The sequence below is a fragment of the Arvicanthis niloticus genome, chromosome 17 (assembly GCF_011762505.2).
Source record: "Arvicanthis niloticus isolate mArvNil1 chromosome 17, mArvNil1.pat.X, whole genome shotgun sequence".
In the NCBI taxonomy this organism is placed as follows: domain Eukaryota; kingdom Metazoa; phylum Chordata; class Mammalia; order Rodentia; family Muridae; genus Arvicanthis; species Arvicanthis niloticus.
In genome coordinates, this window is record NC_047674.1 from 56,475,045 (window position 1) to 56,612,568 (window position 137,524).

Genomic DNA, 137,524 nt, shown 5'->3' on the forward strand with positions numbered 1-137,524 from the left:
GTGTGAGATTAAAGGTGTGTGAGATTAAAGGTGTGTGAGATTAAAGGTGTGTGAGATTAAAGGTGTGTGACTTAAGAGTGACCTAGAGATCAGATTTAGAGACAAGACCTAAGGGCATGATTAAAGGTGTAACCAAAAGGCATGGTTTAGAAGTGAGACATATAAAAGGCAGGGGCAGACAGAAGAGAATAGAGAGAATCAGACACTTCAGAGAGTACAACTTGGAGTAGGAATTAGGCATTAGGTAGCAGGCACTTGAAAGAGAACTTGGAAGAAGTAACTTGGAACTTGGAGGCACTAGGGACTAGGAACTAGGAACTAGGGACTAGAAATTTAGGACTTGGGACTTGGAGAGAATGAGACACTTAGAGGAAGAGAGACTGAAGAATAAACGGGATTGAAACACACTCTGTCTGGTTTCCATTCCTCACAACCGCCCTCACTCTCTCTCTTGCTGAACCTGGACCCTCAGACTGGAGCGGCAGCTTGGGCCGGGATACAGTGGCCGCCAAACTCGGGGCAGCCTGGGCCTCAACATTTTGCGACACTCTCTGCAAGTTCTCGTGGGTACTTTGGTCACAGCAATGGGAAAGCTAACTGAAAATGCTTTCTGTCAGTTGTAACACAGTGGCAGAGAAGGCAGAGACAGACTGAGAAGGGCCCCAACTATACATCATACAGTTTTCATTTTGTATATTCTTAAAGATTTTTATATGTATGTCTGATTGTAAATATGTATGCATGTATGTGAGTATGTATGTGAGTATGTATGCGTGCATGTATGTATGTATGTGTATATGAGGTGTGTGTATATGTGAGTGTGTATGGATGTATATATGTATGTGTGTATGGATGTATATATGTATGCATGTATGTATGTATGTATGTATGTATGTATATGGGTATGTGCACCTCATGCATGTAGGAGTCAGAAGAGGACATCAGATAGCCTGGAGTTACAGGTGGTTGTGAGCCACCCCACATGGGTGCTAGGAACTGAACTACAGTCCTCTGCAAGAGCAGCACGTGCTCTTAGCTGCTGAGCCGTCTCTCTAGGCCTGTTTTGTATAGTTTCTGTTGTTTTTCTGTAAATTAGAAAAGGCATCAGGACCCAGAGCTAGGGTAGTTTAGTTTGTTTGTTTGTTTTGTAGAAACTCTAGTAACAGAGTCCTCAAAAGGTAGTAAGCCCAGAATGAGCTTGCATAGTGGGCTGGGTGTCTGAAACTAAAGGCATCTATTAGGTAGAAACTTAAGGGTTCTTTGGAAAGTCAGCTGGATGGTGTTTTGCTGGGGCAAACATGTGAAGGAGTGTCTCCCTGACGCAGACACGGGACAGAGGATGTTCTACTAAAGCAAGCATGTGAAAAGACATGGGTTGAAGGATTCTTTGCTAACAACACTCATGTGTTGGTCTCGTGTTACATTTTGTAGTTGAGCTGCATCTGTTGGGACTCCAAAGAGAGAAACACATCAAACAAACAAACAAACAAACAAACAAAAAACAAAAACAAAACCAACCTTCTGATGGTGTTCTGCAGTTTGTTGCTGCTTCCAAGTACTCGGCTGATTGGATGCATGTGGGTCCCAGTTCCGGAGGGTATTGCACGAGGATCTCTGGCCCGGCTGGGGACAGTATGGGAGCAGGGATAGTCCACTACTGTTGCTGCCCGTGTCTCCGATGTCCATTGGTCTCCGGCCTGACCTGGTACAGGAGGTCTGGCCCAAAGAGGAAAGTGAGTGCTGCCTCTGCTGCTGCCTCCGACAGCGTCTCTGATGCATCTTCTCAGAAGGTCAGCTTAATATCTATATTAGCAAATATTGTAATGTCTGTGATGATGATGATGATAAAATGATCCTGATGAAGGTAATGATGATGACAATGGTAAGTACTTCCCAGGTATTGACTGGTCCAAGGTCACGCTATGAGAATGGAGCTGGGATAAGAGCCACTGTTTTAGTCTGGTCAGATGACTCAGTGGACAAAGTTGCTTACCATCAAATCTAATGACCTGGGTTGTATCCAAACCCCACATGGTGAAAGGAGAGAAGCCACTCCCATAGGCATCTCATATACATAAAAAACATGTAACAAGAATATTTTTTAAAAAATGAACCAATGGAGTGCATCCTGGGTTGGCAAAAAAAAAAAAAAAAAAAAAAAAAAAAAAAAGAACCAATGAGCTGGGCAGTGGCAGTGCAAGCCTTTAACCCGAGCTCTCAGGAGGTAGAGGCAGATGGATCTCTGAGCTCGAGGTCAGCCTGATCTACGGAGCCAGTTCCAGGACAAGGGCTACACAGAAAAATCCTGTCTCAAAAAAACCATAAAACAAACAAACAAACGATGTATTGTTTTTCTCAGGCATAGCTAAAATTTATAAAATTTATAATTTATAAAATTTATAAAACTTTTTTTTTTTTACATTTTTATTACATTTATTTGTGGGGGGGAGGGGCATGGTGTCACAGTGCATATGGAGAACAACTTCTGGGAGTCAGTTCTCTTCTACTGTGTGGGCCTTGGGATCAAACTCAGGTCATTAAGATTGGCAGCAACTCTCTTTACTTGAGCCATTTCACTGGCCCAATTTAAAACTGCTTTTAAAAGTTATGGGCCTGGAGTGATGGCTCAGTGGCTAAGAGCACTGGCTGTTTTTTCAGAGAACCTGGGTTCAATCCTAGTACCTACGTGGCATCTCACAACTGTCTGTAACTCTGGTTCGAGAGGATCTGACACCCACCACACCTATGCATGTAAAATAAAATTAAATCTTTTTTTTTTTTTTTTAAGTTAGCCGTGGGGCTGGACAGATGGCTCAGGTTATTAAGAGTGCATACTGCTGTGGCAGAGGACTCAAGTTCAGTTCCCAGCACCAACACCAGATGGCTCACAACTGCTTGTGACTCTAGTTCCAGGGGATCCAGTGCTCTTTGGCTTCCCTGGACGCCTGCATCCAAGTGGTACACATGAACCCACATAGGCGTGCGTGCGCGCGCGCACACACACACATACACACACACACACACACACACACACACACACACACACACACACATTCAGACAAATAAATCTTTAATAAGTTACATGTGAAAATATAGTGATAAGCAAAGTGAACTTGTGAGATTTTCTTGCCCCCATTAATTTTAAGCAAATCCTCACTACTGAGATTGCCCTAGCCCAGGTTTTAATAGTTTCATTGATATAACAGACAAATCCACAGAAAGGTACAAGGTCGACAGCTTGTCATGTTGGCCCTGTGGCCACAGCTGGGCTACCTCACTGATCTGAGGAAGTGATTCCTGGCTGTTTGGAGGGTTGGGGTGTACTACCTGCAACTTGCAGCAGCCTGGCTCTCTCTTAAGACTGGCTACTTATTAAATGGTGGCTTCCTGAGCTCCGTGCTAGAGTGGCCAACATCGGCTGAGCCTTTTCTCTGTGCCAGACACCCTTTCTCCCATCATTCCATCTGCTCTCCACAGAGCTGCTCGTCCCCGTTTTACACATGAGAACTCTGAAGCCGAGCTGCTGAGAAGTCGGCTTGCTGGCCAAGTTAATGAGTGACAGGGTTGGATTCTGTGTATTCCAACTGAAAGGACAACACAGATCCCTGTTTGTCTCCATTTAAGGACCAGGCCTGATTTAGAAAATGGAGCCAGCCAGCTCCACACTGAAGCCTGTGAACCCGAGAGCCGAAACAAGCCGCCTCACCTTAGCTGTTTTCACAGGTTATAGAGGCCTATGGATATGCACTATGGGCCCCTGGTGGGGCAGGAGAGCACCTCATAACAGAAAGGAATGAGGGGAAGGGGGAGAAAAGACGAGTCAATGACCAACTCCTTCCAACTAGTTGTTCCCCTCCCACTCGTGGTCTGCACAGGTGTGATGCTATTATTAATAGATTAATCCATTGATGAGGTTGAAGTCTTCTGTAAGCACCTCTGACCTCTGACCTCTGACCTTCCCTGGAACAAAGCCCACCTGTGCTGAAGACTCAGAATGATTACAACTGAAAGGACAACAGAAACCCCATTTGTCTTCATTTAAGAACCAGGCCTGATTTTTTTTTTTTTTTTTTTTTTTTTAAAAAGGCCATAAGGCACCAGCTCCAGGAACAGACCCTAAGTCTCAGAATGGGTCATCTGTGCTGGGCAGTCCCCTATTTCATCATATGGTTAAACGTTCATGACATAGGAATAAAGACCACCGACCCCCTGTGAATCCCTAATATGCACCAATGAGATTTTAGATTATCCAATCCTTCTAGAGAGTTCCCTGGATTCCCCAGAAGAAGGCCTGTGTGCCTTTGTCTGGGGCTGCCATTTTGTAGAATGGTTGACCCCACATGCTGGATGTTTCTGCAGAATAAACGCTCCTTGTTTTGCATGCTATCTTGAGTCCGGGGTCTTCCTTCAGTGATTTACCAACCCTTACACAACTTCTTGCTGGTGGAAGGTTGGAATGGTGCAGAAACAGAGTCAACTTATTTTGAGCTATCCTTAGCTACTTTAATAGCCCTTCACGCACCTCTGTATCTGACTGCACGTGCTTGTGGTTTACAGGTAAATCCTTTGGGAATGTGTCAATGGCTTCCACCACATCCAGAGTTGAGAGTGTCATCAGAACGTCTGAGACCTACAACAGAGATTGGCATGCTCTGACCCACAGGCCAGCTGGACTCACCAGGGTACTTGCAAATGACCAGTTTGTGACTTTCTTTGTTCTGTTACTGTAAAAACCTCACAAAACTGTTATAAAGTTGGAACATGGAATTTGGGGAAACTGAGTCTGTGTTCTTGGGACATGCTTGCTCATATTTGATTACAGGGTAAACTCTTAATCCCATTGAGGTGTGGGTTTTTTTTTTTGTTTTTTTTTTTTTTTTTGGTGTGTGTGTGTGCTGGGGGGCTATGTGTTCATATGTGAATGGAGGCAAGAAGGTTATGTTTGCATATTCCTCAGCCACTCTCCAATCTTACTTAATTTTTAAAAAGATTTCTTTTATTTTATCATTTTATCTTATGTGTGTTTTGCCTGCCATGTATGTGTGTGTGTGTGCAATGCTTTTGTGCCTGCTTTCAGTGGAGGCCAGAAGAGGGCATAAGATTTCTTGGAATTGCAGTTACAGATGGTTGTGAGGTGCCATGTAGGTGCTAGGAACTGAATCTATGCCCTCTGCAAAAGTAATAAACACTTTTAACTGCTGAGCCAATTTTTTAGTCCACCACCACCACCACTACCACCACCACCACCATCATCATTTTTTTGGACACAGGGTCTCTCTATGCAGCTCTGGTTGTCCTAGAATTCACTACGTAGATCAGGCTGGCCTTGAACTCACAGAGATCCACCTACCTCTGCCTCCTGAATGCTGGGATGTATTCAGAGTTCTGGAACCAGAGGCATGAGTCACCATACCTAGCTTCTACATTGTTGTTGTTATTATTAATAATTTATTTTAGCTTGGGGCTTTCACTGAATCTTCTGCTAGGGTGGGTGACTAGCAAGACTCAGCCATGCCCCTGTCTCTGCATCCTAGCACTGGGGTTACAGAGTGCTGCTGCCTTGCATGGCTTTTCTGTGGATGCCTGTGGTCTGGGCTCAGCTCCCCATGCTTCCACAGCAGACAGTTTATCCAGTGAGCCATCTCCTCAGCCCCAAGAGCTGTTTGTTTGTTTGTTTTATCAGCACCTGAGATGTATCTGTCTGGGGTACTTTTCACAGGTAAACCATGACAGTCTGCTCCAGGGCTAGACCACCAGCCTCTGCAGTCAACTGCCCTCAGCCTCCAGGGTGATCTGACTCTCAGGTGCCAGGTCACTGGCTGCACTGTGCGGAGTAAGGCTCTACACAGAACAGTGGCTCACCATCTGGTTGCAGAATCAGAAGTTTCTAGAACTATGTAGTCCCTTTTCCATTCCATCTAAAAGCAAGGGTGGGGTTGAGGGGCAATGGCATTTTGATTTTCCTTTCTCGAACTGTGACAATGTGTTCATCACTTACTGGTTCATTCAATCCATCAAAGGTATTTGAGTAACTTCACTGCTCCCTGTGGCTCCCTGTGCTGCAGAGACAAAGGCAGGTGGACCGCATGCTTGCTCTGCTGGGGCACAGGTGACCTGCCTTGCTGGGCTAAGCTTCCCTTCATGGAGGAAAAGAGACCACAGTTCTGGTGGGTAAGCTCTGGAAAGGGCCAGCATGTTCCTATCTCAGATACTGCTGCTACATGGGGCCTCTTCCTTGGCAGACCTTTGCTTCTTTCCTGACAGCCTCACTTTGCTTCAGATTCCAAATTGAGTTCACAGAACCGCTGACTGCAGGAGTTCGGCTCTGAGAAGTGACCCAAGCCCAGGGCCCTTGAATTTCAATGGGAGGAAACAGTGAAGAGTCCAGTCAACATGAGGATGTCAGGAGCCCACTCCCAAAGTTACAAAGCCAGGCTTGTCATTGGGGATCCAGCAGGGGCATGCATTGTCTAAGTTCTCTGAAGTGTCCTGGCCATCATACACCGGTGGTGTTCAGTCCTGGCCATACCCAGGGAGGTTTTGAGTGGGTATCCCACAAGCATTGATGCCCAGGCCTCCTCTCTGGAGTGTCTGGTTAGTGTTAGATGCTGGATGTGGCAGGTTGATCATGTAATCCTAGCATTCCAGAGGTGAAAGCATCAGGTACGTGAGTTCTAGGCTAGCCAAGGTTAAACAGTAATACATTATTTCAGAACACCACAAACAGGGTTTAGGAAGATAGCTCAGGGGTTAAAGTGCTTTCTGCAGGACTGTGAGGACTTCCAGAGCCATACGAATACCATGTAGGCCAAGGAGCCCACCTGCAACTCTAGCCTTAGAAGGCAGAGACGGGTCCTCAGGGCAAGTTGGGTTTGAGTGAGAGTCACTGCTTCAATGAAAAAGGTGGATAAGTGATTGAGGGCACATCTACTCAGGCCTCCAAGAGGCATGAAAACATGGGTACATGATGTACACAAACACGCACACACGCGCGCACACACGGGGCTGTAAGATCATGGACTTCTTTTCTTCTTTGGGGCCCCGCTGTGGGGGACCATGGAGAAGGTCTTCAACTACCGAGTGACCACCTAATCTTCTGCAGAGGACCTCTCTACGTTCCAGCCACGGAGGCCGGCCAACTCAAGCAAGCTAGCCGAGCCAGTCGTGATCCAGCCAAGCGAGTAGCCATGACCGAGAGTCTCATTTTCCCGCAGGATGCCGCCAGAGCTTCTCCCCCTCGCCCCCTTTGGCTGCAGGTCGGTCCAGCACATACAACCCCCCCTCCCCCCCCCCAGTCCTTCTGCAGCTTCCCAGCGGTGCCTGGGAGCCCTAGGGCTTGAGACCAGTTGGTTCTGGCCAGCCACCTCGGCCCGGGGACCCCCAACCCAAGAGCGCCGCCCCTGCGGGACCTCAGACTGAGATCTGTGTCTTCCATAGCCCTACATCTGCCAGACTCCGTGTGGAGTGAAGTAAAATTCCCGGGCTTCTGTTCCCTGAGCCGTGGCCCTAGCTGCCTGAGGGGGCAGACATGCGGGATCTACAACTCAGTCCAAGAGGAACACTCACCCCGCCTCTGTCCCCACACACGCAAAAAACATACATGTACACCCCCCCCCACACACACACACAATGAGGGTCAGGGTGCCATAAACAACTCCCTTATGATCCACACCACTTCCCATCATGCCTCACTCAGGTGGAGACCCCTTGTTGCAAGACGTACAAGCCCTTTAGCTTGCCACATACAGGGGTCCAGGACACAGCCCCACCTACTGCCTCCTGCCTCAAGGGCTTTGAAATGGAGGCAGAAAAAACTAAGAGGAGGGAGGAGACAAAATGCAAGCGCCACTGAGGCAATCTGGAAAGGAAGAAGCAAGAGCAAAGGCTGAGCAAGAAGCTCCCTCCGCCTGGTTTCTCCTCCCAACACCCCGAGCTCACCTCCTTCTTTCAGATCTTTCCTCATAATGATGATGCACAGATATAAATAATTGATGAAAGTCTAATGAAAATAATAAGCCAGCTGATAGCTTATCAGAGCTCATCTCATAGGACTTAGCATGACACATGTAATGGGTGGCAGAGGTACATTACATTTTGTGTGAACGTGTACTATGTGATGTTAAGTTTCAAACCCAGGACAAGCAGCTCAGGTGTCTATTTAGCATATCAAAGCAGACCAGGCCGCCAGGTTCTCCAGGCAGTTCCTGTTAACAGTTACCTTGTTACAGGGTATGCCTGTCAGACCCTGCCCCCAACCCTGAACTTCCCAGCTCAGGGGCCGGGCTGCCTTTTCTTCCCTATCAGAGGACAACCTGTGACAGTTGGCTCTCTCCTACCACGTGGGGCTTGGGATCATCTCCGTTGTCAGTTGTCACAGGGACATTATCCGCGGAGTCATCATGCTGCCCCTTAGCCCTGTTTACTTGGTTTTTTGTTTTGCTTTTATGGCGCTACTTCAAGATTTTTTCTTTTAACACGCAGTGTAGTCAAGGATGGCCTTGAACTCCTGATCCTCCTGCTTTCATTTCCTGAATGCTGCTGGTTACAGGAGCGCACCAACACGCATGCACGCCTGCACACGTATTGTGTGCACACGTGTGCATGTACTGTATTGTGTGTATCTGTGTGTGCCACAGTGCTCACGTGGAGGTCCGAAGACGACTACTTTTGGAAGTCATTTTTTCCCCCTCCTTTAACCGTGTGGATCCCAGCGCTAGAAATCGGGTTTCCATCTGTTTTGGTGGCAAGTGCTTTACTGGCTGAGCCACTGGCCCAGTTCTGTTTCTGAGGGAAGTGCTAAGTGCTAAGCCCTATACCGGACTTGGGGAAGCCTGTGAGAGGAGAGATGGTGCTTACTCTCCCCAGCATGTTTCCACATCCGCTCATCAGCCCTACAGGAGAAGCTTCCACGCTGCGGCCCCGCATGCCACGCACCCAGATCCAGCTTACATCAGTCCCTCAAGGGCAACAACAGGATTTTATTGCGTGTCAGAAAGCACTCCTTCTTTTCTATCTCTGAAGTCTAAGGAGAAAGGGTGACAGGAAGATCCAGGAGAGCGGCCACATCAGCTCCACAGCTACTCCAGATTCTTGCCGTCCTCCCTCCATTCTGCATCCTGGTGCCTCAGTTGCTCTCCTCAGAGGGCTAAGGCTGGTACGCTGGACACAAGCTGTCCCTCCATAGGCGGTAGGTGATGGCTGTGGTCACAGTGAGCCAGGCCAGGTAGGGCAGTAGGAGCAGAGCAGCCAGCTTGTTGATTGGCTGCCAGATAAACACCATGCTTGCCACCAGTCCGTAGAGCAGTAAGAGGTCCAGGAGGGCCTGGGCAGAAGTGTTGGGAGGATGTAGCCATAGCTTTCTCGAGTCAGGACCCTCTGCCATTCTACATTTCCCTGAGCCAAGAAAACCCATCCCTGGGGCACTCTGCACATGTAGGAATTTTGAATGTGTCACCTGATGGTTCCTGATATCAACTTTCTGAGGAGGGGCCCTATGGTTTCACGTTCTCCTCCCAGCATGGAGCACCATGTACCTTACCAGCCCAGGGCTGTCGGCTGCCAAGAAGAGCATCAAGAAGGTCCAGCTGAGGGCCAGCTGGAAAGAGTAGAGGCCAAGGGGCAGTGCTAGGGGCCACCGGAAGCCTCCTCCAAGGTCCTTCCATACCAGGTAGGAGGCATAGCTGTAGAGAGAGCGTGTTCTGTAGAATCAAGGCCCTCTGGCATGACGCCATTTGGCTGTCAAGGGAATACCCTGCCTCTGCCATGTGGGCAAGTAGGTGTGAGCATCAGTTGAGGGTCAAAGGATCAGCCAGAGAGTTGGTCCAGCAGTAAAAAACACTTCCTGCTGGGACCGGAGAGACAGCTCTATGGTTAAGAGCACTAGCTGCTCTTCCAGAGGTCCTGAGTTCAATTCTCAGCAACTACTTGGTGGCTCACAACCATCTGTATAATGGGATCTGATGTCCTCTTCTGGTGTGTCTAAAGACAGCGACACTGTACTCATATACATAAAATAAGTAAATAAACCTTAAAAAAAAAAAAAAAAAGAGTACCCTGCTCTTCTACAGGACATAAGTTTGGTTCCCAGCACTCTCTGTCAGGTGGTTTATAAGCCTCTGTATCTCCAGCTCGAGGAGATCCAATGCCTCTTTCTGACCTTTGTAGGCACTCACATACAGCATATACTCACACAGACACATGGACACAGACACACTTGCACACATAAAGTAAAATAAATTGGGAGAGCTTGTGGGTGGCAGGAGTTGGGTGTCCCGGAGAGAAGGCAGGAAGGGGGAGGCTTGGAGAGGGGTTGTTGAAATCTTAGGTATACAGGACATTTTTGCTTGTGGGGACTTCTACTTGAAGAGAAACAATGAGGTATCATCCATTGGGAGGCCAGAATACAGCACAAGCCTACACATAGGGGGATTGGCTCCCACCCCTGCGAGGCTCCACACTCACCCCATGACAGAGTAGATGGTCGCCCACACAAGCAATATGACCTTGCGGGGTGGGCACCAAGGTAACTTCCTCTCATCCTCACACCGACTGGATAGCTGGTGAGTGAACATCCAAATCAGAATGGGCCCGAGGAGGGGCCCACCTACAAAGACAGGTCCTTGAAGCTGCATTCTCCACAGAGAGGCAAGATCTGGGGAGGCAGAGAGCATGCTGGGATAAGCCTTCCTCTGTCCTCTTTGACCTCCAAACTTCATAATTACCTAGCCAGAGTTCCTCATTGGAGGTCTAGTCATGGAGATCCTCCTGCCTCGAGCCCAGTTCTAGTCCTGACCCCTGAATCATCTCTAGTAACCACTACCCTGCCTCTTTTCTGGGCCTTATGTTTCCCTCCTACACCACTCAGCAGCCACTGGGGAGCACTGCAGTGTGGCTAATTGCTTCTGAGTCAAAGGCTTCCCTCTCTTAGGAGGCCATCTGACTCCTGGAAGTCAGGAGTCTTGATCTTTATCTCCCTCCAAAGGCATCACCCGGCCACCAGGCGAATAACAAACCTTTGGTGTCTCAAGGATTGGGCCTCACTGAAGCTGACAGTACCCGTCTTGGAAGTACCACTGTTGTGTAGAGATTTCCTCTGAACTGAAACATTCTTTTCTTGGAAGAAGAGAGGAGGGAGGAAGGAGGGAGGAAGAGGAAGGATATGAGGCTACTTGTTGGTTCACTAGGCTGGACTTAGCTGGGATCATTTCTTTAGTTTTTCATCAGTGCCCTTTCTGGAGTGAAGAGACATTTGTCCGCATCTCCCCAGGAAGTCACACGGCAACCATGTTCTGAGCGTGGGAGCCAGGGATGGCTGAGCCAGTTATAGTCCCCATGGCCCTGTTCATCAGCCTCAATCTTATCTCTTTAGACCAGGCTGGCACACTCAAGAGGCCCACCAGAGTTGGTTTGCCCAATTCAGGCGTGGCCAACGGATGCTGTGGGTCCCTTTCTCTGTCTGAAGCCTTCTCAACTGCTCCTGGTGCCTCAGAGATGTGCTCCTCATCCCACATCCCACAGGTCTGGTCTGTAAACACAGGTGTCCAGATTTCTAGCGGTCTGACTCTCAAGGTCACAACAGCCTGGTCTTTGATTAAAAAAAAAACTAATTTGCATGTCATTTACATGTGGCTTTCTTTGTGTGCCAATTGCACGTAGGCTACTGTTGAGACTCTCCTCCAGCTAAGGGCGCAGCCGTATCGATCTTCTCAGTTGCTTACGTTATTTCAGCCTCTGTCTTAAGATCAATGGAACTTGACAGAAATAAAAATTCAATTGTTTTGGTGTTCTAGAGTGACTGACAGCTCATGGGTCAGATCTGCTTCTCACTGTCTACTTACTCAGCTGCCTCCCCATCTTCCCATCTCAGAGTCTTTAATCCAGTGCTAGAGTCTCCCTCACTGACTGTGCCCTCTTTCTTCCTCCTGCTCTCCATCACTCCTCCTGTCCCCAGGCCTCACTTACCTCAGACACACTCCTCCCAGGCCTGATGATATAGGATGTGTCTAAAGCAGAAAATGGCAAGGGACTGGGAAGGGGTGGAGCCAGGCTCCTGGCCGACCTGCCTTTCTCTGATGAAAAGGGAGGTGACATTTGTGGGGGAGTCTCTACTGCTGTTGCACGGGAGCTCCTGTCCACAAGCTCCTCCCTGGTCTGTTAGAACGTACGTGCGTGCGTGTGTGTGTGTGTGTGTGTGTGTGTGTGTGTGTGTGTGTGTTTGTGTGTGTGTGATATTAGGAATTAAACAAACCCAGGGTTTATGTCTATTGTCAAGCATTCTACCATGCAATTTCTCTTCTTCCTCTTCCTCTTCCCCCTCACCTCAGCTCCTCCCTGATGTATAGATGTTTGGTGAGAGCCCCCTTGATGGTGAGATCTGGACCTTCTGTAAACAGCCCAGCCTGGAGCTACAATCCAACTGGTACCCGTGCTCTGTGTACCCGTGACCCAGCTCTGTGTCCCTGGGGATGGTAGGGACCCTCAGATTGCCCTAGAGCCTTTCTGGAACCAGATTGTCACCAAGTGAGGCAAGTAGCAGCTTTGGAAATGTGTTCATGATCCATGAACATAGTCCCTGATTACAGCCTCTTGGTTGGCCTGCCTCTGCCTGGCTGGGAACTGGAGGTTGGCAGTGCTTTCCCAGCCCCCAAGCACTTGTGCTTCAGAGATGAAGGCGGCAGGCAGTGGAGGTGGGTAGGGAGTCTGGACAGGAGTGGTCTGGTGCTTCCTGGCAATGTTCTACCTCGAAAGAGGTCAGGGAAGAGTGAACCTGTCTGCTGGCAAAGTCCAGTTTTCTGTGTGACTCAGACAGCTTTGTATAACAAAGACAGACACCTCCCCTATTTGTTCCCTGTCAGAATTCTGGGCACCCTTCCTTGCTTGTCCTTTAGGCTCCAGGTCCCCTTTACCAGGTTGGCTGCTCTCCATAGATTCCTAGCGACATCCAATGAGGCTCTCTGGGGTGTATTTGTCTCGTTCTCCCTCCCATCTATACCCAAGGACACAAGCGGATGAGAAGGGGTTGCAGAGAGGAAGAAGAGGCTAGAGAATAATTAACTAAAGCAGAGAACGCTACTTTTATATTTTCTTGTGTGTGTGCGTGTGTGTGTGCACATGCATGTGCATGTGTGTGCAGGTGCACATGTGTGGATGTAGATGAGGGATATATTATGCACACGTGGAGGCCAGAGGACAACCTTGAGCCTCAGTTCTCTCAGTAGGAGTCTTATTTTATTTTATTTTATTTTGAGGCAGGTTCTTTCTCTGGTCTGGAGCTGACCAAGTCAGCCAGGCTGGCTGGTCAATGTGCCCAGGGTTCTGCCGGTCTCCATCTTCCCGGCTCTAGGATTGCAAAGATATTTTAGGTGGATTCTGGCCACTGAATTCAGGTCCTTGTGCTTATAACACACTTTACTGACCAAGCTATCTTTCCAGCCCAAACTCTCTTTCTTTCCTTTTTCTTCTTTCCTTCCTTCCTTCTCTCCTCTCCCCTTCTTTTAAGTTTTATTTAGAGGTTGAAGAGATGATTCAGTAATTAAGTTGCAGTTAATCACATATGTAGCTCTTACAGGGGATCTGAACTCAGTCTCCACATCAAGTGGCTTACAGCTGCCTGGAGCTCCAGCTCCTGGGGATCTGATGCCCTCTTCTGGTCTCTGAAAGCTCCCATGTACAGATGACATGCACTCACACAGACACATACATAAAAATAAAAAAATATTAAAACTTGCATTTTATTTTTGATCTGCTGAGTAACTACATATCTGTTGGGTATAATGCAAGATGTCTTGATATGTGGGTCCACTTTGTAATGGTCAAATCAATCAGTATATTAATTTCCTCAAACATTATCAACGGGATTGTGATAAACAGTCAAAATCTTGTTTTCTAACTCTTTCAAAATGTAAGGTACCTCATTGTCAATTATAGACACACTGTTGTGTAGCAGTCCTGCAGAGCACCAGGATTTAGTCTTTCCATTAAACGATAATCCATTGATCAGTATCTCCCCACACCTCAGCTCCCCACTCTTCCCAGGATTTTCTTTCTGCATTCCCATGTTTAATGAACTCCTCACAAAAGCCAAGAGCCTGTGGAAAGATGACTGGCCTCTGAAGAGTCAGACAGTACTCAGACAGCAGAAACCAGGTGGGTAACAAGATTACCAGGTGAGTCCTGTGCAGGTCACAGTCTTCTGACAAACTGTGGCAAAGGTTCCGTTCCCTAGCCTTCTGTCATGCTGCCTTTGGTAGGGACAGCCGCTCACCAGCAGAGGGCACTGTGACAAGAGGGTTTCCAGATGCAAGACCTGCACCGAAGCTGCTTTCCTCCTCCCTCCCAGACCTGCCCTGGAAGTGTACTGACTTCTGGCATCCTCTGCTACTCCTGAGCTAGCTTCACCTGGACTTGGCCAATAGACAAAGACACTCTCCGCCTCCCAGCTCCCCCCACCCCCTAGCATGACCAGGAGGCAGGACTTTGTCGGGAAGTGGCAGGCCACACCTACCTGGATTCCCCGCCCACGCCTACTTGTCTGTTGGCCTGGAGACTGGTCTGGCAGACCTCTCTGTTTCTTAGACGGGGAACTATTGCGTCTGGACAGGCCTAGTGGGTAGCAAGTCGACCTTAAGGCAAGTACCATCTGGGGCTGTTGCAAGCGAATGCACATACTATGGGGTTCAGGGAAGAGCCAGGAAAGAGCCAGGGATGAGCCAGGTCTGCCACCTTGTGGGTGGCACAGAGAGAGAAGGAAGGGGGTCTTGAGGAAGGGCCAGTGCTGACTGGTGTCAGGAGCAGGGGGATGATGATACTGTGTTTGGTGAAAATGTATAATGTGCTCATGAATAGTGGTCATGAACTAACTATGTGTGGCTTGGTGTGTGTGTGTGTGTGTGTCTGTGTGTCTGTGTGTGTGTGTCTGTGTTTCTTGGTACGGGGGTTTGAACCTAGAGACTTGGGCATACGAGACAAGTGTTCTACCACTGGGCTACAACCCCAGTCCTCTTTTGACTTTTTGTTTCTGTTTGTTTGTTTGTTTGTTTGTTTGAGACAGGGTCTCACTATGTAGCCCTGGCTGGCCTGGAACTCACTATGTAGACCAGGCTGGCTTCAAACTCATAGAGATCTGCCTGCCTCTGCCTCTCAGGTGCTGAGATTAAAAGTGTGCTCCACCATGCTGGGTCCTTACTTTTTAAGACAGGCTCTTACAACATTGCCCAGGATGGTCTTGAATTCTCTCTGTATGTTCAGGCAAGCTTTGAACTTGTGATCCTCCTCCTTCGGCCTGCCGGGTAGCTGGGATCACTGGCTTGTGCCGCCAGCCTAGGTCAGGCAGATATTTACTACAGCCTTTGAAAAGCACTTGGAAGTCTATCAGGAGGTGTGGTGAGAAACAGGAAGGAAGGGAGGGTTGAGTGTGTGCAAATATAAACAGATCTTTACAGCAGGAATCTGGATCTTTGTTCTGAAGACAGGTAACGACAGAATTCTAACGTCCCCTGTTTAGGGGAAATGCTACCCAAAATGCTCTGGACTCCGGAGACAGATGAGTTGGAAGACTTGTGTTCTGAGGAGTCCTGCAAGGAGTTGGAGAAGCCAGTGAATCTGGAGTGCTATGGACTAGTTCCCTACCTAAACTTTGGCTCTTTCCCTTCTTAGGATCAGAGCGGGGAATGGGGTGAGGGCTAAGACACTCTGGAAGAGTGATCAGTTGAACCCCAGGCTTGAGCTGGGGAAGCGTTAAGCTGCTTCAGGCCAGAGAAATGATCAGGCTCCCTTGAGAGGCTCAGGGAGCTTGGAGCGGTACACACTAACTTTCCAGGTGGGGCAGCTGGGCAAGGGGACATGGCCCAATGGGGTGGAGGGGATTTGGACTCTGGTCTTTAGAGGCCCTGAGAAGGCTGTTGTCATAGTAACAGAGCGGTTCCTCCCATTTCATTCTCTGTATCCACCCCTCCCTGCCACTGAAACCTTAGTGGGCAGGCACGAAATGTCATCACTTGCCATGGGACCCAGAGATGCCTTTATTCCACTAAGTCCCTTCTAGTTCCCCCTCCCTCTCCACCTCTTCTCCCCCTCCCTCTCCACCTCTTCTCCCCCTCCCTCTCCACCTCTTCTCCCCCTCCCTCTCCACCTCTTCTCCCCCTCCCTCTCCCCTCTTCTCCCCCTCCCTCTCCCCCTCTTCTCCCCCTCCCTCTCCACCTCTTCTCCCCCTCCTTCTCCCCCTCCCTCTCCCCTCTTCTCCCCCTCCCTCTCCACCTCTTCTCCCCCTCCCTCTCCACCTCTTCTCTCCCCTCCCTCTCTACCTCTTCTCCCCCTCCCTCTCCACCTCTTCTCCCCCTCCCTCTCCACCTCTTCTCTCCCCTCCCCTCTGTTTTTTTCCTCCTCTTCTTCTTTCTCCTTCTGTCCTCCTCCATGTCTTCCCCTCCTCCTCCTTATATTTCCCACTTTTTTGGTTTTACTTATTTATTTTTTTATGTATGAGTGTTTTGCCTGTGTGTGTGACCATGATTATGTAATGTGCAGAGACCAGAAGAGGTCAGATCATTTGGGACTGGAGTTACGGATGGTCATGGGCCCCCACGTGTGTGCTGGGAGTCAAACTCATGTGCTCTGACCATGGAGCCATCTCTAGCCCCTTTCTCCCTCCCTCCCTCCCTCCCTCCCTCCCTCCCTCCCTCCTTCCTTCCTTCCTTCCTGACTTCCTGACTTCCTGACTTCCTTTGAGACACAGTCTCATTCTATGTCCTCAAACTCTTAATCTTCCCACCTTAGCCTCCCAAGTGCTGGTATCCCAAAGCAGAACTTCCTTCACTTCTTCTCACCCAATACCTATCTCTCTCTCTCTCTCTCTCTCTCTCTCTCTCTCTCTCTCTCTCTCTCTCTCCCTCTCTGTATGGGAACAAAGTGACCTAGGAACTAAGGAGGAGTGGGGTAAGTGAGGGGGGTCTCTAAACTCATTTCTCCTGCACATCCGCAGTTGCTCCTTAACAACCCTCCCTCATCCGTGCAGCAGGCAAAAACAACCCCTCAGCTTCTTCATCTGTGCAACAAAGACACAAATGGCACCAGCTCAGAGGACCCTGTGAGGATGACGTGGGCCTAGCCGTTACTATTACAGTTTTTATAGTTGTAACTATTATCAATAGTGAAAGTGGGGGCAGATTTGAAGACTGAGGGAGAGCTGGCTTCTTTAACTAAGCTGGCCCCAGCTCACTGCTAGCTTGCCTCATTTCCCTGCGTCCTTGCAGATTGCCTGGCTGAGGCTCTGGACTCTAGGTTGTGTTTCAAGGTAAAGTGAGCAAAGTCCCATCTACTGTACACGTCTTCAATAAGGGTGCAGGGGAGACAGGTCCCTTCCGGATCCTCCATGATAATGATGGTACAGTGGGACATCTGCCCATCGGGAAGGCAGGGGAGTGTCTGCCCCTGTTGGGAAGGGACTGGGAAGGGAGAGAAGTCTTTTAGGTCTTCAGGAGAGAATGAAGTGTCTAAGCTTAGCTTCAGGTGACTGACTGGTGGAGAGGAAGTGGGTAGTGGAAGCTTTTCCAGCTAGTGGGCAACCCGATGCGTGACAGAAGCCTCCTATGAAGGAGGACGTCATGTCTCCAGGAACCCAGCTGCCAGATGGAGGAATTGCATTCCTTCAGCAGCTCCTCTGGGACCGAACAAGACACAAGACGTTGCTGGCACTTTTGGAGCCTCCCATGGTGCCTTATCTGCAGCTGGTGATCAGAAAGTGCTCATTTCAGTGAGAAAGCTGGTGTGACAACAGCTTCTCAGACCGATTGACAGCAGAGAGGTTGTAAACCGCTCGAGGGCTGAGGCATCACCGGGGCTGCAAGGAGCCAAAGCCAAGGGCCAGAATGTTCAGGGCATGGAGAGTCCAGTCTCACTAGAGTATGGGGGTGTTAGGAATTAACAGAGTTCAAGGAGGAGATAGAAGGGGTGGAAACAGAAGCAGGGGAGCTGACATGTATGGGGGGGGGGAGGTTACCAGAAAGTCCCAAACTTCCAGTGGCTACCACTGATAGGTTGGGGGGGGGGCGCCTCAGTGAGCATGCGCTTCTGGCTCACCTCAGTTCAGCCTCACTGTAGGCGCCGCCTTTTTCCCTTCTTCCTCTTTTTCTCTTTTTTGCTTCCACTTTTTACTTTTGCTGATCATGCTGTACTGAACGCATGCCTGGGAGCTACCTTCGGACCTTTCCCGCAGAAGGAGGGGCATAATAAACACACATCTGGATAGTGCTTTATCACCTACAGGTGTTTCTCACATGGACCTCACTCCAACCCTATTAATTGCCAGGAAGATTTTTTTTTCCTCCCACCTTCAATAAGTTCGAGGAGGAACCATCAGACTGGACTTAGAACTGAGTATCAGAGAACTTGCCTAGGATGTGCAAAGTCCTGGGACTTCACGTCTCCCTCCCCGCGCGCGCGCGGACTGGGGAGATGGCTCAAGTGGCAGTGTGCTTCCTGTGCAAATATGAGAACTGAGTTGGATCCCTGTTTACCCACAGAACTGGAGATGGGGGGATAAGTGGGTCCCTGGGTGAGCCATCCACCCAAGCCTCCTGGGTGAGCTCCAAGTCCTAGTGAAAGAACCTGTCTCAAAAAAACAAAACAAAACAAAAAAACAAACAAAAAAACCAAAACCAAACCAAACCAAACCAAACCAAACCAAACCAAAACAAGAAGCAAAACAAAGAAGCCCAGCCCAGGGGCTGGAGAGGCAGTGCAGCAGTTATGAGCATTGCCTGAGTCCCGAGTTCAATTCCCAGGACCCAAAAGGTGGCGCCCAACCATGGATAACTGTCTGTACTCCCATGGGACCTTATTCCCTCTTCTGGTGTGCAGACATACATGCAGACAAAACACCCATGTACAGTAAGTAAGTAAGTAAGTAAATAAATAAATAAAAGCCCGAACCAACCAACCAACCAAACAAACAAAAAAGGTGGGGTCTGGAGAGGTGGCATTGTGGTTAAGAGCACTTGCTGCTCTTCCAGAGGACCAGAGTTTGGTTCCCAGCACCCATGTCAGGGAGCTCACAATTGCCTGTAATTCCAGATCTAGGGGAATCTGATGCCTCTGGCCTCTTCTAAGCACTGAACTCATGTGTGCTACATGCACTTGTGAACACACACACACACACACCTATATGTAATTAAAAACGATAAAAATAAATCTTAAAAGGAAAACCTAAGGTAGATGGCCCCTGAAGAATATTTCTAAGACTGACACCTGACTTTCCCAAGCGTGCTCTCCTATATGCACAGACACACGATCATAAGGCTTACACAAAGGACCTGCCTGCGGGGAAAAAAATCCGAGTAATACAGAGGTTGCTAGAACTCATTCCTGTATTCTCCAGTTGTCATGATTTTCAGTGATGATCAATAGAACAGGTCGGGGTTGTATCCATCCAGACTCTCACTAGAACAGGAGTTGCTACAGAACCGAGTGCCCAGACTACGGAGTTCACACCCACAGCCTGATAAGATAACATTTGAATGAAAATGAGTATGTTGGATTAAATACAAATATTATTTCTCTCTCTGTTTCTCCCTCTCTCCCTCCCCCCTTCTCTCTCACACACAGTATACTTTGTACTTTCTTCATGTTACTCAGGCTCAAGCTCTTGTGTATGCAGACCCCTCTGCCCCTACACTATTCCCTCAGCCTATTACATGTATTTTACGTTCACCAGATTGGAGGTTGCTTTTTTTCCCTTACAGATACTTTTTTTTCATGAGTATTCATAGACAAAGATGGGTTTTGTCTTTGAGATGATATGTAGCTCAGGCTGGCCTCCAATTGCTATTGACACAGAAGTAGATACTTGGACGAGTGAAGACACTAGAGTAAACTAAGAGATATGACAAGCATAACAGGTACAGTGACTGACAGGCTTTGAACTCCTGTTTTCTAACTGTGAATACATGTTCTTTATGCCCTAAGATTTACTTTGCTGTAACTAGGTCACGGAGAACTGTGGGAAGCTCTTTATTTATTTATTTATTTATTTTCGAGACAGTGTCTCAGTTTGTAGCCCAGGCTAGCCTTGATATCCAAATCTTCCTGCCTCATAAGAGTTGGAATTAGAGATGTGTACCATCATGCCTAGCTCTGAAAGGTTCTTGTGTGTGTGTGTGTGTGTGTGTGTGTGTCTTGTGTACGAATGGGGGAAGGGGAAAGAAAGGGGAGGAACATTTCTGCAGGTAGTCTAGCCTTGGCCTCCATAAATTAAAAAGAATTAGGCCAGCCCCACTGACTCTAACCACTTTCCCTCCTGGCCCTTGACCTTGGCTGCTGCAGGGGTGCAAGAGAGCCAGCAGCATTGAGTGACCAGGCGGATGAGCCCCCAGGAGAGTTCTGTCCAGCCTTTCCAATTCCTCCTGTTGGTGGGGATTCCTGTGGCCAGTGCTCTCCTTCTACTTCAGTGTCTTCGATGGCACTGTTGTCAGTGGCTGCCAGGGGCCTGCCTGAAGCCGGATGACCCAGAGGAGCCAGTGTCCCCATCCACTCCATTACCAGAATATGAGCTCCCAAGGCAGTGCCCAGCCCCCACACTACCGGAGGTGGCTGCGTTCTACCAGGAACTCCACACGCCTACCCAGGGCCAGACCTTCACTCGCCAGCTGATGCATAAGCTCCTGGTGTTTTCTGCTCGAGAGGTGGATCACCATGGTGGATGTCTGATGCTGCAAGACATGGGCATCTCCCTGCTCATTCCGCCAGGTAACCACTCCCAGCCTCCTTCTGGGCCAGGACTTCTTCAGACAGCAGGTTAGGTACCCACCTGAGCTCCACCCACAGATAACTTTGGAACTTGGAAAACTGTATTTATAGTTTAGCTTTTTTTGATTCCAAAGATGATGCTCCAAAGATGAGTCTCCACACATTTGGGGGGCTAGGGGACAAATACCCAGCAAGTGGCAGTAAAACACTTGGCTTGAAAGACAGCCTGCTGTGAAAATTCTCCAAGCAAAAGATGGAAACCTGTGGTTTGCAGTCACACAAGTCCCCATACAAGTAGCTATGGCCCTGGCAGGAAACAGATAACTGCTTTGGAATTGTTCCCCAAGTTAGCTCATGGTCGACTTCCTCATTCCATACGGACTCTCAGCATTCTGCTGGGCTCTGGGCTCTGATTCTGTACCCGCTATGACTGGCCTCCTTCAAAGGGCAGAACACTTCTACTTGCTAGACTCATCTCTGTCCTTTGTCCCTCCAGGTGCTGTGACTGTGGGTCGCCAGGAGAGGGTGTCCTTGGTTCTGGTGTGGGACCTGACAGATGCCCCATCACTGCCTCACAGACAGGGACTAGTGAGTCCTGTGGTGGCCTGTGGGCCTCATGGGGCCTCTTTCCTGAAGCCTTGCACTCTCACGTTCAAGCACTGCGCCCAGCAGCCCAGTCAAGTCTGTGCCTATAGCAGCAATACCTCCTTGCTGGATGCCAAGGACTGGAAGCCCCTGAGTCGGCCGGGGACTCATATCTCCAGGGATGAGTGTCGTATCCTGCTCTCTCACTTCAGGTGGGCCTCTGTCCCTTGGCCTGTCCTCTTCCTGTGCATCTCTGACTGTCCCCATTGGCTGGTCCTCTTGTTCTATGTCTCTTTCTGACAATGTCTTTTCTCTCTGTCTGCCTCCTTCTTATCTTTGTGTCAGAACTGCCTGCCTCTTCATTTATTTAGGATGCTTTGAGAGGCTTAGGCCTGTGGTGTCCCTCTCCGAGCCCACTGTTCTAATGTTTATAATAGTCCTGTCATCAAAACCCCATCTGAGACTGTGTCCCATTGCTGTCTCAGTGCCTGCATGGAAGCATGTGCTTCAATCCATCCCTCTGTCTAGCAAACATGTCCAACCCACAACCCACAGCCCCAGACAGCCTGGATAGCTACAAACACGACCCAACACAGAACAGTAGACTTGCTTAAAACATTAGGAGATTCCTTTCTTTCTTTCTTTCTTTCTTTCTTTTTCTTTTTCTTTTTCTTTCTTTCTTCTTTTCTTTCTTTCTTTCTTTTTTTTTTTTGGAACTCAATTGCTTGGTTCTTGAGTGTGACTTTGTGGATGACATCAGTGTGCTTCAATGTCAAAAGGTTGGGCACTCCTGTAGTGAATTTGTCCCATCTCCTCATCTGCCTTGGAGCCACCTCTCTTTACCCTGTGTCTCTCTTCAGGACTGTCTCTAAACTCTTAAAGGGTAGCTTGTTCCCATCAGGCTCATGTCGTGTCTGTCTTCCATCTCGTTGGCTCTTAGGTTCCTGCTTCCCAGATTCCTCATCATCCATTGATTAGAGGAGAACCATGTGCACCCCATTCAAATCACGGAGACTTTGTCTCCACAGCCAGATAACGCACATGGGCTCTCCTCTCCAGGAGGTGGCAGTCACTGTATTAGTAATGTTCTTTACTGCCGTGACAATGGACCTGACACAACCAACTTAAGAAAGAAATGGTTAGTCGGGTTCCCACTGCGGCAGGAGTTTGAGGAGTTTGAGGGTCACGTGGCCCCTTCAGTCAAGCACATCCATTTGTTTTTTTCGTTCAGTCCAGGAATCCCATCCTGTACATTGGGGTGGGTCTTCCCACCTCTGTAGCTCAAATGAGAAACTCCCTTACTGATATGCCCAGAGATTTGTCCCCGAGGTGATTCTAGAGCCTATCAAGATGACAGTATGAACGTCACAGTCCTCATGGTCCACTCACTTCTTGACCCTCTAAGCCACTCTGTCTCTCACTTGGTCCTCCCTCTATGCCTGTTTGGAGTAGTCTCCTCACTCACATAGAAATGACAAGGGCCTAGTAGTAAGCACCTTGGGATCTGGGCCCTCCTGGTGCCTATGCCTAGATCTCTGCCACCATCTCCCTCCACAGTCTCTACACCTGTGTTCTGGAGGCACCCCTGGGCCAGACAGCCCGCAAGTGGCTGCAGCTGGCGATGTTCTGCTCCCCACTGGCACCAGGGCAGACACATTTGCAGCTGCGCGTCTACTTCCTGAACAATACCCCCTGCGCCCTGCAGTGGGCCATCACCAATGAACAGCCTCACGGAGGACGCATGCGCGGGCCGTGCCAGCTCTTTGACTTCACCGGGGCCAGAGCAGACCAGTGCCTGAAGCTTAAATACATCTCTGAGGGTGAGGGGAGTGGGCCCCAGGGGGTAAGCTGGATTAGAAGGAGGTTCAGAGACCCCCTCTAGCCCTCCAGGAAATCCGGAAACCCCAAGTTTATTTTCTGGACATGGGTTCCCAGTGGCCTTGTGAGGACCTCCTGACTGTTCACTTTCCTCTATCTTCCCCTCAGCCCTTGCCAGCCAGCCACCCCAGAACAGAGGGACGCTAGGTGGGAGGCTGGAAGTGAGAGGAACCTTGGATTGGGAGCTGTGTTCTGAGTTTGTCTGCCTGCCAGGACTTTTTTTTTCTTAAAGCTCCAACTGCTGGCAGTGTTTCTGGAATGTTCTGTGTGGTTGTGGACAGGCACATTTCTGGGGATATTCTGCTGTTTCAAGAGGTCGGGTAGAGGATGGGAGGTTGAAGGGAGACTGAGGGACTGTGCGCATGCGCACACTTGTGGAGGAGGAGGAGGAGGAGGAGGAGGAGGAGGAGGAGGAGGAGGAGGAGGAGGAGGAGGAGGAGACTACTAGTGTTATATACACTAGTACTAGCAGTATAGAAGCATAGCCAAAGAAACAACCACTTTGAGGTGCACCTCAAGCTCACCGATTTCCATTGGCTTGAGCCATCCTGATGCCTCCCACAACCTCCATTAAAGACTTGTGGAAGGCCTTACCCTCTATGGCCCTCTGCTTTGTCCTCTCCCCAGGCTGGGAGAACGTGGATGACAGCAGTAGCCAGCTGGTCCCGCATCTCCACATCTGGCACGGAAAATGCCCCTTCCGTTCTTTCTGCTTCCGGAGAAAGGCAGGTAGGTCAGGAGCCCTGTTTGGTTCCTGTCCCCCGCCCCCTCCTAGCCACCCTGCTCTGCAGCCCTACCCTGAGTCTTTTTCTTGCTCACCCATCTTGCTTCTCTTTGTAGCCAATGGGAATGAAGCGTGCTCGGCATTAACCAATGAGATCATTGTCACCATGCACACCTTCCAGGATGTGAGTTGTGCAGAGGCATAGAGGAAGGGCAGGGCCTTGGAAGGTCTAGGAAGGGGGATGGGTCCGGTTCACACAGAGTAGGGTCCTAATTAGTCCTAGAAAACAAAGTAGTTAAAAGAGGACATTTGTCTTAGATCTACCAGGCCACATCTTTGAAGGACTTAGACCAGCCGGCGCCCTAGCTACCCTCCATCCCTGAGCCCTTTGTGTGGATGGATAAATGCATCAGAAGGTTAAAACTCAAATCCTACATGAACTCTTTCTTCCAACTTAGAACAGCTAGGGGGCATCTGGAGACGGGGCCTCCTCTAAAGTGACCATCTCCATCTATCCTCAGGGAGTGACTAGGAAGGAAGGCTTGAGCAGGTGGAAGGGGCAGGGGTTAGATATTTCCTTCTCCTTCCTACCCTTCCTGCCTCCCTTCCATAGCCTCAGGGAAGAGATGAACGTGTTGCCTGGTTTGAGAGTATTTGGAAAACCAAAGTATCGTGTTGCAAGATGAGGGCAGGCAGCCGCACATTGTTGTTTCGGGAGGACAGCTGGTGGTCAGGCTGTGTTACTGGGTGGTAGCCTGTGTCCTCTGTATTCTGCCAGCATAAAATGCACCAAGTGTGCTTTTATTGTCCTCAGGGGCAAACCTCAGTCTGACTGTGGGATTCTGGAGTCTGGGAGGCAGAGGGTCCAGGGTGCTGGGTGGAGAGGGGGCTGCATCTTCTGGTGACAGGTTGCAAGAGAGTAATGAGGAATGGAGGGGGGCTGAGAGGAGGAATTTCTCGTGATCCTCTAAGTGTGTTCCCTATCGCTGTTGGTGATTTAGGGCTTGGAAACCAAATACATGGAGATCCTCAGGTTCCAGGCATCAGAGGAGGAGACCTGGGCAGTACCCCCTCCTGTCTCCCAGCCACCCCTGTGCAACAGGTGAGTAAAGGTGGCTTTGGCTGCTGCCTGGGGATGTTTGCCAATTCTGTCTCAGCACCAGTAGGTAGAGAGGATGGGATGGGAGAGTGACTGGATCTCTTTGTGTGTGTGTGTTCTTTTACGTGGGAGCGTGGAGGCACACGGAAGCCAGAGGTGAGTCTTGGATGATGTTGTGGTAAACTCGGGGCTCTAGAGAGCCAGCAAGCCCCAGAAATAAATCTGACGGTCTCCCTCTTCCCCGTGGCTGGGTCACAAGTACACGCTGCCACACTAGACTGTTCATATGGGTGCGGATACGGAATTCAGGACCTCATGACTGTTTGGCAACAGACTGAACTGTCTGTCCAGCCCTTGAGCTTGGAACCTTCCTTCTGTAAACATCCTATTCCCCGCCTCAGGCTGCCCCCAGAGCTCTTTGAGCAGCTGCAGATGTTGTTGGAGCCCAACAGTGTCACTGGGAATGACTGGCGCAGACTGGCCTCCCACCTGGGGCTCTGTGGCATGAAAATCCGGTAAGCAACAATTACATCTGTGGTGGAGTTCAAAGGTAGGCTGGCACGGGGCAACTTCTCAATATCCTGGAAGATGTTGGGAAGAGCTGGACGAGGGACAAGGAGGAGACTTGAAAGTTAGTGAACAGCTACTGAGTCCCTCCAGAGTCCCTTTAGGACAGCTCTTTCTGTCACTTCTACATCTTCAGGGTCCAGAGTGACTGTCACCAAACACACAGGTCTGTATACTGGCCACCTCTTTCCCCTGTATTTTCAAAGAAGTTGAGAAACAGAAATTGTTAGAAAGTTACATCCAGTTTAGGCAAACTGGGGAGAGAAAGACTCTAATTTCTCATCTCACTGTCTTACAATTTAGTCACAGGACAAAGACCAGAAGACAGGTAGACTCTCTCAGGGACTGGGGAAGGTGACTTGGTCCCAGGTCACCCTCAGGGCCTCAGTTCTCTACTCCAGAGACAGTTTTATTTTAGTCATTGTTCAAGTCCAGGACTGATGGAAACTGGCAGAACTAAGACTCCAGGTTTTGTAAGAGTCTCAGGGATTATTGGGGGGCAGTGGTGTAAAAGGCCACCATCTGTATGTCTGAGCTTGACCAAGCTCCTTGTTCCCAGTTCATTCCTTGGACAGGGGTAGAGTGGACACCGTTTGTATGTTGTCTGTGGAAGTCAGTTTCCAGCTCACACACCTCTGGTTCTGCTCTATGAATTTTGAAAGTGAAAGAGAAAAAGTGGTGGCAGCCTCACAGTTGAAGGAGGGCCCTGGGTGCCTCTGCAGAATTTAGAGCACCATGCTATCTCCCCAGGACTCCAAGCCCATTCTTTCAGCATGAGATCAGTTATAGGATGTGTGTCTCATAGTAGGTGTGCAATAAATATTTCACAAGGAACGATACAAGCCACTGGTACTAGCTTGCCACATTGTGGCCCAAGGCACAGGGAAAAAAGATTATAGGATGCCATGTGTGTACAGTGTGTAGCAGGAAGCCTTTCGATTGTTAGCACAGTAGGTGTTAGCAATCACGGAGGCAATGCAGCTGGGGCTCCTGCCAAGGAGCTCACAAAGGAACCCGTAGAAGAACCATTCTGTGCTAGGTCCTAGAGTCCAGGCTGTGAATGCAGTCGTCAAAGATGAGCTAGAGCCAGACCTTGGAAGCAGAAGAGATTTAAACACTTGTCAAGTACCTGTCTATGTGCCTGGATCCAAGAGTGAAATAGGTTTTCACCTCCTAGGAGCACAAATGATCGATATCAAGGGACTCTGAGAACTTGAGAATAACAACAAACATCCCTTGCGTCCCCTGTGTGTGTTCAGCATTGCAGAACACTGAAAAGAGAGACGAAAACAGTTGAAGAAGAAAAAATAACCAGAGGGCTTCAGAATTGGTAGTAAGAAAGGATGTCAGGGAGGAAGCCGTAGAAGACGCTCTAGCTGTGGGGAACAGCTGAGGTGCAGAATGGGGGCCGATGATGCAAACTAGGTTAGAGATGGGCCGGGACAGGAGGGTTAAGATGGGAGGAGGAGAGGGCAGGTCAGAAAGGCAGGGCATCACCGGGTGGTGGATGAAAGAGGAAGTCAGGAGTTGTAGATTGGCTGCTAAGGAAAAGGGCTTCTGAAAGGTTCCTAGACGTTGGAGGGTCGTCATAGAAACTATGAACGTGATCCAGCACAAAATCATAAGCATACTTAAAGCATGAGTTTGTTTGTTTTTTTAATGTTCGTGGTTTTCGAGTGTGAAATTTGTAGCTAACACCTGTCTCAGTTTGCTTTCTATTGCGGTGATAAAGCACCATGACCGAAAACAACTTGGGAAGGAAAGGGTTTATTTGCTTATTGGTGACGATAGTCCATTTTGAAGGGAAATCAGGACAAGAACTCAAGGGAGGAACCGGGCGCTCTCTCCCTCTCCCCTTTCCCTCCCCCTCCTTCCCCCTCCCCCTTCCTCTCCCCTTTCTCTGCGTGCGTGCGTGCGTGCGGGTTTTGCGTGCTGATGCAGAGGGATGCTGCTAACTGCCTTGCTCCCCATGGCTTGCTCAAGCCTGCTTTAGTATTCCACTCAGGCTGGCTTAAGAGGAGCAGAGCGCAGGCTCCTCTCAGCTTGCAAAGTCCCACCCTTCCTGGGAGACAGGCAACGCTAGCAGGAGCAGAGCTCAGGGGTAGGGTGCAGAGGTGCAGAGTAGGTCTCATACTGCTCCTGAGCTCTCTGCTCTCCTCTCACCATGCTACTGTCCCCTGGAGACAGGTTCTTGTCCTGCCAGCGCAGCCCCGCCGCGGCCATTCTGGAATTGTTCGAGGAACAGAATGGCAGCTTGCAGGAGCTGCATTACCTCATGACCTCCATGGAGCGGCTGGACTGCGCCTCTGCCATCCAGAACTACCTGAACCGGACTCCCCTGGGCAGCCCTATCAGGTTGCACGGAGGGACCTGGGAGAACGATGGCCCAGAGCTGGATGAGAAACTCTAAGCAGGCTCCGCGGCCGTGCAAGGTGCTTCAAGAGACCGTGCCACAACATGTCTTTGAGCTCAGGATCAATGCAGCAGACACGGGTGGACCGAGCTGGGACCCCCAACGAGGCCAGACAGCCTTGTTATCTGCCCTGCATCAGGATCCTGCCAGCCAACTTTGTTCTGCGTGCAGGTTCCCTGTTGGTCGGTAGGGGGCGCGGGAGTCTGGGATATGGCCACAGCCAAGCCAGCTTCCGAGATACTATTTAATTTTCTTGTGGACGTCCAGGTGGCCCCGCGGGCATACCTCAGAGACTGCTCAGTCCACAAATATTCATGGAGCACTGAGTCTCAGCACCAAGCTGGGATCCTGAGGAACGTCGGCTTCTTTGAACTTTCCCTGGAGTCTGTTCTGCGCAATGGAGATGCACAACCAGCCAGCTGAGAGCAGGATTCTAGACAGTGTCTCCCTATGGTTAAGGGATGCCGTGGGTGTGTAACTTTGTTGAGAATGGAGGGTGCTGAGGTGGGTTGGAGCAAAGAGAAATCTCTAGAGAGGATCTTGGGGGAGATGTTTGGGGGGCCCTGGGAATAAGGTGGGTGCATAGGAATGCATTAACGAGCTTACCTCGTTGATGTGAGGAATAGGTGGCAGCGGGTTCAAGACTCTGCTCTCTTTGGCCTCCTCTCCCTTCACGTCTTCACATGCAGCTCACACCTTGTCTTCCTTCTCAGCCATTGTTTCTCTCATCACACAGGAAGCTGAGAAGCCTCAGGGTGCACGCCCTCTGCCTCTCCACCTCCAGCTGAGAGTGTTAAGTCTCTAGTTGCCTTTTCCTGCAGTTGCCCGGCTCAGAGTCAGCGAGTCAGCCTTCTTACAGTTGCTCATGTCTTCACATTGCTTCGTCTCTATCTAGTTATGGAATCCCATCTTTGTGTTTCCTTCTCTATTAGGAAAAAAAAAATGCAGTCACTCCCTCAGGCAAGTGTCTGAGCGAATGCTATGCACTTCAAGGCTACTGAAAGAGCTTCGGCTATTCCAGGAGTGACTGAGTAGAGATATTTCCCTCACAGATGAAGATCCTCCCTTAGGGTCAGGATTAAAAACTAGGGGTTAAAGGACCCCCACCCTGCCCTGATCCAGCCAGTAGTTCTGGCTACTAATACTCTTGCTTACCGATAGTTTTGTTCACTTGTCCAAAGGTAGACAATCTCTTTGGAGGTAATAAAAAAATTCACTTCCATATTTAATTAAAATTTTAATACTTCCGAATGGTGAGCAATAGTAATTATTAGATTTGAAAATGCCTTTCTTCATAACTATGTTTTCCTAAGATGGATAAATTTGGACATAGGTCTGAGTTTTTCATTTTCAATTATGTTGTATGTGGATATGTGTATGTGTGAGTGCAGGTGTCGGTGGAGGGCAGAAGCGGCTGTTGGATCCTGGAGATGGAGTGACAGGAGGTTGTGAACCTCCTGACATGGGTGCTGGGAACTGAACTCTGGTCCTCTGTAAGGGAAGCATGGGATTCTAACCACTGAGCAGTCTCTGTAGCCCCCAGTGGCTTTGGGTCATAAAATCATACGAATGAGCATTTTGCAGTTTTCACTTCTGGAGTGAAAACAGGCTGGTCACTCAGGCAGCTTATTCCCCATTCTTGAAGCAAGCCTTCAGATTTGGGGTGTATGTTTCCTTCTTCTTCTGCAAGCCACACTTGTCCCCCATCGGCCCTTATTTGCCCTTACTCTACTGCTGGCCTGTCCAAGTGGGTGGCCTGGCTCAGAATTGGCCACTGAAGGGTATTTCCCTCCCTCCCCCAGCTGTTTTAGCTTCTTCTCTGCCCTGCAGGCCAATCAAAGGCATTGTTGGAGTCCTTTCTGGAACAATCGATTTTATGTTGCACACTGAAGCCACAGGGGTTACAGGAGAAGGGGATTGTGGGAGTCCTGTTATCCATCGCAGGAGAGAGTGCTTTCTGGCTTGTGTTAGGGTTCATTAGAGGAACAGAACTATCAGTTTAACAGAACTAACAGGGATGTATATACTTTAAGAGAGTGTTTCTTGGATTGGCTTACATAATATGATCTGAAAAATTCAACATGGCTGCCCTCTCACCAAAGAGACTTGAGAGCCTGAAAGTTGTTTAATGCCTATGGCTGGACTCCTTAGCAGTCCCAATTTGTGTCAAAGGTTCAGATGATTCCGGGACAGCCACTTCAATCCACATTGGAAGCCTGAATAAGGGCAAGGGGAATTGGGGTTTTGATATCAGTGAAGAGCTGCAGCCACCTCAGCAGCAACAGAGTTGATAAACTTGTCAGCCCAAGTGAAGGCAAGCAGGCAAAAGGCAAAGCCTTTCCTTTTGGTTTTTCTTTTTATTGGAGCTGCCACTGGAAGATGACCCTCACCCCCTGAACATGTAATGGGTCTTTCCCACTTCAAATAAGAAAATCAAAGTCAACCCCTCATAAGTGTGCCCAAAGATTGCCTTGGAGTCGATTCCAGATCCAGTCAACTTGACAACCAAGATTAATCAATCACAGGCTGCCCAGGCCAGTTTCTCAGAATGCATTTCTAGGGATGGAAAATGGCTGCTTGGGCATCCTGGGGCAGGTGCAGGATGACCTGTCGGGAGGACAGGTTCTCACCGGACTAATATATATATTTCTGATCGCTAAAGTCAAGAGAGGGTGTGCCCTAATGGGTATCAGAAGACTTAGTGATCAGTCCTCACTTTGGAGCTGACTTGGGTGGGGCCTTTTCATCCTTGAAACAAAGCAATAATAGAAGAGGTTCACCTAGGACTCAGCTGGTGGAAGGAGAGAACAGAGATTCCTGCAGGTTATCCTCTGACCTTCACACATGTACTGTGGTACAAATGTGACTTCCCACTCCACAAACAAGTGTAATAAAAACTTAATGTAAAAAGAGGTATGGGCCCTCAATTTGGATAATATATTTTGTTAAATTTAATATGTCCAGGATGTTATCATTTCCACAAGCAATCCTTCAAAAATTAGTGGCATATTTAAAAGATTTTAAAGTTTACTATTTTGAATTAATTTGTGTGTATATGTGTGTGTGTGTGTGTGAGAGAGAGAGAGAGAGAGAGAGAGACAGAGAGACAGAGAGACAGAGAGACAGAGACACATAGAGAAGGTGTGTACGGCTTAGAGGATAACTTTTGGGAACCGGTTATCTCCTTCCACTGAAGAAGGTTCTAGGCATTGAATTCAGGCCATCAGCCTTGTGCAGCAAGCAGTTTATTTGCTGAGCTACCTCCAGGTATATTACCATTACTGCTGTGTCGTTGCTGTGTGTGATGGGTGTACACATATATGGAGCCCAGAAGGAACTCTGTGGGGTTGGTTCTCCTCTCCCACTCTTATGTGAGTTCCAGGCACTGCACTGAGGTCTCTGAGCTTTGAGCCAAGAGCCTCTCCTTACTAAGCCTCTCATTGGCCCATTAACACATTTCAAGCTATTCTCTGTATAAAATGCCTGGCATCTGGGATGCATTTTATAGTTATAGCACATCTCTACCTGCATTGCTGCTCTAGTTTCTATCTGAAATGTCTCTGCAGAGCCCATGCTAAGTTTAGGGAGTTAAGTTTTGGGGGAGAATTTATAATATGATTTAGCAGTACCCCAACGTCTTCCTTGCCACTGTCTTTGCTTTCCAGCCACCATGAGGAGTTCTTCTCCATGCTCCCACTATGATCTTCTATGCCACTACTTGGCCAAAGCCACTGGGCTTATTGACCAAGGATGGAAGCTTTGAAACTGTGAGCCCAGACCTGCCTTCCTTTCAAGGTGTTTACCTCAGGTTTTTTTTCACAGGGATAGAAAGCAGTATTTGCTAACTAGTCACTTGAAAGTTTGATATGTATTTATTTAGCTTTCATAAAATTTATAGCTGAAAAAAGGACACTCACATTCCTAAGACAAATAGACTGTAAGTTCTTAATAGAATTAGGAATTTATCTCAGAATCTAAACGTACTGAAAACAAGTTAAAATGAAGACTTAATTCCTGAATTATGCTAGCTGCATCTCAAAGGCTCAGAGGCTATGCAAACTGGATTATGGATCCAGCAGATTAAAACTTTATAGTGTGCTTGAGCAGCCACCCTCTGTCTCCATTTGTCAACCCATTTCAACCATCTGTCATACCCATCCACTCATGTCGCGCCCCACTTGACCAGCAAGGAAGATGCGAACAACCGGATCCTTCTCAACAACCTTTATTGCAGAAGCGCGTCTTCATTCTTGCAGGAGACCCTGAGTGCCCAGGGCGAGCTGCTTATATACCCTCAGCCCTGGGCGGGGGGGGGGGGGGAGCGCATGGAGGTGTGCGATTGGTCAGAATTGCAGTGCCTCATTAGCATACCCTATTAGCATACCCTGCTCGGGAGGGGGTGATTGGTCAGGATTGTAGCGCCTCATTAGCATACCCCCCCCCACTCTGGAGGGGGTGCACTTGTTTACCGATATATTGTACCAGAAGCCAGCGCCATCTTGACCAGCCGAGTCGGGTCGGCAGCCTACACACTCGTCCATATCCACGACTTACCCATCTATTCATCTATCCATCCATTCATCCACACACCCATTCAGTTTCTAAAACATACTAGGAATGATACCATCAGAGAGTGAAGAATAATGTTTGGGAAATGCTGGAGGGAGTGAAGGCAGGATTGTAACAAAGTTCCTTAGTGAAACAGGGTAGAGACGGAATAGACAAAGACCCTCTCAGTACGTGACCCTCTCAGGCTTGGGAATCTTGGGTACACGTAAGCAAACATCTAGGTGTGGTGATGTATCCATTTAATCTTAGCCCTCAGGAGTCAGAGGCAGTCGGACTTTGTGAGTTCTAGGCTAGCCTGGTCTACATGGTGAGACCTGGTCTTAAGAAAATCCAAATGAAAGCATGCAAGAGAAGAGTCATTGGCTGTGTCAGGAATTTGCAGGTGTGCGTCACACCTGTCTCCCTGCTTGCTGTGTTTTGGTTTCCCCAAAGTCAGGCTATGATCATTCTGGCTGAAAAGACCATCTGGTACAGTTTGGATATGAATTGCTCTGCCAAAGGATCCTGTGTGGAAGTATTGCTTCCCTACAGAGCAGCATCCAGAGCTGGGGCTTCTGGGAACTGATTGTATCACAAGGGTACTGAACTCATCAATGGACTGCCCAGATGGGTTTGTAGTTTAATGGCATAATCAGGAAGTGGTCCAAGAATTTGGAAAGTAATCCATTATGAAAACCAAGTTTGGGGCTATTTGGAGGAGTTAGGTCATTGGGACATGCTCTGGAGAAATGTGCCTTGTCCTGGTCCCCTTGTCTGTCTGTCTAGTTTGTCTGTCTGCCTGTCCCCACTCCCTCTGCCTCCTGTCCTTCATGAAATGAGCCACACTGCTCCACTACTTGACCCCTCTGCGACCCCACGCACAAACCCAGAAGAAATGGGCGAAGATCCTCGTGGACCAGGAGTCAAAGTAAAAATCCTGCCTCCCTTGAGCTGCATGATGCTTAATATTGATCGTCAACTTGACAGGGTCCCCAGATTTCTGTGTTTGCTGTCGAAGCTACCTAGCTACCTGGTGACATTATGTTACAGCTGCCTGGAAGGCCTTAGTTGGGCTGATTGGTGACATGGGTGACAGCTCTTAAGAACAATGGAAATGGGGCAGCAGAGATGACTCAGTGGTGATGAGGGCACACTGCTCTTGCAGAGGACCTGAGTTTGGTTCCCAGCATCCACAGTTAGGTGGCTCACCACCAGCTGAAGCTCCAGTCCCAGAGGACTTCAGCTCTCTGCAGACACTGTGCTCACAAGTGCACATGCTCGCTCTCTCTCTCTCTCTCTCTCTCTCTCTCTCTCTCTCTCTCTCTCTCTCACACACACACACACACACACACACACACACCCACACACCCACACTTAGACATAGTTAAAACTAAAAATAGAACTTGGAGGTGTGCTTTCCTGGCTGTCCCAGAGTCTGGGTGGCAGGCAGGTAGGGAGGGGGGCTGTCAGGTTGCTGGGGATCCTAAGCCTGGACTCCATGTGTTTAATGAATCCTGATATACTTCCAGAACATTCCCTCTTTGCTTACACGCTCTAGAATTAGCTTCTCTCAATTGGAACCAAGAATTCTGCATCCATACCTTGTAACTTTACTCATAAGCCACAAAATAGCCTAGGCTCTGCCTCTGCTGTTGTCTTTTCCCGCCACTGTGATAAAGTACTCAACACAAGGCAGAGAGAGTTTATTTTAGCTCACAGTTCAAGGTTTGGGCCACCATGGTGGGGCAGACTCAGCAGCAGGAGCTTGAAGCAGCTGGTCATGGGGCATCCACAACCAGGAAGGAGAGAGAGAGAGAAAAAGAGAGAGAGAGAGAGAGAGAGAGAGAGAGAGAGAGAGAGAAAGAGAGAGAAAGAGAGAGAGATAGAGATACTGCTTGGCTTCTTCTCTCTACCTCTATAGTTTAGAACCTGACATCGTGGGTTCATTTTCTAACTCCCTTAGTTCACTCACCATGGCCAGGGTAACCGGTTACAGGTCTGCCCAGAGGCCCATCTACCTTGGGAGTCTGTGAAATAGATTTTTCACACCAACCATCACATTGTTAGGGTCCAAGAATTTGGAAAGTAATCCACTATGAAAACCAAGTTTGAGTCGGCAAAAATAACTTTATTCAGAAACTAATATATCAGGGACAGGTTTGGGATCCAAACTGTGTTAGTAGGGGGTGGGGGCAGGACAGAGGAATCTTTTAAAGGAAAAACCACAGGTTAGGTGGGATAATTAGATAGGGGCCACCAATCGGGTACAGGCACATGTTGTATATTTCCAGCTGTTTTTCACACCTGGCATCCTAAGTGTGTTGCTACATAGAAAATACCTCAGATGGCTTTCTTGATAACTTGGCCTGGTTCGAGGCCAGCCAATAAGAGCCCCTTTAGCAGCTGCTGGGTTTTAGTCCCGCCTGGGTGCTAACTGTAGAGCATGAGGTGGGATATTGTGGTCTAGGTTCATACGGGACACCTGGGGTCAGAAGCCATTTCTGGGAATTCAGTTGTTTCTTAGAACTTATCCTAGCTCAAAATGGAGACTATGCACAAGGTGGAGTCTCTGAAGCCCAAATGGCCCCCAGTGGGGGGTGTGGAGGTCAACCTTGTGAAGGGAAAAGTGGGATGGAGAGCAAGGCACACAGGCTCCTGCGACTCCCGAAGAGTCCTGGTCTGCCACACACACACACACACACACACACACACACACACACACACACACACACACGGCATTGGATCTAAGATGGCTCCAGGAATGCTGGTGAGACAGCAAAAAGGAGCCGAGCCCAGGACCGTGTCTGCTTCCCCGCCTTCACAGAAGTCCTAACGCATGACCACGCTCCCCTCATTCTCTCTGCATACCTCATCCAGCAGGTCTTTCACTGGGGCAAGGTGACGGTGTGGCGAGATATGATTGGCCGAGGATTTTATTTTATTTAGGGGCTTGGGATTGCTGGAACACGGTATTTAAGCTTATGTACTGCCCAATAAACTCAGGTCTGCATCCTGATGCTGATCTCTGGAGTCTGAGTCCGGGATTCATCATGTGACTCTGTCGCTACTTGCCTCTCCTGCTCCCCCCCACACACCTCCCCCCATCCTCGGTCTTGTTCCCACAGCCCCCACAACACTTATCTATTGTGAACTAGCAAATTGCTCTCCAAGTTGTGACCAACCTTACCATCTCTCACCAACTGTATTAAGGTTAGAATTCCGAGTAATTTTCCCTATGGGCTTTCAGGAGGCTGCTGTTGGCTGAAGGTTTAATGGAGACTAGAGTGTCTATTTCCACACCGACCCTCTCTGTGGTTTGTCTTTTGATACCAGTTGGGGGTCCATCGTCTGCATGTCTCTCCATGGACTTCTTGAGAGTCCTGACAATGTGATAATGACATCACTCATTCCTAGATGTTCTGCTGGGGTGAAAAAAACCTGTGAGCTTGGAACTGCCCTGCAATTCAAGAGCAACTTTTTTTTTTTTCTCGAGTTGTTTGCAAGTGGAGGAGGCTAACTTTATTTGTTTCTTTTTTGAGTCGGTTGTGTTGAGATGTGTATACATTGTAAAGTGTCTAAATAGAGGTAATTAACACAGGCCTTACGTCATGCGCTGGTTTCTTGTGCTGAGAACAGACTCCACTGCCTCCAGAGGTTTGGAAACACTACATGTTGTAGTTAAGTATATTGGGGGAAGGCTTTCTTAATCTTCACCTGGAGGAACGTGGGAACAATGTTACTTAATCATTTTGTAGAAGCTTGAACATGTCAGGGCTAGGGAGATGACTTAGCAGTTGAGAGCATTGACTGCTCTTCCAGAGGGCCCAGGTTCAGTCCCCAGAACCTATATGGTGTCTCACAGTCACCTGTAACTCCAGCTCCAGGTAATCTGATGCTCTTTTCTGACCTCCAGGGGCACCAAGCACACATGTGACACAAAGATGTACATGTAGGAAAAGTACTCATGCACATAGAGTAAAAATAGCGAAAAATAAAAAGTTTGTTGTATTTTATCTGTGTGTAACTGTGTGTCTTTGCACATGCATGGATGTATGGATTTGCACACGTGTGTGGGTTATTCCTCAAGGTGCCTTACATTTTATTTATTAATGAAATACCCTTATATTTTGTCTATCTATCTATCTATCTATCTATCTATCTATCTATCTATCTATCTATCTATTGCTATTAGAGACAGCCTCCCTGGCCTAGAACTTGCCAAGCAGGCTATTCTGGCTGGCAAAAGAGCAGCAGGGATCCACCTATTTCCCCCTCCCCAGGGCTAGTGGTATAATAGGGGATTAGTACCTCACATTTTTTTTAAAGCATGGGTTCTGGGGGTTGAACTTTACTCCTCACACTTTCAAGGCAAGCACCTTACAACCTGACCTATCTCCCCAGCCCCATAGTATATCTTGGCCACCATTTCTCAACAGAGCCCTATAAGGCAACCTGAGCAGGTTGTTATGTCCCCATTTTGTAAACGAGGAGACTTGGGCTTGTGGCAGTAGATGTGGTGGTTGGATGTAGTGTCAGGGATCAGACTGGCTTGGGATTTTATGCTAAAATCTTAGCATAAAATTAGTCTTCTCCTTCCCAACTGTATGGTCTTGGGTGGGTTGCTCAGCCTCCAGATGCCTGTCTTTCCTTCCTTCCTTCCTTCCTTCCTTCCTGCCTGCCTGCCTGCCTGCCTGCCTGCCTCTCCCTCCCTCATCTGTTTGTTTGTTTAGAGACAGGGTTTCTCTGTGTAGTCCCGGCTGTCCTGGTACTCTCTGTAGACCAGACTGACCTAGAACACAGAGTGCGCCTCTGCCTCCCAAGTGCTGAGATTGAAGGCATTGCCACCACACCCTGCCACCTAGCTGCATTTTTGTCTGTAGAATCTGAGTCTGCATTCCTGCCAGCACCATAGCAGTATCATCCCAATTGAGGCAAGAGTTAAACAAGAGTGTGTATGTGACATCCTAAGCGTGGCACCTGGTACTTCATAAGCACTCAGAAGAAAGCAGGCACCTTTGGCTCTGTGGCAAGTGGGCTCCGACTGCAGATTGTATAAGTAATTTGTGCAGTCTGTTGCTTATACTTACCAGTGAACACACTCACTGGGACTTGGAAACCAGAGGGCAACCAGCCCTCCTTCCTCTAACCCACTTCTCCACAGTTCCTTGTGCTCCAGTGCTTGCGGCCCCTCCCCTTATTCCTTAGGTGCTGTGTGCTAGCCAATACCTAGGGAATGAAGACATGCGGCTGTCTTGGGCTTCCCAGTAGCATCTGATTTGCTTTAGCTCACCAGGAAAGCTTTTAGTGCAAACTTGTTAGCTTGACCAGAAATCAATGGGGAATCAATGGCTGGATGTACCATGGGGTACATGCAAACACATAATCTGTGCAAGTTTCTTGCAGCCCACCAGCCCACCTCTAGAAACCTGTTTACCCAAAGCCCAGACCTTCTCAGACAAAAACCAGCCCCTCAGTTTGCCATGCACATCCTCTCTTGAGTCCCTTTCCTTCAGAAAGCTGAAAGCTGAGGGTCAAATGATTTTCGAGCTGGTATGTGGTATATATGTGGTGTGTGTGTGTATGTGGTGGGGGAGAGTGCATGTGCACACATATATGGAGGTCAGACGTCAGTGTTGGATGGTTTCCTCTTTCACTCTCCACCTTAGTTTTTGAGACAGAGTCGCACTGAGAGAGAGGTTCATTGTTCAGGCCAGGCTTGTTCAGGAAGTCCCTGAGATCTACCTGTCTCCAGTTCCCTACCCCTGACCCTGGTGCTGGGATTGTAAGCATACAGCATTGCACCTTGCTTTTACACGGATGCTGGGGGTCCTGACTCAGATCCTCATGCTTGCACCACAAGCATGTCACCTACTGAGCCACCTTTCCAACTCTGAGAGTCAGTGGTCAGTGATTTCCACAAGTGAACATACTGGTTCAAATCCAGTCTTGCCTTTCCTAAAGCATGGGCCAGCATGGCACTAGAACAGTCTGCTTTAGCTCCAACCCTTGCCAGAGTCAAATATCTGTGCTAAATCTTACATCTCCATTAGCTCTCTGCTAAAACACACAGCACTCGTATTTTATCTGAAAGAGGGTTCAGCTCTACTGCCTTGGCGGAAGTTCATTGATCAGATCAGATAGCTATTACCCAGGGCAAGGACTCAGCCATGAAGAGCATTTTAAAGTGTACCTGGAAGGGAGGGTTGTAGAGGGGTAGCTGTGCACCAGGATGCTTCTCTAAGTGTAAAACAAGCACATGAGGCAGGGCAGCCACAATTCAAGCCCAGCAGCAGGATTTGACATTGGAGGGCAGCCTGGACCATGGAAGGAGACCTGTCTCAAGTGAAGAGGCATAGCTAAAGGTATATCTCTGTTGGTAGAATGCTTGACCAACATGTAGGATGTCCTTCATTCTGTCCTCAGTACCACACAAAACAGGAGTGTTGGCATATACCTCTTGTCTTAGGGTTTCCATTGCTATGAAGAGACACCACGACCAAGGCAACTTTTACAAAGGAGAACATTTAATTGGGGCTGGTTTACAGTTTTAGAGGTTTAGTCCATTATCATCATGGCAGGAAGCATGGCAGCATCCAGGCAGATGTGAGGCTGGAGGAGTCTAAAGTTCTGCATCTTGATCCAAAGGCAGCCAAGAGAAGACTGGCATCCTCAGGCAGCTAGAAGGAAGCTCTCTTCCATAATGGGTAGAACCTGAGCATAGGAGGAGACCTCCAAAGCCCGCCCTTAAAGTGACATATTTCCTCCAACAAGGCCACAACTCCTAACAATATTCAAACCACCACACTTGTCATCCCAGCACTTAGGAGGTGGAAGCAGGAGATCTGAAATCCAAAGGTCATCCGAATGTGCGCAGTTTGAGGCCAGCTTGGGCTACATGAGACCCTGTCCAAAAAAAAAAAAAAATGACATTGGTCCACGTTATCCATCTCCCTTGCCTCCATGCAGTTAGGGGAGTGTGAGAGTGAAGGATGGAGGGAGGATGGAGAGAGGACAGATGGAGAATGGAGGAATAGAGGAGTCTTCCATACCCAGTGCTTACAGTGCTTCTGATGGCTCCTCCAGCTGCCTTTCTTCTTCCCACTGGCTGCAGAGAGGTGTGGGGCGTGGCTTAGGGTCACGGTTCCATTATGAAATGTTCACTGTTGAAGACTTGGTCCCCAGTTGGTAGTGCTATTTTCGGAGGTTCTAGAAACTTTGGGGGCGGGGTGGGGTGGGGTGCGATCCACCTGGAGGAAGGGTAAGTTATTAAGTCCTCTTGGGTTGTGACTTGTCCTGGGAACTTGTAATGGTTAAGTGTCAACTTAACAGGATCTTATATCACCTCTGGTCATGTCGATGGAGGTGTTTCTAGATTAGGTTCATTGAGGGGGAAAGATCCACTTTCAGTGTGGGCAGCACCCACAGTCTGTGGGCTGGGGTCCAGATGGAATAAAAAGAAAAGAGGTACCTGAACTTTCTGCTCCCTGACTAGATACAATGTGACCAGCTGCCCCAAGGCTATCCCTGCCACACCTTCCCTGACTGATACAATGTGACCAGCTGCCCCATGGCTATCCCTGCCACACCTTCCCCGTGTGGATGCAGTGTGACTAGCTGCCTGGCACTATCCCAGCCATACCTTCCCTGTGTAGATGCAATGTAACCAGTGCCCCATGCTATCTGCCCCACCTTCCCTCTGTGGATACAGCTGATGAGCTCCCTGCCTGGCACTATCCTGTCCTTCCTTGTGTTGCTTTTGCCAGATATTTTCTCACAGCTACGAGGCAAGCCACAAACAAAAAGCTTTGGTTTGTTTTCTGATGCTGAAAAGCAACTTTGGGGGAAGGAAAGGTTTATTGGGCTTACACTTTAGTTAAGTGTAAGTCAGGGCAGGAACTCAATCAGAAACTGAAGCAAACTGAAGAAACTAAACTAACTGGGCTCCCAGGCTCACCTTCAACATGTACAGCCCAGGCCCACCTTCCCAAAGATGTCTTTTCCACAGTCAGCTGGGCCCTTCCATATGGAGAAACTGCCCCACATACATGCCCACAGGCCGATTTGATGGAGGCAATTCTAGCAAGGGTCCCTTTTCCTAGGTATGTCAAGTTGACAACCAAGATGAGCCATCCCAGTAATGAATACATCCCACCATCAACTCTGGCTCTCTGTTCCTCACCAGACAACTGGCCTCTACTGCAGGGTCCTGCAGGATCCCCCAGGCTCTTACTGCACCATGTTCTGCCTCCCCATAGGGTCACAATCAGCAGAGCCGAGGACTGTAGACTGAAACCATGAGCCAAATAAGTGCTCCTCTTTTAAGTCATCTATGACAGTGTTTCGTCAGAGGCACAAAAAGCAAATACACTTGATTTCTGAGTGCCAAAGACAACCCCATATTAGGGGACAGGAAAAAAGCCACAGGGAGATAACCAGAGTTCCCCACTCCACCTGAGCAGAGCTGCCTGATAACCAAGAGGTCTTCCCCAGAAGCCGCTGGGTTAGCATTGGATGCTGCGGCTGTGGCAGGCTCCCTGTGTATCCAGATTAGACGAGTTTGCTCAGGAGACTGAACATGGGCGGATCGCTCAGCAAATGTCAGTTCCATCAATGACTGTTTGCCTTTCCAAAGCTGGTACTCATCTCTAAGCCTGAAGTGGTGAGTGACATCGGCTCTTCGTACAGCCTTCCTTTGGTGCTCAGGCAGTGAGTTCTGGCCCTAGACTGGGCATTCACCCTTCCACATAGAATTCAAAGTCATCTCAGGTCACAAACTGTCCACAACATCTGGGCCGAGGCTCGCCAATATCAAGAGGTAGTTCTTGGACCCTGAGCAGAGTCAGCTCCATGACTGACTGGGAACGCTTTCAGAGTGCCCAAGGACAGAGGGAACCTGTGGAGTGGTTGGGGTGAGTAATGCTAGTGGCTCCTGAGAGGGACACATCCAGAGACTCCTAGGTGTGACTGGGTGGAATTGACTTGAGGATGGTAGATGAAGTTCTGTAAGAGCAGGTAACTCTGTGACAGGTCAACTGCTGTGACCTGGGTAGTAGTTCTAAGGGTTAGCTTCTGAAGCTGTGAAAGAGACTGCCAAGTCAGGGGCAGCTAGGCATCCTGTGCCTCCTCCACTTGGGGTGGGAGCTACTCCCAAGTCATTGTATTTCTTTCTTTTTCTTTTCTTTCTTTCTTTTTTTGTTTGTTTGTTTGTTTGTTTTTTCGAGACAGGGTTTCTCTGTGTAGTCCTGGATGTCCTGGAACTCACTCTGTAGACCAGGCTGGCCTCGAACTCAGAAATCCACCTGCCTCTGCCTCCCAAGTGCTGGGATTAAAGGCGTGCGCCACCACTGCCTTTCTTTAACAGCAGAGAAAGCCCAAGAATGAGACAATTGCCCAGAGCACGACTGCAGTACTGTTCTGATTTCTTCTCAGGCTGCAACAACCTCCCAGACTGCATTTAGAAGATAAGGACTCGGGCCAGGGATGTCGAGGGTTTAGATAGCACAAAGTCCTGGATTTAATCCCCAGCACCTCCTAACTGGGTGTGGCGGTACATGCCTCTATGCCCTGCCCTTGGGAGGTGGAGGCAGGAGGATCAGAAATTCAAAGCCATCCACGGGGTTTACCTATTTAGCCAGGCTAAGATATTATAGACCCTGAATCAACACCCCCCAAAACCAACCAACCCATCAAACAGCAACAACAGTCAGCTTCTCCCTGAAAAGAGCTGGGTGATGATGTCCACTCCGTAATCCCCGAATTGGAGAGGCCGAGATGAGCAGATCCCTGGATTTCAATGGTCACATGGTGTAGCCAGTTGGTGACCTCTAGGTTCAGTGAGAGACTCTGTCTTAAGAAATAAGAGGGAGAAGTGACTGAAGAGACCCTGATGTCTATAGCTCGGTGAGCCCAAAGGGGCACACATATGCCCGTGAAGTCACACACACTGTGCATACACCACAGGAACATGTATGCGTATACACTACATACACATACATGGAAAAAAAAAAGTCAAGGTCTTTCCAAGGCTATCACATGTCCTTCCTGTCACGCCAGGCAGTGTTCAGGGCATTCTTGAATAGTATGTTGTTTTGTCTAAACTGCTCTATTGCTGGATTAAACGGTTAACAACCAAGTGTTTAAGCAGTTACCAATGTTGTCCAGACTTCCTGGTCTTGGCAAGAACAGCCATGTGCATGTTCACATTCTTGGATGCTCCTGGCAAGAACTATGTTCACACTCCTGGGTGCTCGCAGGGTCTTTGAGTGGTAGCTTAGGAGAAGTTTTGATCTGATCCTTGCACCATCCCCACCCTGGGCAGCATGGTACTGTCCTCGAATGCCTTCCAGCCTGGCTTTGCCATGAACTCCGGATGACTGTATGTATGCCCCGGCAGGTGCCTCCAGAAGAAACTCGTTTCATCAATATTAAATATTTGTTTTAGCAAAAACCTCTCTCACAGTTATCCTAGTCAGCTCTTACTTAAGGCTTCTGTACCTTCAGCCTCTGGGTTCTGAAAATGATGATGACATTGAGACGCAGGAGCCCCTGTGACTCGCTCCAAACATCGGTGCCTGTGTACACAGGAGCGCGCGAATGCTTTTCTAGCACGCGAATGCTAAGTTTTCTTGCCTTAGCCTGGATTGTCAGATATTCCGGAAGTATCTTTTTGTGGTTGCTGTTTTGTTGTTGTTCTTGAGACAGGGTTTCTTTGTAGTCCTGGTTATCCTGAAACTCACTTTGTAGACCAGGCTGGCCTGGAACTCAGATCCTCCTGCCTCTAGCCTCTGCCTTCAGAGAGCTGGGATTAAAGGTGTGCGCCACCACCAGCCTATTGCTTTCTTTTTGTTTAAAACGGTAACATTACTAAGCAAGTGTATGTTCCTTATTAATTTTCCATGAGAAAAATTCACTTGATGATGTAAATATGGCATTTAGAAAGGCGTCTTCACAAGTTGCCTTCTTCTGGTGGTTTTTATTTATTTATTTATTTTTATCAACTAACTTATTTATTCACTTTACATCCCGATCACTGCAGCCCCCTCCTCCCAATGCCCCCTCATACAGCCCCTCTCCTCAGCCCCCCCTTTTCCTCTGAGAAGGGGGAGCCCCCACCACCAACCCACCCTGGCACATCAAGTCACTGCAGGACTAGGCACATCCTCTCCCACTGAGGTCAGACGAGATGGCTCAGTCAGGGGAACAGGATCCACAGGGAGATAACAGGGAAGCCCCCGCTCCAGTTGTTGGGGGACCCACATGAAAACCAAGCTGCACATCTGCTACACATGTTGGGAGGTGTTGGTCCAGCCTACACTTGCTCTTTGGTTGGTGGTTCAGTCTCAGGGAGACCACTCCCCCACCCCAAGAGTTCAGGTTAGTTGACTCTGTTTTCCTGTGGAGTCCCTGTCCTCTTCAGACCCTTCAATTCTTCCCCCCTGCGTTTTTTTTTTTTTCTTTTTCTTGATAGCATCAGTCGGTGTAGTGCTTTTCTTCGTGAAGACAGTAGATTTAACCACACTGATAATTCATCACCAACTCACTTCTTTAAGAGAGTCGAGAGTGCCAACTGTGTAAGTCTTGTCTTTCATGAATGACTATTCCTGGCTCTTTGCTCTGATACTGGACACACACAGGTGTTTTGTAAATGTGGTGAGCTGAGAGAACGCAAACCACAATGTCCCTCAAGTGTGAAAAGTGTTCTCCATATAGATAGTTTTCTCTACAATCACCTAGCTGACCTGAAGCTGCTACTGCCTGGCAAGGAGACAGGGGTGAAATTGCATAGTGCCAGCCTGGGAAAGACCAACATTTGAAACAGGGTTTCTACTCGCAGCTTGCTTTCACACCATTCTGAAGTTTAAAAGCCATAATGGTAACGAATCATTGTGAGCAGGGCCCTCGGCTAATGGCCTCTGTAGATGTAACCACTATTGTATTGCTTCACCAGGAACTACAGGGGGCTTCCACTCACTCTCTCTGGCCCTGTAATTTCAATAGGTTGTTTCTATACACATTGTTTTTTTCCAGCTTCTTATTTTGAAAAAAATTACAGACTTCAAGAAGTTGCCAAAACAGAACAGAGGGCTCCTCTGCACTTGCCATTCACCTCAAGGGTGGCATCTGACTAACTCGTGCATTATCGAAACCATAAAGGGTACATGGGCACAGTACAATTAACAAGACACGTGTCCTCAGATCCCCAGCCTCTCAAGAACAGCCTTTTCTTTGTCTCTCAGGTCTATGTCTGAAGAGACAGACAGCCATGAACGGAAGCTATTGAGGGCTGGGGTGAACGGCTCAACTGATCAGGATCTTGCAGAGGACTTGGGTTCAGTTCCCAGCATCCATATTTGTAAGCTCAAGACTGCCTTGTGACTCTAGCTTAGGGGAGCGGGCCTGCATGGATGCTGCACCGAAACGCACAAATCTACACAAAGACACAGGATTAAAAGTAAAAAGAAAACAAAACAAAAAACCCAAACAAAAGATCTTAAAAGGAAAATATTTGAAAAAAAAAAAAAGATCACAGCTGGGAAAAAAAGATCATGATAAAGCAGAAAACGCAGACATGGAGGAGGAAAGGGGCGGACAGAAATGAAGTGTGTGACCTCACACGTGAACACCTATCACAGCAAAGCTTGGAGTGTGTGACCTCACACGTGAACACCTATCACAGCAAAGCTTGAAGTGTGTGACCTCACACGTGAACACCTATCACAGCAAAGCTTGGAGTGTGTGACCTCACACGTGAACACCTATCACAGCAAAGCTTGGAGTGTGTGACCTCACACGTGAACACCTATCACAGCAAAGCTTGAAGTGTGTGACCTCACACGTGAACACCTATCACAGCAAAGCTTGAAGTGTGTGACCTCACACGTGAACACCTATCACAGCAAAGCTTGAAGTGTGTGACCTCACACGTGAACACCTATCACAGCAAAGCTTGAAGTGTGTGACCTCACACGTGAACACCTATCACAGCAAAGCTTGAAGTGTGTGACCTCACACGTGAACACCTATCACAGCAAAGCTTGAAGTGTGTGACCTCACACGTGAACACCTATCACAGCAAAGCTTGAAGTGTGTGACCTCACACGTGAACACCTATCACAGCAAAGCTTGGAGTGTGTGACCTCACACGTGAACACCTATCACAGCAAAGCTTGGAGTGTGTGACCTCACACGTGAACACCTATCACAGCAAAGCTTGAAGTGTGTGACCTCACACGTGAACACCTATCACAGCAAAGCTTGAAGTGTGTGACCTCACACGTGAACACCTATCACAGCAAAGCTTGAAGTGTGTGACCTCACACGTGAACACCTATCACAGCAAAGCTTGGAGTGTGTGACCTCACACGTGAACACCTATCACAGCAAAGCTTGGAGTGTGTGACCTCACACGTGAACACCTATCACAGCAAAGCTTGAAGTGTGTGACCTCACACGTGAACACCTATCACAGCAAAGCTCGTTGTTTTACTATTATATTTTGTATTATTAGCCCACGCTAGTTCAAAGATTTATGTTATCGTCTTAAAAACTACGTGTATGTATTTGTGTCTGCGTTATGCAGATATCACAGCAGTGTCTGTGGAGCCCAGAAGAGGGCGTCAGATCCCCTGAAGCTGGAGTTGCAGGCAGGTGTGACTACTGACTTGGGCGCTGGGAATCTAACGCTTGTCCTCTGCAGGGGGCAGTATGGGTTCTTAACTGTTCAGCCCTCTCTCTAGACCACCTGCGACAGTTTTAGAAAGGGAGAAAATGATCGCGAAGAAGGTGTTCAAATAATCCACACGGTCACAACCACCCACCCCATAATTATTCCCTAAACAATACATGTAAGAAGTATTTTTATAGCATTTTCACAACACTAGGCATTGTAAGTCATCCAAATATACATGCAAATATGCATGTATGTAACCATCGCATGACTTTACACAGAGGTTGAAAACGTCTGTGACCAGGTCTGCAGGAGTCTGGGAACTAGTTAGCCACAGGCAGAGAGCGAGATGTACACTCATTTTCTTAGTGTGTATCTTTATGTACAATTCTATGATATTTTTTCACATGTATAGATTTGTGTACCACAAAAACTAGTTTGCTTCCTAACAGTAAATAAGGACAGGCCAAATCTATTGTGGACTGGGAAGGCGTATGGCGACCAGGTTGGCTTCTTCACGGGGAGTCATGGACCTGGATGACTTTCTCTTTCTGAGCCTTTCCTGGAAGAAGATTTGGAGAGATGGTTCGGTGGTTAAGAGTGCTTACTGATCTATCGGAGGACCAGAACTTGCTCTGATTTCTGAGTCCACATTAGGTGGCTCATAAACACCTCTAACTCTAGCTCCAAGGAAGGGGTCTGCTGCCTTTTTCTGGCCTCTGTGGGTACCAGCATGTACACGTGCCCTTCCCCCAATACACACACATAAAAAACCATGGAGGCAACCTGGAGCACTCTGTGCTTCCAGGAGGACTGAGGAGACCGTCCTCCACAGGGCAAGTGTACCCACTGTCACCAGACTCCTGGGTCCAGGTCTTTTAACTTTATGATGAAGAGTTGTTGACTCAGTCTTTGAAACAATTAAGGCTCATAAGAAAGAAGGGGGTGGAGGGAGTAACAGAGTGTGTAGATGATGCATGGACCATGCCTGCCGGTTCATTTCCCTCCTCCCTCCCTAAGACATCAGCCTGGCTTACTTCCCAAGTCCCTGCTTCTGGGACACACATCTGTCTCAACCATTCACTCTGGACTGGTGCCTCGTTCTCTCCTCTGTCACTCCAGGGACTTTTGCCAAATCTCTCCTTTGCCCTGCATCCTGCCTTGTATCCTTTCCCCTCTTGGACCCTTACCTCATGATTTTGAAATCACAGCCAGTAAAATTGCCAATGGAAGGAAAGACACTGTGCCTACGATGCGGGCCCAGTGAGCAGAAATACTCTGTGCAAGCCACAATTTTCCTGTGAGGGGAACTTGTAAGTGTGATAATCTTCTTTTTTGGTGATAGGTTATTTCTCCACCTGTGAAACGAGCCAATTCAAGCCAGGTTAGATTATATTAAAAGCAGGTTTGTTGGGAAGCTGCTCTCAGGAGGGCGAGTTTACTGGCCCCAAGGAAGGAGGCCAGGGGAGTCACCATGGGGAGAGAAGAGGGAAGAGGAAGAAGATAGAGAGAAAGGATGCATGCTACAGAAAGAGAAGAGAGAAGCAAGAGGGGGAGGGGGAGGGGGAGGGAAGGGGAAGAGAACAAGCAAAATGTTTGGATTGTATAGGAAGGAGCCTCTGGGGGAAAGACAGCCCAAGTTCAAGGTTGAGGGCAGGGTATGCCAGATAGAAATTGTGGGATCCCGGGAGAACCTGGAGACCAGATCTGCTTTGATGTGTAAAATATGCACCTCAGTCCCTTGTCTGGGGTCCAAAACCAGTCAACTTGACTGTATTTAGAATCAGGATGGAAACAGGCCACTGGGTGTGCCAATTGAGGGTGTTTCCAGAAGGGAAGACCCACTCTGAGGGTGGGACCATTCCATGAACTGGGGTCCCAGACTGAATAAAATGGAGAGAATAAGCCGAGTAGCAGTCTCCACCCCTCTCTGCTTCCTGAGTGTGGGTGCACGGCCCTGTGTTCCTGTGGCTCTGACTTCTGTGGAAGTGCTCCCTCTACATCCCCCTGTGTTCCTGTGGCTCTGACTTCCGTGGAAGTGCTCCCTCTACATCCCGGCTACTGAGCCTGAAGCTCTTGTTCATCTGGCATCCATGAGAGTGGCTCTGCTGATCTCAGGGCCCTGGAAGGTGGGTGCAGCCAATGCGGCGAAGAGACAGGATCCTCAATGTTTTCTTTGCGGACTTGTAGCTTTTCTCTTCTCGGAGACTCACGGTTGGTTGAGTCTGGGATGGTCCCCATATATAAAAGGGCACTGTAAGCCTCTGCCTTGTTCAGGTCACAGAATCCTTACTAAGGATCTCATGTGATGGGGACTTGGACAATGAGTGGGATGGACTCCACAGCATATAAACACTCAGGGGCCACATCATCCATCCATGTAGGACAGTTACTCCACAGGCTTTTGTTGTTGTTGTTTTGTTGTTCTGCCCACTGCCAGACCCCATCCTCACCTCCAGTGATCTAAGTAGAGGAAGAGACAAATTCAGTCTCAGTTTGCATTTGGTGGCTACCTAGCTACATTTGTTTTTTGAATGTCTCAGAGTACTCCCAACCCACCTGCCTATAAGGCTCGATTGTCATTCAGAGGAAGGAGCAGAGACTTAAGGAGATTAAATGGATGGTTGGTAGTGAAGGGGCCTGGCCACTTAGGCTTTGATCCAGCTCTGACTCCAGTGTTAGTGCTCTTAAACTCACATAATTCCCATCGTAAAAGATTTAGGGTGCATAAGAGGAGAGTCAGGGATAATGTTGTCTTTTGACTTGGTCCTCTTCCTAAGAGACACTAGGATTTCTGGAGCTTTCTTTACCCATATTAAAGAGATGCGGGAATGATTCACACCACACTTCCTCAATTTTCCCTTCTGCTTCCTCTGTATACTCCAGGATCTCACTTAGTAATGGAATCGTGTGCTGGTGTATTTATGTCAACTTGACACACCCAGAAAGAGGGAGCCCCAGTTGAAGAATTGGCCTCATCAGATGTCTGATGGAGTCTTCTTGTAAACTGACAAAGGAGGCCCAAGCCCCGGAGTGATAGCATCCTCAGTCAGGTGAGCCTGGGCTTTGTAAGAAAGGTAGGTGAGCAGGCCAGCAAGCCAGCCAACAAACAGTGTTCCTGCATGGCTTCAGCGTCAACTCCTGCTTCCAGGTCTCTGCCGTACCCTTCCCCAACAGTGGACCTCTGAGCCAAATGAGCTCCTTCCTCCTCTGAATTGCTTTGGTCACGGTATTTATCACAGCAATAGAAAACAAACTAGAACTTTCCACAATGCTCGTAGATTTTGTTCAAAAAAAAAAAAAACAAAAAATCATTTATTTTCTGTGTGTCTGTGTGGTAGTGAGCGCTCGGCTCATGTGTCAAAACGCATGTATGGATGCTAGAGAACCATTTGCAGGAGCTGGTCCTATTTTTCTGTTGCATGGGTCCTGGGTGGTCCGAATGAGATTGGTTCCCATTTGAAGACTTAGTCACTAGGAAGTGGCATCATTTGAAGGGATTAGTAAGTGTGGCCTTGTTGGGGTGGGTGTGCCACTGGGGGGGGGGTGGGCTTTGAGCTTGCAGAAGCCCAAGCCAAGCCCAGTGTCTCTCTCTTCCCACCCCAGATGCAGAACTCTCAGCTCTTCTTATCCCTACACTTCACCAGCCTGCCTGCCACCATGCTTCCTGCCATGATGACCATAGACTAAACCTCTGAAACTGTAAGCCAGCCCCAGTTAAATGCTTGCCTTCCTAAGAGGTTCTTTCCTTATCATGATGTCTCTTCACAGCAGTAGAACGTTGACTAAGACAGGTCCTGAGGATCAAACTCAAGTTGTCAGCTTATCAGCAATCACCCGAGCCATTTGCCAGCCCAGCCTAGAATGGCTCAAGCTTTTAGTGCTGTGTAGTATTACACGATAAGACAGACCATCACTTATCGAACAAGCGAGTGGACATTTAGGTTGTGTTCTGCTCTTCACTGTGATGAATAAATTCTGTGGGCATCATTTTGCATGCACGTAAGCAGCGTTGCATGAAAAGCCTAGAAGTCAAGTTCCAGGGAGGTGTAAAGTTTTGAAAGTTACGTGTACTTTGCTGTCTGTGGAGTTTGTGCTAATTTACAGATCTACAAAACAGTTGTAGAGCTGAGAAAGGGTAAGATTTATCCTCGGGACATAGTTCTCGCATCTAGAGGGTTTAGGCTGCCAGGGTTTTATGTTCTCTAGTCTTTTCTCTCTGAGGAAACTCTCCAGATGTTTGTCTAGAAGTAGGGTAGGTGTAGGTGTTTTCTTCAAACAAATGATACGAGTCTGTCTATCTGCCACGACTCACACCCAGAGCATTGATGAACCCCAGGACCCTGGGCAGACTCGGAGACAAGCTGGTGGAGGAGGGAGGCTGCGGGCATCCCTGAAATATTCATGAGGGTATTAAACATTTACGGAGATTTCTCCAGTGCTGGGAATCGGGTTAAGCACTGTGTGAGGATCAGCAGCACCTCATCGAAGCCCGAAGCTAACTCTTGAGACAGCTACCTCACCAACCTCATGGAAATAGGGAGGTTGAGGGGGTTCCCCAAAGCTATAACATTAGCCATGGGCACTGTTGGGGGTCTGAGCCTTGGTGCCTGAGTCCACACTCTCAATCCTGACAACAGAGCACAGTTATAAGAGAGCAGAGAGGGCGCTTCCTGACTCCTTCCTTCTCTATGTTTGACCACTTCCACACAAGAGACTCTTTCAGTTGTGTTTTATAAAAAAAGAAAAGAGGACAGGATATGGATTGATAGAATCTCAGCACAATGAGGTGGGAGGGGCCTCTGTGGCCCCGTGAGGAGTCATCTCTTACCCCTGAGGTACCAGTCATATGACAAGTATAGTATGGAGTAGAGTTTATTTAGACCATGGGAAGGGGAGTTGAGGGGGCAAAGACAGAGAAAAGCAGAGAGAGAAAGAGAGAGAGAGACAGAGAGATAGAGAGAGAGTGAGAGCGAGAGAGAGAGAGAGAGAGCGAAGAGACGACGAAGAAGAAGAAGAAGAAGAAGAATAAGAAGAAGAAGAAGAAGAAGAAGAAGAAGAAGAAGAGAAGAAGAGAAGAGAATAGGAGAGAGAGAGGAGGAGAGATTTTCATGTCTGGGTTGCTGAAGACACAGAAGGGGTTTGTGTCTAAGGGACTGTTCCTACATACAGCTCTCTCTCTCTCTCTCTCTCTCTCTCTCTCTCTCTCTCTCTCTCTCTCTCTCTCTCAGATAGGGTCTCAGGATGTAGCCCTGGTTGGCCTAGTACTTGCTATGTAGACCAGGGTGGCCTTGAGCTCGCAGGCCTGTCTCTGCCTCCTGAGTACTGGGATATTAAAGGTATGTGCTACCATGCTTGATGAAATTAGCTTTTTTTTCTAGCTCAATATGTCCCTACAGCATACATAATCACCTCCATGTTACAGAAAAGGAAACTGAGGCACAGAAGTGTAGGATGTGAGTAGCTACTGATATTTTAGCCTGTTTGTGTCCATCTTGCCTCCATTTCTCTCAGTTTCAGAAAAAAATGAATTCAGGGCTAGCTTGGGCTACCTAGCAAATTCTAGGCCTCCCTGGGGTATAAAGCAGGACTCTGCCTCGGGTGTGGGACGTGGCAGGGGAGTGTGCAAGGAACTTCTGGCTTCTGTCACTTATCTTGGCTGTTTTTCACTTGCTCTCCATTTAAAAATCTGCATTCTGGCTTGGGGTTGTATTTCCTTTGGTAGAGTCCTGTTCAGCATGAAGGAGCTCTGGCTGGGTCTCTAGGACCACAGGAAATAGGCCCAGGAATTGATTGACATCTGTAATTCCTGTACTTGGGAGGTAAATGCAGGGGGCTCAGAAGCTGAAGACCATCCTTGATTACGAAGCAACTTTGAGGCTTAGCTTGGGCTACAAGAAACTGTTTCAAAACACAGAACAAATCTGAATCATTTGCGTGTAACCTGGAGACGAAGCAAAGCTTCCCGTAGAACATGCCCATGTGTGTCTTCTAAACAATTCTCCCATACAATTGTAAGGTTGCTCTTGAGATACACAGGCTTACACCAGTTCACATTCAATCTTATTCTAATTTAAATGTCCCCGTTGTGGCTACTCCCAATCAAGGGTCTTACGTGTCAGTGCCTCTTTCTTAACTTTGAACCTAAAATGATCTGGACTTCGTGGACACTGACATTTCTTTGGGAAGCCCTCTGAGCCGCTGGTCTCCTGCAGGGCATCCCAACCCAGATCGCCACACCCATTTCCTGATAATGGTGGAGATGACCCGCTTTGGTGAGAACATCTCACGGGCGGGCCACACCCTCTCTTTTAGTGCTTGTGCGCTTTATTGTGTCAGGCGATTCTGCTATTAGAGGCGGCGTGAGCATCTGGTTAATTGTGGTCTGCCATAGCTATCCATCAGACGTTTGCCCCTCTCTTGTTAATAAGGAACCTGAGGAGGAGTGGGAACTTTAGACTGGATGAGTGTCTGATCCATCTTGCATCAGGTGGTAACAGATACACTGCTGACCCTCACGGGGAAATGCCTGTGAAAAGCTAATTCAATTCTCTAATTTCTTCTCTTCCCCGACCCCCCAAAGCAGCCCACCTTCTGCATGTCCTCATATGCTCAAGAGGTCTGTGCAATTCAGGGTCTTAGCTTATGGCAAGGATTAGTGCTTACAGTCTGGGACTGGCCTCTCAAGTTGGCCCTTGCCCTGGGCCCCCTGCCAGGTCACCGCTAGTGTTTGAGTACTGTCTGGGTTTTCAGAACAACTTGACGTTCCAGGCTTGTACTTTCTCTGTTCTGTGGATGGATTGATAGGGCACACCTCTGAGGGGCCCTAATTCCTGTCACAGAGAATGATATCTATCTATCTATCTATCTATCTATCTATCTATCTATCTATCTATCTATCTATCGATATAGATCTATATATATATCTCCTGTTGTGCATGTTATTGTGGAGTACTGCTGTTTCCCCATCCCTCTCTCCATCCCTCCCTTCTTCTGTCCCTCCTTCCCTCTTCTTTCTCCTTTTTACTTCTTCCTTCCTTTCCTTCCTCTCTTCTTCCCCTGTCTCTCTTCATCCATCTTTCCTTCCTTCCTTCCATCCCTGTCCTCCTGACTCAGCCTCCTCAGGTCGGGAGGTATAGCATGTGCCACCACATCTAGCTTTGAGGCATTGCTATTTGTTGGTTTTATTAGTGGGTGCTGTTAGTATTCCTTCCGGGCTCCACTCAGCAGTTACCTAGCAACAGCCAGGTATGTCTGGCTTACTTATAAAAGGGGCTGTTTGCCCCCTCCTGGCTCTCTAAGTCTCTTATTCTCTCTGACTCTCTTCTCTCCCTTTCTCCCCATCCCACTTCCCCTCTCTCCATGTGTTCCTGGCCAGCCTCTTCTCTCTCTCTCTCTCTCTCTCTCTCTCTCTCTCTTTCTCTCTCTCTCTCTCTGCCCTTCTCTCTGCCTTTACTCCCTTCTCAACTCACCTTCCCATGCCCCAAATAAACTCTATTCTATACTAAACCTGTCATTGGGTGGTGCCTCAGGGGAAAGGGGTGGCTCAGCATGGGCTTGCAGAGGCACCCCGCCCACCACATCATACCACTCTCTACCAAACATATTTTTGTCTCCTTTTTTATACAACACGACATTGGTGCTGTGAGACTTGCAGTAGAAACTTGCAGGTTCGCATCTCCTGCTGCCACATGCACTTTCCAGACATCAGGTCGCTCGCTAGTCCCATCTATCCAAACATCATTGAATTGGTAAGTTCCTTCCCCCCACTAGTCATTGTAAATGTCCCCTGGTCCCAGGGAGGGCCTTTGAGCTCGCAGCCACCCTAGAATCCTTGAGGACAGAGTCATTCCCAGTCTTTATGACTGGCCTTCCAGCTGACCCTTCATTCTAGGATATTTTCCCTTGGGTGCGAACTTTCCCTCTGAGTTGGTTCCATTTCCTCACTGCTGCAAAACCAAAAACTGGCCCTAGCTGAGCCACATTTTATCACATGATGACGTGATTACCTGGTCCAGCTGCCACTGTTTCTAACTACTGCATTTTTCCTTGGGACACCAGAACAGGCAAATCTCTAGCTTCTACTCTCGCCGAGAAGAAAATGTCTTTACCTCCATGCCTCCAGGTTAAATTTGGCTCCATTATCTACAAACCAATAACTCAAAAAGTCCACTGACTGGCACTTTAAAAGGAACATTTTGCATCTCTCTTGCCAGGCTTTCCCCTCCCCCTCATTCTCTTGCCACTCCTGGTTCCTTGCCCTCTTGATTCTGCTGACACTGCGCACGTTCTGCCACGCCCCTCGTTCTCTTGCTCACTGCCTGGTACTCTGCATAGCCGTTGCCTATGCTTCCAAGCTTCCATGGCCGTTGCCACCGCCACCGCCTGCTGCAACTCACGCTGCACCCCTCACACTGCACGGCTTAGATTCATCTTTGTCTGTCTCTATCATGCTTCTGCCATTCCACTCTAAGATACTTAGCCACTTCTGCCATTCTGTTCTAAGATATAACAAACATACAACTTCCCTCAGGCAGAGCTGCTGCTTCAGCACCATCTTAACTAAGGGCAGGCCCAAGACCATCCGCCATCTTTGTTATCTTCAGTCCTCGCCATGCTGCCTTTAGGAGTACAGCCTGCTTAAGGTCTCCGAGGACACTTTCCAATTAAGATTTGCAACAGTAAAAAGGCTAAAGACCTTAAAGGCCTTAAAGATAGGTTTAGCCTGGTTATTTTTGCTACCGCTATTAAGTTACAATGTGCTCTCTTTATTTGCTAGACACATCCAGAACAAATAATTAAACAGACTTAGGCTAACTCAGATATGCTTAATAGATACCGGCTCTCAATTGTGTCAGAAATCTGCTAAATATAACGTTAAATGTTTAAGCTTATTATGATAGACAGAGACTCCCAAAGCCTAACAGTTTACTCCCCAAGGTCTCTGAGACGATAGGAACACAGCGACAAGATTCTACCTGGATTGTGGCATGATGACCACTGAGAAACGCTGCTCCATTGCCTTGCCTGCTGCCAGGGCTTGGCCTACACTGTGGACATAGGACATCCAGAGAGTTAAGTGTCTCATATTGCCTATGACAAGGTGAGTAATTTCTCCCATGTTACTATTATTCCTCAGATTCTAGGCCTGATAGCCAGAGTGACTGCCCAAGTTAAGATAGAGACCACAGAGACCTGGGAACTGTTTAGGTAGTGGACTCTAGACCGATCTCTGTCATTTTAATCAATATATGACATCTAGATTATAATTTACTCTTCCCAGATTTCTGACTTCATTGACAGCTAAGCCAACTATAGCTTGACAGCTCAGCTAGAAAACAGACCTAGCTCCTTACACTGAGGTAATCCATCGCCTTATTAGCTCATCAGTCAATTTGTTAACTAGTTGAGACTGCCAGATCTGTTATAAAAAGATAGACAGGTTTGCCTTGCTCACGGGTGACATGATAAAGCGTACACATGTTCAGATGTAAGCTTTCACAGATGCAACCTTGTTACTTCCTGTCTCAGCTCAGTTCCCAGTGACTAAATGCTTTATATTTTCCCTGGTTATGCCACTGTCCTAACATTAATCAAATAGAGTTCTTATAAATTCACCTAACCCTAATAAAACATTCCACTATACAGTTCAACTTTTATAATCACAAGTCCACATTTTAAGTTTTCTTTGAGTGTCTTTTAACTATCCACTTAAGGTGCTTCTCATGCTAAATCTGCACTATCAACTACCACAGTTACAAATTTAAGTTTCCTTTGGTTGTTTTTAAACTATAGACTTAAGGCGTTTCTCATGTTAAACTGTATCATCAACTATCATATCCACAGGGTCAAAGTTTTGAGTTTCCTTTAATTATCTTTTAAATGCAAACTTAGAAATATTTCTCATTATGCTCAATTTATATACATTCAGTTTCATAGACAGAAAAAAAAGACGTTCATGCAATAACAAATAACAATAATAACAAATTTATTTCTTTTACAAACTTATGAGCTCCTGGAAACCCACACAGATCTACCTCTCATGGATCAAACAGACTCCATCCAGGTAAGTACACCTGCCAATCAATAGCCTACGTTCCGCTTGCCACCTATTCCAGACAATGGGATTTCTTTCCTGTCCCCTCACCCCAACCACCAATACCTAAGGGTTTCAAATGTACACCTAAGGAAAAAATTTTTTCTCCTAAACATACTTAACCTTATTCTCTACCTCTAATGTGTGTGTGTGTGTGTGTGTGTGTGTGTGTGCGTGTGCGCGTGCGCGCGCGCGCGCGCGTTTCAGCATCTTGTCAAGTCCAGGCATTGATTCAAAATCTACATCCAGGACAAGCTCCAGAGAAGCAACCCACAGATGCTCTAATCTACGCTCACAGACACAGACACTTCTACTGGGCCTACTCCTTCTACCTACAAATAATTCCCAGACCCTGGACAGCAAGGAAACAGCCAACTCTGCCAAGACTAGGCCAGCATCCCCACGCCCATTTCCTTAGGGTTCCCAGAGACATGTTGCCCTAAAGTCAGCAGGAGGTAGCTAAAGGTCATGACGATCCTATTTCTGCTTCACCATCACCTCTTTCTAGTTTTTTCTTTTTAAAGTTAAACCAAAACAGAAGAATGTTATCATTCCTTCTGGGCACCACCCAGCAGTTATTTGGCGATAGCCTGGCTTACTATAAAAGGGGCTGTCTGTCCTCTCCTTGCCCTCTTACTCTCTTAGTCCCTCTGACTCTTCTCTCACCGACCCCTCTCCCCCTCTCTTCACACCTCTTCTCTCTCTCTCTCTCTCTCTCTCTCTCTCTCTCTCTCTCTCTCTCTCTTTGTGTGTGTGTCTTTCTCTGTCTCTACCCCCTTCTTGATTCTTCTCCCCATGTCCCAAATAAACTCTATTCTATATGAAACCTGTTGTATGGCTGGTACCTCAGGGGGAAGGGATGCCTCAGCATGGACCTGCCGAGCCCCCCTCCTACTGCACCATACTGAGCTCTACCAAACATGTCCTTGTCTCCTTTTTTATAAAACACAACAGCTGGAGATAAAACAAAACAAATCAAAACATCTTTTTTTTTTTTTTTTTTAAATCTTGAATTTATGGCTGAAGTGATGGGTCAGTCATTGAAGTACTTGCTGGTAAACAAGAGAACCTGAAATTCAATTCCCAACACTTCTGAAAGAACTCTTGGTTCTGTGGGCTGCACCTATATTGGTGAGGAGAGAGCACAATTTCTGGCCAGCCAGTCTGGGTGAACTGGAGCACTCCAGGTTCAGTGAGATCATCCCATCTTAAAAATACAAGGTGCAGAACAGTAAAGGAAGATGTCTGATGGCAACCTTTGGCTTCCACACACACGTGCACACATATGCATTGCACATAAATGCTCATGGACAACACCACCCTGCATGTGCACATGTCCTCAAACACACAAGTACAAACTTGGAACACTCATTGATGTTCCTGATCAAATCCAGCTCAGAGCATCCTGCCTTCCCTTCTACTCTTCTGGTGCTGCCACTGACATGGCTTCCCCCTTTGTCACTGGGTTGACAGGTTTACTGGCTCTCCGTATCCTGCAGCACACGTGAGTGCTTTCAGACAGCAGACAAGGGCACCCATGTTACAATCACTAAGCCCTCGGAGTCAGGCGAACACATTGTTTCTTTGCTTTTTAAGCTAGAATGTGTCTGCTTATAGGTGGGTGGTTAGAAACTGTCCAGAATTGCTTGAATTTTATGACAGTTTTCTATATAATTCGATTTAGAGTTAGACTTGTTCATGCCTGTTAAAAAGTCAACTTTGGGTTTTCCTTTTTTGAAAACCTTGCCATGAGTATGAAAAAAAAAAAAAAACATTTAAATGCTTGAAAAAGAGTATGTATATGAAAAAGCATGCATAGGGGAATCCCAGTCCTGCTACCAACTCTTCCACTCCACCCCCACCCATGCCCTGCAGGTAACTATTTTCATTAGATTCTCATTTACTTTCTCTGGTATTGTTGCTTTAAAAAAGCACTGAGCCAGTGGAGAGGGAAAGGGGTAATTTAACTGAAGAACTAGGTGAATCTCTCTCATGGCTAGATTAAAAAGGCAAAGCATGAAAATGGAAGGAAAAATAGTGAGAAATGGAGGCAGAATCTGAGCCACATGCCAGGGTACTGGAGGGGCTCCCAGCCTGGAGAGCCTAAAAATTCAGGTGACCCCAGAGCCTCCCCCACAAAGGCTTTCTAGGATGTTTGTGTTTCTGAAGAAGGAACAGTAGGGTCTTCTCAGCAGGGTGGAGAAAAGATTGCATGAGTTCTGCTCTGTTGGTTGGAGTGCTTTAGAGGAATAGAATGGATACACGTTACAAGGGGGATTTGTTAGAATGTTTAAAATGATTTGTTAGATTGTGTTACATGATAGCAGTTGGATAGTCCAACAGTGTCTATCTGCTTGCTGGAGAGTCTGAGAATCTGATAGTTGTTCAGCCCACAAGGCAGGGTGTCTCAGCTGTTCCACTCTGGTGCTGAAGGCTAGAGGACTCCTGGAGAGTTGTTGGTGTCTGGCTCACATTAGAAGCTGCAGCAACAACATTGTAGATGCATTGACTCTCAAGGAGTGAACATAGATAGGCAAAGCTTCGTTGCTTCTCTCTTGGACCTCCTTATATCCAGACTGCCACTGATTAGTTCTGCCCACTCTGGAAGTGTGTCTTCCCCTCTCAGTTTGGTCTCCCTAGAAATGCCTCTCAATTGATTCCAGGTCCCATCAAGTTGGTCACTGAGATTAACCATCATCACACTAGTCCTTAAGGAAAAATAAAAAGCAAAAGTGATTTCTGGTTGTGCTGGTGCATGTCCTTAATCTCAGCACTTGGGAGGCAGAGGAAGGCAGATCTCTGAATTTGAGGGCAGCCTGGCTTCTAGAGCAAGTTCCAGGACAGCCAGGGATACACAGAGAAACCTCAAAACAATACAAAACACAACAAACAAAACAAAAAAGTAGGACAGTGTTCAGGACTCTGTCTTCTTAGGAAGAGGGGAACTGAATATGAGGAGCAATAGCCATCAATAGGAGAGGATACGGACACATCTCAAAACAACTGGTTTATGGTTTGAAGGTATCCATGGACATTAAGATTGGGTAAAAGGTCCTTAGGTCCCCTAAATGATGGGTGAGGGCTAATCCAGCTGTGGACCATGTGTAGGAAGCAAGGTAGGAAGTATTCTACCTCATCTGAGCTAAGGATGATGAGCTCAAGGAGTACTGTTTATCTCTGTTTGGCAAGCAAAGATTAAGTATAGGCAGGGCTGGAGAGGAGGGTCAGCAATTAAGAGTGCTTGTTGCTTTTATAGAGGACCCAAGTTCAGTCCCCAGGACCAATGTGATGGCTCACAACTGCCTGTAACTCTAGTTCTAGGAGATCTGATGCCTCTGCTGGTACTGCATGCATGCAGTACATAGACATACATTCAGCAAACACTCATACACATGAAATAAAAATAAGTAAATCCTAACAAAAATATTAAATAAAGTATTTAGAAAAAGTTATTGAATGTTCACCAAGGACATTGATGGCAGCGAAGCCTAATTATTAGTGTGTCTCTTTCCCCCTCCAGTGAGGAAAGGTTTTCCAATTGGAAAGAAGAGAATAAACATCACTAAGAAGAGAATGAATTAAAGTCAGGGGAGAAGTCTATAAAGCCAGCGGCGGCATGGGGCAATGAGCTTGGGCCTCTGAGCCTGGTGAGTTATGTCTGCAGCCTTGGAGGGACTTGATGTGATTTCAGAGCCACTGTTGTTAGTCTTTGCTGAATTATGGGGGAAGGGGATTCTGCACAAAGATAACAGGTGGGCATATGAACTCTTGACATTCAAGATGCAGAGAGGTGTGAATTCTGGAAGGGACAGAATGCTCAGCCCGGGTATTCCCACTTACAAGGGATATGGAAAAATGTGACATTTTCAGCAAAGTGGATTTGAATCTTGGCTCTGCTCCTGGATGGGTCCGAGGCAAAAAGTTTGGCAGTCAAATCCTCACTTAATAGCCAGGTGGTATCAGAAGGGTCAAACTCAGGGGAGAGATAGACTCTTTGTGAAAGGGGAGGGCTTCTCATTGATCTCTCCACAGTTTATGCTGTGGACCTTTGTGGGGTTGTAGTGTGCATGGGTCCATTGTTGAGTTGAACTGTGAGCCCCGTGTCTGCCCTCTCAAGGGGCTAGGGCCGTGGCTCAGAGAGGCAAAGACTTGGGAATTTGACTGTGCTCATTCCACGCTGGTGCTGGGTGGACGTCGGGCTATGTGAAGCCGCAGGACTCCACTCATGGCGGAAGAACAGTCTGAGGTCCCGAGAGGGCCGGAACTCTTGGGTTGAGGGGTTTGGTTTTCAAGACCTTGGGTGGGGAGGGGGAGAAGCTCTGGCTTGATCCCATGGGGATGAGAGTCTTGGTCACAGCAACTCACTTGGCTGGGTCACAGCTGGCTCGGCTTGCTTGCTTGGGTGGCTGGGCCTCCATGGCTGGGCCTCCATGACTGGAACTAGAGAGGTCATCAGTGGGAGATTAGGCAGTGGCTTGGTAGTTGAAAACCTTCTCCACAGTTCCCCACGGTGAGCCTCATAGAAGAGAAATAGGCTATGGTCTTAAAATATTTATTGTCATGGTGGAAAATGGATGAAAACTCTACCCTGGTATTTTCAAGGCGGGCCTGAGGTTAAATACTTTTTGCAAGGAGGAGGGTCTGGGAAGGAATACTTAATTGGCTACACCCTCTGGCCTTTAGGTATCTCATTAATATGGAGATCTATCTCAAGGCTCTATGGGCTGTAGTCTCACCCTCCACCTGTGGAGGGGCTAGTGGGCATTGTCCTACATGCCTGAAAGTCAAGGATTGATGGAGGTCTTTGGCCTCGTGTCAGGAGCCTAGAGTCTGGGAGCATAGCAAAGTATATGCTGTCCCTTGCAGGGAAACCTATGAGGTCTCCAACCTGCAGGGTCTCCAGCCATCTCTAGCCGGTGCCCAACCAGAAACCAAGCTGTCCTTTCACTGTCTTACAGATCTCCAGCAGCCATGTTTGTCTGTCTTAGGTTGGTTTCCTCAGTAGCAGACCCCAAGGACTTGGGTAAAACTGTGAGGAAGAATTTCCAGGAAATGTTGGCAGAATAAGAAGCAGGTCAGTGAGGGCAGGTATCTTAGTTAGGGTTTTACTATTCTGAACAGACATCATGACCAAGGCAACTCTTATAAAGACAATGTTTAATTGGACCTGGCTTACAGGCTCAAAGGTTCAGTCCATTATTATCCAGGCAAGCATGGTGCAGGAGTTGCTGAGAGTTCTACATCTTGTACCAAAGGTAAACAGGAGAAGACTTACTTCTCAGGCAGCTAGGTCTTAAAGCCCATGCCCACAGTGACATAGCTACTCCAACAAGGCCGCACCTACTCCAACAAGACAACACCTCCAAATAGTGCCACTCCCTAAGCCAACATATTCAAACCACCACAGCTGGGTAGGTTACTTTTTCTTTTGTTCTTGACTTACAAGAACTATTGCTACTCACAGTCGGAAGGTGCAGGGATGTCAGTCCATCACAGTGGAAAATGCATGACATGGCGCAGGACCTTGAAACAGATGGTAACATTACTTCCACAAGGAAGGAGCAGCAGAGAGTGGACAGATAGTGGAGCTGGCCTATAAACCCTCAAGGCCCACCTCCAGTGACTCACTTCCTCCAGTCAGGCTACAACTAAAGGCTCTACAACCTTTAGTAACGTAATTAAATAAAACAGAGCTACGGCTGAGGACCAAGTATATCAGGGCACATGAACCCATGTGGGGACATTTCACATTCAAACTACAATAGGACAAGAGGAAGGACAGGTGACAGTAAGTCTCATGGAAGGTAACTGGTGAGCTATCCAGGGGACAGTGTGGGTCTTTCTTCAGAATTGCCTCTCTCAAGGTACATTACCTACCGCCAGTCACACTGGGTAAGAGATAGCATAGGGGACATGGATCCCCAGAGTAAGGCAGGCTAAGAGTACTCATCTCCTGAGACCACCGCTTAGTCCCACGGGAGGTGTTTATCAGAAAGACAGGCCAGCCTCGCTGATTTAGTATACATGACCTCCGTAGCCCAGCCCACTCCAGATATCTGCCTGACATTAAAACTTTCCTTCTTGCTTAGACAACACATCTCTGGGGACTAGCTGTAGCCAGACAAAGCACTACCTAGGCCATTTCAGTTTCCTGTGATGGCAAGAGAAACCAAAGCTAAAGAGGTGGCTAGGAACTCTTACAGTGTACACTGGAAAGTATGTGTGACTTCTGCTTATATTTACTAGGTCCAAGCAAGGCTCGTGGCTGTGGCTGTGGCTCGTGGCTCATGGCTCGTGGCTCGTGGCTCGTGGCTCGTGGCTCGTGGCTCGTGGCTCGTGGCTCGTGGCTGTGGCTGTGGCTGTGGCTGTTTCTCTAGCAAATATAGAACCTCCGAGTACTGGGGACGACAGCACAGCATTTCTGGAAAGGCTGATCTTTCATTCTGTCTAAAATATAGCCGTTGCATGCTGGTTGACATGCAGTCTGACACACTCCAGATTGTCAGGAGGACCTGAAGGGAGTTGTCGTGTGTGTGTGTGTGTGCACATGCACACGAGCAGAACTGTGCTTTCCCCCCTAAAGATGACTTCATGCTTGTTAGATCCATCATGCTTGGAAACCCTTCTGCTGTCCAGCAAGCACTGCTTAGAGGAAATTCCAGTCACACAGCCGTCAGCCAGATCAGGTCCTAACTACCTGATAAACACCAGCTCCTTTGGCCCATTTTTTTTCCCAAGTTGCCACCTCCTCGTCCCACATCCTCAGCCACCTTTTGGTCTTGATTTCATTTCTTCTCTGGTCCTCAAGACAGTGACTCCCCCGTGGTCACTTAACACTTCTATCTTCTAACCAAACATTCTAGTCCCAGTACTCAGGAGACAGACACAGACAAAGTTCCAGGCCAGCCTGGTTTACAGAAAGTTCCAGGCCAGCCAGGGCTACAGAAAGAAACCCTGTCTCAAAAAACTCAAAACAATAAAACAGAACAGAACAGAACAAAACAACAAAACAAAACACCAGCATACACTCCCAAACCCCCAAACAAAACACCAAAGGAGGACATTGACCACCTGGGGGTAGACAGGTTCTACTGTTTGTGTGTCTGTGACAAAGGGGCCCTGCAGAACTGAAGTCATTTTAAAGAGACACCTGTGCCCTCCAATTTGACTGCCAGACTATTGAAACAATGGGCCCCAAGAAATGGGAATTCCCCAGAAATTTCATGCTTGAAGAAAAGGAAAGAGGTTCACAACTTGTCAGATGCCTGATAGGACACAATTGGAGTCCAGTGTCCTAGTCGGGGTTACCACTGCTGTGATGAACACTATGACCAAATTGAGCTGGGGAGGAAAGGGTTAATTCGGTTTACACTTCCAGATTATAGTCCATCATTGAGGGAAGTCAGGACAGGAACTCAACAGGGCAGGAATCTGGAGGAAGGAGCTGATGCAGAGGCTACGGAAGGGTGCTGCTTACTGGCTTTTCCTCATGGCTTGCTCAGCCTGCTTTCTTATAGAACCCAGGACCACCAGCCCAGGGTTGGCCCCACCAACAATGTGCTGGGCCCTCCCCCATCTGTCATGATTAAATCGTGTCCCACTGGCTTGCCTACAGCCCAGTCTTACAGAGGTGTTTTCTTCACCGAGGCTCCCTCCTCTCCGATGACTCCAGCTTGTGTCAAGTTGACATAAAGCTAGCCAGAACATCCAGATAACAATGGGTCAGTGGTGGGAAGGGTCACAGCTTGACCTGCTCATATGTGCAGATTCCCAGCTCTCTGTTTAAAATGTAATCTCACTGGATGACCCTCAGAATAGACTTGGGGAGTCACTAGATCCCTTGTCTTCTCAATGTGAGCACTTTGAATACATTTCTATGCTCTGCTTTCTTGTCTTATTGAGGACTGGTGGCTGAGATTGACTTCTTGGGGTATAGAGTGTGACCCCAAGTTTGGTAATGTGCCTAAGCAGTGAGCTCTGATGATTACTTTGTCTCTGGAACTGTTTCCATCTGACTTTTCCTCTTCTTCATCTTTCTTCTCTTCTTTGTTGGTGTGTGTCTGTGTGTGTCTCTCTGTGTGTATCTATCTGTCTCTGTGTGTGTGTCTTTCTGTGTATCTGTCAATCTGCATGTGTGTCTGTGTCTTTGTGTATGTGTGTCTCTGTGTGTTTCTCTGTGTGTGTGTCTATCTGTCTTTGCCTCTGTCCCTGCCTCTGTCTCTCTCTCTGTCTCTCTGTCTCTCTCTCTCTCTCTCTCTCTCTCTCTCTCTCTCTCTCTCTCTCTCTCTCTCTCTCTGTGTGTGTATATATATATATCTTTGTGTGTGTGTTGAGGCAGGATCTCATGTCTCCCAGGGTGGCCCTGATCTCTCTGTGTGGTACAGGATAGAAGGATGACCCTGAACTCCTGACTCTCTTCCTCCACCTCCCCAGTGCTGGGTGGCAGCTTGTAGCCCACCAGGCCTAGTTCATGCAGTGCTGGAGATGGAGCCTCAGGCCCCATGCACGTTAGGCAAGCACCCTCCTGGCCAAGCTGCCTCCTAGCCCCTGCCTTCACTATAAAGAGAAGGCTCACACACCTTCCCACTAAGTCATCAGCCAGGAAAGGAACTGCCCCATGCCCTAGTCTTCTCTCTCTAGTCTTCCCTGTCCCTGGTGCTGGTGACTCTCACACCTGATTCACATGCAGAGCTGAGCTCACTGTGTCTGCTGGTGACTTCTGTGGGGTCAGTGCTGTATGTTGTGATTGGGGGGGGGGGCTCAGACCAGCAGTGATCAGACCTTGCCAGAAGGGAGCTTTTGTTTGCAGGCTTTTTCTGGGTCACAGGTACAGGCACCCCATTTCCATTCTGGAATGGAACGCTGAGAGGGAGGCAGTTTATTTCCCTGAATTTTGCCTCCTTATCAACAGGGACAGTTTGTTTTTCTTTCTGATTCTTAGATCCAGAATTTCAGAACTGGAAAAGACTCCCCTGCTGTTTCATTCAAGCAGACAAAAACCTCAGAGCTTAGCTCCCCACAGAGCATCTTGGCGATTCAGCATGAAGAATATTTTTAATTGTCGTTCCCAATTAGACACTATGTACTTTCTAGTGTACCCACCTGACTTTGATGTCTGAACAGACCCATTCTCTACCTGGCTCTGTTTTGTTGTTTTTACTGGCCTTAGCAGGGTCTTTTGTGAGCTGGTAATTTGGTCCCTGGTTTCTTAGCAACCAGGAACTTTTCCAGTTCGCGGCTGAACCAGACCTTGAAGTTGCAAAGTTTAAGTTTATCTGAGAACTTGCTGAAGAACAGAGTCTGTCCCGAAGCCAGTGATTTTAAATGAATATTTGGATAAGAAATTTATCTGGAGCTTCAGGAGAGGAGTACTCACAAAGGCAGCAGGCACAGACTGTATATACGGAGACTGGTATGGTCCAGATTGTCTCCTGTTCCCAGCTGGTCCATTGTTCCCTGACCCAGTAGTGTCAGGCACCTCCTGTCCTCTGAGATGTACCCAATAAGAACTGGTCATGTCTTAGCCTAGGAGAAGTCCCCCGATGTGCTATTTCTCTTCGAGGTCAGCAGCTGGAAACAAAGTTCACATACATTTAGTACCTGCCCACCGTGTGTGAGGTGTTTGCTGAGAGAGATATACAGATCACACCAGAGCCTCAGAGCACTCATAGTTTAGGGGGTGGGAGGAGACAGACAGATAAACACCCTATAGTCCAGGGTATAGACACATTACTTATTTAGCTTTCTCCTCAGTGGAGGATTTGATTCTGATGCAGACTCTTTATTCTTCAGTCTGGCAGTGGGCCAAGCTGGCTCTCAGATGGACTCTATCGGGGCAGTCATCAGTGGTGCCTACATTTGGCTCGCTCAGGGTAGATAGCTCGGGGCCCCTGGATTTCCTCTGTGGAGGCCTGGGTTCTCAGAGCCAGTCAGAATGTGGATACTCGTCTATGGCCTCACCCTGGTGAGTACCCAGCATCACTGCCAAGCATGCTGACAGCTCAGAAGGTAAAGGCACTTCCTGACAAGCCTGGCAGCCTGAGCTCCATCCCTAGAACCACAGGGTGGGAGGAGCTAACATACTCTGGCAAGTTGTCCTTTGGTCTCTGCATACACATTATAGCCTGTGTTAGGTCTCCCTTCGCATAAATAAATGCACATAAATCAAACATTGCTATGTGGGTAGAGGGTATCATGAGCAATGGGGACACAGAACCATGTCTTCACAGAAGGAGAGTGGGAACGTTTATAGTTAGGTTCAAAAGCACCACTCGGAAAGGATATTTTGGGCCAGGAGTTACGGATTTTAGGGGTGGCACTGTTCTGCTCTTCCTCACAATGTGACCTTACGTTAGCTACTTGTCTGCTTGGAACCATAGCTTCTTCCTCTGGGCAGTAAGGGGCTCCCAAGACACCGGAAGTTCCTTCTAATGAGGACGCACAGCAGCGGAGGTGGCTCCCGACCCCTTATTATGTGTGAGTGGAGTGTTTACCATAGGAGCAGCTGACTCAGCTGGACTGCTGGACAGATGCGAGGCTTAGAGCTGTCATGATGAGGCTCAAGGGCTATGGTCTACTTCTGTGGTCTTATAGACAAGAAAATTGAGGCTCGGAAGGGTTAAAGGTCTTAGGCACGGTCCAGGAGTAAATCAGTGATGGCCCGAGACTAGCAGGCTGCAGGCCACCAAACCACAGGCCATAAAACTCACCTATTATACAGTTACACATGGAATGTCACCCAAACATCTGCCATCAGGAGGGCTTTCCTTCCATGGCCTGAAAGAACATCCATAAAAAGCCAGCTGGAAATTTTCCCATCATGGGAGACCTGGAAAATCATCACCTGTGTTTAGACGCTTGGTGGCTAGAGCTGTGCCTGGAGCTGCTTTTCTTGGGTCTTTAGCCCAGGATAGCAACAGAATGAGAATAGACCTGAGGAGCAGGTTGAGGAGAGGTAAGCTTGCTTTCTGGTTTGGGTTCTGATGTATCTCATACCAGCCATATTCAGAAATGGTTCTTGTGCATATATAATAGAGTGATTGAGTTCAATAATAGATGACAAGAGAGGCCACGGGAGGTGGAGGAGCAAAGGAGAGGGAGTCTAATTTCAGATTAAATTGGAAAGGACACCGAGCCCCTGAGAGATGGAGCTGGGAAGGCAGATGAGGCCAGTGGTACCAGGAAGAAAGAGAGTGGGCGAGATGAGTCACTGTGGTTCATTAAGGCCCTAGGAGCAAGGAAAGAGGAGGGGGAGGAGGAAGGAAAAGATGGAGGGGTGGAAGAAGGGGGGACAGAAGGAGAGTTGGACAAAGATGAGGAAAGAGGGGAAAATGACAGGGAGGGGGAGGAAGAGAGAAAGGGGGGGAGGGAAAGATCCAGCCCAGTGTGGTAATAAAAGGTGGGAAAACGCTGTAGTCACTTTTCAAGGAATTGGATTACTGTATTTGAATTTTCAAACACACACACACACACACACACACACACACACACACACACCAAGGGCGTGTTGAGCATATTCCCCAACCCGCAACACACACACACAGAGACAGAGAAAGAGAGATAGGCATACATAAACACACAGAAACACAGTCACACACACAGATACATACAGACACATAGACACAGACAGACAGACACAAAGACAGACAGACAGACACACACACACACACACACCACACAAGGGTGTGTTGAGCATATTCCCCAACCCACTTTCATGTCACATGCACATAGGTGATTTTTACGTCTATGCACAGTCTAGGATCCATGAGTGAGAGACATATAATATCTTTCTGGGACTGGCGAAATTCACTTAGTGTGATGACTTCTGCAGCATGCATTTTCCTCCTAAGGACAGAACTTTGTTTTCCCTTATACTGAAGGAAAACCCATTGCATATATAAACCACAGTTTCTTTGTCTGTTCCTCTGTTGTGGGGTGCCCAGGTTGGTTCCAGAATGTGAGTATTGTGAATAGCTGCTGTCACATTTAGTCTGGAGAATAAAGGGGGTGAGGGGGACAACCCACAAAAGCAGAGAAAGGATGTGAACCTCTGACTCTTCCTGACACATGGGCTTTCCAGAGCTGGGTTAGTCACGATGTGGCCTCATGTAGAGCCACCTGGCTGCTGGTTTGCTCATAAGCTGCTGGGCCAGTTTTGCTATCAGCTCAGATGCTAGGGAGAAACAGTCAAGTTGGAAACATCTGGCCAGCCAGCTGGGGCTCTGTGGAGGAGCTGACTCCCTGATCTGCAGTACCTCCTCATTCTCAACTGACCTGCTCCCTCACCCCAGGTGTCCTCACATTCTCGGCTAACTCACCCCCATGGTTGTGAAGTGGCTGAGAGAAGGGAGATCTGTTAGACTCTGGCTCTGTATGAGGAGACAGCTCACTATGGCAGAGGGGATGTGGAGGCGAGAGCATGAAGCCAGTGGCCACGCCCCACCCGTTGTCAGGAAACACAGGTGAAGACCAGTGCCCAGCTCACTGTCTCCTTTTTATTCACAGGGCCCCAGCCTGTGTCACCTACCGTCAAGGCGTATGTTCCTAGCTCAAGGAACCCAACCTTGAAACTCCCTCACAGACATGGCTGCAGGCTTGTGATTCTATCAGCCGAGGTGACAATTGGTCAACTCAGTCACCCATCAGTTACCCATCAGTCAAACACCACACCATCTACTGGCTCCTAAAGCCACCCCTTCTGGTCTTGCCACAATGTAGACTATACCTGCTCCACTTTTTCTCCTTGCAACCCACTCCTGCCTCTCTTCAGCTTGTCACAGCTGTCCACTTCAGTTTCCAACACACTCATCCTCCTCTCCGATGTTCATCTCTCTTTTCCCGTGTTACGTAGCGATTCTGTTATCTCAGCGCTTCATGGTACAATCCAATCGTATTTACAAGACTAAAACCCTGATAGTGTAAAAATATCCTTTATAAGATTAAACCCTTTGGGTTCCAGCTGGACACCCCCGGAGCATGGATTTCCATCGTTTTCACTCTCCAGAGTACACTAGAAATGATATTTGTACAGCTCATGGCGTCAGCTCATCAGTCAGCGCAGGCTCTACCTGGCCACTCTCTGGCAGAGGTTTCCAGCCATCTGAAGTCCATTCTTAGCCCAGTCATTCAGAGGTCTATGGGATTTAACACACCCCAACTCACAACGGATACTCATTTTAGAGTTGTATGTTGCTTGTTTGGCCTTTGGCTGCCTCCACAAAGGACATCAATCCCAAAGACTTGAAAGGCTGGTCCTCTGCTAGACCAGTGTGGTGGTGCACAGCAGGACAGAGCAACCTGCCTTAGTCAGGAAAGTTCAGCCACATAACACCGGGGGTTGGGGCTTTCAAAACATCACTCTAGTTACCAGTGCCTGGGTCAAAAAGGAGATAGATGACCCTGCAGTCTCCATGTTTGTGAGTTTTCATTTTGTCTAGCAGTAGGGACCTGACAAGCCTGTGGGTTCCAACAGAACTCAGGAAACCTGTGAACCTTAGAGAAGGCTGCACCTTGGGTATTGAATGGAGGTTGAGGGTCGGTCAGGCTGGGAGAATGCTCTGCTGAGAGAAACCAAAGTCATGCCCTTCACCCTTCTGCTTGGGCCCAAGGTGGAGTACAAGTCTCCAGGAGGGCACGTGGGGAAGCACCACTCCAGGTCCAGCCAAGGACAGAGGCAGAGGCATGGCCGTGATGCCGATAAAGCGCCCCCTGTAGGCTGAGGGCCTGTTTTGGTGGAAGACTGTGGGACTTTAGGAGACAGCACTTTGCAGGAGACAGTGGGCACCTGGGGGAGGGCCTTGAGGTTTTACATCTACCTTCACTTCCTGTCTCTTTTCTACTTCCGGAGTGCCGATGTGATGTGACGAACTGGCTCAAGCCACTGGTGCCATGACTTTCTGGCATGTGGTTGAGTGGGGTGGAGGCTGTGGACACGTGATTAATAGAGGGTGGCTGGAAGATGCCAGAATTCTAGCTATTGTCTTTCTGGGTACCTTTACCTGGACCTCACAACTACCTGTTGTGTTCAGTTGTGTACCATTCCTGACCTGGGAGTTTTCATCCTTCTTTCTCTCCCTCTCTCCCTCTCTCCCTTCCCCCTCTCTCTTTCATTCCTTCCTTTCTTCTTTGTTTCTTTCTTTGTTTCTTTTTCCTTTCTTTCTTTCCCTTTCATCTCATGTAGCCCAGGCCAGCCTCATCTTGCTATGTAGCTGAGGATGGCTTTGAACTCCCGATCCTCCTGTCTTTCCTCTCAAGTGCTAGAATTACAACTATGAACCACTACATCTGGTCTCCATTCACTTTCAGCAACACATTTTCTAAGCAACCCTCAGATCATCTTTCTAAGACAAGACCTGGTCTCTTGATTGTGTTTCCTGAATCTTTCTCACAGGCTCCCAGTGCAATGGTGACAATCTTGACCTAACCTCAGATTAGAGTCATTTTCTTGGGAAGGCCATTTCTTCCTGCCTCTCCAGTTTGGGGTTAGAATTTTTGCTCTGGGTTGAGGGGTGGGTATTTATAGAAAGTTCTCTTGGTGAACTGAGAGTGCAGCCAGAGTTGAACCTTCTGTCTTACAAGGTCAAGTGTGAACTTCTGTGTGTCTCTGTCCGTGCAACTTTCTTCCCCACCTCCTGGTCTACTCTTTCCCTACTCCCTCCTTAAAGCTCCAGCCACAGCAAACTTGAGCTGTTCCTGAGTGTCAGGCTCCCGGGCTTCACATCAGACGCTGGCAGCCCTCCTGTGGACTGGCCTCCTGGATGCCTTTATTCTGGGTTCTTCTGATGTAGTATCTCCTCTGCCTGCAGGATGTCCTTGGCCATCACATAGCTTCTCCATGTCTTCTGGATGCCTCACCCGGGCACACTTCTTCATTGCAATGCCCACCACGGAGTCAAACAGATGTGGCTGCTGCTTCCTAGTGACTTTGAAGCCTTGCAGCTTCTCGGCAGCACTCGCACACTTACATGATTCCCCAGGGCTACTCAGCCTCCACTTTATCTGCAAAAGAGGTCAACAATGCTCTTACTTATTTATTTACATTAGTTATGTGTGTATGCGTAAGCAGGTGTCTCACTCAATGTCCTATTGCTTTGAAAAGGCACCATGACCACAGCAATTTTTATAAAGGAAAGCATTTCATTCGGGCTGGCTTACAGTTTCCGAGGTTCAGTCCATTGTCATTGTGGCCGAAAGCTTGGCAGCATGCAGGCAGACACAGTGCTGGAGAGGGAGCTGAGAGTTCTACATGTGGATCCACAAACAGCAGGAAAAGACTTGGGTTTTTGAACTGTTAAAGCCCGCCCCCAGTGACATACTTCCTCAAACAAGGCCACACCTACTCCTACAAGGCCACACCCACTCCTACAAGGCCACACCCACTCCTACAAGGCCACACCCACTCCTACAAGGCCACACCTACTCCTACAAGGCCACACCTCTTAATCCCTCTCAAGTACTGCCATTTCCTGACAACCAAGTATTCAAATAAATGAGCCTGTGGGGACCACTCCTATCCAAACCATCATAGCAGGTATGTGTGAAAGCTACTCCTGGGGGCTGTCCACCTCATTTTTTTTGAGACAAGATCTTTCACTTTGCCTGGAACTCACTGACTCACTGAGTGCTGGGCTGGCAGGACAGTGAGCCTCTTTGATCCTCACCTCCCCAGCGTAGGAATTATAAGCAGTTGTTTTTTTTTTTTTTTTTTTTTTTTTTTAATGAATTCTGGCTGGCACTCAGTTCATGACGATTATGTGGTGAGCACTTTACCAACTCAGTCATTCCCCTAGCCCCTGCATGCATTTCTTATAAAGACTCACGGAAATGACCCAAGTAGAGAACATGTTACAGAGAGATATTACAGTCAGGATCAGGTACTCCCAGGCCTTAAATAAATGGTAGTTTCTGATATTATCTGGACCTCTGCCACTGCACTAGGGCTGTTCAATAGAAATGTTACAAGTGTCACAGATATAAGCTACATACATTATTTAAATGTATTGTTTATTAGTGTGTGCTTGTGTATTTGTGTGTGCATGTGCATGTATGTGTGTGTTCCTGTCTGTGTGTGGGCACGTGCGTGTATGTATGCTTGTGCCTGAGCCTGTGTGTGCATGTGCATGTGCGTGTGCATGTGCACACACATGTGGCAGACCTGGGACAACATTCAGGAGTCAGCTGCCTACTTCCACTGTCGCATCTGGAGACTGACTTCTGGTCACCAGGCTTGGCAGTAAGTGCTTTTACTCGCTGAGCTGTCTTGTCAGTCTCACAGGCATAATCTTAAAAAAAAGCATATAAAACTTAAATAGTGTATCTTACTAAATTCAATTGGTATGCCCCCAAATGTATCCTGTTAGCAGTTAATCTGAATAGTTTTTAACGAGATGCTTTCAGTTTTTAAAACCTCATCTTTGTAATCCTCTGTGATTTTGCAGTGACTGGTTTCCCATCTCGCTTTAGGCTCTTGACTTTTTAAAGCGTTCTGTGGGTGGCCACGACCAGTAGCTACTGTATGGGATGAAGCATTGTTAGGCTCTAGAAGGACTGTGGGTGTCCTGACAACAGGCACCATGTCTGCTGTTCATCTGCTTCCCTCAGAGCACAGCAGTGGAGTAAGGCTTAATAAATATTTATGAGTTGCTTTTGCATTAACTCAGGGTCACAGCATCGCTAAGGCAGGTGCTTTGTATACAGTCACTGGCTATAATAACAGGAAATGGAGACCAGGCAGTGAACTGGACTGCCTTACTCTGTCAGATGGGATGGAATGGGGGAGGAGGGCGCAGGGAACCTCTCCAGCAAAGAGCTGAAAAGTCCCAGTGCCCAGTCTCTGCAGCTGGCTGTCTTCCTGTGATCTCTGTGTAAGTGCTCATGGCCGTGACCAACATTTGTGACAGAGCACAGAGTTCAGAGTTTTATGGGACTCAGTCCATCGTGGTGGGAAGACTGTGGTGGCAAGGGTGTGAGGCAGCTGGGCACAGCGCTTTTGAAGTCAGGAAGTAGAGAGATGCATGGAAGCACACAGCCTGCTCTTCCAGCCTCCAGCCATCCTGGAGGTCAGTCTGCCCACAGTCAGGATGGGTCTTACCTCTTTAAGTTAACCCCTTCTGAAACACCCTCATAGATACTCATGATTCAAAATCCAGTTACTCTGACAATTAGCATTAAACATTATAGCCTGCCTTTGAATGAATCTCATACTAAGTTAGAGGTTGCCCTATCTGACCTACTGACAGGATGCGGGTAACATCTCAGAACTTCTGTGGGAGAAAGTGGACTAGAGGGAGCTTGGGGAGAGGATTACGCTAACAGGTTTGTTAAGTGGCTTCGAGTCAACTAATGAAGATTCCAGGAGCCAAAGTCTGGTCCTTTGGAAACCCCTCAAGTGCTTTCAGCTGCTGAGCCATTTCCAGCCTCCTATCTCTTTGGAGATAGTATCTGTCACTGAATTAGGAGTTTGACCATTCAGTTGGACCACCAGCTAGCCCAGAGGGTGTAAAGATGAAGGACTTCATCTTTCTTTGCTGGGGTGACAACATTCATCACTGTACCTGGCTTTTCTGTGGGTGCCGGGGATCCAAACTCAAGTCTTCAGGTTCTTTTAGTGAGTACTTTTAGCTCCCAAGCCATGTTCCCAGCCCGTAATTTGTTTCAACAGTCTGTCTCATTGCCTCGATGGGAATCAGCATTTGTTCATTCATCGCGGGCCTGGTGTCCTCCCCATCGTACGCGCTGGCTCTTGGGTCTATGAAGAGCCAACTTGAAGTCTCCAAAGAGTGATGGGCCTGAGGATACGTGTAAGGAGGTCCGTGTAAAGTATTTTCTTTCCGGAACGTGGCTCTTCTCAGAGAGAAAAACTGATCCAAAGCCCTCATGCATAATGGAGGTGAGTGTCTGTAATGGTGAGCGCTAATCAATTGTGAAATCCAATCAATGCCGGTGTGCCTCATCTGGGAAACAAATGTATTAACCAGAGGGGGGTGGTCTGGACACCAGCTAGAGAAAAGGGACCCCCAAGGAGTAGCAATTTGTTAGTGTTTTTCCAAGGGAGTCTGTCTGGCTGACAGGAACATCCGCTTAGCCTGACAGGTGGGCCCAGGAGGACAGGAAGTGCTAGGCAGTTGTAGCTTACCGACAGGAAGCATTAAGATCATCCTGCAAGACTCTGGCACCCAGACCAGACAGGCTGTGTGTAAACAACCGTTTTCCCCAGCACTTACCTTGAGTCAGTGGATAAGAGGCTCTGGGTTTTTTTTTTACAAGCTCAGTTGTCTCTGAATTACTGTGCTTTCTGGCTGGTCCATCCATTGCTTGAGAACTTGTGCATGTACACTGAGGACAGCCCCACCTCCCAAGTGCTAGGATTATAGGAGTGTGCTTCTATATCTGGTTTATATAGTACTGGGGATTGCACCCAGGACTTCCTGCAAAGTGGGCAAGTGATATAATGACTGAACCCCACTGTTAGGTTAACAGCATAGCTTTTTGTTTAAACTTGAGGACTCTGTGGCTGCTTGGAGTTTGAGTCTAGGTTCTGTTCCTGAGCAGCTCTGAGATCTTGGACAAGCTTCTTTAAGCTCTCAGTGACTTATTTGTAAAGAGTGACTGTGTAGAGTGAAAAATTATAAAGACCATTTTATAAAATATATACAGGCCTTTTCTTTACCCCTAGACCTGAGCAAAAGAATGCAGGTTCCAGAAAGTGGAACTGGATGTAAGATTTCAGGCCTTCACTGCCCTGGGATACATTCCGGGAAGAGTAACATTCCTCAGGCCTCTGGGAAGAAAACCCGCCTGTGGGTGGGGAAGGCACAAAGCAGGAAGACACATTCCTGACCACAAAGAAAGATTCAAGTCATCTGGGTGGTTCCCAGAACTAGCTAACTTTCCACTGTTCTTGGTTACCCCTCCCCCTCTTGAGGTCTTCCCAGTGTTACAGCCTGCTGATGTTCAAAATTTGTAAAGCAACCAATCATGTGTAACTGCACAAAAATTCCTCCCTTTCCCGACCCTGTGCTATAAAAAGTCCCTCAGCTTGCTGGCCTTTTGTCAAATTCTGTTCCTGCGTGGACGAGCAGTTTGACTGTTGGCTAGCCAACTCTCCCTAATAAACCTCTGCTGATTGCATCCAGGTACAGTGTCTTGTGATTTTTGGGTGGCCGCAATTTCCCGAGACTTGAGTAAGGGTCTCCCGACTTTGGGGCTCTTGATTTGCACTGGTCCTGTAGGCTAATGTCATAATTGAACAGATTGGGCTGTGGGAGCCTTCCTTGTTAGCTAAGCAACCAAGATCCAGTGACCATCCTGGACCAGGTATATACTGGGGTTGGTTATGGATGTGGCAGTGATACAGGTACTTGGCTGGGATGAGAGGGAGGCTGAGACCTGGTTGGCCATCTCAAAGCACACCTAGCAAGTGCTGGCATGCTGCTGGGTCTAGCGTCATTCAGAGACATGGGTCTACTTGTTTTTATTTTTCATTGCCGGGAGGGTCACAGCCGAGTGTAGGGGTCAGAGTGCAAGAGCCAGAAGGTCACAGCTCAGTGCAGGGGTCAAAGTGCAGGAGCCAGAGGAGTACAGCCAAGGGCCCTCAGGTCACAGCAGAGTGCAGGGTCAGAGGAATTCAGCCCCATGCAGGGGCTAGAGGAGTACAGCAGAAGTTCCCGGGGTCTTAAGATGCAGCCCAAGAGAGTGAAACTCAAAAGGAAGAGACGGGCTGGCGTGGGGGGGTCATGGTTGGCTACTCCAGTGTCCATGTCTGCTCTTCCCTAGGCAGTGGAGGAAATCTTTAGTAAGCTCCTGTCTCAAAAAGCCAAACCAAACCCAGCCAGCCATCCAAGCAAGCAAGCAAGCAACCCAACCAACCAACCCAACTAGCCAACCCAACCAGCTAGTCACCCACCCATCCACCCACCCAACCAACCAAAACCAAAACCCAAGGAATTACATGTGTATAAGCTACAGCGTTAGCACCAGAAAAGAAAGTCATGTAGCAAAGAAGTTGGGAAAGGGTCTAAATCTGCTGCTAGACTTTCTCCAGCCACTTGGAGGGAGCCTTATAAAATCCAGGGAGCAGCTGAGTGTAGAGGCAGAGGTGCTTGCCCAGTGTGTACAAGGCTCTGAGTTTGATTCCAGAACCTCCGACTCACATAAACACTACAACACAGTAAAGTAAGCTTTGCCCCTTTCTTTGGTAGATTTAAAAAAAAATAGATTTCTTTATTTATTTTATATATGAGTACACTGTAGCTGTTTTCAGACACACCAGAGGAGGGCATCAGATCCCATTACAGATGGTTGTGAGCCACCAAGTGGTTGCTGGGAATTGAACTCAGGACCTCTGGAAGAGCAGTCAGTGCTCATAACCACTGAGCCATCTCTCCAGCCCCATAGTGGATTGCTTTTTGATTCTGCTTGTGATCTTACAGAACCGAGGTCTGTTTTGGAGAATTTGCCTCTTCCCCACTTTTAACAGACATAATGACAATATTATCAAGTCATCATTTAAAAGCTTACAATTTGGGCTGGGAGATCAGTTGTATAAGTGCTTGCCTTATAAATTCAATGTCTTATGTAACAACCAATCAACCACAACAAAACCCAACAAGTGACCCAATGTGTGATGGCATGCACCTTGAATCCCAAAGCTGGTGGTTGGTGTCTGCAGCTGGCTGATTGGCCATCCACTCTGATTGCTGAGCTCCTGGCAGAAAAAAAAAGGATGAACAGAGCCTAGAGAATGACAGATTTGTTTTCTGACCTCTAAACTCAAGAACACACATATACGGTTATGTACACACACACACACACACACACACACACACACACACACACACGAATATCTAATCTACCATCTTTTAAAATTGTATCTTATTTTTGTTTTGCACATAAGTATCTTTGTCTTCTTATATGTGTACAGGGCCCATGGAAACCAGAAGAGGGCATCAGATCCATTACAACTGGAGTTTTAGGTGGTTGTGAGCCCCTGTGTGTGTTGGGAACTGAACCTGGGTTTTTTGTAAGCAGCAAGTGGCCTTAACCGCTGAGCTGCCCAAGCTCAACATCCCTGCTCCATGACCCACGTTCTATTCCTTAAGTCCCTGGAAAGAGCCGGATGCTATAGCACTCATCTGTGGTCCCAGAACTCCTATGGCTAGAGATAAAAGGCAGAGACAGAATTGTCTAGAAGCTCAAAGACCAGAGGAAAGTACAGAGACAGAGACAAGAGAGACTTGCCTCTGGTGAAAAGGCCCCAAACGTCACCTGAACCTCACATGCACACCATCTCCACCTCTCTTACAAAGCATAAACAGATAAGTAGATCCCCTTTCTCTATTATTGGCTAGTATCTCCCTCTGTTGTCATTGCCACCTCAGTGCCTGCTTGTCCCCATTTCTACTGATGGTGACTTGATTCAGCTTTGTCCGTGACTCAGCCACAAAGGGTGGCCCGTCACACTTGCGTTTCAGAGAAAAGCTTAACAACTTCGAGGTGTAAGTACACACTTGTCAATTTGAAATGAAAGCACAAGCCAATAGTTTTGAAGTCTAAGTATGCCCCAGATGTAAGTGTGCCTAATGACTGGGACTTACATAGGTTTTAAAATGATTTACCGTGAAATTCTGGTGTAGCCAGTGGTCCTGTATTTTATCTAGCAAGCCCCATTCTGAATGTGACCTGGGGTCACATGGAGGTGAAAGGCTGCTGTGCTACCCAGGTGTGTTAGTGTTTTCATGTTGCTATGACAATGTACCAGACAATAGCAACATGACCAACATGAGAAGGAAAGGTTTGGCCTCTGGGGAGCTGGCTCAGTCAATGAAGTGCCTGCCATGTAAGCATGAAGATCTGAGTTTGCCTTTACAGTACCCACATAAAAGGCTGGCCACGAGAGGACTCACAACATAACTGGAGAATTGGGTTCTTTGTCTGTCTGTCTGTCTGTCTGTCTGTCTGTTTGTCTGTGTCTGTCTGTCTACCTATCTATCTGACTTCGTCTCTGTCTGTCTGACTGTCTGTCTGACTTACTGTTTGTCTGATTGTCTGTCTCTGTCTCTCTCTTTCTCTCTGTGTGTGTGTACATGTGGATGTGTGTGCAATAGGATCCTTGGAGCTCATTATCCTGTCAGTCTAGTCAAACTGATGATCTCCTGATTCAGTGAGAGACCTTGTCTCAAAAAACAAAGGTGGAGGGCAATCCAGAAAAGACACCTAACATCAACCTTTGACTTTCACATGCACGCACATACATGCATATGTACACATACCTGTGCATACATGTGCACACTCAAAAAATAGCATGGACATACACTTCATACACACACACCCAAGACATTGGTAAAACAGGAGAAAAAGGTTTATTGTGGCCCACAGTTTGAGGTTATAGTTCATCATGGCAGGAAAGGCATGAGGGCAGGAGCTGGAATTGGCTGCTTATGCCGCATCCCCAATCAGGAAGCAGAGGAAACTGGACGCTGGTGCCCAGCTCACTTTCTCCTTTTTCTTCAGTTCAGGACCCCAGCCCAAGAGACAGTGCTACCAATATTTAGGGTGGATTGCCCTTCATCAGATAAACCTTTCTGAAAAATGCCCTTACTTATCTATAGACAACTCCCAGAGGTGTGTTACCATGGCAACTCTTAATCCAATGAAGTTGGCATGGAAGATAAAGCCTTACACCAGGTTACAGAGCTGCTCACTCATGCAGGCGTCAGTGTGCTGGCTCTGCCAGGCCACTATCAGTGAACTTTGGTAAAGCTTAACGGTACAAGCCTTGGCTCAACCACACCAAAGTCCTGCTCTTAAAACTACATTGTGGTCCTTGAAATTCTCCATATACCTTGGTCTCCTCTTTGTTCCCCCAATCAGACATTTCTGTCTTCTCTCCCTCTCAAAAGCATTTGAACTTGGTTTTGTCTGGGTTTCCTAGAAAGTTCCAGCCAGCTTGTCACCAAGTCCACATTCAAAGCCCTATATGCAAACTCTCTGTCTGTGCTTCATCAGTATGTGTCCCGAGCAGAAGTCAGACTCTGTGCCCTCTGGCTCCCTGTCTTTTTATAAGTGATTTTGTGGCTGGCAAAGATTTTGGTCATTATCCAAGTTCTAGGAGAACCCCTAAAACAATTCATAACAGGTCACAGGTTTTTTTCTTCCATTTCTGCAATTTCACTCTTCAGAGCTCTTTGGTGGGTGCCATCTGGTCAGCGGGTTTGCATCTGAGTTGTCAGTCATGTTTAGAAAACTCTTGCTCATTCATATTTCATCTGATATCCATGTAGTGGCTGCTTCAGTAGATATTTTGAGGGTTTAGGAACACCCCTGTTCCAGCAGTGTCTCTTAGGTTTGGTTACAATCTAGGACTGGCATCAGTTGCTATGATGTAAGCTAAGTTGTAGAAGACATGGTGTCTGATGTCAAAGGTCTCATGGTGTGACAAAGGGAGGTGACTGGGCAAGGGTGCTCTCAGCTTTGAGTAACAAATGCCATCTCAAAGAGGATTAAACAGATAAATCATTTTTTCTGTTATAATTAGTAGTCTGGATGGGTGGATGTTGATATAGCTTCCCAGCCGTGTTCTTTGCATTGTGTCTGAGTTTGATCTCCCAAACTCCACATAAAGGTGGAAGGAGAGAACCAGCCCAACATGTGTGCCATATCATATGCCTCCTCCCATATCATACACACCCAATTATATACACATACACATATATACTTTATACATATACACATACACATATACACTTTATACATATACACATACACATATACACTTTATACATATACACATACACATATACACTTTATACATATACACATACACATATACACTTTATACATATACACATACACATATATACTTTATACATATACACATACACATACACATACACATACACATATACACTTTATACATATACACATACACTTACACATATACACTTTATACATATACATATACACATACACATATACACTTTATACATATACACATACACATATACACTTTATACATATACACATACACATACACATATACACATATACACTTTATACATATACACATACACATACACATATACACTTTATACATATACACATACACATATACACTTTATACATATACACATACACATATACATACACATACACATATACACTTTATACATATACACATACACTTACACATATATACTTTATACATATACATATACATATACACATACACATATACACTTTATACATATACACATACACTTACACATATACACTTTATACATATACACATACACATATATACTTTATACATATACACATACACATATACATACACATATACACTTTATACATATACACATACACTTACACATATACACTTTATACATATACACATACACATATACACATTATACATATACACATACACATATATACTTTATACATATACACATACACTTACACATATACACTTTATACATATACACATACACATATACATACACATATATACTTTATACATATACACATACACATATACACTTTATACATATACACATATACATACACATACACATATACACTTTATACATATACACATACACATATACACTTTATACACATACACTTACATATGTAGAGCAGACCTCAGCAGACTCTGAGTCATCAGGCATCTTGATTTTAGTCCTCCCAGCCTCCTGAACCATGATGCATTTTGGGTATTTAGGAATCACCCAGTCTCAAGTGTTTTATCAGATCCATCTCAATCAGACTAAAGCAGTGTGTCTGAGACGGCAGACTCCCATAGAGGAGAAATGGGCTCAGATCATTACTGTTAGGTGTATCTTTCGGGAGCTGTAGCTTGCCTCACGTGCACAGAGAGTGTGTAGGGGGAAGTGGTTAGGAGACCGGCTTCAGGTGCATCATGTGGGCATCTGCTTCCTAGCCTCTTCTCAGTTTCTCATGCACACTTCTGGGGAGAGCTGCTTGGTCCCCACTGCAGCTTCTCCTCTGTCTGTCTGTCTGTCTGTCTGTCTGTCTGTCTGTCTAGTCTGTCTGTCTGCTGGCCTGCTATCTATCTATCTATCTATCTATCTATCTATCTATCTATCTATCTATCATCTGTCTGTTGGCCTGCTATCTATCTATCTATCTATCTATCTATCTATCTATCTATCATCTGTCTGTTGGCCTGCTATCTATCTATCTATCTATCTATCTATCTATCTATCTATCATCTATTTATCTATCTATCTATTATCTATCTATCTATCTATCTATCTATCATCTGTCTGTCTGTCTGTCTGTCTGTCTGTCTGTCTGTCTGTCTGTCTAATCTTGGCTACCATCTTGATCTTTCCATGCTGTCAATCTTGGCTGAATTAGTCTCATTCATCCAGACTTCAGCTAGAATGTGGAATTAAAATGCCTGCTCATTATTTTCTAGGCACAAGGTAGTCGCTGAAAGTTGTAGTTAGAATCCAAGTGCGAAGTGTCACTTGATAGTGACCTTAGACCATGTGTGTCCTTGTTCTGTATCTGGCTGCTTCTACTCCCCAGTGCTTGCTTTTTGCATGGATTCTGGGGATCTGAACTGAGGGTCTCATGCTTAAACAGCAAGCACTTCACCCACTGAATTCTCTCTCCATCCACCCCCACCATGACTTTATGAGACAAGAGTCTCTTCCTGGCCTTCCTGTTTTTTTATTATTATTATTATTATTATTATTATTATTATTATTATTATTATTATTATTTTTACTTTTACTGAGCTCAACAGCTGACAAGCACCAGGCATCTGTCTGTCTCCACCTCTCCAGCACTGAGGTGAGAAGCAGGCACCACCACACCCATTATTTGTATCTCGGTCCTAGGAATTGAATCCAAGTTCTTATGCTTAGGTCACAAGCACTTTACCCATCTGTGGAGAGCTCTTGGTGCTACTTCTAGGAAATTGGCAAGAATATTTGACATTGGGCTAGGACAAGGAAGTGAGCTCAAGAAAAATACAGCCGAGGAATGTATTCCTCATATCTTTATCATCTTGATAAGTCCCTAGAAACAGTGACCACAGGACCTTTGCTTATGCCTTGTTTGTTCCTTGACTATTTAGTTTATGCCTTAGAACTGACTCTATTCTTTGCATGTACCTAGAATATTATAAAAGCAGACTGGGAAAAATTAAACCTGCTTCAGCACTTGCTGGGGTCATGTTATAGTGTTGTCTAATTTTTTTTTCTTTTTTTTAATCCTCATGCCCTCCCTCAAGACCCTGTTGACTGAGCTGGCTTGGTCACCCACCCTTGAACCAATGATCATCTTGTCTTGGTTTCCCAAGGGCTGGGATTACAGATGTAAGCCATCCTGCCTGGCAAGACTTTCCTTTTAAAACAAACTGAAGACAGAGCCTTGTTAGGCAGGCAGCACTGTTAGCACTTGGCTACCTCGTAAGCCCCGCCCCCATCTTTTGGTTTCTTGTTAAGCATTCCCAAGGCTTGCTGGGCGAGCTATCAAATGTCCCTCCAGGATTCTCCCGGACTCCCCCTTCCTATTCTTAGCTCTTCCCAAGTCCAAGCCTGAGTATTATAAATTCTTCTTTTCTCTGGGATGGCTGGAGTTAATTTTGAGCTGTAATGTTGAAAACATCTAACATTTGTACAGGGCTTTACAATTTTCCAAGCTCGTCACCTGCAATTTTCTTGTTGTATTTCTGTGGCAATTTCAGGAAGTTGTTTATGTCCAGTTGTCTTTTTTTTTTTCTCCACTAAGGAGGGTGCAGAGGACTCAGATGGTGGCAGAAAGTGCCAAGGTGACTGAAAATTTTCCACTATTTTCTTTTTGGCATAATAAAACTGTTTGTGGGATGTGGGTGTGTGTGAGAGAGAAGGGGAGGCGGAGGGGGAGGGTGACGGGGAGGCAGAGGGAGAAAGAGAATGATTGTGGTGGTTTGAATATGCTTGGCTCAGAGAATGGCATTATTTGGAGGTGTGGCTTTGTTGGAGTAGGTGTGGCCTTTATGGAGGAAGTGTGTTCCTCCATGGGTGTGGGTTTTCAAACCCTCAACCTAGCTGTCTGGAAGCCAGTCTTCTCTTGGAGGCTTGCAGATGATGACGTAGAACTCTTAGCTCCTCCTGCACCATGCCTGCCTGGACACTGCCATGCTCCTGCCTTGGTGATACTAGACTGAATTCTCTGAACCTGTAAGCTACCCCCAATTAAATGTTGTCCTTATAAGAGTTGGTCATGGTGTCTGTTCACAGCAGTAAAACCCTAACTAAGACAATGATTATTTAAGGAATTTTGGATACTGATGTAGATATAGGAAAGAGCTAAGGTGTGGCTGGAGAGATGGCGCTGGTTGTTCTTGCAGAGGACCTGGGTTTGACGCCTAGCATGGCAAATGGTAGCTGACAACTGTCTAGAACTCTAGTTCTAGAGGAACCGACACCTTCTTCTGGCCTCCATGGTGATGACACAAACCTCGTGCATAGACATACATGCAAACAAAACACCCATAAACATAAAAAATTAAAATCAAGGATTTAAAAAGAGAATCAAGAAGAAAGCGTACAGGGCAGAGAAGAAATTTTGAACAAAGGGTCATAGCGCACATGTCAAAGGGTCATAGTGCGCATGTCAAAGGGTCATAGTGCGCATGTCAAAGGGTCATAGTGCGCATGTCAAAGGGTCATAGTGCGCATGTCAAAGGGTCATAGTGCGCATGTCAAAGGGTCATAGTGCGCATGTCAAAGGGTCATAGTGCACGTGTCAAAGGGTAATAGTGCGCGTGTCAAAGGGTCATAGTGCGCGTGTCAAAGGGTCATAGTGCACGTGGATGAAGGTGTTGTAACAAAACCTGACTTTTTACACTAACCTAACATAGTAAACATTTTAAAAGAAGCAAATATATGTGTCTGCTCACTCTCCTATCCAGTAATGAACACAGTCATCATTAGAGAGGCTTCATCCAGAAGCTCCTGGGAGCAGATGGAAAGACTCCTCAGGCAGAGCTCATGGGATCCCTCAGAACAGGGGCGGAAGGACTGTAGCAGCCAGAGGAGTTAAGGGCATCGCAAGAACATGGCTCACAGGGGCTCACAGAGACTGAAGGGACAATCAGGGAGCCTGCATCATCTGAGCTAGGTCCTCTGCAGACATGTTATGTTTGTGTAGTTTGGTGTTCTTGTGGGACTCCTTGCAGTGGGAATGAGGGCTGTCTCTGAGATTTTGGGATCCTTTTCTCCCGCTAAGGTTTTTCTCAATGCAATCTTGTATTGGGAGTGTTTGCCCACGTCATTATTCTTCTATAGTCATGCTGGGTCTAATGATAGGGACACAATCTGAAGTATGTATTATTTTTTTGAGTTTGCTATTGAAGGAACATCATAGTGTGATTATATGGACCGAGCTGGCTATACCATCACTAGGCCATGTCATCTTTTTAATACTTTTCTACCATTTATTAACCATAAAATATTGGGTTTATTATAGTATTTCCAAGAACATATGTTATATATTTTCTATATATAATGCATACTATATATTTCCTATATAATATATATTACATATCACACATATTTCCAAGAATATATGTATGTGTATACACATACATATATGTATATGTGTACACACATCTATATGTACACATACATATAATTTCTTTGCTTATGTTGACATACCCTCCATTACTTGCCCAATAATTATTCCCTTACCTCTTCATTTCATACCCTTCCTCTTTCCAATCTTCTTCCTCTGCCTCCTCCCCTCCCTCCTTCCCTCCCTCCTCCCCTCCCTCCTCCTTTCCTTCTTCCTCTCCCTCCTCCCCTCCCTCCTCCTTTCCTTCCTCCCCTCCCTCTTCTCCTTCCTCCTTTCCTTTCTCCCCTCCCTCCTCCCTTCCCCCTCCCCTCCCCCTCCCCCCTCCCCTCCCTCCTCCTTTCCCTCTTCTCCTCCCCCTCCCCTCCCCCCTCCCCTCCCTCCTCCTTTCCCTCTTCTCCTCCCCCTCCCCTCCCTCCTCCTTTCCCTCCTCCCCTCCCTCCTCCTTTTCCTCCTCCCTTCCCTCCTTCCCTCCCTCTTCACCTCCCCCTCACCTCCCTCCTCCCTTCCCTCCTCCCCTCCCTCTTCACTTCCCTCCTCACCTCCCTTCACTTCCCTCCTCACCTCCCTCCTCACCTCCTTCCATCTCCCTGCCTTTTGGGTGGTGCTGAGGATTGGACCCAGGGGCTCAGGCATGTTAAGTAGGCATTCTGTCACTGAGATACACCCCCAGTCTTTCATGTTTTCCGTTTTAAAAACTAGATTCTACACATGAGAGAGAACACAGGAAACATTTGTGTTTCTGAGCCTGGCTTATTTTTCTTAATGTGCTGATCTGCAGTTCCATCCGTTTTCTTGCAGTTGATATTATTTCATTCTTCTTTATGGTTGAAAATAAAGCCCTTTGTGTATATGAACATTTGGCATATATGAACATATTCTTTCCACCATGGAAGGGCGCCTAGCCTGATCCTCGGGTTATTGTGATTGGTAAAGATCTTGTATGTGCAGGTGTGTCTGTAGTAAGCTGACTTATCTATGTGTATTTTCAAGAGTGGTTCTCGCATCCTCATGTGCTCCCTGAGCACTCTACCCCTAAGCCATCTCCGTCCTCCCTTCCTCACATGTGCTCCAGGAACACTCTACCCCACCTCAGCCATCTCTAAACTCCCATCTTCACATGTGCTTCCTGTGCACTCTACCCCCAAGCTATCTCTGTCCTCCCACCCTCACATGTGCTCCAGGAGCACTCTACTCCACCTGAGCCATTTCCATCCTTCCATCCTCACATGTGCTCCCTGAGCACTGTATCCCCTAAGCTATCTCCATCCTCCCTAACTCACATGTGCTCCCTGTGCACTCTACCCCTGAGCCGTCTCTGCAGCACTATCTATTTCTGGTTGCCTGTGAGATAACCCTTCTCTGTTATTACACAATTATATTTATTCTTGCCGATGTGCTTTTGTGTTCTTTGTCCTAGAGTCTAGGTATTTTCAGTTCTGCTCATTGATTTTCAAGATTTTGTAGGGTAGGATATCGCCCAATTCTGGGCGCCCCTCCAGGCATCCATACAGCCCACCCCTACCATAAAATCTCCAGAAGGGATTTCACTTTTTTTTTTTTTCCAGGAGAACAATTAGCTCAATCAAATCAGAGTGAGTGTAAGTGGCGTGTCTTTCATCTCTCCGCGGTGCCCTCCTAGGGCCTGGAGGCTGCCACATGGATGCAGAGTTGCACTTGTGGTTACAGGTATGCTGGGTGATACCCTTTTAATGAGTAAATCCCTGTGGTTCCCAGGGATCAAACAGGATTAGGATGGAGGGAGAGGCAGGATGCTCCGGTGAGATAGATTTCAAATCAATATAATCTTTCTAATAGACTTAGGCACTTCAAGGTACAAGGCACTGCCATAAGCCACTGTGAGTCCCCAGGCACGGGGAGACCCCACACAGGGAATTTAGTCTCATTCTGTGGATGAAGAGAGGCTATTTCAGACCCTGGGGGCTTCGCTTCTAGCAGTGGGCTTGAATTCAAGTGTTTCCCAGGGTTTCCTCTGGGTATCTAGTCCTAGGTTGGGCACAGCAAGTATCCATTATTCCAAGTGTCACTTGCTGTATTCTGGTGGCTGCTCAAGGGTTGAATGACTGATGGCACAGTGTTGTTTTGGGTTCATCAGAGATACCTATAATGATGGTTGTTGGAATGTCTTCCTTGGGTGCTAATGCAGAGGTGGCCAGTGCCATTACCATGTTTGTCCCAAAGAATCTATTAAATGCTGTGCCTCCGGACCTGCTTACCCATCCTGTTTTCCTTTTTTTTTTTTTTTTTTTTTTTTTTTTTTTTTTTGCCTACCTGGAAATATGGGTCTGATTCACATTTCCACCCCTTAGATTTGATGGATGGAAATCCGTCGCTTCTCCTGTCCTTACTTCCCAGGACCTCATCAGGAGGCAGCTTGCACAGAGTAGATCTAGTTGTGGTCGGGTTAAAAACAAACAAATAAACAAAACCCAGAAAGCCCTTCATGACTGGAGAGATGGCTCAGCAGTTAAGAGCACCAGCTGCTTTTTCTAAGGACCAAGAGTTCAAGTCCCAGCACCCACATGGCAACTCACGGCTGTCTGGAACTCCAGTTCCAGGGGATCTGGCACCCTTCCACAGACATCATGCAGGCAGAGGCACCAATGCACATAAAAACAAATCTTTATAGTTAAAAAAGAGTTTAAAACTCCTTTATTTATGTCTAATTAACATACAATAAATTCGATATCTAAATCATACCGTTTAATGCTATACAAACGTACCGTCAGGTCTGGAGAGATGGTCCAGCTTGCCGCTGTTGTCGAGGACTTGAGTTCAGTTACTAGCACCTACACCAGGCAGCTCAGAGCTGTCTGTAACTACAGTGTTGCAGGATATGGTGTATCCCCATACCACCATGGTGAGGGCATACACTCACACAAACACATACGCAGATACCTAGATTGAAAAAAAAAATGTAGGTATTTCTAGCTGTACAATAATGGCCACATTGATCTTAGGACATTGTTCATGTCACCTTAAGCAGCCTCTCTGTCCCCTTTCCCCATTGACCCCTAAGAACCCCAATCATCCATTTTCCTGTCACCTTACAGATGCTGTATACAAGGAACACAGACTCAGAAAGTCAGAGGCAGGTGATGAGAGGGAAGAACAGAGTCAAAGACTCCAAAGCTGAGACCCAGAGCTGAGACCCAGCAGCCCAAGCCGGGAGACTCAACTGAGCAGCCCCTGAGACTCCACATGGAGCCATCTCCACTCATGACACACTTCAGAATGCACAAACTGGTGGGCACAGGGTACCAGGAGCCAGGAGTGGCTGGGGGTCCTGGCAATAGGGTGAGCCAGCTGTGCTTGGCTCTGTGCTAGAAAGCAGGCCACGCCTGGCCTTGGCTGCTGCTTCAGGAAGTGCAGAGCCTACCATTCATTCTGTGGGAAGCTCTGGTGGGCAGACTGGTGTGGGAAGCTCTGGTGGGCAGATCTGTCCTGCCTCACAGATCTCCGGGGCACCCTGGCTTCAGTGTTCGCTATCCTTGTAATTGTTCTCATCACCGTAATGTTTGTAAAAAACACCAATATTTTTTGAGCACCTGTTGTGTGCCAAGCATAGTTCTGGTGTTCCCTTGCCTTTAAAGCTTTTCATGGCTCAGTGGGACAGGTAGATCCTTCAGTCATTTGTATGTGGGTGCTGTACATGTGCACATGGATGTGCTTGCATGTGGAGGTCAGAGGACAACCTTGGCTGTTGTAGTACTGGCATGATCTACTTCTCTCCCTCGAGACAGATGCAGATGGAGAGGATGCAGATGCTGAGGAGGCAGATGTTGGGGGTAGGGACAATGATGATGGGGACCCCACTTTCTCTGAGCCTCAATTTCCACACATGTAGAGTGAAATGGCCCAGTCGCTAGATTCCTCTCTCCCAAAAATTCTCTGGAAGGCAGGACAGCCATGGCTAAAATTTAGTAGCAGTTGAACATCTTCTGGCCCTTAAATCTTAGCTCCATGGAGTCCCTGCTGACACAGTGACAAAGGACATCCAATACAAGCCTGGAGACATCTCAAATGATTCTGACAGAAGCAAGCAGGGAGGATTCCCCACGGGAGGGAAGGGCCTGATGGAGCTACAACAATCCACATTCCTCATGATCCCTGTTCTAGGGAGAGGCAGGGAGCAAGGCCGCCAGTTTATTACGACCACATCGACTGCATTGATTTCTGTTGCTTTGACGAGGAAGGCATCCAACTGGAGATGTGCATTGTCCTGGGACTCACGCACCCTGCAGGCTCAGCCCCAGCTTTTTCGGAGTACAGTAACCCAGGTGGCTCTTAGATTTGGAGGGATGAGCCCAGCTTTACAGGGTGAAGATTACCTGTGCTTGTGTGTGTGTGTTCGATGTGTGCATGCATGTGTGTACATGCATGAGTGTGAGTGTGGTATGTGTGCATGTATGTGCATGTGTATGTGTGAGTGTGGTGTATATGCATGTACGTGCATGCATGTATGTGTGAGTGGTGTGTGTGTGCATGTATGTGCGAGTGTGGTGTATGTGCATGTGTGTGGATGCATGTGTGTATGAGTGTGGTGTGTGTGAATAGTATGTATATGCAGGCATGTATGTGAGAGTGTGGTATGTGTGCATAAGTGTACATACATGCATGTGTTTGTGTGTGTGTGCATGCATGCCTGTGAGTGTGGTGTGGTGTGTGTGTTGGGGGGGAAGGAACCATGAAAGCACTCTCTCTCAGGAATATGCTGCTAAGAATCAGGTAGCTGGCATTCACATGCATCACAGGCTCCATAAGCTTTGGAGCCAGCCTCAGTTTCTCTTTTATGAATGAGTAGGACAGTCGTGCTCCTGGGAAGACTACATTAGTGACCTGCATGGTAATTGCTTCATGTAAAAGATGTGTGAATGGTAGCTCTCTTATGTCTCCTCACAGGTCAGAAGCTTAGGAAGAACAAGATCATTTCTCTTTTCTCCCCTCCTCCCACTGCCCCCTCCTTTCCCTCTCTGTCATCTTTTCTCTCCTCCCCTCCCTCTGTCCTCCCTCCCCCCTATTTTAGTTCTCTTCTCTTTCTCCTTCCTCCTCCTCCCCTTTTGTGGTCGATCCAGTGAATGACTTTCATTGGGGTCATTTACCAGAGGATGGAGGACGGACTGCATACAGACGCACAGGCACCTCACCAGTGGCTACACCACTGAAGAAAATGTCTCTTCCCTTGTCCAGCAACCATTAATAGCCAGCAGCTCCCCAGAGGAGAACGAGGCTTTATGAGCCCATAACCTGCTGGTAACTATGAATTGCCTAGAAATCCGCGGTGAAAAATAAGGTCTCATGAGCCCCTTCCGAAGGGCAGGCTCTCCAATTGTCTGGAGTAGCACCATGTATGTAGAGCCCGCAGAGAGGGTCTGTAACGGAACTGTGATAAACACTTAGTAAATCCATGCAGATTGGGTGAGGTGCAGTGCTGGCTCGTTTTCAGTCAACTCGACGCATGATAAAGTCATTTTGGAAGAGGGCACCTCAGTTGAGAAAATGCCCCCACCATGTTGGCTTGTGGGCAGGGCTGTAGTGCATTTCCTTGACTGACGATTGAGGTGGGAGTGGCCAGCTCCCTGTGGGCGGTACTATCCCTGGGCTGGTGGTCCTAGGTGCTATAAAAAAGCAGACTGAGCAAGCCAGGAGGAGCAAGCCAAGGGCCACGGAGGCAGCATAGCAGGAGGAGCTGGGGTGCATTTGACTAAATTTGTTTTGGAATTTAGTTTTGGAATTCACCTAACACGTGGCATGCCTACGGTCCTCTCTCCCTCACACCAAGACTGGACACCTGCCCACACTAGCCTCCTTCGCTTTCCCTTGGTGGCCACAGCTCTCCTAGTCCTGACCAGACATCCTTGTGCAAAAATGTGTCCACCGTGGTATTGGGCATGCAGGGTGAGTGGCACCTGAAGAAGTGACGTCTGATTGCCAGCCCGGGTGAGACCAGCAGCAGCCAAGACAGATGTCACAACCTTGGGTAACCAGTGCTAGCTGATGTGCAGATCTGTGACACGGAAGCAGGGGCTTCTGGTTTTTTTTGTTGTTGTTGTTTGTTTTTGTTTTTTTTTTTGTTTGTTTGTTTTTAAAGAGATGGTAAAAGCCTGAACTCTCAGACGAGGCCTCTTAGTATTTACACAACAAATGAGAAAGACATATCCGTGGCTCTGCTCAGTGAGTCAAACAGGAGGCCTGTGCACCCTCCCTCAGTCTGCAGCCTTCAGAGTTTGAATCCACAGGAGGATGGGGAGGTGGGGTTCAGATGATGCAGCTGGAGGAGTCTGAGAGCGCCTGCGGAGGGAGCCCCAGCCCCCATCCTGTGTTCGCCCAGCTGCTCTCCTTCGCATGGATGAAAGAGCTACAGTTCACAAGAGTGACAGTTTCTGTTGTGGAGGCTGAAGGGCCTGTGAGGGAATCGACATTTGGAGAAACTGAGGCACTTGCCTTGAAACCACAGATCGCCTTCAGGATGGTGGTGTTGAGGCTCAAATCCAGGCAGTGAGCCTCAGGTACCTGTAGCTTAAACAGAGTCCCCTGACTGCTGTGTCCATGGGCTTGCTTATGGCTGGCAGACCTGTCCGGAATCTTGGCTCTCTCTGCAAGGGGCATTTGCTCCTTTGACAAGGGATTTTCCCCTAAGCCACATTTTTCTCCTCTAGGTAACAGGTAGTGGTACAACTGACTGCCTGGGGTAGGGGACTGTAAGAGTTGTATGAGGTCATGTGGAAAGACGGCTTAATTTAGAATACACCTGTTCAAAGGTGTTCAAGTGCCTATTGCAGGAAAGACGCCATGACTATGTGGCCGAGTCTGTGGACCAGGCTCCTAGGAAGCTCCTAGAAAGATTAGAAGTCGGTGGTGCAGGTCTAACCCCAGCACTGGAGGTGAAGGGAGGAGGGTGATGTTGAAGGCTAATCTCAACAGCACAGAGCTACATAGGGAGTTACAGGCTAGCCTGGGCTACATGGTAAGGCTTTGTCTCAAAACCCAAAGCAGGTAGGTCCACTAATGGTACACACAAGAGATGGAGGTGAGAGGGTCAGGACGTCGATACATGTTGAGTTTGAGGCCAGCCTGGGCTGCCTGAGATCCTGTTTTGAAAAATCAAACCCAAAGAAGAAAGAAAATAAGAAGGCTAAGACAGAGATTTTTCTTGGTAGAGAGAGGGAGGGAGGGGACGGGGGAGAGGGAGGAGGGAGGCAGACAGACAGACAGACAGACAGACAGACAGACAGAACTTTTTTCCCCTCTAGGAAATGCACACATTACTTAAATTCTGAGGCCTGAGGGAAGAGGATTGATTAGCCAGACACAAAGGAAGAGAGCCAGGACCCTCACTCGTGAAGCGTGGGATGTCCTGACTCCACTGGGCTTTGAAGGAGTAGCAGGAAGAGACACAGATGAAGGAATGAAAAGACTGTTTCTCATTGCTGCTGGGAGCTGTGCAGGGGAAGACAGGGCACAGCTGGTAGAAAATGCTAGAAGCAGGCTGGATGTAAGGGAGGGTGAAAGTGAGAAGACTGTTGGAAGTTCTAGTCAGCTGGGCCTCTGAGAAAGAGAGAGCCGGAGCCAGTGTGGCAACAGAGATGAAGACACACTCAGTCCTCCGTTTGCAGGCTTCCAGCCCCAGGGCAAGATTCATGGCGGCAAATGAATCACTACCAGGGGCAGATAATTGTGTGGGAGTCCAGCATTGCGTGTGTATGTGCATGCATGTGTGACTGTGAGTGTACTCTGTGTGTGTGTGCACGCACATCTCACTTACTTAAAACAAACATCCGGAAAAGCTCGAGGTGCACCTCCGCTGTCTAAATGGCGTTAATGTGGCGAGAACGCAGAGTGCCCTTAATTTGGAAATGTTAATGTCTCCTGCAGGTGCTTTCCAGTTAAACACATTTTCTCTCCTCTCAGTGCAAAGAGTTTTAATTTTTGCCTGCGCCTGTTTTAAATGTTTGTTTTTAGGCCACTGCTGGAGTTATTTGGCTTAATGAAAAAAAATTATTTGTAAAGCCACAGAGGTGCCAAGGCTTAAAAAATGTTTTGTTTTTCTTTGCATGGTGTGTGTGTGTGTGTGTGTGTGCCATATGTATCTCTGTGAATGTGTGTGTGTGAACTCCTCTGCACATGCCCACGTGGAGGCTAGAAGTCAAGATGGTTTGTGTCCTCTATCGATCTCCTTGTTATGCTTTGAGACAGAGTCTTCTGCTGAATTCAGAGCTTGCTGCCTTGGCTAGGCTGTCTGGCCAGCAAGCCTCAGAGATCTGCCTCTCCCTATCCCACCCGACACTGGGCTTAGGGTATACACCCTTCTGTCTGCTTGCGCCACACACATGGTTGCCTGGGATTGAACTTATGTCCTTAAACTTGCAGAGGGAGAGCTTTAACCCCAGCTACCGAGGTGTGTTGGGGGTTGATCTAGTGCTATTATATATTACAGTGCTGGCTGGCCTCCAAGATCTGCTTGAGCAGAGTCTAATGTACACCAAGTGGTGCTATGCAAACTCTCCTCCCCAATCTAAAGCTATGAGTTGAATAACTGTGGCTACAGCTAATTACTGGTGGAGTTTCTGTTACCAGGCTGGGGGGGGGGGGGTCGCAGGTGGGGACCAGGAGGGAAAGAGAAGATGGAGAGAGAAGAAGGAGAGAGCAGGAGGTCTCCATGAGGTGAGATGGACCGGGAACATGTGGCCGAGTGAAATGTCCCCTGAGGACACACTGATGGAGCAGAAATAACCCAGGCAAGACTCAAACAGCAAGTACTTGGGGAATGCATCTGGGAAGTTTGCAGTCTAGAATATAGAAAAATAGATTAGGGGTAATCCCCCAGTAATTGTGTTAAGCTGATTAAATAAATCCATAGGACTCTGCCTTGGTAATTGGGGGAGGACTGGCGAGGTCATATTAATAACTAATACAGTTTAGTAAAATCCATTTACAGAGGTGCATTTCCTTTACAGGCATTAAGGAGTCTCTCTGTGCCCCCCTTTCATCCCCTAACTTAACACATATGAGTTGAGCACCTACTATATGGGGAGGAAATGGTCTAGGTTTGGGAGCTGAAGAAAGAACTCAGGGAAGGAAAGAGGGGCAGGTGTGTGTGTGTGTGTGTGTGTGTTTGTGTGTGTGTATGTATGTGTGTATGTATGTATGTGTATATGTGTATGTGTGTGTATGAGTGTGTATGTGTGTATGTGTGTGTATGAGTGTGTATGTGTGTGTATATGTATGTGTACGTGTGTGTATGTGTTTGTGTGTATGTGTGTGTATGCATGTGTGTTTGTGGGTGTGTGTTTGTGTGAGTGCAGGTGCATGTGTGGAGGTTAAAGGACAGCCTAAGGTATCAGTCCTCATCTCCTATCTTGTTTTATTGTAAAAAAAAATGTTTTTATGTGTAACATGCGTGCCTGAGTGTGTTTGTTCACCATATGCATGCAGTATCTGAAGAGGCCAGATGAGGGTACCAGATCCCGCAGAACTGGAGTTATACTTGGTCATGATCTACCCAGTCCCAAGTCATCTGCAGGAGCACGAAGGTTCTCAGCAGCCGAGTGACCTCTCAGTGACCTCTCCAGCCCCACCTTCTACCTTGTTTGAGACAGGTGTTTTTATTGTTTGTGGCTGCTTCTTCCAGGTAGCCTGCCTGTGAGGTTTTGGGGTCTTCTTGCCCCCACCTCCCATTTTGCTGCAGGAGCACTGGGGATGACTGAGGTAAGCTGCTGAGTCCGATTTAGCCACTGAGCCATCTCTGCAGCCTTCACTTTGTGTATTTTGATTACACATTTTAAACACATTTCCTGGGAATTTCCTTATGGTCAGCCTGGTTAAAGGGAGTGGGGAAGTTACTAGAAATCCGGTTGGTCGGACAATGGTAATGGAGCGTGTGGCTGTCGCTGGGTTGTTGGTGAGAATTCATGGTTATGTTTGTTCTTTTCCTCAGTGCTGTAAGAGCAGTGTGTACCTGACGAGAACAACTTAGGGGGAGATAATGTGTTTTTGAGGGTCTAGTCCATTATGGTGGGAAGGGTTGACGTCAGGAAGATGAGGTGACTGGTCACATTGCGTCCATTGTCAGGAAGCCAGAAGTGGGGCTGGGGGTGGCATGAGGTGGGGTGTGGTAGAGTTTGGGGGATGCTGGCACTCACCTTATTCTCCCCTTTTCTGCAGTCAGGACCCCGGCCTATAACTCAGTGCCACTCACATTCAAGATTGTTTTTTTTTCCTTTTCAGTCAAATATTTCTGGAAACACAGACACACCTAGATGAAATCTATTCAGATCGCCAGTGAAGATGGACCGTAGAAGCTGCGCTCGCTTTCCTAGGCCCTTCTTCTGCATTAGCCCACGTGACTCGCCTGGCACCCATGTACTCTTCTCTCGTAGCCCACGTGACCCGCCTGGCACCCATGTACTCTTCTCTCGTAGCCCACGTGACCCGCCTGGCACCCATGTTCTCTTCTCTGATAGCCCACGTGACTCGCCTGGCACCCATGTTCTCTTCTCTCGTAGCCCACGTGACCTGCCTGGCACATAGAACATACTCAGCAAAGAGGCTCTGACTGAATAATCCTCGCGCCCACGTGCATCTCCTCCTCCGTAGTCCTCACTGACGGACTGTGGTGACATGCTTTAATTAGACTGGTATTAAAAATGGAGTCCTGATGAGTAAACATGCTAATTCAGAGAGGAGGAGATGATTCAATAGCTTCCAGCCTCCAAAGTTTAATTAATGCTCCTGTGAAATTGTTGCATGTTTCTTGGATTTAATGTTTAAATGTTATTGGATTCTCACCATGAAGGGAAAACTAAGGAGAGTTGGGGACGCTCTGCCTTCTTAGCTCCTCCGGAGACCAGAGATGGTCATCCACGTTTCAGAAGCTTCCTTACCCAACAGTTACTCGCTGGGTAATTTTGGTCCAGTATTTGCCTTTTCTTCCAAGCCTGCCTTTGAATATGAGTAACTCTGTCTCCCTCTTCCTACAGAAGCTTAATTTTCTTATCTTTGTCCATCAGTGTGTATTCTTACCTGTCCATGATGTATTATAACCAAACAGTCCACCCTCCACACATGCATTATGTCCATTCATTGTCAAGCCATCCATCCATCCATCCATCCATCCATCTGTCCATCCATGTGTCATATCCATCTATCCATCCATCCATTCATCCATCTGTCCATCCATGTGTCATATCCATCTATCCATTCATCCATCCATCCATCCATCCATCCATCCATTCATCCATCTGTCCATCCGTGTGTCATATCCACCCATATAGTGCAATCATCTGTCTATGTATCTATGTGCCTATGTTTCTATGTATCTAAATATGTATATATGTATCCATTCATCCTTCACTCATCCATGTGTTATATCATCCATGTATTATAATCATTTGTCTATCTATCCATTCATCCTTCCATTCATCTATTTAATCTATCCTTCTATCTTTTTATCCATGTACACATGCATACATATATGCATATGAACTTACACATATACATCCCGGTCTCCCTTCTGCAGTATGCAAACATGGCCGTCTCTCCCCTCCCCTCCCACCATCCCCCTTCACTCTGCTGAGTGTCACCAAGCCTCCTCATTCTCCAGAGCCTGTGTGCCGATGTTCTTGTTAACTGATTATTGCACGGCTCCTTTAAAAAAAGTATATAAACATTTATTCCACGACATTGTCCTAAGTTGTTTTCTCAGAGGATAGGTGTTGGGGACATTTAAGTGTTCCCAGACATGGCTCCTTTTATCTAGAATTTTGCTCAAAGTCCTCAGAAGAACCGTTTCTATTATATTGTTTCTACAAATGCCTCACTTTTTTTTTTTTTTTTAAATCTTGGAGCTTCTGAGTACTTACTGCCCATAGTTGTAATCTTTATCCCTGTCTCCACCACTAAGCTGCAACAAGATTGAAGACTTTTCTCTGTCTCTAGCTTAAGAGGGACCTGCATATATATAGCAGGTGTTCATTAAATAATTGACTGACTTAATGATGGTGGTTTGAATTTTGTCCTTAAACAGCTTACAGTATATTTAGAGAGCTAGACCTGCTATTTAAGAAGACAAGTAAAATAAAGTGGCCATGGGAAAGGAAAGCCAGGTAAATGGATTCTGACCATCAGGGCAGGGTGATAGCACCACGAACAGGAGGGAGTGGGTCGTAGGACCTGGAGCATCTGCATCAGGATGGTGTCACAGACATTTTGGCTACCCCCTCTCAATTCCTCCTGTCCATGTTCAAGTTCATGTGAGCCTGGTGCTGACAGTGACTGAGATCCCTGGCACATCACAGCAATGTGCTCAGATTTGTGGCTCATAGATAGTTCTGGCTCACCGGGGGTTACAGGAGCAGAAGGAAACTGGGTGGGGGAGGTGCTAGTGAATGAGGGTTTCAACTCAACCCAAGACAGCAGAGGTGTAGTCTCCACAGTGTCCCGGGTTGTAGAGTAGCTGCTGTCATAAATGCCCCTTGCATCTACTGTCCTCCCTCCTCAGATCCTCTGCCCCACCTCACTGTCTGTTCTGGGATTCCAGTCTCATCTCAGTATTGATTTATAGGAAGATCCAAAGTGAGAGGGACAGAGTGGTCACTTCACACACTCTGGAGGAAGTCAGGGACCCAGACATGTCCCCATGGTTCTGAGGGACCACCCACTTGTGTTAGTGCCATGGGCCAAGTGCCTAAGGGGAAGCTTCAGCTCCTTGGTGGTAAAGAAAGAAACAGAGACTGTAAGAATGAAATAAGGGGTGTGGAGTCCAGAGCCCTGAGATCCCCCACCCAGCTCAGCCACTCCTGTGGTCTTAGTTACTGTCCTTCTGCTGTGACAACATAAGAAAGAAGGACTTCCTTCAAGTCCTGGTTAATCATGGAGGTAAAGCTTTCTTCTTAACTCTGGGATCCCACAAGTTCTTCATGGTTTGCCTTTTCTCAGGTCTCTCCTCTCGTATTCCGACTACCTGTGCTGGCTTCTCTGCTTCTGCAAACTCTTCATCCCCAGGGCAGTTGGGGGTTTGGTTATTAAGGCATACAACATCCATTTCTCATGAGAGGCCTGGATGAAGTTAGATGCATGTAGTTCAGCTTGGGATCTCAAAGAAAAACCATTTTCTCGCTGTCTGAGGTATCATTATGGTTAATAATGATGACATCAATCTACCTCATCAGGGCTACCAGTGTTTAACTAAGAAAAATGCTTTTGTCACTGTTAGTAAATATGAAGCTTGCCTACTCCATCAGGGTGACACCCCCAGACGGGCCGCTCCCTTCCCAGGTTGCCAGCTGCTCATTTGCAATCCAGCCCTCCTTGGAACGACAGCGTGCATTCCTTATTGATGCTTTAGCTCTTTGACAAATACATTTTTCCATGAGCAGAAACATAATTAACTTAAGTCATTTATATTAATCACAAGGGGAGAATCATGCAAAACAGGGGTAATTTTGTACTGAACAAGGCACACTGTCTAATGAATATAGATGATACTGATTTATGTGTTTATCCAAAAAGCAAGAGAGAGAGAGAGAGAGAGAGAGAGAGAGAGAGAGAGAGAGAGAGAGAGAACAGAAAACCTTAAGCCAACACCCAACCCCACTCCAGCCCCTGAAAAAGCTGGAAAAAAAATCCTGTCAAGGTCTCTTTTTAATGATGCTTCTGAGCTTGGTGGCATCCTGCCCACGGATCGAAAAAGAAAATGACTTTTCAAGTGTTTACAGAGCCTGAACAGCGAGAGAGAGATTCCTTCCCAGCGTGGGTGTCCCAGCGTGACTTCAGGAGGCTGGAATGACCGGTCTTTGCAAACGCTCACTCACTCCTTAGCTCGCTCGGCTGCTCTCTCCACAGCTGAGCTCTTGGGAAGGAGTGTGAGGTGGGTCAGGTAGGTATGGTAGCAAGGGCCAGGTCCCAGGAGCTCAGTGTCTCTCGTCTCTCGTGTGGAAGGAACACTTGGCTGCTGTAATTAAGAGCGGTGATGCCTGCTGTTCTGCGGCTCCTTCTGCCCCACCCACTCATGAGTGAAACAGTTGCCAGGCTCTCTGAAGGGAAGGGGGTGCACAGAATCGGGAGTGGGCAGACGAGAGGATGTGGAACCACTGAGACGCAGAAGGCTAGGGCTGGAAATCCCTACACTGTGGGACCCGCCCTCCTCCATTTTCCCATTTGGGAAACTGAGAACACGAGAATTACAATGTGTAGCTTCAACCAGGCAGCTGCTTTGTCAGATGCTGTGATGAGTGTGTGTGTGTTTGTGTGTTTGTGTGTGTGTGTGTGTGTGTGTGTGTGTTTGTGTGTGTGTGTGTGCTCACTCATATGTAAATGCTCACATGTATATGTGCACATGTAGAGATCACAGGTTGATACTGGGTGCCTTTCTCAATTCTTTCTCCACCAGTTTATTATTATTATTATTAAGATTTAATGATGTGTACCTATGTGTGTCTGTGTGGGTATGTGTGTGCTGGTACCCCTGAAGGCCAGAAGAGGACATTAGGTCCCCTAGAGCAGTGGTTCTCTGTGGGTCTTGACCCCCAAAGACCATAGGAAAACACAGATACTTATGATTCATAAAAGTAACAAAATTACAGTTATGAAGTAGCAATGAAAGCAATTTTATAGTTGGGAAGGGGGGGGTCACCACGACAGGAGGAATTGCATTCGAGGATTTAAAGCACTGGGAAGGTTGAGAACCACTGCCCAGAGCTGTAGTTACAGGAAGTTGTAAGTTACTCGGCCTGGGTACTGGGAGCCAAAATCAGGTCCTCTGTAACAAAACGAAACACATGTTTCTCACTGAACCTGGAAAACTTCAGTTTCTCTAAACCAATTGACAAATGGCTCCCAGGAGGTCTTCCTGTCCCTACTTTCACACCAGCATTAGGAGTTACAGATGTGGGGAACATTCAGATTTTTTATGTTAGTGCTAGGGATTCGGCTTGCTCAGTAAAGGCTTTACTGACTGAGCCATCTCAGCAGGCCAGGCTTTTGTGTCTGTGGGTCCAATTGCTGTCCCATTTTATGGATGAGTTTTGCAAGACCTCAGACAAACACCTTCCCTCGTATCCTCTTTTGAGTGAGGAGAGAAGCAGGCAGTCTGTGTTGGGGGCAATCACAGGGAGCCTGTGTGACATCTTGGTTTTATGAGGTCCGTTTCCTTTGCTAGTTATAAACAAAGCTACATGATCTCGGAGGACTAAGAGCTGGCTTCCCGGGACACAGAGGGGACAGGTTAATGACCTCTGGACTGGGCTGACTGGATTCAGACAGTGTGGGAAAGCAGTGCAATGTTGGGTTGGAGAAAGAAGGAAGGGAACACCGCTGTTGGGGGCTGGGATGCTGCCATACCAGGGATAGCCTTATCTCCTTTCCTGTCTTGGAGGTGGGGTCTGCTTGTAGCAGTGGTGTGATGGTGGAGGAGCTGTTTCTGGTCTCAGCTTCAGAGACCCCATCGTAGGATACTGAGGATTAAAGGGTCAAACGTCATATATTGTTACTGGAAATAACCCAAAGGCATCATGTTAGTAGTTGCACTCACATCCCAAACACACACCCAAAGGGCACAACTGGTCTGGACCAGTTCAGGTACTGGATGGGGCGGGTGTACGGCAGGCCTAGCCCTGAGGAGGCCACAGCAAGTGACCTGGCTGTAATTTGTCTCTAGCCTGGTCTCTGCTCTCTTTTCCGGCACAAACTAGCTCAGCGGGTGCCAGCGGCCTCATCTATCCTCAGCAGCCTGGACAGCAGAGCCAGAGAGCACATCTGTCACTGTCTCCCGTGGCATGGATGACTGGAGAGTCATTTTTGACAAATGTCTGTGCTGGAGAGAGAGAGTTCTGCATGGCTGTGGGTACTTACAAACTCCGAAAACTCACAAACACAGCAGGGCTATTCCACAAGCCAGTGAACTTAAATGAGCATCAGGGCACCCAGGGATTGGCGGAGGGGAGGGTGAGGAGGGGCATGACGTGGGATTGGACAGGAACTGGGCCCCATGCTCTCAACAGGCAGACCAGCTTGTACCACGAGGGCTGACTCTTCTGTCCCAACCCTCACCAGTGGCACTCGGGAGCATCACAGCCTTTTCGCTGCATGTACCTGTTTCAGACTGGGAACCAGAACTGCACACCCCTGGCCTCCACTCTTGTGCAGTTTTGAGTCCGAAGCTCTTCCTGACACCAGACACATGGTCGCAGCTCGAGTGCTATCTCTTTGTGTCAGCTGCTTTTCTTCTTGCTGGGAAAAAATGCCCGACTGAAGCAGCTCAAGAGAGAAAGGGCTGATTTGGGCTTATGGTTCTAACGGTTCGGTTCGTCACAGAGCGTGCGATGAGGCCACAGGAGTGTGAGGTAGCTGCCACAGTGTATCCATCCCGCCTCTGCTCACATTCAGGGTGGGCCTTTTCTCCTCAATGAAACCTTTTTAGAAATGTCCTTATAAACACTCTTAGAGATATGTTTCCAAGGGGAAGTTATGGCAATGAAAATTAATCACCACACTCTTTGCAGACCTACCTCTGCCTTGCGATGATACACAGGAGCTTAGTTGGTTCTCACATCAGACCCATTCTGCAGATGAGGAAACCGAGGCTCAGAAAAGGGACTCATCTAGGGTGACAAAGCAAGAGGCAGGAGCTGTTCTGACTCACAAGCAGTAAACACTGTAGGCCAGGAGTCAGTCAAAGCTGTCTGCCAAAGACAGGCAAGGTAACTAAAGCTTTCTTACTTTGTGAACCACATGATTGCTGTGGCATCTACACAGCCTGTCTCTTCTGTGTGCAAGTCAGGCCATGAGAAAGAGGAGCACCCTGCCTCAGATCACGTGGACCCTGGTGGCAGAGTCACGTTTATGTGGTCAAGTGTTTTTCCTTGTTTCTCGCAGGCCAGGTCCCTTGAATGGGTAAAATAAAGTCACCCTTATGTGAGTCAGGCATCATGGCTGGTGGCCTGAAGGGACAGTCACTGAGTCACCTGAATCTAACATGTCTCATCCAGGCCCCATTTCCTCACTGGACACTGTGAGAGAAGGCTTCTGATCTGTCCTTGGGAAGTGATGCAGGTCCCACCTGGGTGTGGCTGGGAAGGGATGTTCAGGCAAGGTGAACACAGCCAGGTGTGCAGCTCAGTTGGTGAGTGCTAGCCTAGCATGCACTAGACCAAGAGTTGGGTCCCCGACACCACCGAAACCGTGCCTGAAATCCCTAATCTTGGAAAATGGATGCAGGCAGAGAGGTGTTCAAGGTTATTCTCAGCTGCACAGCGGGTTCAAGGTCAGCTCGAGGCTGCATAAAATGGACTAAACCAACAACAACAAACTACCACCACAACAACAAACAAAAAGAGACTGGGTATCATAGCACAGGGACTTTGGCTCCTGATGTTTCCAGCTGTTGATGTTACTGTTACATGTTCCAGCTGTTGGTGCCACTGTTACATGTTCCAGCTGTTGGTGCCAACTGTTAGATGTTCCAGCTGTTGGTGCCACTGTTACATGTTCCAGCTGTTGGTGCCAACTATTACATGTTCCAGCTGTTGGTGCTACTGTTACATGTTCCAGCTGTTGGTGCCACTGTTACATGTTCCAGCTGTTGGTGCCACTGTTACATGTTCCAGCTGTTGGTGCCAACTATTACATGTTCCAGCTGTTGGTGCTACTGTTACATGTTCCAGCTGTTGGTGCCACTGTTACATGTTCCAGCTGTTGGTGGCACTGTTACATGTTCCAGGTGTTGGTGCCACTGTTACATGTTCCAGCTGTTGGTGCCACTGTTACATATTCCAGCTGTTGGTGCTACTGTTACATATTCCAGCTGTTGGTGCTACTGTTACATGTTCCAGCTGTTGGTGCTCACAGTTACATGTTCCAGCTGTTGGTGCTCACAGTTACATGTTCCAGCTGTTGGTGCCACTGTTACATGTTCCAGCTGTTGGTGCCACTGTTACATGTTCCAGCTGTTGGTGCTCACAGTTACATGTTCCAGCTGTTGGTGCTACTGTTACATGTTCCAGCTGTTGGTGCCACTGTTACATGTTCCAGCTATTGGTGCCACTGTTACATGTTCCAGCTGTTGGTGCTACTGTTACATGTTCCAGCTGTTGGTGCCACTGTTACATGTTCCAGCTGTTGGTGCTCACAGTTACATGTTCCAGCTGTTGGTGCCACTGTTACATGTTCCAGCTGTTGGTGCTCACAGTTACATGTTCCAGCTGTTGGTGCTACTGTTACATGTTCCAGCTGTTGGTGCCACTGTTACATGTTCCAGCTATTGGTGCCACTGTTACATGTTCCAACTGTTGGTGCCACTGTTACATATTCCAGCTGTTGGTGCCACTGTTACATGTTCCAGCTGTTGGTGCCACTGTTACATGTTCCAGCTGTTGGTGCCACTGTTACATGTTCCAGCTGTTGGTGCCAACTGTTAGATGTTCCAGCTGTTGGTGCCAACTGTTACATGTTGAGAGAAATGAAACAAAACCGAGTTAACAACAGGGTGATCCAGACAGCTGGCCTGCTTCTAGCACAGCCCCAGCATTTCCTGTAGAACATAAACAATTTCACATGATACCAACATTAGATAAGTGTTCTTGGGGTCCATGATGGCACACGAGAGTCAGGGGCCACACAATGAGTGATGTCCCTTGCTCCAGCTAGCACAGGAGATGTTTGTTTCCTTAACAATGATGATTTCGGTCCTGTTTCATCCTCCTGCCTCCTTGATAAAGATGATTAAACTACCTGCCTGGGAAAGTATCCCCACTTCCTCACAGGCCCCAGTGGCAAACAGTCCAGTCTTTAAGCCACCCCTAACCATTCTACAGGAACTTAAGCCCCATGATCCCCTCATTTCCACCCCCGAGATGGTCCCCTGTGATTCATACTCTGCCTGCTTAGCAAGTCACCAAACCACATTTAATATTTTGCACATGTATGTGATGTATGTGTACATGCATTTTCATGTTTGCATATGTGTTGATTCATGTGTGTGTATAAGCCGGAAGTTCCAAAGCTGACATGAGGTGCCTTCCTCAGTCATTGTCCACCTTATTTTACTGAAGCAGAATCTCTTACTGAGTTCACAATTAGGCTAGCCAGCTTGCTTTCAGGAATCCTCCTGTCTCTGTAGCTCAAGCTCTGAGATTACAGGAGGGGCTCCAGACCCACCCTGCATTTACAGAGGTTCTGGGGAGCTGAACTTGTCCTTACACCTACACAACAAGCACTTCACACAGGGTCCCCAGTCCTCCAAAGCTCACTTTGACTAGAAGGGTGATTCTAGTGGTCTTTAGACAATAGGTTTTATTAATGTGTGCACAGGGACTGAAACGTGCTGACTGAGGCGGAGGGGAGGTGTTCAGTGTGGATGGGATTGGGTGGAGACTCATTAAAGGCCAGTCTTCAAGGACTTTCAGTGGATCTGGGGCTCAACTGTGAGAAGCAGCTTTGACAGGCAGTCCTGCCTGGACTATTATCTTTGTCCTATCCTCTTAACGACCTCAACGGGGTGTTAACATTTCACTTTTATAGAGCAAATCCCCAGGCTCAGCAAGCTTGAAGGACTGCTTGCAGTTTTTCCAGCTAGCTACTGCTGTATCCTGGAGCCTAGGATTCTTTTTGAAGGCTGTCTTTAGCCTGTGGAGCAAGGAGACAGACACCAGGCATCATGATCTTACTATTGATGTTGCAACTAGCTAGTTATGATGGCTATCCTCTAGAATGGGCTTTGGTGGTGTTCCACTATTTTTCTCAGGGAGAGAAACCTGAACAAACATCTATTGACTCTGGACAGCATCCCATGTTCCACCTGCCTCTTAGGGAGGCAGTGAACATATTGAGGCTTCATACAGAAGCATGCATAACTTAAACAGCTGAGTCACCGAAAGAAAACCAGGAAAAATTAAAAGAAATCAGGCTGGGGTGTATACAGACAGACCTATTATAAGTGTAAGTGTCACCATTCCATGGACCAGGGTCCTGGATCAATCAGAAAAAGAAGATGAGCCGAGTACCAGCATCCATCTTTCTCTGCTTCCTGATTGCAGATGTGCTATGATTGCTGCCTGGTGCTCCTCTTGCCACGCCCTCCCTTCCATGGCGGACTGTATCCCCTTGAACTGGGAGCTGAACCTAACCTCTCCTATTGCAAGTTTCTATTGCAAGAGAGGTGTTTTTTTCATTGTGTATCACCCACAAGTGCCCATTGTGGGACTGGGGGTTCTGCTGGGTCTTGGACTCACAGAGAGGCTTAGCAATTCTGATGTAAGATCACTCAGCTGGCTTGTCATATGCTGCTTGCCTAGGGTGGAGAGACAACTGGGGTGTGGTAGGGTCTGGAGCCAAAGAAGCAGTACCTTCTAGTGACAACCTCTTTGGGTGATGACCTTGTTGCCCCACAGGGGTTTGGTGAGACTGTCATATGTGACAACCCCCCTCACGTCTTCACTTCTTTCCAGCGACACATTTCCTGAAAACTCCATCTACATTCTAACTTCCCACCTGTGGTGGTTTGAATATGCTTGGCCCAGGGAGTGGCATTATTAGGTGTGGCCTTGTTGGAGGAAGTGTGCCTCTGTGGGGGTGGTCTTTAAGACCCTCATTCTAGTTCCCTGGAAGCCAGTCTACTCCTAACTTCCTTTGGAACAAGAGGTGGACCTCTAATCTCCTCCAGCCCCATGTCTGCTTGGATGCTGCCATGCTCCTGTCTTGATGATAATGGACTGAACATCTCAACCAGTAAGCCAGTCCCAATTAAATGTCGTTCTTAGAAGAGTTGTCTTGGTCATGGTGTCTGTTCACAGCAGTAACACCCTAAGACATCTACTCCAGCTCTGTTTGCTTTCCCTTATCCTATGCAACTAATATGATAGGTATGTCCCTTCTGCATCTGGTCTGTTTCCTTCCTCTCTCATTAAAATCCAACTTTCATGTTGTGTGATTCCCCCCCGCCCCCCCAGGAGACATGAACAAATATCTGTTCACTGACATTAGACCAAAGACATGATTCCATCCAAATCTAGCTTGGTGAGACTATCAGTTTAGTGATGTTACCAGTTGGATAACTTAAAGGTAGCTATATCACCTAAAGATTCAATCCAATATAGGTTGCAACTTAAAATAGCCGCAACCCTGTTAGCTCTTTACTCAACTGGTAGGCAGCTACACTTTTTTTTTTTTAAACATACTATTTTACCTTAGTTGTATCTATATGAAGATCAGAAAACAATTTTTGAAAGTTGTTTCTCTTGCACAGTATGAGTCCTGGGGTCTTTAGGCTTGATCAAAGGGCACTGTTTGTTTGTTTGTTTGTTTGTTGATTTCTGTTTTTTTGAGACTGTTTCTCTGTGTAGCCTTGGCTGTTCTGGAACTTGTTCTATAGATCAAGCTGGTCTTCTATTCACTTGCCTCTGCCTTCCAAAAGCTAGGATTAAAGGTGTGCCCCATCACTTGGGCTGGTGGAAGGCACCTTTACCCACTGAGCCAAATCACTGGTCCCAGCCTCTTGAGTCGTGTGCACGGTAACCATCCTAGGAGGCAATGTTAATATTTGGGGGGAAATAAGGAGGATTCTTATCTATTTCAGTCATGGCTGTAGTCCCTAGAGTTTGGAAGCTAGTTTCACACTCTGTACTTAAAATTCATTGTTTTTTTTTTTTTTTATAACTTCCTGCCTCTATTCACGCCTTCAACTTCTTCCTATGTCCTCCTCCCAAATTTATGACCTTTTCTTTCTTAAATAATTATTATTTTAAAGATTTCTTTATTCTAACTTTCTGTGCATAGGTGTTTAGCCTGCATGTTTGCACTGATGCTTGAGGAGGCCAGAGGAGGAGATACACAGATCCCCTGGAATCAGAGGCACCATGGTTTTGAGCTGCCATGTGGGTGCTGGAAGCTGAGCTGGGGTCTTCTGTAAGGACAGCCAGTGCTCCTACCCACTGAGCCATCTCTACAGCCTGTTTTTTTTTTTTTTTTTTTAATAATTATTATGCTATGTGTACACTCACACACCCATGCGAGCACACGCGCTCTCTCTCACACGCATACACATACAGTTTCTACTGAGTCCATTTGGTGTCCTCATATGTACATGGTCTAGGGCTGACCTCTTGAGACTGGACAACCTTTTTGGGAGCTTGTCTGTGGAGGACACTCTGAATCTTGTTCAAAAGGATAATACTGTTCTCTTTTTGTGCTGGAAGGTTTTTTTTTTTTTTTTTTTTTCATTGAATGTGTTGCTGTAATGAATTACATTCATTGTTTTTCTATTATAAACCTGTGTGCTCCTAGGATAAAACCCACTCGATGCCGACATTTTGCCAGATTCCACTTGCTAGTGTTTAATGTCCAATTTTCACAGAAGCCTTCATGAGAACTATCGGTTTACAGTTGCGTCTCCCTAAGAGACCTGTTTCAGGTTCTGGTTTTGAGGCATCGCTGGTCACCTCGGGAGAGTTGCCGTATTCCACCTTTCCTTGTGATTTGGAAGAGTTTAATCAACACCAGGGTTATTTGTTCTTTAAAGGTTACACAGAGCTCAGCTGTGAAACCATCTGTTCCTGGTGCCTTTTATAACTCCGGGTTTTAATCATCCTGTAGTCTCTCCTGCTCTCATTGGCCTGCTTGGTTCCTACTTCTCCTTGGCCAATTTGGGTTTTTAATGTCCCACTAGTAAATATACGTTTCCCTTATGTTGCTACAAAGCTGACGCAGGATTTCTGTGAAAACTCCATGTATCTATTCTGTGTCTCCTTTGCCGTCTCTCATTCTGCTTGGCCTTTTTCATCTCCCTTTCATCAGACACCTAACACATTATTCTGCTTTCCACACTTTGAACAGAGGCTGGTGTTCCTACGTAGAACCTGCTGTTCACAGAGAGAGTGGAGCCTTCAGGAGCTCAGCCTGCTACCACAGCTCCGGGTGACGCAGTACCAGGGCTGTGGCAGGTCAGCAGAAGGATGGGTTGTTGGCTCAGATTTTTCAAATCCTACTTTGAATAAGGATTCTTAAATGATTTACCCTCTCTTCTAGCCCAACACCCACCAGAGGCAGTGGAAAAGAAAGGTTATTAGGATACGGGGGAAGTGGACCTGTTTAGCAATAATTCTTTGGAGTAAATTCAATCTGCTTTGTTAGGATACCAGCAGTCCAGCTCAGTAGTATCAGGATAGCAAACATGAGTGATGGCAGGACCCAGCAGAAACAACCAGGCCTTCACCAAATCAGCACAGGTCATCAGGAGCAACCAGGACCAGCAGAGATGCCAGGAGAAGTCCTTTACTGTGCCTCTCTCAACAAAATGAAGATCAGTGAAGACGAAGACACAAAACCAATGAAGCCTGTGACAATAGCTATGCAAGCCCACTGTCACTGTCCACTGAGTCCTATTTATACTCCCTCCAAACATCACATATCTTCCCATGTGTCTTGCCTCACTAGAGGCAAAACTCCACATGAATCTGTACCAGCTGACATCACTCTGGCAACCAGCCTGAGTCCACGGAAGTGCCAAGAAGCTGCCAGAACAGCATCAGAAATCTTTGGTGCGTTTCTTTCTATGAAGTCATGACAAACAATAAGCAGTAAGGGATGACAAGGTGTTCCAATACCATCCAGCATTGTCACCCACCGTCTGTGGGATCTTTCTTAACATCATGTGTCCTTTCACCTGTGTCTGCTTCAGGAAAACATCCTTTGACACTTCTGATTTCCAAAGAAACCAGAAGCTTCCACTTCAGTGGGTGGTGCTGATGGTCAGACTTTGGTGCCTGGTGTTCCCACTTGCTGGTTTTGTGACCATAGCAAAATAAATAAATAAATAAATAAATAAATAAATAAATATTTGTTCCCTGAACCCCTCTCTGTCTGTCTATCTGTGAAATGGGGGATAAGAGCAGTGTTATTCATCCCCCATGGGTGGAAAGGTCGATGCATACAAGAGAGTGAGCACCAGCCACCATCACAGAGGAAACATGCTGGGATAAGCAAAAGGCCATGGGCTTCTCAAAGATGGACTGAGCCTTGAACTCTGACCTTCTTGTGTTCTGAGTCATTCACACACTTTTTATATTTTTATATTTACTTGATAATGTATTTAATATTTTATTTGCATGTTTTAAATATTCAGTTTTATTATTTTATTTGTGCATGTGTGTGTGAGAGAGACAGACGCACAGAGAGTGAGAGACAGAGAGAATATGTTACATGTATGTATGTGCCTATGGAAGGCATATGAGGGTGTGGGATACCCTGGAGCCAGAGTGACAGGCAGCTGTGAGACACCCAATACAGGTTCTAAGGACTTAACTCAGGTCCATGGGGAGAGATGCAAGCACTCTTAACCAGTGAGCCATTTCTCCAGGCCCAAGTTTGTTTGCGTGTTCATGCGCTTGTGTGTGTATGTGCAGGTATGCATGTGTAACAACCTTTTTTTCTTGGTTTTTATTTTAAGAAAGGGTCTCTCACTAGCCTACTCTCTGAGTAGGGTGGACCAAGGATCTGGCGGGTTTTACTTCCCTGGTACTGGGTTTGTAAGTGTGCGTGCCACACCAGAATTGACATCGCAAACAGGAGTTCTGAGCTCACACTCAGGTCCTCAGGTTTGCAAGAACATTATCAACTGAACTAGTTCCTCAGCTCTAGAGCTAGTTAAATGTGAGATGCTAACTGTATGTTCATATCTATCTATCTATCTATCTATCTATCTATCCATCTATCATGTTTGTATGTATGTATGTATGTAGCTATCTATGTATCTATCATCTATGTATGCATGTATGATGTATGTATGTATGTATGTATGTATGATCTATGTAACTATGTATCTATATATCTATCTTATGGATCTATCTATCTATCTATCTATGTGTGTATCTATCATCTACATATCATCATCTATGTATCTATCATCTATGTATCTATATATCTATCTTATGTATCTGTGTATCTATATATCTATGTATGTATGTATCTATCATCTATCTATGTATCTATCTGTGTGTATGTATGTATGTATGTATGTATTTACCTATCTATCTATTTTTCTGCCTACACACACACACACACACACACACACACACACACCCCTTTCTCTTTTCCCCAGAATCTCACAAGGTAAGTTTTTTGTGAAACCTACAAGCCTGTTAGTCTTAAACAATAGTTAACCTAGAATGCTTGCCTGAGATTCACCCCTTTATTATCGTCTCCCATGCAGACTGGCTTAGGACAGGTTTAATAGTCATCCTTAGGCCATGTGACTTGTTGGTGGGGGGTGCTTTGGTCAAATCACAGTCACAGAATTGACCTATTGAGACCCCTCAGCGTAATCAAAAAAGCAAAATGTTCAAAGCCATCATTGCCAATTCAGTTCAATGATGTGCCCAGTCCTGACTGCTGGTTCTAATGACTGAGATGCTGGTCCTGACCACGGAGGAGCTGTGGCTGTCTGAGCTGGGAAGGGGGGCTGAACAGAAGGGGAGGGGACGATTGTATTGGAGAGACAGCACAGGGTCTGAAGACCTAATCCCCAGTTCTCTGACCCATGAGTGACAGTCCCGAAGCCACTGAAACTAACTCAGCAATGTCTCATTATAAACAGATATTTACTTCCAAGATTCAAGGATTCTTGAAAGATGGGCTGTCCTCTCATAACTACCCATAGTCCCATAACTACCACAGCTTCCTGACTGTTAGCTACCCTCCCGGTTACTGGTTACTGTGAGAAACACCATAGGGGAGGAGAGTTTGAGCCCTGCCCACGGTTGCTCGGCCCCATGTACTAAATGAACACCACGGTACAAGAAGTCTGTGGTGGAGGAGGTGGGCAGGAAGCAGAGAGAGAGAGAGAGAGAGAGAGAGAGAGAGAGAGAGAGAGAGAGACAGAGAGAGAGACAGAGAGAGACAGAGAAAGAGAGAGAGAGACAGAGAAAGAGAGAGAGAGACAGAGACAGAGACAGAGAGAGAGACAGACAGAGAAAGAGAGAGACAGACAGACAGAGAAAGAGAGAGAGAGACAGAGAAAGAGAGAGAGAGAGACAGACAGACAGACAGAGAAAGAGAGAGAGAGAGACAGACAGACAGAGAAAGAGAGAGAGAGAGACAGAGAGAGAGAGAGACAGACAGACAGAGAGAGAGACAGACAGAGAGAGAGAGAGACAGAGAGAGAGAGAGAGAAAGCAAAGGATAACTTTCAAAGGATAATTTGATGGCCTCCTTCCTCCAGTTAGGTCCTGCCTCCTCAATGTTTCAGAATCTTCCCAAATAGCCCACCAGTAGCCCACCAGCTCAGGGCAAAGTGTTCAACACGGGGGAGGGCGGGGGGGCTCTCTGGGAGGAGATTTTATATGCAAATCAGTAGTGGCAAATGGTGTCACTTGAAAATTCCAGCTTTTTACATAAGGTAGTGCTCCTGCAGACCAAAGCTGGGAGGGGTTCGGCTGGGGGCGGGTGGGGGGGGGGGAGAGTGTGGCTGGGAGGGGTGTGGTTGGGAGAGAGTGAAGGGGTAGTCTGTTCATGCCTTATGAATGACAACTCTTGGGGTAGACCCTTTAACTTGGAGCCTGAAAAGGGACTTGCTAGTGAGAGCGGATTGTCAGGCCACTGTGTGCAGGTGCTCAGCGTATGCTCACACGCACGTGTGCATGCACGCACACATGCAGGGATCGTAGTTCTGTGAGTGAGGGCCCTTCTGCCCTGGGACCTAACTTCCATCACTGTTTCTGCACTTTCTTAAACACTCATCAAATTCTAGGAATTAGAGTTTTGGTAGACGTCAGGGTGATGATGGTTTCTTCCCAATGTACCACAAACTTCTGACCCTAATTGGAAGTTGCCATAACTCTGATCCTCCAGCAGATAACACCACATGTACCTCCCTCGGTTGCAGTGAGTCTTTACCTGGCATTCAAACGTCTCTGTTTACAGAGATGCTGGGAATCAGCAGTTATAACTTGCTGTTATAAAGCCATCCTTCTGCATCTAAAGCACAGACAGGAGGCCCCCCCACCCCCGCAGGGAGTCCAGGTGGTCCAGGAAGCTGCATGGTCACAAGCAGCACTCTTTGGTATTCTGGTTTAAACACACGCTGGCTGACAGCTTCCTACTGTGAATGCCCCGGCTCTCTGATGGAGGTTACAGGAGAGAGGCCTGCTCAAAGCAGGGACAAGCTGGAGGTGCCCAGAAGTTAAGATCTAAAAGAGGACCCTCACTACACATTCATGAGAACTGGGAGATACGGAGTCTAGTTTTTTTTTTTTTTTTCACTCCTGGGTGTGTTCTTTACACAGGTGATTTTTACACCCTCTAAGACAGGTCTTTGGAGAAATTACATCTAGTCCTGGTGGAAAAATCATTAACACACTCATTTTCTGCTCCCCTGCGCCCTCCCCCCCCCCACGCGCGCTCTTTTTGAGCTCCACATTCTGTATACCTGCTGACAAATCTTTGTCTTGGGCTTCTCAAAAGCTTCTCAAAAGCTCAACTAAGACTTCCCTTAAACATCCTTCCTCTACCAGCAGCCCATGCATACTGATGGTCTGTAAATATCAGCAGGTGATTTGCTTCTTAATCTGTTCATGGTCCTCAGGACCCTGGGGTTAGAGGATCTGGAGAATATTAGTCAATCATGTGCTTTCTGCTTCCCGAGCAAACCTTAAGCAAACCCATCTCATTCACTGCTCAGCTTGCTCCCAGACAGCTGCCATGGAGCCACTGGGGGTGAGTGGACTGGAGGAGGAGTTTCCTGTGCCTTGTGCTTGTTCACAGTAGGTGGGAGATGAATGTTCGGCTTCCTTAGTGCCTCCTGGGGTCTCTTGACAAGGTGTTGTCCTATAGGGAGCTTTGTCATTACTAACCTGGTGTTTCTTGGATAATGGGCTTTCCCATAATTCAGAGTTCATGGGACTGACCACCTGAAACCCCTGTAACCACCATCTAGTCAGAGTGAGTAGCCTGCTAATTCTCAGGTTCAATGCCTGGATCTGCTTCAGTGACCTGGTCTCTGAATTCCTGATTCCTATGTCCACCTTCTCTTCTCAACCAGCACCCTGATTGCCAATGGTATCTGACATAGAAGCTACTCTCCCACAGTCTCTCCGTCACAGTTACTGGCATGGCATTGTGGTTAATATGATTGTCATAGTATGGCACAGAAACCCTGACATCTTTCTGATGTCTCTTGTCCTCTTCCGCCTTTTCTTAGGAAAGGCACTGGCTGGTATCTCCATGCTCTGAGCAGACTGGATGTGTGCCTCCCACCTCCTGCTGCCTCCCGGTCTAAGCCACCATTATCTCCTCCAGTTTTGAAATAGCAAAATCTTCACTTTCCTGACCTCCACCTTGCAGATTGTCTTCTAAAAATTCATTTATTTGCTTTTATTTATTATTATAGCATGCATGTGTGTGCGTGCGTGCGTGCGTGTGTGTGTGTGTGTGTGTGTGTGTGTGTGTAAAAGAGCAAGATATAGATAGAAATAGAGAGACAGAGAGTGTGCAGGTACTTGTGTGAAGGACAAAGTTACCTCTCTTGATTCTGCTGGGTTGCATGTACGCAGGCTGTTTGCCAGGACGGTCCCCTATCTCAGCCTCTCCTCCCATCACAGGAACACTGGTAGTACAGATGCACGCTTCTTTTTACATGGTTCAAACTCAGGCCACCAGGTTTTACCACCTGAACCATCTTGAAGGCCTCTCTGTTGACTTTCTGCACAGCAGAGCACCCACATGTTAGCTCAGAACAGGTCTCTTCCCACTCAGAGCCTTCCCTCAGCCTTACAGGAGTGAAGGCCAAGTCTCTCCTGTGGCCTCAGGGCTCCAAAAGTCTGTTCCCAGCCTCCTCTCTTTTGTCTGACTTCATCCTCTCTAGACCCCTCCTGGCTGACTTCCTTCCAGCTGACTTCCTTCCTCCAGGCTGACCTCCTTTCTTCAGACTGGTTTACTTCCTCCTTGGTTGACTCATCCTAGGCTGACTTCCTCCAGCTGACCTTCTCCAGATTGACTCCCTCTTGGTTAACTTACTTCAAGCTGACTTAGTTCCTCCAGACTGACTTCCTCTAGGCTGACTTCCTTCCTCCAGGCTGACTTCCTCCAGGCTGACTTTCTCCAGATTGACTTCCTCCAGGCTGACTTCCTCTAGGCTGACTTCCTTCCTCCAGGCTGACTTCCTCTAGGCTGATTTCTTCTAGGTTGACTTCATCCAGGTTGATTTCCTCTTGGCTGTCTTTCCCAGGCTGACTTCCCTCAGTCTTACTTTTTCCTGGCTGACTTCCTCCAGGCTGACTTACTTCCTCCAGGCCCACTTACTTCCTTCAGGCTGACTTTCCTCCAGGCTGACTTCCTCCTGGCTGACTTTCTTCAGGCTGACTTCCTTTAGGCTGACTTCCTCCAGGCTGACTTCTTCCTGGCTGACTTCCTCCAGACTGACTTCCTCCAGTCTGCCTTCTTCCTGGTTGACTTCCTCCAGTCTGCCTTCTTCCTGGTTGACTTCCTCCAGTCTGCCTTCTTCCTGGTTGACTTCCTCCAGGCTGACTTCTTCCTGGTTGACTTCCTCCAGGCTGACTTCTTCCTGGTTGACTTCCTCCAGGCTGACTTCTTCCTGGTTGACTTCCTCTAGGCTGACTTCTTCCTGGTTGACTTCCTCCAGGCTGACTTCTTCCTGGCTGACTTTCTCCAGACTGACTTCCTCCAGGCTGACTTCCTCCAGGCCAACTTGAGTTCTTCCTGGCTGACTCCCTCCAGGTTGCCTCATCCACTCATCACTCAAATGCTACCCTACTTCAGACTTCCTCCCTCTACCTCCAAATCAACTTAGGGGAGGAAAGGGTTTGTTTCAGCTTTCACTTCCCAGGCACAGTCCATCATCAAGAGAAGCCAGGGCAGGAATTGAAGCAAAAACCATGGAGGGCTGCTGCTCCCTGGCTTGCTTTCTCTGGCTCTCGCTCAGCCAGTTTTCAGATACAACTCAAGACCACCTGCTCAGGGGTGGCAACTGCTCACAGTGGGCTGAGTCCTCCCGCATCAGTCACCAATCAGGACAGTTCTCTAAACACTGCTACAAGCCAATCAGATAGGGATCATCCCTCAGCTGAGACCTCCTCTTTCCAGGTTATCCTTGGTTGTGCCAAGCTGCCAGTAAAAACTAACCAGCATATATGTCTTCTGCCCAGATGGGCTGCATCTCTGCTCAATCCATGAGCAAGAACAAACCGCCTGCTCTTTAAAGCTCCATGGCTCCTGCTTGTCCTGACCCTTCTCTATTTGTGACTTCTTGTGCCTGGTCTGGTCCGTGAACCACAACTGTTCTCCCTTGACAGTACTTAGGTAATATGTGGTTTCTTCTCAAACAAAATGGGTGGGAGAAGAACACTGAGACAAAGGGAAGTATGTCTTCACTTGGGTTGTTAAAACAAACAAACAAAAAAAATCAAAGACCAGGGAAGGAGGAAAGGCTCAATGGTTCAGAGCCTTTCTTGTTCTTGCAGAGGACTCAACTTTGGTTTCCAGCCCTGTATGGTAACTCACAACCGTCACTCCAGATACAAGGGCTAGCACCCTCGTCTGGCCTCTGTAGACACATGAACTCAGTTTGTATATCCACATACAAATACGTGTAATTAAAAAGAAAACAAAATCTTTGTTCAAACCAAGAGCTGGGAGGTTGTGCTCCATGTATCTCATATCCTCTTTCCAGATGTCTGGGTTCTGAGATGTTCAGGCTCGAGGGAGAAAGGTCCTGTGTTTGGTTTGTGGACAACTGTCTTCTCATCTCTTTCTATGGTGGGCAAATGAGGAGGGAAGCAAGCTTTCTGGAATCTCGGTGAGTAAGGGAGCTAATTCCGCATGGCATAACTATGTCCTGAAGATTCCTTCTCCAACCACTATTACCTGGAAGGTTGGAATGAGGTGATGGTATTTGGGAACAGACACCCCAGATCTCACAGAGGACCAGAACCTCCTTCTCTTGATGCTTTATTCGTTGCTACCATGGCTTTCTTCATTTTTTTGTCCCTAGGTGTCTAAATACAAGTAGACCATGTTCTACACAAAGGCCTGTTAGTTTCAAATTGTTAACTTACTAGAACTTAGAATCCTGGAATCACCTGGGAAGAGCACCTGCTTTGATGAATTTCCTAGGTCAGGTTGGCCTGGAGGCTTGTCTTTGGGAGATTTTCTTGTTTGTTGATTGATGTGAGAAGATCTAGCCCACTGTGAGCGGTAGCATTCCTTGGGCAGATGCTCCTGGGTTGTGTAAGTGAAGAAAACTAGCTGAGCATGGATAGCCCAGCAAGGAGAGCGCATAGGTGCACGTCTTTCTCTCTGCTCTTGACTATGGATGTCATGCTTTAAGTTTCTGCCTTAACTCTTGCTACCATGGACTGTATATACCCTGAAACTGTAAACTCAATAAAGCCTTTTTTCCCCCCAAGCTGATTTTGGTCAGAATGTTATTATCAAAGTAATAGAAATAAAACTAGGACAGACATAGGAGAATCATGTTTCTTCCTCTCTCAGCCCCCACGTTGTCCTTATGCGTTTGACTTTCTCATGCTTCAGAATAGATTGAGAAGGCTGAGTTGTGGATGAACCAGAACTGTGTCTCACCCTTCTGCCTTTTGAAGTAGGTAGCTCTTCATAGTTCTGAGGCACAGGAACCCCACTTTGTCAGTTATGCTTTGAATGGGGTTTATAGCTTAGTTTGTAGAGCACTTGCCTAGCATGCACAAGGCCTTGGGTTCAATTCCCAGCGATGCATGAAGCAATCATGGTTACACACAGTTGCAATATCAGCATTTGGAAGACAGAATTGAAACATCATGCCAGCTTGGGCTACCTGAGGTACTGCGCTCGTGTGTGTGTGTGTGTGTGTGTGTGTGTGTGTGTGTGAAAGAAAAAGAGAGAGAGAGGCAGAGAGAGAGAGACAGAGAGAGGCAGAGAGACAGAGAGAGAAAGTGGCAGAGACAGAGACAAAGTGAGAGACAGAGAGAGAGAGAGAGAGAGAGAGAGAGAGAGAGAGAATGTACCACTGAGCTAAAGCTACATTTGCCTTGTTTCTCTAGTTGTGGATTAGATAACAAAATCCTTTTTTTATGAATTTGAGGCAGAATTTGCTTTGCTGAAAAATGTGTGTTATTTTGGTGGCAGGGAGAAGTGGAGAAGGATATATTTTTGCATCCTTATAATTGGCCCACAAAAGTATTAGCTACTTATGAGCAGTGTTATAACCAAGGTATTGTGCACAAATAAGACCAGGGTCAGGTTTCTGTATTCGCTGAGGCACACCTCCCCCAAAGGGTGATCAGCAGGTGTTTGTAGCATATGAAGGTCTTTGCTGTCCATTTGTTAATTTGATCCCTAGAGAGATCCTGTGAGGTGAGCAAGACATACCTCATCACCCCATTTACATCTAAGGAACCACAGGAGAGAGCTAACCTCTTCCTCTGTGTGCAGCTACAGCAGGCACATTACTATGGAGGTTTATTTATCCTCACGATGACCCTCAGTAATGGGTGTTATTACTTATTGTATAGACGGGAGTTATGTACCTAAACACCTAAAGCCAATTTCTCCCCACTCCCCACTCAGGATGTTCCTAAGGAACCGTATTTTTTTTTTTTTGTGCACGATAGGCACGAATTTGCAACGACAAGAATGGCTGTAATAAAGAGACTCTTGTTCTTCCAGGCTGTTGTGACCTCCTTCTCTTGGTTCAGTTTGCAAAGTTTGGAGTTTTGATTTTGCATAATGTGGAATCAGGATCTTGGAAACAGAATGGGAGGCAGAGAAAGAAGCTGAGTAGAAGCAAAGAACAGAAATGGGTGGGAGTAGAGAGAAGGGAGGAGGGGTTGAGATTTGCTCATTACATCTAGTGTAATGTTAAGTGCCAGGCCCCTAAGACCTGGTTGCCCTAGAGACAAGAGAGTCTTCACACAGACCCAAGTATAGTTGTGTGACCTTGTCCCCAAGTTATTTTTCATTGGTAAATAAAGTTGCTGACAGCCAATAGCTGGGCAGAAGAGAAATAGGTGGGGTTTAGGGTTTCTGGGCTTGGTGGTTTGGAGGAGAACCACATGACTTTTGGGTAGGATGTTGAAAGTTTGTCAGGGTTGGCAAAGCGAGGGCTGAAAGGAGAGATGGGGGATTTCACAGAGAGTATCTGTTATCTGTACACATTAGCTTGGATCCCTATTAATATTCTTTGAGTGATGTAGGAAAATTGGAATATCTGTAAAATTCCCTTTGGTTCCTGGTCAGTGCTCATTTGTATGTGATGCTGGGCAGAGAATAGTGCACCTGAGACCCAGATTATATTAAGGGTGTTAAGATTATTACTCAGATGTTTGATGAAGACAATTGAATGTGAAAGGTCAGGTATGAAAAATGTGGCTCAGTGATCAAAGAGTGAAAAATAAAAGAATTAAGGGAGAGTCTAATAAAACAGCATTATGCAGCTATTTCCTGTGAATGGAAGTCCTCCCAGGAGGAAGAAGGAAGAGGAAGAGAAAGAAGAGGAAGAAGAGAAGAAAGAGGAGAAGGAGGAGAAAGAGAAGGAGGAGTAAGAGGAGGCAGTACACAGGATCTAGGAAGCTTGAGAAGTTTACAAGACCCAGGAGACTCAGGAAACTTACAAGGCCCAAGAGGCTCAGGAAACTTACAAGACCCAGGAGGCTCATGAAACTTGTAAGAGTAAATAAAATTTTAAGAACTGACCATACTCGAAATGCTCTCCTAGATGAGTTTATATAAACTATTAAGAATTGCTGGAGCAGGATGAGGAAGACTATTTAGAATGATATCTGTAAGCAAGTTGTGTAGGGTACCCCAGTGATGAAGCTTTTAGAAGCTTGGTGGGCTTGTTGGTAATTCAGATATCCAGTTTACCCATGATCTTGTAAATAACTCATTGGGAAATAAACTCATTTAGTTATCAACTGTGGGAAAAAACTGCTAATTAAGGTCAAAATCCTCCATGACTTGATGGCCTCTGTCTTGGAGCAAAGTTCGAGACTCTCTTGTTAGCCGGTTTTCTTCTTCTCTGACCTTGTCTAGGGGATTCTAAGCTCATACCTGAGGAATGCCATGTAGCCTCAATTAGTTTATAGGGTCAACTTCCCTTCTCCTGACAAAACCTGTTCAGCCTGAATTGGAGATTTCTGAAATGCTTCCATATGCTAATGAGGTATGTTATATGCTAATGAGGAGTGTTATATGCTAATGAGGAGTGTTATATGCTAATGAGGTATGTTAGTTACCCTGATCCCCCAGCCAATGACCTTTGCCCATCCTGGATGTCCCTACCCTCAGTGCCCCCAAACTTTGCAAGCCTTCAATCACCCTAAGTAAAGTTGATCTGCCTACTGACAAGTGGTCCTATGTGGTCATTCATCACAGGTCCTCACAGGGGTTCCGAACCCCCTGCTCAAAGTCTCTACTCCCCACTGCCTTTGACCGATGATCCATGAGAGCAGGGAGACCCACAACCAACCTGGACTGGAATAGAATGATTTATTGATTTTTCATTGCCCTATTTATCTGGGGTGAATAGAAATAGTCCCCCAGGAGAAGTCACATGAGACAAAGATAAAAACAAATCAGGACATAAAAGGCAGTAAATTATTAGAATAATAGACTTGGGTGTCAGGGAAACAGAAATCAAGGAAAGTTAATTAAAGTCAATTTGTCTTACACAAAGCTTTCTAGTCAAGTCCTAAATTTTCTGTGTTACGATTCACTATTAGGAATACACTTTCAACTACCATTCATACACACACACACACACACACACACACACACACACACACACACACACGCACACACAAAATGTTTTTTTTTCCTTAAAGAAATAGTGCTTACCTTTGAGTGTCCCAATGAGCTACTTCCTGCTATGTTCATGTCCTTGGTGACTCTCTCCCAGCCTGCCTCAGCCAGGGAGACGTTGGCCAGCGTGGTGCAGATGTAGGTTGGATGAGTTGTATGTACACTGGGACTCATCTTCTTAGAAGGGTTGACTCTCAGAATGTTCCCTCTGAGAATTCAACTGACGTACCCTGGCAGTCCCAGTGCAGACCTATGGAAAGGTTAGTTGGGGAAACACCAAAGCCTGGCTTAGCTCCCCGATGACAGCAAACACCAACTCGCCAGCCATATCAGTGAGTTTCTTGGCAGTGAATCCGGCTGCCCCAGGTAAGCCACCCCATCTGTTGACATGACTCTGAGATGAGCCACCTCTGCTGATCCATAGCAAACAGTGCAGTCATCAGATTGTTTTAGGAACATTTAGTTTTGTTCTGCAGCGCTTGGTAAGCAAACATCTTGATTATATGTGGTGTCACACGCCACAGTCTTCTTTATTCTATTCATTCTCATCTCGTTTATATACAATGCTAAATTGGTTCACAACCCACTAATGAGTCATGATCCCGTTAAGAAGTGCTACTCTAATCCAAAGCAGATGCTTTGGAGAGAACCTGTCTTCCAGTCTCAAGCTTGGCTCTGTCGCTCCTGGAATTGTGATGTGGACAAAATGAAAGTAATGTCAAGGAGTTACCTGGTCCAGGGTCCCATGTCCAGGAAGGGCTGCCCCCTGTCCAAGCAGACAACTCTATTCCATAGACATTGTACCTGAGAAGGTAGTCAACCTTTCCTTATCCTAGCTCTGGATCCTGTAAGTGCAGTGTGCAACCAAGCATGATGTACTGATGCCCGGCCCACCAGGTTCTGTATCCATTCCAACAAGTGGAAGAAAGATGTCACCCCTTCCCTAGACACCCATGTGTTTCCCCTCGGTTGCTCCAGTTCCTGGGGTAAGAGAAAGCAACTGCCTTTCTGTGCCACTAAACCTTCCTAGAACACAGTCTTATCAAGGGACTTTTTCCTTTTATACAGTTACTTCAGAATAGGTTCTATGGATCAAGCGGAGAAGACCACCAAGGGAGTTCGTTAAAGGAAGAGTCCCAGGTCTCTGCCTTGTTTTAAAATGCTCCTCAGAGTGGGGTCTGTTCCTCTGTATCACACTAGGCCCCTCAGCTTTCTCTTGACAGCTTGGCTATCAAGCTTAGCTGAATTGGTGGCTTGTGATGGATCCATGGATTTAGAAGTTACACCCTCAGATTCTAGAAGGGGATGCAGCTGCATTCTGTCCCCATGCCCACACGCATGTGTGTGGAAGAGACAGAAGTTTCATCAAGCTCCAGGATGTGTGCTTTGTCCTGACATTTTCATTGCTTTAATTTTTTTTCAAATGCTGTCTGTGACTCATCATCCAAGTTTATGATTTGCCAATGGGTCTCACCGTACAGCTAAAACCAAACCGACCTGAGCCATAGGTCTATGCAGGAGGCATGGCTGAGCCTCTTGTAGTGTTGCTGTAATGATGGTCATTTGGAGTTACGAGGGCTGCCCTTTGATTTGAGTATTGCCAGTGCTTACATTTATGTAGCACTTAGCTGTTCGTGGTTCAGTGCAGTGAGCCTTATGTGGACCCTGGGAAGTGTGGTTTTCCTTGTAGCTGGCTTTCCAATGGAGTCTAGTCTAGACTTCAGGTTTGGGGTGCTGGGGATCTCCCCTTCAGAGAAGGCACTGGGATGGGCCAGGACAGAGTAGATCTAACAGGGGTGACCTCTGCTTTCTTCCATGGCGTCCATTCATGAGTCCTCTGGGGACAGGAGATGGATTCTGACATCAGAGAGTAAGGTTTGTGAAAGGCAGTGTGCTGTTCTTGTGTCTGGCTACTCCTGAGTTATGGGTCACTGCTGGAGTTGCCCAGAGAGAAGCTGAGGGAACTGTAGACACAGAAGTCAGGGCACCTGCAACTTTGGTATCTGTGATCTCTTGAATTTATGTTTATTTGGTCACTTCTTGGGTTGAGCAGTTCCCAAGGTTTATTCTTCTTTGTCACCAGGATTTAGCTTTCAAAGGCTGTGGACGGCCATGATAGACACTCTCGGACAGGAAGCTGCTCCTCACTCCCTCCCGTCCCTCCCATCCTCTGGTCCACTCTTCCCAATCCCTTCTCTACGGTCAGAAGAGGTTCCACGTTCTCTGTCTGTCCTCGGGTTCCAGATGGTCTTGGCTTTCCATCATCCTGACACTCCAGACAGCCCCAGAAATCCAAACAAATTCAGAATTGTGCATTTATGCTGTCCAGGAAAGCCAAATACATCGTCCATGATTGATTTAGTGGCTGCAGCTGGGCGTGGATGCAGACAGACAGCTAATGAGGTAATTTTTCTAAACGCAAACTGTAAACATGATAATGGGTCCCTCCGTCTCTGAGCCTCCCCAGCCTCCCTGTCTCCCCACTTTCTGCAGAGATCTACCGCCAAGGTGCATTTCTCCATGGTTACAGGGGAACCTGTGGCCTTCCCTACGTGATATATTGGGCTCCCAATTCTTAGTACTTTAGAATGTGACCTTACTGGAGATGGAGTCTCCACGGGGTTAAAATGTGTCCACCGATAGGAGACAGTTTCCTGTGGCCAGATGTCTCAGGAGAAAGTTCCACTTTGCTGGCAGGGTCCAAATAGTTCATGTTCCCAGGTCCTGAAACCCAGCTCCTGTCCAACTTCTTCAGACATTTCATGTTTGTCTCTTAACCAGAAAAGGATGTGAAGAGGGCAGATGTCACTATCCTGTTATCTAAACCCAGGCACACAAGCCACCCTTGTGCTGCTGGCCTTGACTTTATGACTACGTGCAGCTTGCTGGCTCCTTTCTCCCCTATCTGTCTGGATTCCCGGTCTCTTGGTTCAGTTGACTTTGAACTCCCGTCCTCTCCTTTGTTCCCTTATCATTCTAGACTCTGGGTCAGAGTCCAGCAGGGGACCTGGCTGTAAAAGCTGACTCAAGGGCCCTGAAACCAGGATAAGGCCCAGTCACCAATGTTAACTTCCTTGTTAACCCCTTGTGTCAAAATATTATTGATCAATGCAACAGCCCACCCCACTCGCCCTGGCTTTGTGTTTCTGTCCTTTAAAAATGTTGTTCAGTCTCTCTTCGGGGTTCAGATCCTGAACTGGCGGCCTCCCTGCGAGTGCAGAAAATAAACTTCCATCTTTAAACTTCTGTCTCTGAAGTGAGTTCCCTCGGCTTCTACTCTGAACCTTACAGCCACCATGGTGAGACTTCATCCAATATGACTGGTTGTTTTGTGACAAAAGGAAAATTTGGATGCTGAGATATGCATAAAGGGAAAAGGTGTGAAGAGGTATGGGAGGCAATGGCCAAGGTTTCATAGCCCTGACAAGGGACTGGGGACTGAGGTGGATATTTACACATCAAAGCAACATGGCTTCCAGGTTCTCCCAGCATCCTTCAGTCCCCGCTGGCATCCACCCAGGGCCTGGGCTGCCCTTCTCCCGAGAGGCTCCTCCCTATATAATCCAGATGTTTTGCTCCCTCTTTTTCTCTCTTCTCCTTCTTCTTCTCCTTCTCTCTTTGCACGAAGTTCTTCCTCTCTTTTTTGCCCACCCCCTCTCCCCATGACAACTTCCCCAGCTTCAAGCCTTGGGGCCCCAAACCAGCTTCTCAATAAACCTGCCTTTAATATATTCTAATCTGGATTGAATTGGCTCATTTCACTGGTGGATAAATAACCTAACACCAAGGTGTGTGGACCAGACTTTCTTACAGAGGCTTTGAAAGGAACCAGATCTGTCATCGCCATGACCACGGAACCACAGTCTCCAGGTTTGCCAGGCAAACCTCCATGGTTGCAGCCCAATGTCTGTGGTGCTTTGTTCTCTCAGCTCTAGCAGACATATACACAACCATTTAATGGTAGTTCCCTCTCCAGGGGTGATCTTTCTTCCTGGATCAGAGGAAGGGAAGGTAGGGGAAAGCTGAGGGAGTCTGCTGAGAAGGTGACAGGCTTGGCCTCCAAGGTTCTTGGCTATACTAGGACATTCAAAGCCATACTAGGGTCCTGTGATGTTTCTGAAAAATCTATAAATGATATTCCAACTACAATCAGTTAGAAACCATTAACCCATCCATCAGTGTAGCTTTCCCTGCACCCCTTTGTGCCATCGCGTGGTCCTCACGCACCTACACAGTATTGTTTGAGCTGGGCAAGCAAGTGGTTAGCGACATGATTGTATGTATGACCGTGGGCATTTCTGTTTCACTATCTACACCTACACACATCACTGCTGTGACAAAATACTTTGTATTTTACAGACTCAGCCTAAGGGAAGCTTATTTTAGCTCACATTTTAGAGGGATAGCCCATCACCATGGGGGAAGATACAGCTCTGCCCATGGTGGCAGCAGCATCTTGTCACATGACCTATTTGCATACTGGACAACAAGGGAGCAGGGAACTTGGGATAGACTAGGATCTGGTAGAACTTCCAAGGCCTGCCATTAGTAACTTACATCCATCAGCTGTGTTCCACATCTGGGAGGTCCCATGGCCTCTCATAATATCACCACCAGCTGAGGACCCAGCATTCAAACACGCAAGCCTTTGAGGGACAGTTCAGATAGAACCTGAGACAGTCCAGATGTCAGGGCGGCTTCCAGGGTTTCTCCTGATGTGCCCCATGCCCATGCCCTGTGAAGTAGCACAGAGATGTCAGCAGACGTCACATCAGTCCCCAAACAGCGCTTGCAGCAGCCAGCACCAGAGGCGTGTGGGCAGCGAGAAGTGTCAAGGCTTGTGATCGAGTGCTTGTAGGTAGTGTGCGGGAATTCTTCCAGTCTGAAACACGCACAATTCTAAGTTAGCTTGAGGAGGTGTAACAAGAAGTAACGGCTACAAATATCGCATTACTTTTCTGTATTGTGATAGACGCATGATATTTGTCGGCCTCTTAGAACTTGTAATTTTTCATGAGTTTTCTTATTTAAGGTATTTATCTCCACACCTCACTTTGTGTTCAGAATCTTGCACTCTGTTCCTTAAAAGGAGTCCTCAGATAGCATCGGCTCCAGACACCATTCATTTAGATTCAGTCCTGGTGTGAGAAAGAAAGAGGGGAGGGCAGCCAGAGAGGGAAGGCAGGGGATGAGGAGGAGGGTGAAGAGAAGAGCAGGCTTGAGGGCACTGGAGAGGGACAGTGTATCAGTTGCCTGTCTGATGCTGTGGTGAAACACCAGGACTGAGGCCCCTGTGGAAGAGTTTATTTTGGCCTCTGGTTCCAGAGAGAGAGAGAGAGAGAGAGAGAGAGAGAGAGAGAGGGAGAGAGGGAGAGAGGGAGAGAGGGAGAGAGGGAGAGAGGGAGAGAGGGAGAGAGGGAGAGAGGGAGAGAGGGAGAGAGGGAGAGAGGGAGAGAGGGAGAGAGGGAGAGAGGGAGAGAGGGAGAGAGGGAGAGAGGGAGAGAGGGAGAGAGGGAGAGAGGGAGAGAGGGAGAGAGGGAGAGAGGGAGAGAGGGAGAGAGGGAGAGAGGGAGAGAGAGAGAGAGAGCACAGTAGTGAGGGAGTTGAGGAGGCAGGCAAGCAGAGCAGGAAGCTTAAAGGCCACTTTTCAAACAAGCAGAGGAAAGAGCAAACTGTAAACTCTTAAAGCCTTCCCCCAGAGAGGCTCTTTCTCCAGCAATTCCATGCCACCTCTCAAAACGGTACTGCCAACGGGGACCAAGCATCCAAATATCTGAGCTTAAGGCATCAGCTTTCCCTTGGGATCTTAGCCAAGGATCCACCACCAGGGCCAGTTTGCCCCAGGTTCTTCACTTCATAGGGGAACTTTGGACCATGGGCCGTTTTCAAAGCCTGTAATCAGTGTTGATTAATAAATGATTTTCCAAGGCTGCCCCAACAGTGTGCTCAATTTCAAATCCATTTTCCTTGTTTAATGGACCGAGAAGGGTTGAGGGATGACTCCAGGTTGGAGTGCTTTGTCATGGTCGCACTAAACTTGCCTCACGAAGGTGTCTACACATCCCTGGGGCCAGGTGAGGAGAGGCAGGCCTGGTTTCAGCAAAACCTACATTCCTCAACCCTGCACGAGAATGGCAGCTCCACAGTGAGGGTGGAGAAGTCTGGAAACCATTTGTTTCAGCACTTTCTGGAAACTATAGCTCCCAGTCTCTTCCTATTGGTCCTCCAGGAAGAGTTTTCTTAAAATCAAGATAGTGAAATGATAGTAAAGTCAACCAACCAAACGAAAGACTGAACAGGAGAGTCTTTAACACTAACCCACAGTAGTTGACTTGCTGTCTGCTTATGCCTCTAAATTTCTTTCACATTTATTTATTTATTTTTGTGTGTGAGTATTGTATGTGTTTGTGTGTGTATACGTGTGTGTACACAAGTACCATGGCACACATATGGAGGTCAGGGGGAAACTATCATGAGTCAGGTTGTGTGTGTGTGTGTGTGTGTGTGTGTGTGTGTGTGTGTGTGTGTCACGTGGATTCCAAAGATTGAACTCGGGCCATAAGGTTTGGTGGTAAATGTCTACTAAGCCTTCCCGCCGGTCCCCAGGGTTGATTCTTTCTCAAAAGCATTAGGCATGACATCTTAGAGGTCACTCATTCACTCAAAGACACAGTCGTGACTCACAGATTCATGGCGATGGAGGCACAGAGGTCTTTGTGCTCACAGAGAAGTAGTCTGGGAACCCATAAGCTCAAGCATGCGTGCTTGTTCCTTCTCAGAAAGGAATGCAATGCCTGGTATATGTCCAGAAGCCTGGGAGTGGACAAGTTTAATAGCCTGGTGACCTTTGTGCTATTCATGTGGCTAAAGACTTTTCTGGTACTGGATTCTCCCCCAGATCTTTATCGTAAGCTTGTTTTGCTCAGTCAATCTATAGAACCTATATTTATGGACGCTACAAAGAGTTTCAGTGTCACCATGTCTAATCTGTATTTGTCTTACTTTGTTCCTCAATGGAGGTTCTGTTGTGACTGCGGTATTCAGTTAATTATTACCAGAATAATGTTCACCAAATTGTGTGTTCCTAAATATGCCTAAAACCACTTGGAGTCAGACTCCAAAAGTTTGAACCAACACCAGCTACTGAGTTATGTTGAACTTAACCGCTTTCTTGCCTCCCACAGCTTGTCCGTCTGCTGGCTGTAAAGGTCTCATGGGAGCCCGTGCCTACCTAGGTAACGGGCAAAAGGAGAGTTAAAAGGTCAAGAAAAAAACCTGAGTGGTAAAGACCAGGGAGGACCTTGGGACCCTTCCAGCTTTCTCAACTGGATAAGGTCACTCTGTTCTGGGTTAGAGTCCTCTTTAAAAAACAAGGAGGCTGATTGAGGCGGTCTACAGACTCCTTCCAGTGTGTGTGTGTGTGTGTGTGTGTGTGTGTGTGCATGTGTGTGTGTGTGTTTACATATTGATGCGTGTGCAGGTGCATATGTGAGAGGGTTTTTGTTGTTGTTAATCTAAGCTAGGATCATCTGGGAATAAGGAGTATTAATTAAGAAAACGCTTCTATCAGACAGGCCTGTGGACAGGTATGTGAGAGAGTTTTTTGTTTATTGTTTTTGACTAATGTAGGAGGACCCAGCCACGGTGAGTGTGTTGTCACACATGAGCAGGTAGCCTGAGGTGCTTAAGAAAGCAGTCTGAGCAAGCCAAGGGGAGCAAGCCAGTGAGCACTGTCCCTTCGTGACTCTGCTTCAGTTTCTACCTCTAGGTTCCTGTCTTCAGTGCCTGCCCCGACTTCCCTTCATGAAGGACTGCAAGCTATAAGACTAATACACTTTCTCCTACCTGAGTTGATGTCGGTAATGCTATTTATCACAGCAACTAATTAGGAGCAAACTAGGGCTGGGTGTGAGTGCACACATGTGTGCATGCCTGTGGAACACAGAGGTCCATCTTAGGTGTCATTCCTCAGGAGCCGTTCACTTTGTTTGATGAGAGTGGTCCCCTCTCTGGGACCTGGAGCTAATCAATCAGGCTTAGGTTGATTGGTCAGCAAGCCCCAGGAATCCCCAAGTCTCAGCTACTCCAACACTGGAATTACAAGCTCAAGACACTCTGCCTGGCTTTTCTCAAGGATGCCAGATATCAGAGATCACGTCGGCAGCAATCAGTTTACCAATTGAGCTATCTTCACAATCCCCAATCTGGAGCTTTTAAGTACCCATGATGCTTGAACTGCTGGATACAGCCCTGGTCTTGGATCTGCAATGATGAGACCTCCCTGGGCAGAGAGTAGGTGGTTCTTACTCTGTCAGGGGTTGGCCGGGGGGTGGGGGGGGAGGGTGGGTCATGCCATGCTTGTAGTACACCCCCAGGTCACTGTATCACCTATCACATTCTTTGATCCTGATAGAACTGTCCAGGCTCACCAGGAAGCACGAGGACATGACCAAGAGATGCCACTATCTAAGAGCTGTTCAAGTTCTAGAAGGAACAGGAGGATGCTGTCATGGAACAGATGAGCTGCGTAGACAGGAACTGGGCTCGTGAGCTGCTGTCTCTGGGGCGTGTCATCAAATCCCCATAGTTTTGGATGTAGGAATGTTTGTGCACATTCATGGCTCTGCTCTGGGGTATGTTTCTGGAGTGCGGTCACCTGGATTATGCACACTCACGTATTCACGGAGTGAAACCCTAAGCACCAGGTACTTAAATGGATCAGGTACCAAAGGGTAGGCAATGAACCCTGCAGAGAATTTACAGTGGAGTTGGGGCGCCATCCTGAAAACTCCATCATCTGGCTGCCTCTGCCCCACTGCTAAAGGATGCTTCTTTTCCCTGGGAAGCAACAAATTCACTTCCTGTAAGAAATGACATTTCCTGTTTAAACATTCCTTCTGGACCACCTTTGCACCCTGAGAGATGAGCAGGGTGAAACAAAGCTGAGTTGTAATTAAGGTTCTGGGTGGCTCTGCTGGGTCTTCTGTGAACCTGCAGTCGCTCACGATGCCACTCAAGACACTGACATCTGCCTCAGAGAAACTGCAAATGATCTGTAAGAGCCTCTCTAAACACCTCATCATCCACCATGGTACCTGCTCATGCAGGGGATTGTCGGGGCAGGAGCGGCTGGTCGGAAGGGCTCCATTGCTCTTTCAACTGTTAAGTATTCACGTCTTCACTTGATGTACTAACCCCTCTTCCTGCAGTGCTGGGGCACGGGGTAAGTTCAGAATTGCTGTCTCTTCCACTTCCTGCAGTGAGAATGGTTTTGTTGAGGAAGATCTTCGGGGTGAGGAGAGCAAATCTTGAAGGGAGAACTATTTGAGAAGTTTGGCTAATGTGTTTAGATGAGTCGGGTGTGGAAAAGCAGGACCCAGAAAATGAGAGAATTTCATTCTGTGTGCCATAGGGAGCCACTGAACATTGTTGAGCCTGTATAAATCAAAATAAAAGAGGAAACCACACAATGACAACCAGTATAGCTATTCCAGACAGGAAGAAGACCTTGATGTCAGGCTACGAGGTTTCTGACTCTTGCAACGACTCTGGCAAGAGGAACAAGAGAGGACAGGAATCTGCAGCTCAGGGTGTGGGGACAGGAGGCAGAGGAGGCTGGGGAGGAGAGAGTTAAACCCAGCAGCACAGGAAGTCCCTAGAGAGTGAATGGCAATCAGGCCCAGGGCCACTCAGGCCTGACTCAGCATCTACAATCATCCCTCATTAGGACTCGCAGGTCCAAGTGGCCTGTGATTGTATGGCCTTACTCTAATTAATTTTCTCTCATCAGAGGTGGGAATGGAAGTATTCAGCAACCGCCCCCCTCCCCCAAGAACTTGGGGACCAGGGACAGATTAGCTACAGTCCAAACTTTCCAAACTTCTGTGGTTGTTTACAAGAAGGAAGATGCCCGGCGTCGTTTGTTGTTTTGAGTCGTGGCCATGTCTTCCTGCTCCTGTTTGGAGCAGGAAGGCTGGAAGTCAGAGCTGTATTTCTGAGATTGTTTGTAGCAATCCCAGCAAGGCACTTTTGTTTTATGCTTCTCCGAGGAAGAGCCACTGAGGCCACTGAGGCCTGACAGCTTCCCCTACAGCAGACCTGGCTACACATCAAGGTGTTCTCACACCTGCAGGATGCAGGTGGTTGGGTGGGGGCTCTGTTGCCCCCGTCTTCCTTTCCCTACTATGCCTTGAGTCTCCATGGTAGCCATCACCCCCTGTTTTTGTGTCAACTTTGGCTACTCAGGTGAAAACATGGTGCCCCTACCTGTGCCCTCTGCTGCGTCTCTGATCACGCAGTTGGCACCCAGTTCTAGAATTGCTTCTCTGGACACCCCCATACCCACCCCATCCCCAGCCCTGGTACACACACAAGCATAAAGACCTGGTCTACCTCTTACTCAATGGCTAGTCTCCACAGGCTTTTACCTGTGTTTCTTCGTGTTTCTCATGTTTCTTTTCCTTTCAGCTGCCCCACTGCCCCCAGGTTTGAGGCTATTCTTAGACTCCTCCAATAAATTCATTCTTTGCAGGGAAGGACTGTGGCTGATACTTAGGGTGACATCTAATCTTTCATTTAAACCAAGACACTCCCAGGACTGGTGGCTGCTGCTGACAGCTGCTCCTTTTTTATTGACCCTCTGTTCTTATGTGTTCTGACAACTGCTTCCTGCAAGCTCCAGGCCTCTCTCATACTCGCTGTGGCAAAAGCCTGAGCCCACACAGCCAGGACCAGTTCCATACCACAGATCCAAAGGAGCCAGGTAACCATTCAGTTTTCATGGTTGGGAGTTTTCATATGGAATCTTGTTTTGTCTGGCAGAGGTTCCCAGGGGACTGCACCCCAGCTGCCCACTGTGTTAACCAGGACTGGCTCAAACCCTTTGTGTGAGTTTTTTCCCTTTCCCTCTGCAACAAAGATCTTGCATTCAATTCTTTGTCTCAGCAACAATCTTGGTCAGTGGGGAGGTATGATTTCCTACCTTAGAGACGCTTCACTGGCACTAACCAGCCCAGTGTTAGCCCCTGCCCCCAAACTCTTCTTTAAAAGTATGACAAGGGGTTGGAGAGATGTGTCAGTGTTTGATAGCATGTGATGTTCTTCCAGAGGAGGGGACCGAAATTTGGTACCTAGCATCCACGTTGGGTACCTAGGAACTACCTGTAACTACAGTTCCAGGGTAGAAGAGGGCAATGCCCTCTTCTGGCCTGTGAGAGAACTGCACACACACACACACACACACACACACACACACACACACACACGGAAATAAAATGAAATTTAAAAAGAAAATAGAAAATAAAGTAGCTCTATAAGCATCAGTGTGGCTATGGATTGATAATATAATGTTGAAAGAAAAAGCCAAGCAGCTTAACACATTAACACATGTTCAGCATGACGCCTGCTGTGCAGCATGGCTGAGGATTGTCCTGTGTGTTTGGTGTGCTACTGGGATCACATGTGTTCGATAACCTACCACATTAGTTATTTGTCTCCTTGCTTGACAAATTACCCAGCCAGAGCAACTTAAGGGGAAAGGGCTTGCTTTGGTGCATAGTTCCAGAGGGTAGTCTATCACGGTGGTGAAGTCCTGGTGGCGGTGGCTTGAGGCAGCTGGTGACATTGCTGCTGCAGTCAGGAAGCAGAGAGTGATGATTGCCGGTGCTCAGCTCACTCTCTCCATCTCCTTATCCAGCTGTCAGTATTGACCATTGCCAAGAATGATCACAAAAGTTTCAGAGCAGTGATTCCCACATGGGAGATATGTTCTGTTGTGTACTCTATGTACCAGTCAGCAGCACCCTGCCCATGGCATGATATTGCCTTGTGACTGCATACTGGTTAGGAGGGAATTAGTGGTGCTAGACCCATTTTATGTGTTTCTCTGTCTTACTGTATCTTAAAATATTGTCATTATTTTTATTAGATTATATTTATTTTGTGTATATATGTATACATGTGTATGGGTGGGAACAAGAGGCACATGTGAACACCATAGCTCACACATGGAGTTCAGAGGACAACTTTTGAGAGTTGATTTTCCTTTTCCACCATGTGAGTCCTGGAGATTAACTTAGATTATGAACTTTGGCAGCAAGTGGCTTTACCATTGAACCATCTCATACACTAAGCCCAAATATTGTCATACTTATTTCTTAGCTTTTATTTTTTATTTATGTATATGTCTGTAACTGTGTGTGGATATGTGCGCATGTGTGTGGGTGTCTGTGTGTGCTCATTGGTGTTAACTCCCACAACCTAGCACCTCCTGGGAGGAAGGCTCAGTGGGGCATGGCCTACGTAAGATGTGTATTTATGTAAGGTTGTCTTGATTGTTAATTGATACAAGAAGACACAACCCACTGTGGGCAGCACCATTAAAGGAGCTGTTCTCTACTTGTTTTAGTTAGGGTTTCATTTCTGTGAAGAGACACCATGACCAAGGCAACTTTTTAAAAGGACAACATTTAATTGGGACTGGCTTACAGTTCCAGAGGTTCAACCCATTATCATCATGGTGGGGAGCATGACAGCCTCCAGGCAGACACGGTGCTGGAGAAGGAGCTGATGGATTTACATCTTGATCCAAAGGCAGGCAGAAGGAGACTCACTTCTGCATGCTGGCAGGATGGACTATCTCTTCTGCACTGGGTGGAGCTTGAGCACTAGCCTCAAAGCCCACCTACATAGTGACACACTTCCTCAAACAAGGCCACATCTCCCAATATGCCACTTCCCATGGGCCAAGCATATTCAAACCACCACACTCCTAGATGAAAGATGAGGTAGTACGAGGCCATGGCGAGGGATGCAACATGAAACCACTGTGTCCTGGGCTGGTCGAGGAATTCTTCATGGCCAAGAGGACTTGCACAGGGCTTCCAGAGTGAGCGTAAAAAACTAAATGAAGGCTTTGCTGAAGGTAGTGTGATTTCAAGCACCTGGCACAGACTAAAGAGTTAAATAAAATTCTACACAACTGTGCCTTGCATGATGATAAAATTACACAAACAGATAGATGTATTTGGGCAGAAAGCTGAAAAATTCCAAGTGTCTAGTAACCTTCGAGGTTACTAATACGTGAACCTGCATGGTTACAGTGGTGTAAAAATGTTTAATTGGATACATTACATGATTTCTAAGTTGTCAGGTCATCTGTATTTCTGTGGCTTTGCAGGTTAATTGCTCTGTGGATTCTGCAACAGGGTTTCCTCCTCTAACACTTCATGGCCTTTCCCCCTCCTTTCCTAGAGAAACTGGGGTGGGAAGACCCCCGAGTTGTGCTCACTCTTGCTTTTAGAAGGGATGAGGGACCCATCCACCGGGGCCTGCCTCTCTACGCGCGGAACCTGGGAAATTGTTGAACTCCTCTCTTGGACAGTACCTATGCTGGCCATTCTGGATTTTTGGTCAGTGCGATGGAGTCTTGCTGCCCACTAATCTCAGGCTCATTCCATAGACAACACTTGCAGCTCCTTGCTGGACCTGCCTCTGTTCCAAGATTCAACTAAGTCAAAGAGACCTTGAAGAACAAGGCCATCTTTTTGCCAAATTATGTCCAACATCAGTGTCTATTAACCTTGCCTGCTCTACAGCCTTTCCTGGTGCTCTTTGTACAGTAGACCTGTGATGTATGCACACAACATGGAGTCTGCTCAATACATGCGCATGCCCCTTTCATCATATCAGAGTTTGGGAACTCATCCTAGTCCTACCTGGTGAGAATTATCCAGGTGTCAGGACCCTGGATGCTTCCTCTGGCCACCTCCGTTTTCAAGTGATACCTGAAAACCCTCACCCCTTTCCTGAAACCTCTCTCTCCATTCCCTGACTCCATATTTGATTTGCTGTGGTACCTTAAAAACGCACCAGCAATTCTTGCTCCCAAGGTCACTGACATACTTTTCAGAGAGTTGTTCCTGAGTGCCCAAGAGACCTCTTCTGCCCCTTCATCCTGTCACTGGGCCACAGGAAACAGCTCTGCCGAGTAAGGATACAATGGGTAGAGCAGAGAAGGAAGAAGCCCTCTGTATACTGACCCAGCAAGCAAATGCAAATCAAATCCAGCACCAGGAAGTCATTTGGAGGCTATATGGGGGCTCCTTCCGGAAAACAGTCACTCCCCAAGCAGCCTCTTTGACACCAGAGTTTTATCATGGGATTTGCTCATTGGTTCAGGACATCATTATGCACCACCTCTGTGTGGAAGAGCTTGTATGGGCTTCTGCATGAGGATAAGGAGAGCAGAAAGAGACATAGAAGAAAGCACGGTAAACCAAGACATTCTGTTGCAGCGCTCTAGGGTGTGAGCCAGGTTAGGAGAACAGAACGTCTGAGGGTCATGAGGTGGGGACTGGAGGAGTGTTCTTGATGTCTGTGTGGAGCCTGGAGGAGTGCAAAGGAGAGACTGAACCATGGATCCCAGCCTGACATGGCAGACGTGTCTCAACTTACCTTCATGTATCCAGCATCTAGCTAAGTGTGTAACGTAAGCCAAACGCCAGCAGCTTTTCTGGTGAAGAAGGGCACATTTGTAGACAGGATATCTTGTGCATTGTATGGAAGTGTCACCTGCGGCCTATGGCATAGGGAGGAAATGGAAGGTGGAACATCCAGGAGGAGAAAGGACTCTGAGATGGAGCCAGGTGGGAGATCAGCCCGGATGATGTGAGGAGACAGACGATGGATGCATGGCACCTGAGCACAGGTAAGCAGCCACCTGGCAGAATGTAGGTTAAAATAAGTGGGTTACCTTTAGTTATGATCTAGTCAGAGTAGAGCCTAGCTATATGACCAAGGTGTTTGTAAATATATTTTGAGTCTGAGTCTTCTTTTTGAGAGCATGGGGCTGGGCGAAAGAACTGGCCCTAACTTGTACACATATTAGTATGAAGGTCAACCTGGTTGTGTGTTCACCCACTCTGGTAATGTCTGTGAGACTCCACACAGGGCGAAGAGAAAAATTCCACTGTCTAGACTCCTGCTGACAAGAACGACACCAGGACGTAACTGTAAATGCCTCGAGAACATCGCTTTCAGTCCCCAAGCGCTTTGCTAAGTACTGTATGTGACTGGTGTAATGGGGGGGGGCATAGTTGCAGATAATTAAATGGATACTCTGTGACCGCTCATTGCTATGTATATTCATGTCACTCACATAAGACGAATACAGGCCCTCTCCACTATATGACACCCTTGAGCCTTTCAGAGTCCTCCAAGGGACTCTGCCCAGCATGGAACATGGGTCTAATGACCTCATTATGCAATACGGTCTAATGTCTTTCTAGCAGGAACTGCAGGGTGAGACAGGAAGTCTTAGTTTCTCCGTGTCTTTTACTAATGAATGAATAAATAAATAAAAATTAAAAAAACAAAATTGACTTTGTGTGCATTTGTGTTTCTGTGTGTGCGTGGGTGGGGGGGTGTTGGGGAGGTCTCTCCTTCCACCATGTGGGTTCTGGGTTCAAACTCAAGTCATCAGGTTTGGCAGCAAGGACCCTTACCTGCTAGGCCACCTTGTTTAATATTAAAATGGAAACAATAACAGTCCCACCTGATACTGAAGATGGGAGATGAAGTGTCACATGGTAACCTGTGCCTGCATCGGCACTGTCATTATTACTCCCGCCAACATCTGCTGCCCGTGTCTCTGGAGCTCCTGTTCACATTTTTCTTCTGTCGTGTACTGAGTAGAAGAGGACTTGCTTCTAACCAGAAGGAGTGCATTCTATCAGTGTTAGTCTCTCGTCTGCTCTGCAGAGATAATAGGAGCAGCCACACATTACTGAACACTACATGTGCAATGCGTTATTATCTGGTTGCTGACGGCACCCTGAGAGGTGTGTTTCATCATCTCCATTTCACAGGCCAGGCAGTCGGGGCTTCAAGAGACACAAATGATCAGCGGCCATGAAGCTGATGAAGTCCGGAGTTCAGAATGCAAACTCAGATCTGATGTCCCTCCTCCCGAACTCACCAATGTACGCTCCTGAATTCCATCTGCAGGATACCTGCAAGTGGAGGGTTTAGAGATTTTCCCACGTGCATTGGAAAAATGAATCAGAGATTAGATACACTTGCTGTTCTTTAAGAGAACCTGGATTCAATTCCCTGCACCCATGAACCACCTGTAAGCCCACCACTCGGGGATCTGCTGCCACCTTCTGGTCTCCTAGAGTATCACACTCACAAGTGCACGCACAGCTACACAGGGATGGGCATAAGCATGTGCTCATGTGTTGCACACACGAACATAGACACACATCACATACACACACACAGACTTAGACATACATAGGTACACACACATACACTTACACATACATACATACTGTCTTAGATACACACAGACTTAGACACATACACATTTAGACACACACACACACACACACACACACACTTAAAAATAACAAAAGATAAAGCTTAAGAAGAGAAAACACTATGAGGTCTGCAAAGCTCTGGACACCTTCCTCTAAGATGAGGCTGTGCAGGCTGTGTGATGGGACATGGAGGGTGGGAATCACAGCAGACACAGACACAGGGGCCAGGAGAGAGAGTCAAGTCTAAGGACACTGGAGTCAGCCTCTTCAGAGAAGAGACCTCCTCTCACATACGTGACCTTTATCTGTCAACTTTAGAGTGGAATAATTGCAGTGTTTAATTCGTGGGCTGAGAGAATCCAAAGACACAGCTTCTATAAAGAGTGTTTAGTGCAGTGCTCACAATCGGTATCTGTCAAGATTACTGTTATTGGTGTTCCAGCGTGATTACAGACTGCTTCTTCTTCAGAGGTGGCACTCAGTTACACAGGACAGTCCCCGGGGCTGGAGCAAGTGTCCCCTCTACAATCCTGCCCACTTTCATGGCCATGCGTCCCAAGCCACCCTCCACCCCCAACCCAGACCCTCTCACTTCCTGACAGCTCATGTTGCCAAGACACTGTCACTGTGTGGATATCTGCGTATGCTTTCTGTTTAATGTTTTAGAAAGTTAGATACTAAAGAGGGGGGCATGCTTAAGTAAATTATGGCCCCTCAACCTGGTGGCATATTAAGCAGCCATTAAAGGGGTAATTAGGGAGGCAGGATGGCAACATGGAAAATACTTATGGGTGCGTAGGAAACAGAAAAGCCAGCAAGAACATTGGATTGTTCGGTGATTGTCACCTGTCAAAACCACAAACCTATGAACAGCCACCCAGGGGCTCGGTAGAGTGCTTCCTGCCTCTTTCGTTCATTCTATTGTTTTTATAAAAAACTACATTAGAGAAACGGGGTGCTATTTGGAAAGCACTCTGCTTTGGAAGCATTTGGAAGCATAACTCTGCAGTCCTCATCTGTGAGAGGGGCAGACAGTGTGCTTCAAAAGAGCTCGCTGGCTGCGGCTGCTGCAGCTGCTACATTGCTGCATGCACATCTGGGTTCCTAACTGGAGGGAGGGAAGGAGATAAGATTTCTTTTTCTAAGCAGAGTTTCTATTCTCCTGTGCCCTATCCTTCCACTCCTAGTACTGATGTGTCCTAGCTCCTGGAAGGAAGGGTGTTTTTTGAGTCTTAGTATTTTTCCTGGCTTTTGGGTGGGGGGCCGCGGCGGGATAAAGGTATTCACCAAGCAGGGCGGGGCTTCTATGACGTCACAGGAAGGGAGGGGTTTTAAACTATTGTCTGCTTCCTTTAATTGTCCCTCACATTCTTCTTCCCGCCCTTTTTTCCTTTCCTTCCTACCCTTTATTTCTTCTCTATCTCCCCTTCCCTCCTGTCCCTTCCTCCCTCTCTCTTCCATTTCCTTTTCTCTCTTCTCTCCTATCCCTCT

General features: G+C 47.3%; 2 protein-coding genes and 2 long non-coding RNA genes across 13 annotated transcripts; 2 read left to right on the top strand and 2 right to left on the bottom strand.

Moving 5' to 3' along the window:
* Positions 1-8,958: 8,958 nt before the first annotated feature.
* Positions 8,959-12,084, bottom strand: Tspo2 (translocator protein 2). 2 transcript variants are annotated; one of them, XM_076914658.1, is made up of 5 exons: positions 11,962-12,014; positions 11,013-11,112; positions 10,462-10,651; positions 9,539-9,680; positions 8,959-9,322 (listed from the first exon to the last, which is right to left on the bottom strand). In XM_076914658.1, exons 3-5 carry the CDS (start codon positions 10,629-10,631, stop codon positions 9,146-9,148), a joined length of 489 nt encoding a protein of 162 aa, XP_076770773.1. In that variant the 5' UTR covers positions 10,632-10,651; positions 11,013-11,112; positions 11,962-12,014; the 3' UTR covers positions 8,959-9,145. The 2 variants fall into 2 exon arrangements, with proteins under 2 accessions (XP_076770773.1, XP_076770772.1); XM_076914657.1 differs by lacking the exon at positions 11,013-11,112 and having other exon boundaries at positions 11,962-12,084.
* A 2,409-nt stretch (positions 12,085-14,493) lies between these two features.
* Unc5cl (unc-5 family C-terminal like) lies at positions 14,494-51,171 on the top strand. 3 transcript variants are annotated; one of them, XR_013104724.1, is made up of 10 exons: positions 14,494-14,627; positions 20,314-20,736; positions 21,233-21,533; positions 22,879-23,141; positions 23,827-23,928; positions 24,040-24,107; positions 24,925-25,025; positions 25,424-25,537; positions 49,103-49,269; positions 49,823-51,171. XR_013104724.1 is itself a non-coding variant. In XM_076915368.1 (9 exons), the coding sequence occupies exons 2-9, from the start codon at positions 20,352-20,354 to the stop codon at positions 27,987-27,989; spliced, it is 1,551 nt and encodes a 516-aa protein (XP_076771483.1). In that variant the 5' UTR covers positions 14,494-14,627; positions 20,314-20,351; the 3' UTR covers positions 27,990-32,105. The 3 variants fall into 3 exon arrangements, 2 of the variants coding, with proteins under 2 accessions (XP_076771483.1, XP_034377818.1); XM_076915368.1 differs by lacking the exons at positions 49,103-49,269; positions 49,823-51,171 and adding an exon at positions 27,773-32,105; XM_034521927.2 differs by lacking the exons at positions 49,103-49,269; positions 49,823-51,171 and adding an exon at positions 27,777-32,105.
* Positions 51,172-51,214: 43 nt separating this feature from the next.
* LOC143434878 (uncharacterized) lies at positions 51,215-75,434 on the top strand. 7 transcript variants are annotated; one of them, XR_013104730.1, is made up of 4 exons: positions 51,215-55,319; positions 55,500-56,282; positions 59,833-59,959; positions 73,972-75,434. It is a non-coding gene; the product is annotated as an uncharacterized LOC143434878 (long non-coding RNA). The 7 variants fall into 7 exon arrangements; XR_013104731.1 differs by having other exon boundaries at positions 51,215-53,967; positions 55,157-56,282; XR_013104729.1 differs by lacking the exon at positions 73,972-75,434 and adding exons at positions 61,271-61,386; positions 62,559-67,554 and having other exon boundaries at positions 51,216-56,282.
* A 25,572-nt stretch (positions 75,435-101,006) lies between these two features.
* Positions 101,007-120,091, bottom strand: LOC143434879 (uncharacterized). Its single transcript, XR_013104732.1, has 2 exons — positions 119,751-120,091; positions 101,007-103,355 (listed from the first exon to the last, which is right to left on the bottom strand). It is a non-coding gene; the product is annotated as an uncharacterized LOC143434879 (long non-coding RNA).
* Between the last annotated feature and the right edge of the window lie 17,433 nt (positions 120,092-137,524).

What these genes read in the sequence shown, in the direction of transcription:
- Tspo2 (XM_076914657.1), bottom strand. Translation starts at nt 10,631, where the DNA reads ATGCAGCTTCAAGGACCTGTCTTTGTAGGTGGGCCCCTCCTCGGGCCC. An exon ending in ACCATCTACTCTGTCATGGG is followed by an intron (nt 9,681 to 10,461) that starts GTGAGTGTGGAG and finishes CTCTCTCTACAG; the next exon opens with CTATGCCTCCTACCTGGTAT. An exon ending in CAGCCGACAGCCCTGGGCTG is followed by an intron (nt 9,323 to 9,538) that starts GTAAGGTACATG and finishes ACTTCTGCCCAG; the next exon opens with GCCCTCCTGGACCTCTTACT.
- Unc5cl (XM_034521927.2), top strand. Translation starts at nt 20,352, where the DNA reads ATGAGCCCCCAGGAGAGTTCTGTCCAGCCTTTCCAATTCCTCCTGTTG. An exon ending in CTGCTTCCGGAGAAAGGCAG is followed by an intron (nt 23,929 to 24,039) that starts GTAGGTCAGGAG and finishes TTCTCTTTGTAG; the next exon opens with CCAATGGGAATGAAGCGTGC. An exon ending in CCATGCACACCTTCCAGGAT is followed by an intron (nt 24,108 to 24,924) that starts GTGAGTTGTGCA and finishes TTGGTGATTTAG; the next exon opens with GGCTTGGAAACCAAATACAT.